Source organism: Pyrgilauda ruficollis, unplaced genomic scaffold (genome assembly GCF_017590135.1).
Source record: "Pyrgilauda ruficollis isolate IOZ18807 unplaced genomic scaffold, ASM1759013v1 scaffold93, whole genome shotgun sequence".
Classification (NCBI taxonomy): Eukaryota; Metazoa; Chordata; class Aves; order Passeriformes; family Passeridae; genus Pyrgilauda; species Pyrgilauda ruficollis.
The window spans coordinates 2206296-2350474 of record NW_024531377.1 but is presented as its reverse complement, the minus strand read 5'-3'; the positions used below and the strand labels follow the sequence as shown (position 1 = coordinate 2350474).

At 41.3% G+C, this 144179-nt stretch overlaps 1 protein-coding gene across 1 annotated transcript; it reads right to left on the bottom strand.

Annotated features, from left to right (window-relative positions):
* Positions 1-50204: 50204 nt before the first annotated feature.
* On the bottom strand, positions 50205-128782 carry FSHR (follicle stimulating hormone receptor). The gene is made up of 10 exons (XM_041489405.1): positions 128628-128782; positions 99580-99651; positions 76361-76435; positions 75895-75969; positions 68196-68267; positions 65940-66017; positions 62653-62721; positions 62470-62544; positions 57476-57661; positions 50205-51758 (listed from the first exon to the last, which is right to left on the bottom strand). The coding sequence occupies exons 1-10, from the start codon at positions 128780-128782 to the stop codon at positions 50531-50533; spliced, it is 2085 nt and encodes a 694-aa protein (XP_041345339.1). The 3' UTR covers positions 50205-50530.
* Between the last annotated feature and the right edge of the window lie 15397 nt (positions 128783-144179).

Sequence of the window (144179 nt, the reverse complement as noted above, 5' to 3'; positions counted from 1 at the left end):
GATCAGTTTTCTCTCAGTGGTTTTGTCAGGAAGTCCAAAGCACACAGACTGGACAGAGGAGGAAGTGACCATGCAAAGGTATCTGATACCATCACTCCCAGACCTTAGGGTGACAGGCACTGTCTGAAAGCTCACCACAGATAGCAGCATCGTTCAATATATTTTTATACAGATTTTTAAGGTTTTTTTGAGAAATATGCTTACCTTTTGTTAATTTTTTAAACAGTGGAAGTATATCCATTTTTCTATATAAAATAGCTATCTGTTCAGAAAAAAATCCTTTAATTTTGTGTTAAAGTGTTTATGCTAGCTTAAAATCACAATGAGAAGTTTCCTTTGGCTGATTATATGTTTCCTTCAAGAACAGACATTAAAATCAAAATCTGTTTGTATTCACACAGATTTAAATGTGATGCTGTGAGAGCAGAATACTGCAGAAACCATTTCTCCAGTGCTGTAGTCATCAGCTTCACTCCTGACCTCACAAAGTAGCTTGATCTGTGGGGCAGAACTAAGGAGACCTTTAAACCAAAACTGTACAAAGTGTCAGATGAACAAAAGGCAAAGATCACGTTTTTACTTCTGTGCAAATCCACTGCCAGCGATGTCTGAAAGTCTGTCCTGGTGTGTTGTGTGTGGAACAGGCAGAGGGCATCCATGGTATGTGGGAGAAATCACCTTTAAAAGTGTTTCCTTATTTTTCTCTCGTAACTTGTAGGTAATTCCAGCTTGGACTGGTTTGGGCAACCTAAAATAACTAACCCAGGTTGAACTTAACAAGGCAACACTTTGAGGAGCAAACAGGCACCTGAATTTGATTGACACTTTTGGATAATTTCATCTCTGTGACTCTCTGCCCATCTTTGCCAAGAGAAATAATGTTCTTTCACCCTATTCAATCCATGAGGAAATTCAGCTGAGAGAAGTGTCAGATCTAGATCCAGGGAAGAGCTTGCAGGTTTCAGTGCCTGGCACTGCCACTCCTGCTGGGGATGTCACAGCAAGACAGGCTGAAACTTGGTGTTGCTTGATTTCTGCCTTGATATGTGTTGGATTAGACTCCACTGCAGTGAAAATGCTTCAGTGAAACAAAGCAGGCAAACACAGCAGCAGCAGATTCCCTTTGTTATCTGCCTTGAGCATTGGTGTGAGGGGAGAAAGAAGGTCAGATGGTTTTGGGCAGAGAGAAGAGCTGCATGTGGATCTTGTGTACCTTGTGTGAGACCTCTGAGTGCTGAGCTCTTGTGAAAATGGGGAAATGCTCTTCTCTTCTGTTTCTCTTTTGTGAGGAGACTGACTCTGTAAATGTGCTTTAGCTATCTTCTGGGAAAGCAGGCGGGGGAATGATGAGTTTGCTCCCAGATCCCAGTGGGATTCTAGTGGTGTTTGGGAATGGAGATGCAAAGATTCTCAAAGTTATCAGGACATACATCCCTCAGAGGATGCCTCGAGGCCTTAAGGATATTTACTGAGAGATGTGGAAAAATTAAGTTCTGGGAACCTGGGACATCTCCCAGGCAAGGTGGAACCAGTGGGAGGACTTTGAAGACATTTTGGTTTTGTGCTCTGTGAGCCTAAGTCCCCTTGCAGATCAAGGCCTAACATGCAAGCACGGATGGCCAGCAGAAGACCTCCAAGAAGTTTAAATCCACTAGAAAATACAATGTGTAACTGGGTGCTTAAAGACTATGTCACACCGAGCAAGGACTGGGATTACATGGATAAATTTAAATTCAGGAGTGCCTATCTTTGAATAGAAATGTCATAAATTTTAGCTCAATTGAAAATGCTTTGTGTGATTGATGCTGGTTTAGAGGCAGTAGATAAAGAAGTGTTGCTGGTTTTGAACATAAGCAATATTTATTGTAGTGGCTTTCTATGAGTCGAGTCTTTTCGGGATAGGATCTTCTGGTTAAACAGCAAGCGTCATGTTCCCTCATGTTTTCATTAAATGTGAGAGCACGATTGTATCAGTGAGAATAAGGATAACTCACCAAGTTAAGAGTCTTACAAAAGGATTTAAAGATAGCAGTACACAGGGGGTGTGGGAACATGAGCTCTCCTTTGCTTTGGACTTTCTTTGTTGGCTGTTTTCCAACACTTCCCAGTCCCCGGCTTGCCAGCAGGGACATTCCCAGGGTCACAACACATCTACTGCAAAACTGTCTTGCTTCTGGAGGAGGGGACATTTCAAAGAGACAAAGGGAAAATATTCACCTCTTGCTGCTTGCAGAGAAAAGGCTCTTTCTGTTTTCAAATCTATTAGGCAAATAAGAAAAACTGCCAGAAAGATAATTTTCCTGGGAAACAGGGTGCTGGAGAAGGGATGCAACAATTTAAAGCACATCTACTACACCTGAGCTGAGTTGTGTCACCTCTAAATGCCTTGGAGTAGCATCCTCTCTCCCACCTCATCATCTAATTATGAGTATTAATGGGACTTTCCAGAGTGCATCCATGGGAAAATGCACTGCATCTCTATATTTGTTTCCTTCACCATGACACTGCCTGGGCACACTGTAGGCTTTATTTGCAACAGCTTTTCTTCATTTGAGATGTGTGAAGCTATATTTACAGTACAACGGTTTTAATTACCAATACAGAAGTGATAAAAGGGAAGGAAAGAAAGGGATGATCCATAATTGCCTATTTTTATCTCTGATCAGCAGGAATTCCATCAGTTTCCTCAGAACTGTTCCCCAAAGGAATGAAACGTATATAAATATGTAAGATGGGTTTTAATTACTGAAAATGCATCAAAAGCAGTGCATGTTTCCATAACTAAAATCTTTCCTGGAGTCACAATAAGCGTCCTGCAGAAAAATGGGCCACTAATTAGCAAAGAAAATAAATCATAATCATGCGTGGTGATATCCATGCTAATGGAGTTGGAACATGCCTATGTTAATTTTGTTGGAAAGGGCATTTTAGGACTTGGGCTGCCACATGAACCTCAAATGAACAAGGATGTGCTCCAGGATGTGCTAAATCCTCTGTGCTGACCATTGCCCTCAGTACAACAAAGGTAAATCTGGCCCTGTTGCTGTAGTGGGAGATTTAGGACCAGGTTTTAAGGGATGTGAAGCACTTGCTGCTCCTGGTGAAGCTGGCATCCAAATGTATCTGCTTTTCTGGTGGAAACTGGCAGTCCACTGAAGCCAAATCCCTTCCATCTGGAGCAGATGAGAAGTCTCCTGTAATTTTATACAGAAAGGGAAAAAAGCCCCAAATAGTCCAACCTTCCCAAATCTTTGTAAGATTTGGAAGTATGTCTGCCCTAATTCAGAACAGGAGTGGTTTCTTTAAGAGCATAAAAATATCTTAAGGTCAGAGAAATTGTTTCCCACACATCTCTACTTATGAATTTATTTCCAGATATAAGGCAATGTTGTGTCTCTGGGTATTCTGGGAGTGTGAGCTCACTCTCAAAATGTTCCTTTTTTTAGCTTTGTTTGCATGAGTTTTCCTTGTATTTTGTAGTTGATTAGTTTAGATTGATGCAATTAGTGTAATTAAGTGTAATTATGAATTTTGGTGCAAATTTGTGTAATCATATATTTACAATGTGTAATTAGGTAATTACAATATGTAATTTGCAATATAAAATGTAATGTCATTACACAATGCTGATTAAATTTCATATAAAAAAAAAGATGTCCTGGCACATGGAATGGATGATCTCAAAAGTTCATTCTTTTGGAATATCTTTAGGAAGTCCTTTCCAAATTATCCAACCCCTTCTATTTCCCATATGGATCCAGAATCCTGTGAAAATCTGATTTTGTAAAGCAAACGTATTTCCTCATCTCACTGTAACCAGCTGAAAAAAATGCCCTCACCCTCCACCTACATTTTCCATCCTCTTTCCTATGTACAGACTTTAAAAGAAAAACAGACAAAAAGAGCTCCAGTAAAACATGCCAACAATTTGCAGCAGCAGCAAAAGACAGTAACAAAGAGATTTATGTTTTGGAATTGTAATGATTTGTGCTCCGTTTTATCGAATCCATTTTTCTATGTAATATTTAATCTCCAAACAGGGCATTTAAAATGCAGCAATTAAATGCCTTTATACGTTGATGCATCTCTGAGGACCAAAGATGAAGTAAATGGATTCTGCATGTGCATACTTTGAGGATGTCTTCTGGGAAATGAAATCTCCATTTCAGCATCAGCAGTAAATATTAACTGAACACCTTCATAGTCCTCTGTGGTGTGTTCAGAGAAACTGTTCATCCCTGTGGACGAGGACTAAAGGAATTCCTGTTTTGTTTGACACACATCTTCTCAAGATATTGAGGTTATTGGTCAATGGATATGATGGTAGAAGGGAAAGTCACTGTCATGCTAACCTAACAAGCTATCTGCAGGTCTCAACCTCAGCATGCAAAAAATCCAAATCCTGGGATTTGGCAATATCCCAGCAGGCATTGTGCTCCATCTGTAGGACAAAAAACCTCTTTAAAAACATCTCAATCACACATTAAGGCGTCTTTAAGACATTATACTCCAAAGTTGTAACAGAAATCACAATTATCTTAACAAATTATTATTGTTAGCCCAGTAGCCATGAAACTACAAACTTCAAAATGGTGAAGCTGCTTGTTCCCTTGGAGAAAGGGTGACAATGTTTATTTTGGTCAAGTCACCCCCCCTATTCATGGTAAATAAATGAAGAGACCACAAGGCACCATAAAATTGAATTTTAAGTTTGATGCTGCTGGCTAGAACAGGCACAAGGGGAGGTGGTTTCATCCATGTGATGAAACATCTTCCCCAAAACTGCAGAAGTTCTGTAGCAAAGGGGCAAAGGGTTTCATGAGCCCAAAAGGGGCCATGAGGTGCTGTTCAGTCTTGAGAGACTTTGGATGCCAGCCAGCTTCTGGTGCCAAGCCCTCAGTGTAAGCCAGGGTATATCAGGGAAACTTCACCGCATCCTTGCTAAAAGGGGATGTGATTCCAAGCAGGCACGAAGCCAGCAGCAGAGCCTGAAGAGGGGCCATGCCATTTACTGCTCCATGTTGACAGATTTCCACTGCAATCAACACCTTGGCACGGCCAGCACTTTCCTGAGCTCCAGATGAGAGCACTACATCTAACCTGACTACAAATCCTGCTCGACTTGCCAAGCAAAATAGGCCTCAAGTTTTCAATAACTGCATTGTGAACCACTCTGAGGAAATACCCTTCTCCACTGGTTTCCAAACAGTGTGGTCTTCTCTTGAAACAGGGGTTTGAGCAGATTATAGCCTTGACTTTTATTAGGGTTGGAAGTGAAGTATGAACAGGACTTCATAAGCGAGAATAAGAACTGCTGAAAAGAGAGGGAAGCTCATCTGCTGGGACACTCTGCTTCTTGAAGCTCTTTGGAAAAACAAGATAATTCACAAAACTCTCACTGAAGCACAAGGAATTTGTGCCACTGGTTTCCATTAATGCCTGTGAAGATTACCCATGAAAATATCCACTGCACAGATGGGAGAGTAAATTGTGTAGCTCTGCTCTGAAATAAACGTGGATGTTACCAAATAAAGGATAGGTTTGTGCATAGGTCCTGTAAAAAGCATTCTGTGATGTCTGGCTGTGAAGCAAGTCAATGGGTTAGGTGATGAGAGGATTTGGAATACGAATAAATACACGTAATTGTAATAATGGGAAAAAGCCCATCTTTTGACAGCAGAAGTACATGCTAAGATAGGAACTATCCAAACCAGGAATTGCTTTTTCAAGACACAATAGAGTCCTTCAAAATGTCTGTCAAGAAAATAAGATTATCAGGATGGCTTTATCATTAGAAGAAAAGTAATATTAAAAGACCTCAGTTAGGTCTGAATAAAAAAGATAAATTTAAAGTAAACTGGCATGGAGTTTATCCACGGTTGGGTTTGCAGTAATAAAGTCAGTGAGGGTATAAGCTGTGTGATTTACAGGCAGTAAGCTTCTGTAAAATTTACAAACTGCTGTTATAAAATGTCACCTTTTATGATGCATTCCTCTCAGCCTGCATATATAAAGGGCACTGCAATAGAAAGAGTAGCAAAGGCAAAGCAGTTTTCTCTCCTACCTAGCCAGCTACCTTTTTTTTTTTTGCTTTTACAGCAGTAGCAGAGATCTATCATCTGATGACCCTGCACTTGGTTTTTTCCCATTAGTTTTTCTGTTTGTGTAGATACATTGCTGGTCTTACCATTGTTAATAGAAAATTTAAGGTGGCTTAAATTAGAGTTTTTGTAATGCACTCATGGATGAATAGAGGAAGACTCCTCCCACACCCATCAGTGTTTATATAAAAGAAGGGCTTATGACAGAGTTGGAAAATTATCTGGTTTTTCTGCATTGATTTAATTGCTTGGTCTACAGCTCTGCAAAGCTTAGGTGTGATAGGTGAAAATGAACCTTTTTCTTGATGCTCTGAGTTTCTCCAGAAGCTGACCTTGGGAACTCAGCATCCATTTCCAGCCTGGCTAGCTGAATCTAGAAAACCTCCAGGAATGCCCCTCAAGGTGCCAAGTCTGTGATAAGGCTTTGCTGGCAGGGTGACCAGGCATTTTCACTGCACCTTTTGGACAAGTTCAGGTGTCATGGATAGGGATAATTTGGCTGGTGTTATCAGGTTTCTGGTCAGCCTGGCCAGCAGGTGCCCAGGCTGAGCTCCTCAGCTGGTGATCTGCGGTGACTGAGCTCCTCTGGAGTCACAGCCCAGTCCCTGCTTCATGGCAGAAACACCCAACACATTCCTCTCATTTTCTGTGTCCACTGAGGGGGTAATTCCTGACCAGAGTTTTACCTCCAGGTGAAAGCTCAGATATTATTTTGTTTTTTGCAGACAAAAAGTTTTTTTGCAGCCCAGTGTGAGTGACACAGTTACCTCTGACCTAAGGGGAAAGTCCTGATACTCTTCTTTCAGTGCCAGCAAGGAAGAAACACACTCTGAATTAAGATTTTAACAGGGCTGTATTCTGGAAGTTCAGAAAAATAAATCAATAATGGTGGTGATAAAACTGCAGTTTAATGGTAGCTGTTATAGTAAAACAATAGTCAGTGCACTGCCATTTTACCACCCTGTGGCAATGGTTTCTATAGTTTACTCTGACAGATTTATGGTTACCTTCATTTAATAATTTACTTCTCTTTAGCACAGCCACCACCATTATAAGTTTAAAATAAGCTCTTTTTAATTTTACTGCACAAAACCCAATAGGGTATATATCTACTGCTTTCCTAGGAAAATATTTGAATTTCAAACTGTTCATAAGCAGAAAAACAAATAAATACCATTTAGGAACCACCTCTTTTGAAAGAAATTGGATGAGCCTCATCAAATTCAGCAGAGAAATGTGTCTGGGAGCATGCAGGATGGAGAGTCCTGAGTCTGTGAACCTGCCAGTAAACTCCAAGAGTGTGCTGTGCAATGAATAACAACCAGTGAACTGGTTTAAATTTCTCATAAAGTTGTATTGCAGCAATTCAGATCTGGGAGTTAGGAGACTACTGGCATATGGGAGAATCTGGAGTGTCCTGGAAGGAGTAGTTTCATGTTAAGTCTATAAAGAAAACACAGACCAAGGGTCATGCCAGGGAGGACTAAGAGTGGGATCATTTTTCAGCACTGACTTTTGCGGAAATACTGTGATTTGAAGTGGATTGAGTCACGTATGAATTAGAGAGTTACATGATCAGGACCTTGTATGCAAGAGGGACATTCAACAAATGCATTAAAATTTAGTGGTATTAAAAAAAAAAAAAAGAAACATTAGAAAATAAAATGGGAGGGTGCTGTGGCTTTGAATGAAGACTTTTGATAAGCTTTTTTGAATGAGAATTTCAGCATGATGTGTTCCTCCTGTTGATATCAAAACTAACTTTCCAGGCAGTGAAGCTGGTCTAAGGGTGAACCTTCCAGGTTCTGATGCATATAAAATGCTTCTTCTCAGATCTTGTTTCAGGGGCTGTGCTGGTGCCTTGCTCTGCAGAGATACAGTGGGGAAGAGATCAGGCTTGGTAAGTGCTGTGCCTGTGCCTGACTGGGACAACAAGAATTTAATGGGAAGGGATGTGTCCTGTGGGGAAGGTGACAAAGTTTGGAGGCTGAAAGGTCCCAAAGAAGGAAAATTGTGTGCATCTCTTGGCATTAGCAAGTGGTGTTTCTTCCTGCACTATCCATATTTCCTTGGATTTTGAGCTTTTGTGATATGTTTTGTTCCTGGTCTGTGGATTTGAGTGTGATCACTGAAAGCCAGAAATGTGTTAAGTCTTCTAAAAGAGTTTACAGTAATTTGTTGCTGAGCCAGGTGAGCTTATAAAGCACCAGATTAATATTGCTGCACCACAGATTAGATTACTTAAATCAGGATTGCAATGAGGCTCTGTGTCAGGACTAAAAATAGCAAATGGGCCTATGGGTCCCTTTTGCATAAAGCCATCCTTCCTCTATGAATGTGCTGGCCTGGTCCTGTTGAAATAAATTCCAGCAATTCCACTGATTTTAATGACTCAGAACAGAATATGAGCACCTGCTCTTTCAGGTCTATCTCCTAGACTAATATCTAGTTTGGATTTCCTTCTGCAGCATATGTTAAATTCTTGATGCTAAAATATTTGAGCAAATCCAGCATTTTTTTCAATGGAATAACATAAATTAATGATGCATAGATCAACAGAATTATATTATTTCATCAGCAAATACAAGAAGTTGGCACTTCAAAGCACAAAATATTTAGTACAAATACATGTTGTACCCAGTTAGAAAGGCAAAGAAAAAAATCTTGATGTATGTTGGAGTATTTCTTCTCTGTATAGAGTTGCTTTACCAAAGTCCTTGAACACTGGCTAACCTCCTTCAGCAACAAAGGATGTAGCACAAGTCTTTTTAGAATCAAGTCTCTTTCCTTCCTTGTTTCTGCTGTCTTGAGGATTAAATTATATTAATTTGCACCAGAAAGTGGAACTTGAAGCAAACTTATTTCTATACTATTGGGGGCTGAAGTGCCACAATGCCATATTTGTGGGATGGATGGGCAAAACCAGTTTTAGGTGTAATGAAAACATGCGTCTGATATAATTTCTTTCATTTCACCTGCCTACCCTACTATTTTAAGTCCCCTTCCTGTAAAAAGAGAAGTTAGAGAATTAGACTGCCTGTCCAAATCCAAATATTGCGTTTCTGTGCAATATGTCTGCACACTATTTTTCCTCAGGTTCTCCATATCTTCAGTGCATGGAAGAGGGGTGGTCAAAGAACGAGTGGATGTTTGCTAGTTCTGTTTTTGTCATTGCTCCCTGAGCAGCCCCATGAATTACTTGCACACACCATTCAAACCTTACTCAGCAAAAAATTGTTATTTTCCTCCTGGGCTCTCCTTTAATGTTCATTGCTACTGTACCTAAATGCTTCACAAATATTAAGGTACTTATTTTTATGCCATTCACCTGGACATGCAATAACTCCACTTTACTGATCATAAAATGCAATTCAGGGAAAGAGGTTAAAAATATCCCCATTTGCATACCCAGATGGAGGCATGGGAGTTTGGTTTTCAGCACACCCAGACTATTGCTCTCAGCTGGAGCTGCACAAGCTCCAGCTTTCTGTCGGCATGGCTCCTGTGCCTTTCTGGGCACCTGGTGGTGCCCTCGTTGCCAGAGCCACCGGAAATCTGCTTGGCAAAGGTGGGGAGGGGGTACAGCTTTTCAAGGGGGCAGGGAGGCTCTAGACCTCTTTCTGGGTCTGAAAATTGGGTGTTGAGATGCCTTGAGCTGGTATCATCCAGCCATGATCCTCATCATGTAGGTGGAGCTCATCTCACAGCTCCATGAATGCCTGCTCCTTCTGCAGGAGAACGGGGAGCAAACAATCTGGGGGGACCCTCGTTGCTTTTCCTTGGCACTGCAGTAGTGTGTGGCTGCTCATTTTCCATCTCAGTTTTGTGACCCTGCTCCAGATAAAACTGGTATCATGTAGGAATATTTGAGAGGAATTACAATTAATTTATGAAGCTAATGGAGTGCCTGAATTTGGCCTGGATCAAGGTGCCTGTGTGTGACCTTGGAGATGGTGCAAATAGTTTCTATGGGCACATCTTGCAGATAGATCAGCTCTTGTCAAGCAGCACGCTGGAAGTTCAGAAATGCCTCTTGCTATGTGTCTTCTTGTTATACAGTGTTCAGTGCTCAGTGAGGGTGTCCAGATGGCTGGCTCCCTCAAAACCACTGCAAAATCCTTTTCCAAATAAACAGCCCGGAGATGTTGCTGAAACCATAAAGAAATCTGCAGGCTGACATGGTGTTTACATGTCTGTGGGCTGCAGAAAAACCAGAAACAGAACTATTCAGAGCTGATACTGCTCTGGAAGAAACCTCCCCATCAGAGCTGTGGGTTAAAACTTAGCAAATAAAATTTGTAATGCATAAGATCCATTCTGCTTACAGGAGTTTCTTCAACAGCTGTTGTGCATCCACACTGACACATATTCCCAGCAGTTACCAACCCAACGTGGATTTTGGACTGCAAAATCAGGCAGAATCACAGCACCAGGTGGAATAGCCTCAGGCCAGTTTCTGCAGCCCAGTGAGCCTCACACAGGCTCTGAAGTAATTTCTGGGAGCCTTTGAATGACTTACACAGAGGATATATTAAATATGCCTTAGGGGAAGAAAGGCGAAAGACTGAATTATTCTAAGACCTGCAGAAGTAATATTCAAATGTCTAAGGAGTGCTATGGTGTCCTGAATTGAACCAAAGGAGAGGATCAGTTTTATTATGGCTGATGGGTCTCAAGACATCAGCTAAACTTTCCCTCTTGCTCCTACAGAGGAAAACCGTTTTCTTGGCTTAGATGAGGGGGAACCTACCTGCGTAGCAGCAATATTTGCACAGGGCAGCAAGAACACTTGCTAAATTCGGTGACCATCCGCCCCATCCCCCCAAGAAATAAGATAGAAACAGGATTAAGGCACTTTAGGAAATTGACTGGTGGTTCTGAAGATATTATGAACACCTCTGTCCCCTAAATCATCTATTCAAGAGGTAAGCACATTTTCCCCCCATCCCCCAGAATGGGCTTTTGCTACTCTTTCATCCTAACCAGTGAAAGGAATAGCTGTTTCTAATGGTCACAGAGGAATTAGTCAAATTGTTGGTTAGTTGCCTTCTGAAGAAGCCCCTGTAAATCATCAGTGGTCACCCAAGAAACATTTAATTTTCATAGTTATCAATGAGAATTTGGACCAAACTTGGGAAATCATACAGCTTGAAAAACCCACATAATTTTCTGATAAGTTAAAAGGATAGGGGAAATAAACACTGGGATGACAACTGACCAGGATTTCTGACAAAAGGCAGTTACTGCTAAGACAGAAATAAAAACCATCAAAACTCAATTTTAATATCCTGAGACTGTCAGCCTTTTTCCTGACTATAAAACCATTCTACATGTAATTCCTTGATTTCATTTTCAGGGTTAGATGTAGTTTTTACCACAAAGGTGATTACTATCACAAAGGCTGCTGTCACAGAGTTACACAGCAATGGTGTGTTTTCACTGTGGAGGATTTTTATCTGAAATAATTTATTTGGTGAGTTACAAGCCACAAAAATGGATCAGATTAAGGAATGTGGAAAAGTACTAATGCACATAACTCTGCCAGGTGGTTCAGTCTGGGATGAATTTGAGGGTCATCATCAAGAAAATTCCCTTGAGTTTCAGCTTTGGGGCAGCAAGATCCATCTTCTGCAGGACGTGGAAAGCGGGTTCATCCTGTAGAACAGATGTTAGTACCGATGTAGTACAGTCTGACAAAATAAACCAACTCCCCGTGTGAGGAGTGCAGGCAGTGCCTGGATGTGAACCCATCTGGCAGCTCATGGAGATGGGGGCAGATATGTGGTGGCTCTTGTGCAGTTTCAGCCCACTATGGTGAGTAGAGAAGTGGCTTCCCTCCAGCTGGGCTTGGCAAGTGGCTCCATGCACATTTCAAGTCACAGTCAGTGTCAAGGAATACGCGTGTGGAAACACAGGACTTGGTACCTTTGGCAATGATAGGTGGAGAAATGTGTGGGTGACAATCCTGTTTTTTCATCAGCACTGCAGAAAAATGTGTTGTGCCATATTGCAGTAATGACTTACATGGCATCAGCATTCCTGGATTTTTGCAGCCATGGCATTGCTGAAATGAGAGAGTTTTTCTGTCAATGTATTCTTAAATGTTTTTTTCCCAGTCTGAGCTAAGTGTCTAAAGATTTTATGTTGATTTCAGACAGTTCAGTCTCACTGTCTCCTGTTACCTTTGTGTAACAGAACAGCTACATTAAACTGAGTAGTTTCTGGCTTCTGGCTGGGTAATTTAAAATTCTCAGATGGGAAGATTGGGAGATAGCATTTGCTAAATAATTAATCACATATGATCTTGTTTGCAGGATGAATTTTTTTCTTGTGGGGATAAACGTATGCTTGCATGAAGAACAATCCTTTTGCACTAATCTGTCCAGAAAAAACTTTGTTGTGGCCAATATCAAACATCATGGGAAATCAACATGGCCGCAATGAATAGCTGTTAAGAATATAAATGAGGGTGCTTAAGGTTTTTTTTGGGTTATCTGAAATCCAGGCTGAATGCAGCAGCAGCCCTCAAAGAATGATTTTTTTAAATATATATAAATAATTCACTGTGTGCACAAAGCCTGCCTTTTATTTCTATTTAGCTTTGGATTGCTGAAGTTTATTTTTCTGGTATTTGGGAGGTGTGGAAGCATAATGTTGGCCCTATCATTCCAAGCAGAGATGTAATTCTGGGAGTGGTGGGAGAGCTTGACTCATGCTGTGACTTCTTCCAGAGAGCTTGAACCATGACAGCTTCTGGTCTCCTGTTCTCTCTGCTCACCCCTGAAAAAGGCAGGAAGCAGGAAGGGTATGTTATGGACAGGGAAGGGAGGCCAAGGACTTTTTTGTACCCTGTGATCCTGCTGAGGGCAGGCAGCCATGGCTCAGAACAGCTCTGGGCAAGAGCTCAGGTTACACTCCTCCTTTCCTCCAAAATGTGTGGCACACCTTGCAGTGCAGCAAACAGGCAAACCTCAAAAAGGGAAGCAACATGCTGCCCTTCCTCAAAGATTTTATTAGCTCACACAAGGGATTTCAAACACCTTTGGGAGTTTTTACTGGTACTCCAATTTGCTATTCTCTTCACATACCCCTTCAGTCCCCAAATAGCATCTTAGAGATCTAAAAATCAGAGCCCCTGGCCCTCCTGCTAGCATAATAAGATTTGTTTCCTGTTTACTGGAGTGTGTCTGTGCGTGTTTAGAGCACTGAGGCTGGGAGCAGGGGGTGAAGGGAGCTGATGTCAGGCTGAAGGACCTGTTTTCTTCCTAAACTGCTGGGAACACATAATTATAATCGGTACCTTAAAATTTCAAAGCATCTTTCAGAATTGCTTCCACTCCATAGCAATAATTATTGCTGTACAGTCATGAGGAAACATCACATTCCAGAATGCTTGGTGTAGCTCATTTGATGAGGACGTGTGTATTCAAAGACTAAAAGAACAATAAATGGAGTTATTCTTCTGAAGGCATTGAAATTCATTTGAGCTGATGGCCTCAAATGTGTGTTTGTCAAATCCAGGTAATGTTCAGTTACACTGTAAATCACAGACTACCAGAGCTGGTGCATACTGATGTTTCATGAAAAGGATGTGCTAATGCTGCTTCTGCTTGATTTTGTCAGCTCTATTTAGCTTTATATTGGTTGTCTGTCTAATAGTGGGCTGAACCTGTTTTTCCTTATTAAATGTACATTTGGTTTGGCTTGTAGCAGAGGTGTGAGAACAGGTCAGGCAGGAATCTTTCTCAGAACCTGAAGGCTTAAGCTAATTTCACTTTTTCTTATCTTTTATCAAAAAATTAAGCAGTCTATCCTTTCTGTCTGTTCTTATAGTCCTGAAAAGATGGTGAGCTGAGCTAACAGTACAAGTCAAGGTCTTAACCATCCCCTGAAATAATTGTGGTTTTGCTAACACATAAAGCATTTAATTAAAAGGTTGAAGGTTTATACAACCCTTCAGATTGGGAGACTGCTTTCAGTTTTAATCACGTTTTTGAAATAGAAATGGAAGAGTCTGTGGGAGTTTATTTTCACTGTAATAAATATTTCTCCTGGGTGGTTGTTCTAGGGGCTCAGAAATTGAGTGGGCTTCTCTAGGGTCTTGGCACAGAGTTTGTGTGATCTTATAAGATCAATGGGATTAATAACTGGGCTTGAGCTTTGTTCCCCACCAGTAACCTCCAGCACTGGCTGAAGCCTCCCGCAGCCTCCAAAGGGAGTATTGGCCATGAAGAGGCAGTGTTTGACTACCTGAATCACTGGTGTAGCATTTGTTCCACTCCTTTTTGGCCTGTATTTAAATTCTATGTCTACTGAAATGTCTTCTCCCAGTGTAAGCCAATTGCTACTGGGGCTGGAACAAGCTGCCCCCCCTCAAAATGAGCCCTGGGAGGTGTTTGGGTGAGCCCCAGCCAGAGCTGAAACACACAGAGGGGAGATCTGGTAGGCAATGCAAGGTGCCCAAACAATTATCGTTTTCCAGGACAAGCTGAATAAGTGTATTCATCCCTTTGGAAACAGCCTGGGATGCTGGTGAAAGGAACTGGTAGTGCTAGAAAAGAATTAAATAACCTAGAAGTGCAGCTTTGGCTACTAAGGGAAATATTGAATTTTGATTTTTGAAAAAAAAAATGTTGCTCTGTATAATTTTGCCTGAAGTTTTCTCACATTGTTTCTGCTCTTGGAAGAGGGTATGTAGGAAAATTCGGTTCTGTCCAAGGATATGAGTTTGTCTGAAGGCCATTCATGAGAGTGCATATCACTAAGAAAGCACTGGGTTCCCTCTTTAGGGCCTTCTGCCTTTTACTACCATGAAGGAAAAATGAGATATGTTTAGCATTTGGGGTTTTCATATGTCAAAACTATGAAAAAAGAGGTGATACAGAAAGGGACCAGACCACATTACCCTCTGCAAGTCCTGCAGAATTTTGCCTCCATAGACACTGCTCCTTAGCTCAGTTTCTTGGGTTCATCAGTGCAGCTGTGTGACAAAGCTTTGCAGGAGGTGTCCCTAAAGGAGTTTGGTTTTGACAGTAACCTGCAATGAGTTGAGGAATGTCAGTGAGATGGTCTCTGAATTGTCAGACATAAACAATTAGGGATAAAAATATTGCTTCTATTTTTTTCCTTTTTCTTTTTTGATCTATAATTGGCTTCTAATTTCAACATTTTAAAGCATTTTAAACATCCACCCTAATGTTAATTGACTCACAGTTGGGTTGCATGATGAGCAGATGCCACTTACCTGTTCCTTGGCACCCCGAGCAGATTCCACCTGTCTTCTACAAGGCATCATAAACAGCTTCAACCTGTTCATTGGCAATGTGAGACAAAAATACCTTCTGTATTCCCAGGAAAAATGAGGAGTTGCCACTTGCCCTCTGCTTATTGTCTTGAGCAAAGAGCTGGCACATACTTTCTGCCTTGGGTCAGCAGGAGAGATCAGAGATTGCCATTTATCTCAGATGCACTCTCACCTTTAGGTGCACGTGATGTCTCATTTTTCGAGAACAATTAGGTGCAGAAGAAATCATCCCAGCAATAACAGTAGTGCTGTATTTGTGCCTAGAAGCCCAGTCTCAGATCTGTTCATGAGGCTGCTGGATTTTCCCACAAGTAAAAGTTCAAGAAAGGAGCCAGCTGAGGTTAAGTAGTTTGTCATCATTTAACTTGTGAATTGAATTTATGGCAGTGTTGTACAAAGTTTGAAGGATCTCTGAGTGTTTTGATCAGAGGTTCTTGATGGCTTTGAGGTTTGCTTTCTCCCTCAACTAGCTGATCAACTGGTGGCCAAAAAAAGGAGTTCAGGTTGCAGTGAATACAAATGTTGGCTGAAATGAGCCACTGGCAGCTCCTTTGCAGCAAATGGAACCTGGAGAATTTGCTCATGCTGGAATTAAAAGCTTGAACAGATATAACCCAAAAAGCCTGGAGAACAAACCAGAGTGTCCTGGAGGTGTTCTAGCTGTTCTGTAAAATGATGTGAGAAGGACAGAATTCATCAGGGATTGTTCTGAGTGAAAGACCCTCAGTTTCATTCTCATCCATGTAAGGTATGCAAAATGGGAAAGCACTGCCTGTTATTTGCATCTTGCAGGTATCAGTCCCTGGTGCTGTGGCAGAGAGAATTTTCTTAACCAATCCCTTAGGCTATGTATTTCATTTTGTCTTTCTCCACAGCTCTCCCTTTGCTGTCAAGCAGTAAATGCACTTGTTATGTGTCCTCTCTCCAGTGAATGACAGATCTTACCCTTAAGTATTATCTCTCATTAAGATGTCACTTCTGCCTCTCCTGCCCAAGGCAGCAGCCTCCAATACCTTTGTCTTATTGGTACTGTAAATGCTTCCCTGTCTTCTCCCATGCTTCCTTTCATTCTTGAATACACTTCCTGTAAAAATTCATAAACCCCCTCAGTATTTTCCTTTAAATCCCTTTTAAAAGCTCTCCTAGGCCATGTTGCCCACAAGAAACTCCTTGGTAACAGACCCTGGGTGTAGAGACCACGGCTCCTTGCAACGACCTTGGTGTTTTCTCCCACAGGTGACAGAGTTCTCCACTGCCTTCATTTCTTCTCCTGTGTGAATAGTGGAGTTTTAATATGAGCCAGGCTGGATACAGCTCCTGCAGACTTGGAGCAGATGCTGCAGAAGTATTTGCCTCCTGGTGAGGTCAGAAGAAGCTCTCCTGGGCAGCACCAGAGCCTAAACCAGAGTGGCAGCCCAGAGGGATGGCATGCATACGCCTTGTTTGAGCCAGGACAAAAACAACTCAATTTGTTTTTTCCTGTTGCCAAATTAAAGCTCAGTTCCAGCTTTGCACTTCTACACAGCTGTTACAATTAGAAGCTGGGCCCTCTAAACTACTGATGAAGCTTTATTTTAAACATTCATGGTGCTGGGAGAGCAATGTTAAACTGTGCAGCAAGTGTCCAGCAAGCCGTGTGGGCAACAAGATGTAGCTAATACAGAATTTCTGAGGATGCAGGCATCTATTTGAGCAAGCTCTTGGGCACATCAAACTGTCACATAAGATTTCCGTGACGAGTTGGCATGAAATTCAAATTATGGGCAACTCTTGCTTTCCAGTCTGCTGACAATTTATTGGGAATCGCTCTGAGTCTCTGCTGCAGGCCACTCCTTTAGCTTAACATGACCTGACAGACAGTGCCCAGTGCTGTGCTTCACGACACAAAACATCACACAGTGCCTCTGAAGAGAGAAGAGGCCAGTCCTGGGGGAAGAAATGCTTTTTAAAGCCTTTATAGGGAAAGAAGAGTCTTTATTCACAAATGCTCAGGATGGAGGCACTTGGCTTTAGTTCCCCTCTATATCCTCAGGAAACTGGTGATGTGCTTCTAATGCAAAAATTACCACCAGTACCCTCCTGCACCATGGCTGATGCTTGGAACAGGGGGATATTCAATGACCAAATCAATTGCTTGCCTTGTGGCAGCACAGTGACACCCTCAGCCCAGGTGACAGCTCCTGGGCCATTACACCAGGCGTGCCCCAAGAGCAGCAATTCCCAGGCCGGGCTCATATGGCTCTCAAATTGAGACCTGCCTCCAGCCCCTTCTTCTGCAATACAAATGAAAATTGCATTTAAACTCTTCTTCCTAATTTAATTAGGAAATAATTTAAATCTCAACTTTCTCTTCAGGTCAGAGCTGCATGTGCTGCATCAGGAAAAGACCATGCCCAGAAGGGTAGTTTGGCACAACCATCTCCTTTGTGTATGAAATATCTAACTGCATTTCAGACTTCATTATAATTTATCTTGCTCGTCCCTTCTCTGCTTCTTCACCCCCCCCAACCCCATATATTACATCCTAAAAAGCCTGCAAACTCACACAGCTTAATACGTGATAAAACTTTTTGCTACACTCTTTTACAAGCAAGTTTCAAATTAGATAAAATGAGAAACTTAGCTGACTCTGCCCAATATCTCAGCTAGCTTGGGTCCTCCCCGAAGGTCTGTGCCTATAAATACCGCATTTCTGCAAGCTCAGTAGCAAAGCATAGACATGCAAATGTGAGCTGGCCTCCCTGAACCTGGCAGTGGCAAGCACACCAGCTGCATTTGCAGGCAGTTGCATTGCATAGCGAGTAGGCACTTTGGAGCAGCTCCACTTGAAATGGTCTGGGAAAGCCACAGCCCTCTGCCTGACCACTGTGCCAGTAAAGATGTTGGTGGGTGGCTGGAAGGAATGAGTGTGCCTTTTCCGATTTCACCACAGCTGTGGAAATAGAAAGACACAGCAGTTTTTTGGCCAAGGGAGTGCCAGCAGTTCACTGAGGAGGGATCAGGGGCTGCTGGTGTGATCAGAGCAAGGAGAGTGCAGTGTCAGTGGCCTTGCATGCAAAAAGCTGTGGGGCTGTAGGAGGGACAGAGTGCTCTGCATTCAGCAGCTGTGCTGCTCTGTGCAGAAAGTGGCAGCCTGCAGGTCTGGGGATGTTGGCTCATGATCAGTTCAGTTCAAAAGCAGAGTCACAGTAAGTGATAAGGGAGTCCTGAGGCATCATTCCAACTGAGTGGAATTAAGGTCTTATGTGGATTTACATTCATTTACCAATTTCTGACTTTCAAGATGTGTCTTTTCCTGAATTTAAAAGTTCCATCAACCAACCTCAGCTCTTCACTTTGCAAATCAATCCCTCCTTCTCTCTGGTGGGAATAAAATTGTTATTTGTAAGAGTTAGGATTATACAGGGAGCTGTAATTACCATCCATATTTTCAGTTCATGCTACAGCAGGGTGAAAAGTCCATGTAATTTTTGAGTGTTCTCCACTTTCTTCTGTTTATACTCTCCTGTTAGTGAAACACATGCCAAAATCCCCCACAGACCAGTTTCTCCATTTGAAAAGTCCTGCCTACTTTACTCTGTGGAGGTGGTGATAACTCTCTGAGTAACTGAGGCAGGTCCCTCTCTGCCTCTTGCAGCCCCTTCCATCCTGACCCCAAGAGCTGATCCCTGGCTAGTGGAGTTCAGCTGCTGCCCAGAGCACCTCTCATTTTTCTCTGCTGACAGAGATGTGCCAGAGCTAAGGTGAATGCTTGTGGATTAAGTCTCTGGTTAGAATCATGGTTTCAGTGTGCAACTCAGTCTAGGACACGTGGGAAAGGATTTTCCAGATCCAAGTCTGTGGAGCTGCAAGGATGGGGCTCAGAGGCTCAAGGGTGGGAACACAGCACATACAGCATATGCAGGACATGAGTGTAATGTCACATGGATGTGCTTTCCCAAGTCCAGCTCACAAGAGGGAACAGAAACCCTGTAGGATTCAAGGAGACCTAGGTCCAGGATCTTACAAGAACTCCCCATCCTTTTGTTTTCTCAGTTAGAGAAAAGTAGAGAACGAAAGTTGCTATGCTGTTATTCTTCCTATCTTGCTTGCCTCCCTACCCTCACATTGTTTTTAAGCTCTTCTTACCCTCATGTTCCCCTCTGTTCTTCATGTGAGTTCTCTGAGTTTTTCAACCTGTCTCACATCCCATTTTCTCCTCATGCCCATCTCATATTTGCTTCCTTTTCTTTAATCCTTCCCTGCAAGAATTTGTCACTTTCTCTTTGAAAATACTTCTAAGCATCTTTTGTTCTTCTCAGATCATATCTCCCCCAGATAAAATTCTGTAATGAAACCCCTTTTGACAGAGCCAGGCAGTTGCAACATTGGTTTTTCTTTCCCAGGCTGTGAGCTGACGCTGGCTGGGTGTAGGTCAGATTTGGTGGCTACTGCATGTGCCCCCAGGCTACCCAGTGGCTGTGAAATCTGGCAGCTAGACAGCCTTTCAGCTATTTGGCCTACATTATGCAATTTGTTTGGTTTATGAGCACCAGGCTCCATCTCTCCACAGAACTTGTCCCTTCACGGGGTGCTGTTGGAAATGGTGCTGTCATCAGGTGTGTTGTAGATCCATTAACTGAAGTAATTGTTATTTGACCCCATTGTGTGGGAAGTGTGAGAGCTCAAGGAAGCCTCTGAGGATGGCTGGGCTGTCACAGTGACAGATGGAAAGGATGAGATCTGACTGCCTGATCCTTGGGTGGGTATTAGAAGGACAGTGTGGTGCTCTGTCAGCCTATCACTCCTTTCAGCTGTGCTCTAATGTCTCCAGGTGGAGCTCAAACCCTTTCTTGTGCAGGCCCCAGGTAAAATAAATTAGCACCTGAGTACTTTGAATATTGACTTTTAAACAGAAGAGGTTGTTCTCCTTAGCTTGGTTTGTGCATCTTTGCCTCTGCCTTGTAACTGGTGTTTTCCTGTAATGGTACCAGTCAGGATTAGCTGGGGAGCTGTGTTAGGAATTGTGAACTTCTGGAGGTCTTCTCACAGTTCTGGCTGTGGCTCAAATAAAGATGCTGACTTTGGGATAGATTTTCCAGCCCCATGGAAAGAGAGTATCTGATGATAAAGGTAAAATTGGTGGTGTGGAGGGAAATGAGCAGGTGGCAATCAAAGGGTCTCTGGGGCAATCTGTGATGGTGATAGAGCTCCTTCTTTAGATGGAGTGTTTGGGCAGGCACATCTGGGGCTCAAGGCAGAGCCTTAGGATAGATCACCAGCTTTACTGGTCTAGAAGTGATATTTGGAGCCTACATCTAGCCCTCTATCAACATGGTAACTTAGTTCAAATTAAGTTAATTAACTCATGTGATAAAATCTGAGGTAGGTGCACTCAGGTATATTTCTGACTGCTCATGAAAATGGAATGAAATAAACCCCTTAATTATTCTACCTCTTAGAAGTTAAATGAAATAAATCCTATTTTATAGGTTTTTCAAACTAGGTGATAGCAGACAATAAGAATGATGGGACAGTAGACTGGATAATGGATGCCAACCTAAGCACCCAAAACAGTAAGCTGAAACCTCCTTCTCTGCATTTCAAAAGCATCAAGATTTTCCTCAAGCCTATTAGTGTGCAAGGGCTGTGCATAACTGAGGTGCAAGATAGTGGAGACAAAGAATCATATTCCTGAAATACTACTGATTCCTTAAAATGCTCTAAAATTAATTTCATATGTATATGTATCAGTTTATATCTTCAGTTTCATAGCCTTGAGCTGAGTAATTATCAGTAAAATAGTGTGTGATTGACTTACAGATCAAAATCTGTGAGTGAGTTATTGCTGCCAGTGGGGTGACAATTCCTTCTACAGCTGGCTGGAGCATTTGGCTTTGGAGTAAGCAATGGAGCCTTATTCTCGGGTTTTCTGCTTTCGGGATGAGCCCAGAGTCCCTTTTTCTCAGCCTGGTGGCCAAAGAAAGAGCTTTGGAGTAAGCAATGGAGCCTTATTCTCGGGTTTTCTGCTTTTGGGATGAGCCCAGAGTCCCTTTTTCCCAGCCCGGTGGCCGAAGAAAGAGCTGGGATTCTTTGAAGGGTTTGTACAAGCATTTTCAGCCACATCCAGGTGAAGTTTCACACGGATGGCTGAGTCTTTCAGCTCTTTTTAGATTAGAGTGATGCTTTTGCCTGGCCACAAAGAAGGGATAGAACAGGCAGAGCACTGAGAAATACTTGGTATTTTTGTTAAGTTGTCTTCTCCTAGCCCTGGGAATCAGAGATGTGCCACTGGATACAGTGCAGTGTGTGGAACTGTGTCTTGTTTTAGGAATAGCCCATGGAGAGTGAACCTGCAGGGCGGGAATGCAAACATGTGAGGCATCAGCTGGTGGACCAGGGCATGTAAAAAGAAAGCAGCAGCAGAAAAATTAGGAAATAAAATATTCTGGGGTTTATTTTAAAAATAAGCCCATGGTGTATTAGAATGAAAATATCAAATTAATCAAATTTGTGTTCTAACTTACTAAAGTCTGTCCTGTTTAAATGCTGCCCAAATCAAATTTCAGTGAGTGCTGAACTTTCTGCAAAAGAAACAACCACACACTGATAGTTCAGAGCCATGGTCATCATCACACATTACCAACTTTTAATATGGTACTGTGTTACTATCTTAACAAATATATTACTGTATTCTGTATAGATGCAGAAACTGGACGTCATTGCAAAGGGAATTTTTTTCTTTTCCCCCAGCCATTTGCTGTAATCAGTAAATTCTGACCAAATATTTAGTCTACAGACTAAAAGTGATTTTTCTTCCAGAAGTAAGGCAAAAAACTGGGTACTGAAAAATAAGCCTATAGGCATGGCTGTGATAATCTGATTTTAGAGCTAGCACTCATCATTTTCTTTACACTGAGAATGATAGACAGGTAAGAAAATATCTTGGCTGTAGCTCTCTATTCCAGCTGGCAGAAAGAATTCTCTTACCTTCCACCAGAATTTCCAATAAATCTATATTTAGTATCATTCATAGTCTATCACTTGATGAAATTACTTTCCTTCGTGAATGTGCAATAAAGTCTGACAGTGAAATATGTAAGAACATTAAATTCTCAATGGCCATGTTATGAGCAAAGGTGATCCAACAAAAAATAATATACTTTAAGGAGCAGACAGCAGGGCCCTGTCTCTGATCTCATTGACAAGGCTTAGCAGTGGTAGACCTCTCTTTACATCAGTAAAATCATTCATTTATATGGATGTATGGGAGAGAAGTTCTTTTTTTCTACAGATATGTTTCTCCACTCCCACACAACATTTCAAATGTTTGATTTTACTAGTGTAGAGTGTATTATTTTTTTGTTAGATCACCTTTGTTTATGAGATCTAGTTTAGTGTAAAGCCAGAGATAGAAATTCATGAAAGGAGAGAACCAATGAATTGAGTGATGCAGGCTGCAAAAACTATTATCACCCCACCCAGAAAAAATATTCCCCTCAGGCAGACTATGATTTCCCCTATGCCATTCCCTATTTATGCCTGGAAAGCTAAAATTCTGCTGTTTTCTATAGAGAGGAGAATTTTACTGTTGGTAGTCAAGTTTCTCTGAGTCCCTGGTGGTTATTATCTACTGCTCTGACGTGGTTAAAGATCTGCTTCTATTTTAAGAAGTAAGAAAAAGACTAGAATTTACTTGAGGATTAGGGTTTAAAGTGATTGATGTGCTCACATGTCTTTTCTTATAACTGGGTATTTTACATATTCTGTTATTACCTTCACTCTCCCTAGGAAAACTCTCCTTGCACAGTCTTCTGCTTTTCTCTCTCTCTTTTAATTGTGTGTGTTTATTGGATTTCATTTCTGGAGGATCCCTTACAGAAAGGTCTTTTTCATATCCTAGTTAAAAGGTGCTACCCTTTTACCACCCAGCTAAAGCTGAAATCCAACTTGAGCCCTCCCATGTGGTGCTCTTTATTTATGGCATCATTACAGCTTGTTTCAGAAGAGCAAACCCTCTGCAAAACTTTCAGGATACTTATCTAGCAAGCACTGTCACTTAGCTGTGGCTGGGCTCCAATCTGATGCCTTAAATACTAGCCTCACATAAAGATAATGCTTTTAATCAGAAAAGGGAGACATGTTCTAAGAGCTTGTTCACAATATCTGTTAGCAGGGAGCTGCGGTGGAATCAGGACAAAATCCAAGTCTTTTTTTCCAGAGAGGTTCGGTCCTTGGGCTCTGGAGGCTTTTGAAGCAGCAGGACCAGGTGACTGGAGGGAGAGGAAGGGCGAGCCTGCACTGCCCAAGCTTCTCCTCAGTCCCTGCTCCCACCCTACAGGAAATGTCAGCTCTGGAGGGACAAGAGGCAAAAGCAGGGGCAGGGGTGAGGGCTGCAGTGGTGCTGGTGAGGTACGGATCTGCTCTCCAGCACAGCCTGGGCTTTGGAAGTTTGCTGTGGCAGAGGTGGAAGCTGATGAGCCAACAGAGCTCTACTGCAAAGCATCTGAGGTTCATCAGCTGCTGTGGGAATTTATTTTTCCTCTTCTTGTAGGCCAACACTGGGTTTTCAGAGGAAAGGTGTCGGTTGAGGGAATTTGGAAATAGCTGATTAACCTGGTTTGCTGATTGCCTTTCAATTGCAGCTGGCATTTCTAATGTGATATTGCAGGTTTAGTGTCAACATCTCCTCTTCTATGAGGGATCAGATAAGAACAGACAGAATTACTCATTGCATTAATGCAGGATTTTCATAAATGACTATAAATTCCTGTCTCATAAATATCAGCCACTTTTGCATTGTGATAGTTTCTACAAGCTTGGAGTGATATACTGCTGATGTATGAAAAAAATATTAAAAATGAACAATTAAAATAATAATGTTAAAATAGTAGAATAATCTTAAAATAATATCCAATCCAAATTTCTGAAGTAAACATAAAAGCATAGTAACTTCCCTAAGACTGAAGAAATCCTATTGGAGTTAAACATTTCCTCACCATCTCTATATTTTCCCTATTAAGGAGTGTACAGGGAAGCACAACCTGTACATTTTAAAAAAGAAATATTCTGTGACAAGATAAAGGTAATTTTGCAAGTTATACTTTTAAATAGGAAGAATTCATTAATCTTAAAACCTAGCTTTAACCTTCTATAAAACATAAATATTAATTGACTTTGAATAAAAGACAAATCAGAAGATTTTATCCTTAAAACTCAGCTAGGTTTAGGTATGGATTCAGCAACATTCATCTAAAATAACAATTCTTACATAAAATGCTCGTAGTGATTAAAATACAATTCCAAACCTTGCTGCCTTAGTCTTCGTGGGAGTTTTAGTGATATGGAGAAACAGAAGAAGGGCTAATGATACCTTATTAATGATACTCAATTTTTAAGAACATATTCCTTCAGAATTTACAGTTCTATATCAACTGGAACACTGCTGTATACCTACATCAAGTAAAAAAATCTCTGCAGAAGACAATGTCAAGCCCAAATGAGAAAGGTAAGCACTTCCCACCTAATCACAGAAACAGGGGAAAATGCGCCTTTCACAGCAGGACTGGAAAAGATGTAATCACCTAAGGAGGGCAGGAGTCACATGTACAGCTTTTAAAAAACTCCATTTCTGGCCAAAGTGATGAGACATTGAGTGGCCAGACCTCTCCTTGGGAGTTTGCACGACTCTGTGCCTGCAAAGCAGTTATATGGCTCCAGGTCCATGTCTGTGTGAGAGGCAGAAATTAAACTGGAGGTGGGAAGACGTGGGAAAATTCATAGCATGCCTGGATGCTCTCACTCAGGAGTTTTAAGTGGCTGTAGATCTCTGTGCTTTATGCCTCAGGGAATTAAATTATAGTGAATTAAAGACTCTGCTGCACAAACTCCAGTGATTCATGTGGAGAAGATTTAACTGATTATCAGGCTGTTCCCTCCTCTGGCTGGAGACTTCTTCCAGCAGGGTCATAACTTGGCCTGCCTTCATCCTCTCTGCAGTGAGTGCTGCAGTTATCACTCTGTCTTATTAATTGCTTACACAATCAATTGCAGTTTGGATTAACTCTCGAGGCAATGAACTGTGGCACCAGGAATTAGGACTTCCCCATCACCTGCACTTCTGCTCCAGTGCTGGGGATAAACAGAGAGGACAGGCAGGTGGAAAAGGCAGTGTCCTCTGTCATGCCAGCTAAATCTTAGCAGAGCCAATGTGTTAGGACCCTGAAGCCACCTTAGCATCTTCCTGCAGGCTGAATGTGCTCTGAATTATGTGCATCGTCTCCTGCCTGCAGTAGGTTTGCTTTCACCTTCCTGAGTGTGTGTGCAAACATGACCCTAAAACGGGGGGCTCTGCCCTACCCAGGCAAACAGGAGAGGGAGTGTCCCTGCCACCTGTCACCCCAGGAATAGTCATGTGGGAATGAAAAGGCAACTTTGCTATTTGCCTTTTTTTGTTGTCTGGTTTTCTTACAGAAGCTGTGAGCTTGAACCTGTTGCCATAGGCAGGGATGCAGAGTGGCAAAAGATCTGTATTACCCACTTCAAGGAAAAATATGCCAGTGTGCGGTAGGTGTAGAAGGAGCTGAGCCCCATGGGGTATAAGTTTGGGAGTGTCAGAGCACCTTGTATTGAAGGAAGGGAAATAAAAGGGAGTGAGGGCAGGAAAAGACTCGTACCTGACCTGGAGGAGCTCCCCTGCAGTAGCAGGAGAAGAAGATGCTGTGGATGTGGTCTCCTTTTGTGCCTGCTGAGGCTTCCCATGGAGGGATCTGCACTGGCTATGGCAGGAGGAAAAGCCCAAAGCAACCATCAAGGCCACAAGACTGGCTTGAATTAATTCTTACTTGAATTGTAAGTGAATCCAAACCAACCCTTCCGCCTTTAATGCAACATTTTGCTGTCGTGGAGAATCAAATTTACCCTAGGGAAATTGATCCGGTGATTAAATACAAATATTGTTTAAAAATGGCAATGGATTTTTAGCACCATTTTTTTCTAGCCTCAGATCCTGGCCATTTGGTGTTTGACTGCTAGATACGAATTTTTAGAACATACCCAAGTAACCCCTCTGGCCTGATGGGATAAATAGCTGGAGCTCCTGCAGTTGGTTCTTTGTAAGTATACTTTCAAATCACCCAATAATTGTCAGGAAATTTTTTGGAATCTTTTCCAACTTTTCAGTGTTTTTTTGAGTGGCAGATGCTGCGTTTTCATCACAGATGGGTAAGTCTCATATGCAGAGAAAATCTAAGCTCACTGCTTCTATCAATACTCTTTAATTATGCACCTAATGACTGCATTTGTCCAGAGCCACCATGTTGTACTAAGAATTCACAGTAAACTGATTATCTGCAGATCTGTCCTGATGAAGATAATGTTTGCTTGCTGTAGAGAGCCAGGGGAATGTTTATCCCTCTGCTGCTTTAAAACACCAACACTTTTTCCAGGTGGCTTTGCTAAAACAAAGATGCAAGATGCCTCAGTCAGTAAGCCAAGCCATTTAGTCCAGCAATATTCTGCACTGACTTGTCCATCTTTCACCATGTGAACAGGAGGAGGCCTTTGCAAGGGTGCTGTGTGCCACACTTATCTGTGGACATGGGAAAGAATTTAAATAGGTTCATAAGCACCGAGGGAGCAGAGGGAGACACAACACAGCAACCAGCACCACTCTCGCTTGACTTCCCATAATGGCTTTGTTATCAGGACTAGATGGACTTGTCAAATTTCCTCTCCCCTGCAGAAAAAGAGAGAGAAGAGCTGACAAGAGTACATCCCTGAGGGCTACAGACCCGGAGCTAATCTGTGCAGCTCATCCCAAGGCTGTGAAGAGCCGCCTGAGGAACACCAGTTTGTGAAGGCAGCATAGCCAGCATGCAGTTTATTTATAACAGCAGTGAGACCAGGAGGAACAGAGCTTGGGGGAGGGTAGAGCTCTCCATGTGGGTTTCACATAATACAGAATGAATATTTAGTCCTTCAGGCCCCTCTTGGTGCTGTGAGTTTGCATCATTATAAGGTGGCTTGCCCATAACCTGCAGATATTGGAGGAGAAGCAGGTCGTATCCTGGTGGTCATAATGCCTAACATCCTAGGGAAATGATGTGATTAATGGGGCTGGAGGCACTTCTTATGTGCTTCAGGACTGAATTGCACAAATAGTCGTCAGCAAAACCAGCACTGTTAATAATTTCAGTGTAATAGGTCTATGTCACTGTGCTATATGGGCATCCAGAAGATTTCTGCAGTGAATGCACTTGGGAGGAGGAGGGGACAGCTGGGCTTAAGCATCATGAAATGTATATTGGAAACATGAAGATTCAGGAGGAAGTATATTTAAGAAGGGGTTTAGGCATGATTGTCTATACCATTACTTTCAAGTGCCTTCTAAGAGCGGCAGGGAGAGTTTCATCCCTGGGTGTGTTGGCACTGCAGAGCTGTGGGTGGCAGGGGAGTGGCTGGAGGATGTGTGCCCTGCTCTGAGACAGCTGTCCATCTTCTGGGGAGCTGCCTGACCAAAGTGACCCCAAAGATTTTTCTCCCTCCCCAGATGAGAAAGAATTAAGGAACACTAACACAGCACATTTGCTCCAGTCGTGTTACTTAAGGTTACAGCAATGAAGAGAAACAGAGCACTGAGGCATTCAAAGAAAAGTAGATCTGTAGCAGCCTTCCTACCAACACAAGAAGCTTGGGCAATAAATAAGAGGAATTACACATGAAAAGAAATTGGATGCCCTCAGGGGTACTGAGGGCTGGTTGGAAGCCCAAAATACCTAGAGTGCCCAAAATACTGGGCATAACCTCTGTAGGAACATTAAATTGTGCAGAGAGGTGTGTGTTTTGGGTGCTTGTGATAGGTTGGAAGTAGCTCTCTCTATCAAAAAGGCCATTTGTACCCCAGAGTGACCTATTTCTGAAAGGCTAAGAGTTCTTACATGTAGGATAGAAACAGAAGGGCTGGGAGGTCACCAAGAGGGCAATAACCTAATGGAGTTCAGCAGAGGGAATAAGCAAAGGAGGCAGAATTTTGAAGCACATGTGCATTCACACCATAACCTTCGAGATTCTAAATGTGACAGGTAGTTTTCTAAGCACAAAAACCCCCAAATGTATTTTAAATATTGTTAAGAAAACCCCAATTACATTTGCTGATCTTGACTGGAAGGCAGACATATCCAGCAATTTCCTCTCTCTCTCCCTCTCTGCTTTAAAAAGAGATAATTCTCAAAAGACAAAATCATAATGAGAAAAATTGAAACACCAGAGTACACACAGTAATAGAAAACTCTTCAGGAAATGTTTATTAAATTTCAAGCCTCTGCAATTCAGCAGTGGGGGAAAAACAGGCCACAACCTCCTGCTGATGAGAAGGAAGGGCAGTGATTGTAAGTGAAACCAAATAGGTGTGTGCATATCCATACACATTCCCAATAGGAAATTGGAATGTGGAGCTCTTAAATTGAACATAAAATTCTAAAAACATAGAATATTGCTAAAAGAGGCTAAAGACAGTGCTGAACAGCCTGAGGAACTGATGAAACCTTAGCATTTGTACATGGAGAGTCATAGAGAAGGATGATAAAATTATCTTGATACTAAAAAACTGAAATCTTTATCATGAGAGAGCTGTTGGAACCATGGTAGCTTTAAGATGGAGGTAAAGCAGATTTTTCAGGAAGTGATAAAATCTTTTATTATACCTGCTATCAGCATGATCAAATCTATTTGATAATCCAACAAAGATATTGCTTCTCCCCAAAAGCTTTGCCTCAGGACTGTTCAATAATTGTTTGTTCTTTGCCCAGAGAGAAGGGGAATGTTGGTTTCATGTTAAGAACACGTGTGGTAACACTTTCTCTTCTGTTCTTAATTAGGGAAGATGTTAAACAGCAACTACTGAAGTTAAACATTATAAAATCTCAGGATTTACAGTGCTTGTGTCCAGAAGCATTGAAAGGGTTGCCTGAGGAGATTTATGAACTGCTTGTACTGATTTGTGGCAAGTCTTGGAGCAAGAGGGCTGAGGAATGCCAGAGTTAAAATTATGTCACAATTTAAAAGGGTAAATCGAATGACCCAGCAAATTACAGACTAATTAATCTAGCAACTCTCTGAAGGAGACATCATGTAAAAATAGAAGAGGATCCATAAGTAATGAAAGAAAAATAATAGCTGAAGTATTGCTTTAGGTTTATGAAATATCAATTTACTCATCTTAATGATGTCAACACAATACATTTTGATTTCTGGACAGCAACAGGAACTTGCCATATTGATGGAAAAGCAGTCTGGAGATATCGTGGTGGGCCTTTTTTAAAAAAGAGAGATTAAAGTTGTTTGTATTACTAGGCTGTGTCTCATTTATCCAAGGCAAAGAGGCAAGCTGTTCACTGTATAAATCCTACCCTAGCTAGAGCAGAAGCTGCTGGTAAAAGGCAGCTCTGTAATGCAGTAGAGAAAAAGAGTAAGGACAGAGGTGAGAGAGATATTACTCAAGATGGACAGAAATATGTTAAAACATGCTTTTCTTTCTTTTCTCACCCATCTTATGCTGGGGTCACTTGAGCTTCCACCCATGCTTAGTTACCTTCCCAGGGGACTCAGCCCAAGCTGTAAGTTTGCTGGGTGAGGTTGTCTGTGCCAAGCAGGTACCACTGTCAGTATTGCCGTCCTGGCCTTAACACTTTAGAAATGAGGAATACCTCACGGGTTTAAATGAGCAGGGACATCAGTCTGAAGAGGTGAGTAAGCTCAGCTGGCAAAAAGCTGGGAATCTGCTGTCAGGCTTGGGTTTAAGGGCCATTAAATGTTGTGAAGGGTTGGGATTTTTGGGCAAAGCGTCCATTGGTAGTGCTGCTTACGCTGACAGAATCACACCATATTTTTTCTCCTCCAGAATTTTAATGGTTCTGTGCAGACATACCTTTGCCATTATGGGAAGCTGGCTCTTTGTTATGAACACAAGTACTCAGCTCTGAGATCTCAAGCCACCTTTACAATCTTCATCCCTGCAATAAAATCTCTGAATGGCAGAAACTTCAGAATGCCCATCTAACTTTTATGAAATCAAGCTCTGAGGCAAAACTCATTAAAACAAATAAATAAACAAACAAACAAAAAAACCCAACCCAACAAAGCAGCTGGAAAATAATTATTTTATTTTGAAGTACTTTGCATTTTGGTATGTATGAAAGTATATTTTGCTCTAATCTATTCCTATATTTGTGAGCAGGATCTAAAAAGAGATAATCTCATGCAAAGAGCACAGTGGCCTGATAACATTTACCATTACCATATACTTGTAGAAGCCAAGTGGAACAAGAGTGTTTTCAGTTCCATGTAAATAAATATCTATTTTAATAACAGCCAATGTTGGTTCATAAAGGAAAGAGCACTAGGAGAGTTCTTTAGGAGAAGATTATACCCTTGGTGCAAAATCCTTTCCTAGAAAGTGATTGAAAAGAGATATGAACTTACAAAATATCATCTCCAACACAGAGCAGTCTCGGCTCCATTTGTTTTCTGACTCCCTTAGGAAAGTGGAAAGGCATTATTAAGGCATATCAATCAATTTTGGTAACACCTTTACTGCCTAATGTTATCGTTGTGTACATACTGATAATTTCTCCACATACTGTTTACATAGCACATTTTACCCATCCCTGCTTCCTCCTTACAACAGTTACCACAAAAAAGTGCATAGTTTGAATAATGCATGTGCACCAAGTGCTCCCTGGTACTTTGACATTATCCACCACTGGCAAAATCCAGGAGAAATGTAAAGAAGAGATGGTCCCTTTCTCTCTACTACCACAACCCTTTAACACCAGGCATGGTCTGTACTCCTCACTGGCTTCTCCTTCAGATTGTATCTTTCAGGAGAAATGTGTCACACAGTGGCGCTCCCAGAATAAATTATAGGTGTAACTAGAAATTTAAAAACCTGCACTGTGTCACAAACCTGCTGTCAGAGCCTGGGTTTGGCTAGAATTCAGTCCTGTTTTAGATCTCCACTCACTGCAGACATGGAGTCATGGTCAAAACTCTAAGTATCTGTCACAGCATCCCTTTGGCTCTTACATTTATTGCCTGCTTAGCCTGCTACAAAATAAACTGAAGAAATATGGTGAAAGACCAAAACCTCCAAATGCAGTGTGTCACAGGACACCTGAGAGCATTTCCAGAGTCCCAAGCCTTCCAAAGGTGGAGTTGAAGCTGGAGAAAAATCCCAGACTTCCCTGAAAAGGGGCCCATAGCAAGCAACAGAAAAAGATGGAAAGCAAAGAAACTAAAAACAGTCAGCCAGGAAACAATGATTGTTGCAAAGTGATCTGTAGGAAAACAAGTCTGATTCCAAGCCAGGTGATGAGTTTAACCCTGAACTAATGGGGGAGAAATGACAGATGGCCACCTGGAGGGGTTTAATATCACTGAGCACACACTGCACTGTGTGCTGTGGACAAGCTCTTGTGCTTCAGAAGAAGGTGGAAAAAGACCAGCCCTTCAAAACCCACGTTGTGTGTGTTGTATAAAGAGGAAGAAAAAAGCAAATGAAGCTCCCACACCCCTGTGCTGCTACTCTGAGAGATTTGAGGAACGTGTAAGTGGAGAATAAATAGGGTGTGAACGAGCACTATTAACAAGTGAGGTTTGATCCACTTCCTGCTCTGCAGATATTGAGAGTTTGGAAGTTTTAGGATTGATACAGCAATCCCATGTCTTAATCCCTTCTTTATACAATCCCATTAATATATCATACTCATTTTAAAACAGTGGGAAGTCCCAGTTCCCACTATATTCTATGTAAGCTATTTCAGTTTCTTTTTTTTTTTTATTAATCAGAACCAGTTTTCTGATTTCCAGTCTGAACTTGTTCTTGATTCACTCATGACTATTTGATTTTGTATCAGTACTATTGTTATTTTATTGGTATGTGCTTGTGCTTTCAAACCCATTTAAAATAATTATGATGATGGTGAAGTCACCAAGAAGACTGTGTTTGAAGAACAGAACTGGGACAGGTTACCTCTTCTGGCAATGAGCAGTAGCTGTTGACTGACTGAGACTGTGACTACTCCGGAAACTTTCATTTTTTGGCTAGTACTATTGAAACACTCAAACCATTTCACAATAGACCTCTTGCAAGTTAGAAGTGAGAAAATTATATAAGTGAGTCCAGAATTAGCATTTCAGAGACCTGAGCTCTCTTAGGACACACAATACAGTGTCTGCATTAGCATCTTCAAGCAGAACTGGAGAGTGTTTTGAAATTAATTTCCTGTCCATTTCTCCTCACTCTGATTTTGGTTCCCACTGGGGAGTAGTTTTGGACCACGTGGCCTTTTCAGAGCATGCACCTGATGCACTCTGCTTGTGAATGTGGCTCCAGCTTTACGGGCCTAGACTAGAAATAAATGCACAGCTAGGATTATCCATGTGGGTGCTTTGAACCCAGCACAAATGTCGTGGACCTCTTCAGATTTTTCTCTCCACAGCTCCACACCTCCTGGGCTGTGCTCCTTGATCAATTTTAGATGTCCTGCATGACCACAGCAAGGTGATTTCAGGATCTGTGCCTCATGTTTTCCATTTGTAAGGCAGGACTAACTTGTGTTTTTTTTTGAGACCATTACAATTATTGGTGACTTGTGCTGAGTGCTTACAACAGTGATCACAGCAATTTTTATGACCTTTCCTCTTTGTGGTATCAGAAATTTCTCATTGCTGTTAATTAGCAATCAGCAGAGCAAAGGGAAAAAAGAAAAAATCACTGACAATTAATTTACTGAAAAAACCCATGTTTTTTGAAGAATTGCTTTTAATTTATTATTTATTTTTGAAACAAAATAATTTTTCCAATGCTTTACATTAGTTTTTAAAATTTCCACAAAACATGGTGTTTTCTATTTAAACTTAACACAAATTTTGCTTAAAATATAAGGCCTGATTATATAACAGAAAACTATATCCAACAGAAAACTATATCCAAAGCATTTGAGTTTTAGGTCAAATATGACTTTTTACCTCTTCCAGAATGTATATGTTTCCTAGAGTTTTCCTGTGACATTTTTTAGGTAAATGTGAATATTTTGATCTGACCTGAAACAAATTTTTTTATAAATTTTCAGATAAAACACAAAACTGAGAAAAAAAAATTACAAACTCACAATTTTCTAAGTTATCCAACAAAACACTGAAACCAAGCAAAATAAACCGAGAGCGAGATTACTTCTGAAAGAAAAATCCTTGTGTAACCTCAATACTCAGCACAAGCCTCCTGTGGTTAAACTACATCACTGGAGTGCAGCTTTGAATCCTAGAGCAGTTTTTGGTGCACTAATACATCATTAATGTGTCTGCCTTTGCCTCTGAGCTGGCAGAGCATCTCTGCAGAACGTCTCTGCTGGAGACAAGGAGATGTTCTCCCTCTGGGAAGAAGGGTTTGCAGCTTCATGCAGCTCTGGCTGCAGGGAGTGTCTGTCCTCAGGGGGCAGCCACCATAAACAACTGGGGCTCATATGCAGATGTGCTGAATGTATTCACACATTTAAAGCATTCTCTTTGCACCGACTCAGCTAACAACAGTAACAAAACCTTTTAGCACAATTTGACAACAATTGGGATAATTTTCTTCCTTTTTTTTTCCTTTCTTTTTCTTTCTCTCCTTGTGTCATGAAGCAAAGACAAATATGTCTGAATTTCTTTCTTCTTATGGTTGCAGCTTGAAATATTTAAACTCAGTAACTCTCTTCGACCTAGCAGTGAGAAAGATTTTCTATCATACCCAAAAGTCATGTGATTCTCAACTGGTTTCTGGTTCTAGCTCCAGCAGGGCTTTCTTTGAGATCTCTTAGAGACTGCAAATCTTAAGCAAAAATTGCAAGTGGAATAATTTAGCTGCCTCCAGAGCAGCACAAATTTCTTGTGTCAGAATCTCCATTGATTTGTTTCATGATCATTAATAAAATCCACATGGCAAGTGTCCTGGGCCTTCATCCTTCAGAGCTCACATGCAGGAGCTGAAAGAATAGACTCCATGCCAGTCCCTGTTAGATATTTGTTATGTACCAGATGATTTCTTTCCTTGTGCTTTTCATACCCCCAGTGAGCTGAATGTGGAAGCCTGCCCAGGTCTGTAAACCACAATTCTCCAACCTGCCTATAGGAATGGACACACTGATTAATTGCAGGGAGACAATTAATTAATACAAGATTTTGATGCTGTAGAGCATCTGTTCCAATAAAGACAGGCCAGTCACTTCAGATTCTAGAAGAAAAACAATAATGTAATATGTAGCAATATTTCTAAAAAAAAAAAATCTATTTTTGCCTATGACCCTCCAATCAAGCAGACAATAAAGAAGAAAGAGTTATTTTCAAAATCAGTCTGGCTTGGTTTAGCCAGGGGGAACAGGGCTGGGTGGATCTGGAGGGTTCTCGCTGCGATTCTGCTTTGTGTCTGCATTTGTTATTTCTGTCCTCATCCTTGAGGCAGCAAAACAAAAGCTGAGGAGCCTTGAGCTAGCCCTAAGAAGAATATAGTCTTCCAGCTATCTGGAAAGCACTCTCTGCATACCTGATGAGAACTGGATGGTTCAGTCTGGGTTTACACCATGATTTAGGTAATGGGTTGCCCAGTTTTGTCCCTTCCTGGGTTTAAGGTTAACCCTGCACTCTGATGGTGTTGTTAGGGTGGCACTCTGTATGTTCATAGGGTAAATCATATTTATGTGATGTCAGGTAGAATGTCCTTTGTCTTCAAGCCTTCAGTACTCTCACTAGATCTGTGACAGAAAGGAAATATTAAGGAGCCCCAGAATCATAGAATATGCTGAGTTGGAATGCACCCATCAGGATAATCCAGTCCAGCTCCTGGCCCTGCACAGGACACCCCAAGAATCACTCCATGTGCCTGAAAGCATTCTCCAAACCCTTCTGGAACTCTGTCAGCCTTGGTGCTGTGACCACTGCCCTGAGGAGCCTGTTCCAGTGCCCAACCACCCTCCGGGATATAAAACCACATATGTCATGAGCATATGAATAAAGCACACTTTTTGTTGCATATATTCCTTTACTAATTACTTTAATAATTACTAATTAATACAATTCAGGCAATCCCATTGGAATGAGTCTCTAGTCTGCATGCAGTAGGAAAGGCAGCAAACTAGGAATTCTATTTCATGTTCTGATTTTCCTGTTACACAAACCCTCAGGTACTTTCCTCAGCAGACATGGATGCTCACTAACACGGCTTTTAAGAAGAAATAAATATTTTCCAGGGCAAAGCCTCTGTCCATGGTCCTGGAGACCACAGGTAGAGCTTCGATGGGAACAACCTTCCCATAGAGAGCCCCTAGCTCCTCAGACACTGACTTCTCCCTTCCATGGTCAGGTTTTGGTATTGTTGGCAACCTGCCATTACGTTTTTCTTGGAGCCTAGTGGTTGATAGTTGTGGGTCTGGTGTGTTGGGTGGAAAAGCAACATTCCCTGGGCACCTTTCCCTGCTGGGTGTCAAAAAGCATTGAAGGGTTGTTCAGTTTGCTTGCAGTGTTTCTTCTTTCAGAACACATTATTACATTGAATCTAGCAGTGTTGTGGGTGTTTGGGGTTCATGATGAGCAGAATGCTTGCATACATTCCCTCCCCAGGATTTCACACAAACATGACAACCTTTCCAGGAATAGCTCCAGGAACATGGTGGTGTTTTAAGATTCATTTTGTGGGAGTTTTGCTGCTGCTGTTTTAATTTTCAGACTTTTCTCAAATTTTTCAAATAAATCATCTCTTGTATTGTTATAATTAATAAATAGTGTGAACATGTTAGGCCAATATAAGATACTTACATTCTTGGTATTTTATCAATAGATTATGGTAGTATAGGTAGCAATGCAGAAAAATCAAAATAAGTTTTCTTATTAAAGAAGATTTAACACCAGTTTCTAAGTGTAATCACCAAAGAGTATCTGTTATCATTAAGCAAACAAAGGGAGGGCACCAGCACTGCAGCCTGTTTAACCTGCCTATATTCAAAATTTATAACCTGGGCATCAACTCTTGTCCAAGGACATATAGAAATTTTTTTTTCCACAGTCTTCACAAGGAAACTCAGAGGTTCTTCTTCCTTCTGAGCACGTGGAGTGTTTTGTAGGAGTTACTGGGACCTCAGAGAGCTGACCTCTATACAGGAGTTTTAACCTCAGTATAGCAGAACTGACTCACAGAGCACATTGTCTTTTTATTGACACAATTAATCTATTGTCCCATAAGTGGAAAAATCCAAAAATGCTTGAAAAAAAAGTCCTTGAAAGCACAGTGTAAGTCTTTGCCAGTGCAGAGAGAGAAATCCTGAAGTGAATCTGCATCTCTTACAGGGCTGGAAATAATCTGTTTCTCTGAATTTTCTTCTAGGTGCAATATTTATTTGAGACAGAGGAGAGACAGCAACAAAATGACATATTTTCAGCAGTACATGACCAAAGATGCATCAAGATGAAGTCTGCCTTTTTGCTGTGAGCGAATCTCTTCTGTCAGGCTCCTGTAAGGGTTCCTTCACATGTGCAGCACTGTCTCCAGCTCCTCACCTGGTGTTAAATGCATCGTGTCAGCTTCAACAGTAGGGGCAGTGGAATTAAAATTTGGGGGTCTCCTACACAGCACAGGAGAAACTACAGCCGATGATCTGACTCAGCCCCATTACAGCTCTTTTTTTTCCCTGTGCACATTCCAGTTGACATGCAGAAGGCAGAAAAGTGCTGAGCACTTGCAGAATTGTTGCAGAGTGGCTAAATTCTCATCACCTGCCTGTGCTGAAGTCCCTCCAGGGATGGGTTTACAGGGTTGGCCATGGGTCAAGCCCAACCATGTGAGCATCCCCTGAAGTTTCCTCTCACCCTCTCATGCCAAAACTGAATGTGCACTTCAGGGACCCTCATAGTCCTTTTCTTTCCTCAGACCCCCAGGAGATGCTGGGTGCCTCACTGCTTTTCTATAGCTGGGACCAAAAAAATTCCCTTGCACACCCCATCCTAACTCCAAACAGTTGTCTCCCATAGGTGGGAAGCAGAGGAATAATGAGGGCAAGGTCACAAGCTAGGGTGGAAGAAGCCAGCCTCTCCCTTCCCTACCTGTGAGAATCCTTGCATTTTAATTACACATTTTAATCATGCATTTTGAGGTAAACTTTGTGCTGTTGTCCTTAAGGGAGAACTGTTTCTCAGTATAGGCATGATGTAATGCTCCTTTTTTCACTTCGGAAAGAAAAGTCATTGCAGTCTGTGCCTCAATAATGTCTGTGCAGTTAAATAGCTCACTGTGCAGCTGTGTGTGGGAGCACACCACAGGGTCTGTCTCAGATAAACTCATTTTCCAGGCACAGCATTGCCAAGCAGGAACCTCCCTGGCACAGGGCTGACCTGGATGGGGGGAGCAGTAGGAGACAGTGGCATGCCAGAGGCTGCTCTGCCTGCTGTTTGCCATCTGGGAGTGATGGTGGGTCCAGGCAGATCTTGCCTGCAAGGCATTCTATGAATGAGGCAGAGTGAGCACTGTGGAATTGGCTTCCTGCAATGGACCTGTCCCACATGGCTCATTCACCTCACCTCTGGCTCCACGGCTCTCTCCTGAGCCAGAAGCTGCAGCAGGAGGCAGCTGCTGTTCCCTCCAGTTTGTGCCCTCAGTCGGAGATTTCAGACATTTCCCAGGAATGAAATCCTGTCCTTTCCATCACCTTGCAAGCCTGAGATCCACGAGGCATGGAATGAAGATGTCAGTGTCTCTGTAGGCAATGGGAAACATTTCCCTCAATGTTCAGCAGCTTGAAACACTCCCCAGAGACCAGGATACGGGTGAGCTACCCAAGCACCCTGATGATTCCAAGCAGGGTGGACGTGCCCTTTGGAGTGCTGCTCACCCACCTCTTTGGGATGAAGTTCTGCTCTGTTTGTGCCTTGGTTGCCTCAGGAGCCTGATGTTGCCACGGGCCATGCCCATCATTCTTATGCCAGCTTTCCTGGCTCCAAGCTCTTCTGTATTCCCATAGGCAAAACATCTGATTTTTATGCTGTTCAAAAGTTTTCAGTTACTCAGAAACTTCTGTCAGCTCCTGCTGCTCAGCCTTGGTTTTCATGTCCTTCTCTGAGCCTGAGCCTTGGGCATAAAAGCCTATTGTATTGCCACAAAGCAAGCCCAGAATTTATTAGTATTTTTACAGTTCCACTAGCACAAAGTGACTGCTGTGAAAGTCCGTCATGATAAATTCCTCTGGGATGCGATGGCCTGAAACTGATCAAAGACATGCAGGAAGCAGAGCAGTGAGTGAGCATTTCCAGCTGCTGCACGTGTGCCAGGAATGCTGGAGTCCCTGAGGACTGAAGCAGAGGGGAAAAAGAGGTGCCCAGCAGTGTCCTGATGGCAGCCAGCACATGGGCATTACTATGAAAAAGGTGGTGGTTTGTTTTGTTTAAATGCCTCACCTAAAAGCCTTGCAAGGTCAGAAGTTCTCTGGTATAATGAGCACATTTTCCTGGGGTGTGAAAGCATAGGATTTGCTAATCCACATTTTTTTTACTGATTGGACTGGTTAGTAAACAAAAACCCTCTCTGCAACTCTGCAGAACCTTACTTTCTAAGACAGAAAAATAAATCAGAGGTCAAAATCCATCTTTGACCTGAGCAGCTGTACAAGTCACTACATTTTACTTTGCAACAATCTCAAATGTGTCAGGACCTTAAGTCTCTGCAGAAAAATTTATGCCATTTGTCCAAAATGGCTCAGAGGTCAATGGAAGCTTGACCAAATATAGAGTGTGTTGCTATGTGAAGACTGTTGGTCTCTAACCTCAAAGCAAGAAGCCAGACCTGCTTTTTCTTTTAGTACCATGTGCACATTTTCATTAGGCTACACTAAAATGTCACATCCTTCTTCCAGACAGACTAGAAAAAGCTCTGGGAGGAATAATTTTGGTCTAAGAGAAGTTTGGAGGAAGAGGGCAGCAGCTGCTTCTCCCTCAGTCAAGGGAAGAGGGTTAAATGAGCTGTCCAGAAAAATTTGGTGAGGCTGAGGCATGAAAAAGGAGAAGGATATACTCCCTGCTCCTGGAAAGCTTGAAGTCCATTCCTGGCAATGCATAGGTGGAGTCTAGATGGACAAACAGCTACTGAGCAGCAGGGTGGCTAATGGCATCCCATTCACATGCTAAACACTGGATACTGTAGAAATCCAGGGTAGCTGCTTTCTACTTTAAGAGGAAAAGGAAGCTTCTGAATTATGAATGTGGATGGTTGAACCTGGGTATTCTATGCAACTGTGAGTTAATCCCATTAAGGGAATGGATAAGAAACCATGAAAAAACTTTCCAGGCACAAAAATAGCAGGTGGTCACAAAGCCCCGGGGCGCTCTCCGAGAGCTGAGGTGCATTGCACAAGCTTGCCCTGTCCTCTGGCCCCACCTCACCCAGCAGGTGGGGACAGCCCATCGCCAGGTCCCCATCTGTGGATGCTGTTCCCTTGCTCTCTGCCCACAGGGCTTAGCAGGCAGAAAGAAATTGTGCTAAGAGATAGGAATGTGAAGAGGGGAAAATTTTGTGTTCACAGCAATTTCCCAGCAACTGGCATTTCTGCTTTCTGGAGCAGCTTCTCAATCCTTGGAGCTTGGCTGGGTCACCTGTGGAGTGTGGGGTTTATCCATCCAGTCAGCCTGATTTTTGTGGCTGGAGGCTGCTTAGCAGAGCTTTTTTTATCTGGTAGTGCTATTAAAGCACAGCAGCTTTCTTTACTATTCCTCTTATTAGCTGGAAAATGCCAGCCAATGTCCTGTAAATAATGTGACAGTGTTTTCATAACTGCTAGCGTCTCTGCCTCTCCACTATAATGTACAAAAACCTAGTCCTTCTGAAGGGTTTGGTCTTTGGTTTCAAAAGTCTGTCCCAAATCAGGACAGATCCTTTGGGCTAGACCAAGTTTTATTCTTCCTCTTCTTCTTCTAAGTCCCTCAGAAAAAATTGTCCCACCCTTCAGTCTCTTGGTCAAGCTCTGGCTTTCTACCTCTCCAGTCTCCCCTCTCAGCTGCTTGTGTGCTTGAGGAGCACAGAATATTCCTGTCAAAAGTGAAACATCCAGACTGGTTCAAAGAGGTGTAACAGAGAGGGAAAGGGCAGAAACAGAAAGCACTTGAGCAAAAAAAGAGGGAAAGAGGACATGTATGCCTTGGGAGGTGGTGGAGGAGAACAAAGAAGGGAATTACAGAAATGTGGTGCAACTTGGTGAACAGTGGGGGAGACAAGAAGAGCAGTAATGGTAGCAGAGCTGCAAATGCCTCCTGCTCCTTGTAACCAGACTGACTGTGTACTTTCTCCTGCTCTGCACAAGTGCATGCTTTAGCTTTTAATGTGCTGGGCACAAAGAATATGCAGGGGGAAAACTCTCCCCCCACCCAAAGCCAGGGCTCTTGAGTAGCTGTGGAGCTCACCTTGCTGTCATGGACCTTGTACATTATGCCCTTGAGTAGTTAATGGTGTTCAAGCACCACCTTATTTTGATATCCTGGCTCTTAGTAAGGAGCCAGGAGCAAGAAGAGTGCCCTAGCAAAGCACAACATGCTCATTTCCTCATTTCCCCAGCTCCAGTCTTGCTCTCTTGCCCATCATACGCACCTGTATAAAAAAAATTCTCACTAGGACAAAGGACCTGTATGAAATAAAGGGGAGGGCAGGGACTCTCTCCTGCTGCCTGCTCTCCTCCATGCAGCCCCCACTGTCTGTTTGACTTTAATGCCCACACAGCAGGTGGGACAATATGTGCTCACTTATTCCACATGCCTTTCTCTGCAAGTTGCTCTGATGCAGAGCGTGAACAAAAGCAATTCTGCAAAAGCACCGAGGTCTTGCTCTCATTTTGCAGCACCTACCACTCTGTCTGTGGAGAGCATGCCTTGCATATACATTTTTGGGTTTGCCAGGCTGCACAGCTCTGGTGACCTCTGAGGGGTGAAGTAGAGGCTTGAGTCAGTCTGCAGACCCTGCTGTGATTGCTGATGTTTGATATCATTGCCCAGGAAGCAGAGAGGGATGGGGTCCTGGGCTGCCTGTCCTGTGCAGGAATGAGGCAGGAAGAGAGTTCACTCTGCCATTAGTGGAGAGATCAGTACCCTGAGCAGGCATGGGAGGACTGCAGGAGTGATTTATTGCAGACAGGCTTTCTGGCACTAGGAAGGGCTTGATTAGGAAAAGATTTTTTTCAAAAGAACTGTAAGGAAATATAGAGATAAAACCTAGAGTGATGTGGCAGTGAGAGAATTGCATGTAGTAATGGTGAGAGTGGTGCTTGGTGATGAAACATGAAGGTATTTTTTGTGTATGCATGTCAATTTGGCTGTAATTCAACAGAGGAGTTCATTTGGTTTGTTTCTAAGTAAGAGCAGATACAAATCCATGTCAGAAGCAATGACAAGCCCACAAGATAGATTTGGTGAGGATTTCATGATCTTCCAGCCCTTTAACCACCCTCTTGAAGAGGGAAGGATGTTGGCTTGAAGAGGCTGAGAGCTGAGACACTCAAATCAAACATTCCTTCTCTTTGCTTTCTTTCCTATTTTTTTTTTTTTTTTCCATACAGCTTGAACAGAAAGGAGCTCAGGCGTTCCTGTAGCCTGTCTGCCACCTTTCTGTGATTTTCAGCTCAAAAAAGACTGCCCTGATCCAGGCAATAAGCAGGAGTCACCTGTCTTTTGGGGGAGGATTTTACCAGGCATTTTACTTTAAAACAGCGTGTTTTAAATAGCTCTGGTGCTATTCTGTGATGCAGAGCCCTGGAGCCCGAGGTGCACATAAACAAATGTGTGTTAGGAGGGGCTGGGGGTGACGGGGCAGCCAAGGGACATTTGTCATAGGCGAAAGACAAGCCTTTCCTCCTCAACATGCAATTTGCTGCAGTGCAGAGGGCCAGCACAAAACTTACACATCATGTCAGCCCCACTTTAAAAGGTCATTTTTTGTGGAAATAGTCCTTGTGCTGGTTCTCTGAACAGGGATGGATATTGGTCTCCGTGCAGAGACATTGCTTGCTCTAGGAGGCCCAGCTTAAAAAATTAAACATTGCTTTTTTTTTTTTTTTTTTTTTTTTTGTGAGCTATCTCAGTGCAAATCTTTTCACTCCCCTCATAAGAATTATTTTTATAGTTTTATTTTAAGTAAGAGAAATTTCATTCTCCTTGTCATCCTCTTCTCTCCTTCTCCAACACTTTTCCCTCAGAGTTTGCCAACATTGAAAAGAAGTATAAAACCTTTGAAAGCCTCACTAAGACTCTCTCCTCAGACAGCCATGTTCTCTTTGCTCACTGAAGAGCACAGGACGTGGAAGGTTTTGCTTCAATACCACCTGGTTTCTTAAGAAAATCATTCTACTTCTGAAATATGGCAAAAGCTCCTGTTAAGTGCACCTTGTTTTCCTGGATTCCTTCCATCCATCCATCCATCCATCCATCCATTTCCCTCTTTCCCTCTCTCCCTCCTCTCCTCCCTCCCTTATTTACGATGCTCCTCACTCTAGTAGCAATGAGTGCTTCTCCAGGCTTACCTTTCAAAGGCCTTTTTATTCTTTTGGTCTTTTGGGAGGGGAAGAAAACCATGAGAGTTAGAAGGGCTCTGCTGGAGACCTGCCTTTGTGTCAGCAAGTATTAATTAAAATAGGGCAGATCATCATGTCTCATGTAAAACCCTTCCCTCAAACAGCTTCCTGAGACTAAAGGGATGCTAAAACCCCCAGTCTTCAAAGTTCAGAGTTGTCCCCATGAATGTCCGTGAATCCTGGACAACTGAGGTCCCTCTGGAGCTCTCTTCCTACCTTGTTCACCGTGGTCTACATGCAAGTGTTAAGTGGAGCTTTGCAGACCTGGGGGAAGTTGGAGATTGCATTATGCAAACAGCCTCAGCTCCTCGCTCGCAGCCTCAGGCGCTGCCATCTGTGCCTGGTTGGCAAGGGGAAGCCAGACGCAGCACTGGTGGTGTTTCTCACCTTTTGAAAAAAGTGACAAAGGGTCTTTAATTATGAAAGAAGGAACCAGGAGCCACTTGGGCTGCAACTCACAGGGGGACTCTTCACAGAAAGGAAATGTATTTGCTGATGAATTATTCTGAGAGAGGAAGCAAACCAAAGGATTCCTGGACGGTTATTTTCCAGAAATTAGGTCAGACCTAATTACTTGCATAATTAATTGTCTGATTGCCTAACTAGATAACTCTTAGAGACCTTTATTGACTCATGGTGGCAAATGCATGCATGCATGCCTGTTTTACAGGAGAGGTCCCACTGTGCTTCACAAACTGCAGCTCCAGCACTGTGAGTGCTGGGACACAGTGCTGGTGTGATACACATAGGTTTATCTACAGCAACAAGGAGAGAGGTAATATTGTAATTACATATGTTTGCATGTGAGATTTGGTTGCCCTTCAAGTGTCCCTTAAGGTGTTTGAGCCAGAGTGAGGCTGCTCTGAACACAAGTCACTCCTCAGCTTCTCCTGACTTCACAGCTCGCCCTCCTCAGGGACAAAGGCAGGTCTCTTCTGGTGAACATCAAAACAGGACTAGCACCTACAGTTTGAACAGTCAAACTGGGAGGTTTCTTGTGAGGCTCTGAGAATGATGACACTTGTCTGGTTTACACAAGTGCAGAAAGGATGGTGAAACCGAGACCAAATGCACCACCGAGCTGGTGTCTGCATAATGGTGAGCTGTAGGACAGACACTGAAGCTGAGTGCTAGTTTTGATGGTATTAAGTGTGTGGAAAAAATATTCTGAGTGTTCCCATGAAGGAAAAAACCACCTTGCTGGGAGAAAATAGAGTACTGACTCCTTGAAGGCTTTTTCAGGGACTAATGAGCGTTTTGGTTGATTCCAGTGTAATCACATGAAAAGATGCCACCATCCACAGATGGAAGGAAAACTGGTACTAAAAGTGGTGGTTGTGGGCAGCAATGGTTTTTGAAGGAAGGAAGGAAGGAAGGAAGAACAAACATTCTGAAAGAAAGGTAATGTTAGGTAGCAGAAGTTGCTGGGAAAAAAGCCCCAAACCTTATTTAAATTGATGTGGTTGAAAACAGTACCATGGATATGATACCTCTAGAAAAAATTTTTTGCCTAGTCCAGGCTCTTAACTCTGCAGAGAAACAGTCTTTCAGGACAGGTACAACACTGAGCAAAATCACTGTTTCTGATGCCATTGTTAAACCTGGTATTTGGCACAGCCTCCTGACAGACAGACCCCATGGTTATACTCAGAGACCCCATGGATCAGAGTGAATCCTCTCTGACTGCAGGCCTTGGTGGCAGGAATGAAAAAAAAAAAGGCTTTGGGCTTTTCTTTGATGTGGGTTTTGGTAGTTCTTGGAGCATTTGGGGGTCATTTAAAAACCGCTCTAATTTGGGTGTGCTTTTCTAACTTTTGATGTCCCCACTTTATCCAGACTATGTTTCTTCCCTCCTCCTTCTGCAGCCTCCCCAGGGCTCTTAGGGTTGCCTCATGCCACCATGACATCTGTGAGACAAGACAAAAATCCAGCTGGTAATGTGGGAGAGGAAAATTGTGAATCACCTATGTAAAAATTAGGGGTTTCCCCCCCGAAATAAGTCAGGGAATATTTAGAGTCAGAGAGAGGGATCTATATCACCTTGATTTTTGAAAATTGTCTGGCTCAAACAATGACTATTTCAAAGTAGAATGTCTCAAGCTTGGCCAAGGGCCAGTTATCCTTATAACAGTCACTCAAATAACCAAAAAGGAGAGACAGAGAAGCTGGAATGCAGCACAAGAAGACTTGTGCACCCCAGAACAGAGAGCTACGAGCAGAGCTCTGGTTTTCCAGCTGCTGATTTCTGAAGTGTTTCTAAGGGATGTGGACTCTGTTCCTTACATGACTGCAGGTAGAAGCAGAGCACTTCCAAGCACAGACAGCACAAACCATCATTGGGGAAAGGCACAAGATGGGGTAAAGCTGAGGCAATGAAGAGGCAAGAGTATAGATGTCCAAAGGGTACGTGCCTGTCCACACAGCATAGCCATGAAAAGAACAAAATGTGAGCATTTAAAGCTAATCAGGCATTTGTAGCTCACAATGAATGCACAGAATTGCAGTGCAAAGGTGCAGTGTGGTGCCTGGATGGCCCCCAAAGGAGCTCCTATCTCTTTTTCCAGAGACAGCACATACTCTCTCATATCAATATTTTGCTTTTAAACCCCACTGACTTTACCTTTAAATTTTATCTCTCCATAGGATTTTTCCATGCAAATTTCTATTGCTTTTTTCCTGGGAGCTATACTTCAGCTAAACTGCCCCTTTAATGCAGAATTTTAGCACTGGATATTCAAATGACTCAACAGAAATGTCCATATTGCTCAATTCTGCCCTGCAATCTTCCACTCCCTCACAAATACAGCACGTTCCCATCTGTGCACTGCTCTCATTGGGAACTTGTTGATTTTTCCTGTTCTTTTTTTGGTGGAGGTATGACTTGGTGCAGGTGTTCAGGCTGGGGTAACAAAGACCCAGGTAACACATGGCATGAGACAGAAAGCAGAAAATACGATATTTTAGTTACACCAAGGCTAAACAAAGCATATATCTGATGAGTTGTGCCTGTAAACATATTTTTTTCTCACCCAGAATAATTTCTCTTGGAAAACCAATGCTTTACAAAAGATTTTCAATGGACTTGGAGAAGTGGAGGGAAAAGGTCTCCTCTGCAGTTTCTTAATGTTTGAAACCCATTCCTGAGTACTTTTATCCCTAATTAAAGGTCACCTACTGGTTTGTGAACAACTGTTAATGAAGAGTTTAATTATCCAGATGACAGCTATAAAATCCTACTCCTGTGCTTGAATATTTTAAAGCAACAACGCCCAGTTTTTCAAATATGTGCTTGTAGCCAAGTACTTAGACAAAAGCTCTCAGGGAAGAAGAGAGTGTATGTGCAATTCCCATTTGCATACACAATGGGAGATTGCATATGCCCATATTAAAGATGCAAATCTGTGAGGAGGTTTGTATGTGCTGGCTGACCATTTGAACCAGACCTACCTTCCTTTTCTGTTCTTTCATTCAGGAAGGGGAGGGATGGTTAAATTATTCCTTGAGGATAAATCATTTCGCATTATTAACTCTTCTTAACAACAAAGCTGCATAAATTAAATGTAAGATTATCTGCTGTGTCCTCAGTGGAATGATTAGGAGGGAATCTACAGGAAAGAAATGTGGTCAAATGATTTGAAGACTTGCTAAATGGGATGCAAATCTCATCTTGAATTCTTAACAAGCTCAAGCACAGACCGGCCTTCTAATGAGCAAACTCTGCTTGGCGTATCTGTGTAACCCCCCAGAGCAAAGTTATAAAGAAAATGGATCATGGTTCATTTTCTCTACCAGGTGAGGATTTTGTTTTTATTGGCACTTTTGACCAGGCACTCCTGGTGCTCCTATTACCTTTACCCATGGTGGCAATTTTTGTGATGCTGCTTTTAGTCTGCCAATCTGAAGTGGCCCCATTTCTCATTTCCCATCATAACACCTGATGAATGTTTCTTGGGGAGGTCAGGTTTGGGTTCTCCACAAGGTACGTGCCTGAAGGGATGATGTTTCTATCAAAAAGATCAAGAAGTTGCTTTTTTGTCCTCTCTGCCAGCACAGACTCTTTGTGTCACTCTGGTGATGGCACCATAAGGGCAAACAGAATCATAACTCTTTAACTCAGCATTTTTGGGGGCTTGATGAAGACTAAAATTCAATTAATGGCCGCAATGAATGGCAATTCTACCCATAATAGACAAATTCCCAGGTTTTTCCTGTGAATCAGAGCTAGGCTTTGATTCAGTTTCCTCGTTACCTTTGGCTTGTCTCTCCTATTTACATGAGCATATGTGCACACACAGACACACACTTATTTGTTTGAGCAAAATACTAAACAAAAGAGAATTACAAGCCCTGGCTCTAAAAATGAGGGGGAAAAATTTATAAGGGCTGTTAATATGAATTAAAGAGGAAAAATACGCCTGACTGAGTTCTGTCAATGGTTAATATATTATTTCCTAAGAAACATGGGTTAAGACAAGAGATTTGTTAAAACAAAGACAGGTCAGTCCTCCTATGTTATTTGCTGAAGAGGTTTCAAGCACACCTTTCTGTGCTTTGTTAACTCTCCAGGAGGCTACAGGAGGATTTTCTCTGCAGAGTCTCTCATCTGTAGGTCACAGTGACCTGACTGTGGGGGCTGCACTGCATAAATGGAACTCTCCAGATAAGCAGCAACATTTATTGCATACTTTGTCAACATATCTCTGGCCACACACTTGTTCTCAAAGCACTCTGTTTTGATATTGGTTTTATTAAAATAGATTTCAGAAAGGGAAATGTAAAATAGTTTAGAGATTGCAACATAAACATGTTGTTCAAGAGCTGAGGGAACCCACACCAAACTCCAGCAGGCTTTTTTGTACATTACAAGCATGGATAAAATGTATCCTGAGTCTCTTTTTTCTTATACTGATTTCTTCAAATAAAAAAAAAATGATACCAAAATACCAATATCTCACACAGGGAAAGACACAGGTCTCACAATGTCCCTTACAATCTGGAAGATTATTGAAATTAAAATAAAAAAAATAGCTAAAGCCAAGAAGATCTAAGGACTAGAAGAGGGAGAATTTTGCCTTGGTAATTTCATAGTCAGTTTCTCACCTTTCGAGCTGCTGCCAGAGCTCCTGAGCAGCACATGTGGGCAGGATGACATGTCCTCCATGAGGCAAGGTGGCCAATTTTGCAGGCTTTACCTGCTCCTCAAGTATCAACTCATGTCTCCTTGGAGGAAAACCCATGGGCTAGGTGGCTCAATCGCAGGCTCTGGTCTGACTCTGGGTACAAGACACAGCCCTGCAAGGTCTCTTTTCAGGGATGCAAATTATAAAACATGTTTAACTGTGCAAATGTCCAGGCAATGGGTTTGCATGAAGCAGATGTTCTGTATCAACCTCATGTGCCTGATGTATCTGTGAGAGGATTTACTAGACTGGCTTCTAGACTACTATGCTTTTGTTTTCCTGAGCTGCCAGGTCTCATTCCTAGTAAATGGACAGAGCTCAGCCAAAAAAGTGTGACATGACACACTGCAAGAGTTTTCCCTATTTATCATCAAAAGTGGGGTAGCATTTGCCAAAGAACATCCCTCATTTTTAGGCAAATAATAGATTCAGGACCCTTAAAAAATATAACTAGATTATTTGTCATTTTAGAACATCATCATTCAGTCACTTCCATCGGGATGGGTTTTAATGGCTGCATACCAGCACACAATATATGACATAAAGCATTTGTGAAAAAAAATGATTCCTCTGAGTAGTCAGATGATCTTCCCAGAGATGAAGTGTCTTTCCCACTTTTCTCTTTCATTCTTCCTCTTCCTGGATCTTGGAGGGAGTGTGACTTGTGTTGAGTAATGAAATTTCCCCCGCCAAAACACACTGTCTTTGATCTCCCCTGTTTTATGCACTAGGGAGCTGATAGTTCCTTCCCTGGCTAGGACTGAATGAATAATCACCTCCTGTTGTTATTCACATAAGATTCAGATGCTGAAATGTGAAACTGACGACAGGGGAAATTATGGATAGAAGCATCAAAATTTGCTACTGAAATTTTATGAGCTGTAGGTAGGAAACATTTAAAGCACATCACATTTAAACATGGAGACTCCAAGCTTTTATAATTTCATGGGGTAGAACTGTGAGCTCTTTGTGAGATGGGAATGAAGCCCAGACTGCTCTCCTGGTGTTTTCTTTATGCCACATATCCACGCACCGACACATAATCAGCATGAGAAAACCTTACCCATCCATGAATCTTTGTTGCAATTTGGAATGATGAACCATGGAAAAATTAGATATTCAAATAATGTAAAAAAGTCTGTACATTCATTGAGATGCTAGTAAAAACTCCTGTAAAATCAGAAAATCTTGATTGAAATTTTTTATCTTTCTTCTTTTTAACTTTTTTTTGGGGTTGTTATTTCAACATATTTCAGCTTGTTTCCTTCAGATCTTCCAATCTGGACCAGTACGTAACAATGTGTGCACGGAGGATTTTTTTTTAGAAGGGAAGGAGAAATCCTAAAAGGAGTATACAAAAAATTAGGATTTCACATGAACTTTTGTGCAGGGATTTAAAAGCCACATCTAGAGCCATTGTTCTTTGTGCAGCCCAGGCAGTATAATACACAAATGCTGTTGTATGGCAAGCCTGACTCATGTGTCTTGGTGGATGGAGCAGCCCATTGGCCCATGCTGGCATATCCAAGGCTCCCAGACAGACAAGTGAATTCAGCTTTGTGAAAACAGCTTTAAAGAACACCCTTTTTATTATGAGGGGTTTTTCTTGCCCTCATTCTTGCTCTTTCTTACCTTGAAAACAAACCCTAAACCAAAACAACTCTTTAATACAAACTCTGACGAAACAGGTTTCTCTGAGCCTGCCAATCTAAACCAACACAAACACCACCCAAAGTGACACTTCTGCACAGGGTAAGGCAGGTCTACACAGTGTGGAACTGCAAAGATCCAGCATAGCTGGAGATGCCTCCTGCCTCCCTGCTGTGCTCAACAGAAATGGGAACATCACGAGATATTCTCATTCCTAGCAAGCCTGTGCTGGAGGAGGGCTTAAATTGGCCTTCTGTCTCCTGTAACCCCAGGAGATGTGATTAATGAAAAAAGCTAATTATCTATATTGCTAGAACACAATTCACAGGAAAAGAAATTAATTCTACATATTTTTTGAAACTGTATATAACCACTATTTAATTCTCAATAAGCAACTAACATCTCCCTAGTATGAAGGGAATCTCTGCCTTCATGGTGGGAGATACCAGTTTATGATCTCATTTATTTCTTGAGACAGTTCTACATGAACACTTTGGCACTTTGTTCTTCAAGAACTGATAAAGATGATATGTCATCTCTGATGTTTGTTCATTGAACAAAAATAGGGAATTGGAAAGAATTTTCTTTTCATAAAAAATAAGTTTGCATGTTATGCTGAAGTCATTACTCAAATTCACAAACTTGCAAGTGATTAGCACACTGCCTCAGACAGAAATTTATGCAAGCATTTCAGTTCAAGTGGTTCAGGGGAACCAAAGAATAAATATTGCCATCACCGTTTTTTGATGCAGGAGGGCAATGGCCATTTCTTGTGTGGAAAGTATGAGCAGACGAGGAGATCTCTGTTCTGTAAATCTGGGCTTGCATTTCACAACAACCAAACTTGCTCAAGAGAATGAAGAAATCCCTGCGGAAAGTCTTGGTGAAAATGGCGTAGAGGAAAGGGTTAGCGCAGGAGTTGATGGGGTAAAACAAAACCAGGAGGATCTTGGAGTTGGACACGGTGATGAGAGGAACCTTGAGTGAGGCTGAAATGGCAAAGAAAGAGATTGGTGCCATGCAGAGGAAGTCGGTGAAGATCAGTATGGCCATGCGCTTGGCAATCTTGGTGTCGCTGTTGGAGGAGACCACGTTGGGGTTGCGCACGGTGAAGTAGATGCAGGTGTAGCAGACGCAAATAACGACGAACGCCAGCACATTCAGCACTAAGAGAAACATAACGTAAGCCTGGGCAAACGGTGTTTCTATATCCATGGGCAGACAGATGCTGACCTTCATGTAGCTGCTGACCCCAAATATGGGAAGGAGCGCTACTGTGAAGGCAAACACCCAGCCAAAAATCATGACGATCACGGCGTGCCGCAGCCGCACCTTGCGGTGCAGCTGCATGGCGTAGGTGATGGTGTGCCATCGCTCCAGGGTGATCACTGTCAGCGTGTAGACTGAGAGCTCGCTTGCAAACACTGTGAAAAATCCTGCAGCATTGCATCCTGCCCCAGTCTGCCAGTCTATGGCATAGTTGTAGTACTGGCTTTTGGTCTGGATGTCTACAGAGGCAATAAACAGCAGGTAGATCCCTATGCAGAGGTCTGCAAAGGCAAGATTGCACATTAGAAAGCGAGGAACAGTGAGTTTGTATTGACTGCTTATTAAAATAATGAGGACAACAGTGTTCCCAGTAATAGCTAAAATGTTGATGAACCATATCAGGACTCTCAGAATGTTGTATCCCATGATATCTTCACATGGGTTGAAAGCATCAGGTTTAGGAGAGCAGGCTACATTAACTACTTCATTGCATAAACCATAGTCAAATTCATTCTCTGCTGGGTCAAATCCTATGCCATAGTTGGAAATAAAATCTTCTGCTGCAGACCTTCTCCGTAGTTTTTTGCCAGGCTTCTCCTCAAAGTCTTGCTTCACCTGAGATATGCTACATATCGGATGTAATTCGGTCCTGAAATTGTAAAAATAGTAGAGTTGCAAGCTAAGAAACACAGTATGAGGCAAAAAACAAACACAAAATCCTCCAGTTTCCATTAACAGCACAGTTTTTCTGGTTAGCTGATTATACAGATTACCCTAGAGCCTGAAATTAATAGTGCGGTTGGCCCCTATTTATAAAATACTACAAGAACATGCAAATGACTTGGAAACACCATAAACTACATGGGAAAGGAAAACTTAATGTTTGCCTAATGCTCAGGATGCAGTTATCCACCTGGATAGCACACTCTGTAAGAAGCCTCCCTCATTTGAAATTAATTTCTCACCTAAGCTGTCTGTGACAAGTGTGGGGGAAATACATGACAATGAACACCAATGTAAGACTGATCTTTGAGGAATGAGTCAAGTCAGCTGCAAATTCCCAAATTCCCTTTTTCCTAAAGGTTTTGACCACCACCATCTTGTAACTCTGCCAGGGCACATAACTCCATTTTGTGATGTTCATTTTTAGTACCTCATATCGTATTAGTGATTAGCCAGTAACACAAGTAAATAGCACAAATAAATTCATGCAGGATTCCAGATAATCTCTAGATGACAGATGCCAACAGAAACACAAGGCACAGGAGGCCATTTTGCTCAAAAACTGTTTTTTTAAATAAGTGGATTAGAAATCAAGTGAAGTGAAACAAAATCAAACCAAACCAAACCAAACTGAACATTTTAATGGAAACAGTTGTTGCTTTTGTTTTTGTCAGAAAGTATTTTTTTAGCATTTTAGGATTTTTTAGTAGCACAAGCATTTTTTATAATTTTGTGTTTGGCTTTATTTTGTAGAGTATTAGCTCTGTGTCCTTCTCCATGCATAGACCTACAGAAGAAACAAATATTTTGGCTGATAATAGCAAGATGATCAGCTCCAACAAGATCATAAATATCAAGAACTATCAAGTATAAACATGAAATGAATGGTGAGTTTTTACAACAGCTCTTTGGCTGCCTTAGAATTTGTCTGTCCCATGAACTTGCATTCACAGTTTTGGACGCAGACCTAATCTGAGTTATGGAATAAAACACTTGACAATTTGTTGTAAAACCAACCCAGTTCAGCTCTGCCTACATTCAGCTACAACCCAGACTGAAGTATAGGTGTGTAATTTCTAGGACAGGACCCCAGCTTACCTTCCACCCTGACTCTGAGTACAGTTGAGAGAAGAACTCTCTAGGCAAGTAAAAATTTTTAACAACTGGTAGCAGCCTAAAAGGTAGAATTCTTCTTTGTAACCTAATTTTACCTTTTGACTTTCTGCACTCACTACATCTTCTGAAAATTGAGTTTAAAGGGTCTGCAAGAAAGGAAAACTTTCAGCACCAGAAGGTGAGGGACATTTCCTATGAGATTCTGAACATCCTCTACTATTATCAATATTTTTTATCTTGCCTGTCAACTGAGTCAGAAAACTGATTTTCTGTGAGGTCAAATATTCACTATGAAGGTCACAGTAGCAATAACAAGGCATTACATTTTGCTCTCCTGTGTTCTACTCGCATAAGGATGAGTGAAGGGTCCAGAGTATTGATCAATATATCAACAGTTCTCTGGCTGAAAGGGAATATAGGCTTCCAAGGAGCAATAACAGGAGAAAAAAATCCCTCATTTTTTAGTGCAACAGGCACTTGGGGGCACTGAAAGCTACAGCAATTGGTGGTTCTTTGAAAAGGAACTGAGGGGAAATGTTTGTAGCCAATCATTTCTCAGCATGAGGTAAAAATAAACTTTTTCTAAAATTTTGGAGGCACTGCTTGGACCTAAATATATACTCAGGCAAGAGTGATTCATAAGGACAATTAAATATTTCTGATTATTGCAATTCATTAATTCTTGCCTTATTTTTACAGACAGTGTCCCAAATAAAAGCAGGGTCCCAAGGAATAAGGTGTTTGCTCCAGGGAAAGGTAATGGGGAGTGTCCTGCTGGTTCACTGTATTGGGAGCTCGTAGGATGAAACTCCCAAGGGAAGGAAGAGCCATGCTCTGATACTGACTCTTTGTCATATCTTTGCCCTCTGTTTCTCACCTTTTGGGCTGTGCAGTGCACTCAGAGCAACAAGTTAAAACATTATTTCCCAAGGGATGTGTGGGTCCTTGCTTCCTGTTGTGACTGGGTGTCATAATACAGTTAATTCATTCCCTCTCTTTGTAAATTTTCCTTACTTTTTAACATTATTTTGTTCAAGTAAACTAGAAAAATAAACTGCAGAAAGGGCAACTTATAGAACAAAATTGAAATTGGCAGAGTGTCTGACAAAAATAAACAAAAATTACTACCTTTGTTCAAGTTGTTATTTAAGTTGTTATTTTATGCGCCTTGTCTGGATCTGCTGGCAGCAGGATCTTGTGTGCTGAGAAACATGCTCAGCAGAATAAATAGTCTTGACCTGTGCTCTGTAATAAGTCCTATCTCAAGCCAATCATCCTCACCAGAAAGTGCTATTAAGTGAGTTGTGAGCGACTGATAGTATGTTCTTGTGACACGAGGCCCAAACACCACATTCCTGCTGCTGCCACATTTTTTGAAAAAATAGGATTTCAAGTGACAGCTCCTCCAAAGAATAACGATCAAGTGTAAGGACAGAGTCATATCAATGGCATGCTTTTGGGCAGAAGGTGATCTTTATGTCAAAGAAAGCCAAAATCTTGCTGAAGTTTGTAATGGACTATGTCAAGTTGATTGTTTTAACATCCGGCCTCTGCCCTATGCATACTTCAAGGATATTATTTTCCAGTCACAGAAAAACGTGAGGGGAGTTCAACATACTGTATTAGACTTGTCTTAAGAATGCAGCTTAACTTTTCTTAGGCCAGCACCACATTATTCAAACTACAGATCAATATTTAGCATGAAATCCTTACTGGAATGATTAAAAAAAATCAAAACTGTCTTATGTTTTAATTGTGTTTCTTAGGCTGGCAGAACTGTGCTTGATGTGGCATCCTCCAAAGAAAGCAAAGAAAGCACTGTTGCTGTAACAGGTTTAAGCTTTCCATTATCACAACAGCACCTGTTAGCTGCTGCAGACAGTTTTTGGAGAGGTGATTGAGCATGACCCACTACAGTAACTTATTTTATCTAGGGATTTGAATGCTGCAAAATCTCAAAAAGGGGAAATCAAACATGAATGGACAGCCAGAAAGGGTCTGCACATCCCTGTCTTAATTCCTTCCCAGAGTTGTCATGTGAACACCAGCTGCTGCTGTGATCCTTAGAAATGCACTTCTGGGGGTAATAGGGCATCATTTATGTACTCCCCAGACTACCTGGAAGTATTTTGTGAGCCGGATGGCCACAAGGAATGGCTGTCTCCTGTGAAGATGCACGACAAGCCAGGTCACACCAGGGTTCCCACCACCACAAGCAATGCCTGCTGCTCTGAGCCAAGCACCCACCAAAGGAATATTATACATTGTGTGATCAAGCACTATGCAAACTATTAATAACTTCTAAACAGCCTGAGCAGCCTTCAGTGCACATGGAGCTTGTGCCAGCTGTCACGAAAAGTGCTTTGAAATGAAAGAGGGTGTAGCTACTGTATGTGTGACTAATCTCTGCTGAAGTGTATGGTAATACTTTCAGTCTTCAAACCAAACACATGCATCCACTTTCTCTCTTTATTCTGGAGACAGGAGCTCAGTTTCACACCAATTTCACTACAAGAGACATGACTGTATGAAAGAAATGACAATTTTTAATTATGTTAAAAAGAAGCTGACAGGAAGGGTTCATCTAAGTAATAGGTACTCATAATTTTGCATTTATGTTTGGTAGAAAATACATATGGTAACTCTTAAAGGCATGGATAAATATGTTCAGTTTTGTTCTGTTGACCAGGGAGGTAGAGTTGTGACCAGACTTGCTCCAGAAGCAGCCCCACCATGGCATGGTGTTCCAGCCCAGCCTCCAACATCTGCACTGGGGCTATGTGAGCTCTTCACAGGTTTCTTGGCATTTCTTTGCAAAATTACACTTACCCAGGCTGTGGAAAGGGCTCTTATGTTCTCCTTGCCTTCTTGCTAGACAGGGAAAGGCTTCCAAAAGTGGGGCTGTACTAAGGGGGAAGTGAGTGCTGTGGACTTCAATTTTGTGTAGTGAGTGTGTGGCATGCAAGTTTTTCAAAGCCCAAATGAGGGGCCTAGATACTGAGAGCTTACCACAGGGTGAGGACTTTTTCCTTCCGTAGCTTCCCTTCAATAGCAACCCTTTGTTTTTGAAAAGTCCAATTGCCTAATTTAAGGGGTGAATTCTGGGATTTGGGTCCTGATTAGGCCCAAGCAGCCCAGAAACAAAATACCTTCGAAAATATGAATCATAGTGATATCAGTGCTCCTTTGCAGATCCAGAACTAAAAACTCTTTCACTGGACTCTTTGGAAAATAACACTTTGCCACCAGTTCTGGAAGGGCTGGACCCATTTCTGCTTAGAAGCCACCAGGCACTGTGTCTGCATGAGACTGCACAAGTGTGTGAAAATGTTGCCTGCTGATCAACTGTTCTAGTGAAAATTTAGCATTTTGGATCAAAAATGGGTGATGGGGAATGGATTCTGTCAGATACTTCCGTCATCACTACAGTCTCCACCATCACACTTGCACTCTTTACACAGTTTTGTAAACACATGTAGATGATATTTATTAGCTATCAGCAAACTCAGTTAGCTTCCCTTGTCTGGAGATAATACAGTGCTAAAAGTAAAATAAAGGGCTATTAAAGGGTATTGAAATAGAAGCTACTAAGAGTTTATGCTCTCTCAGCATGGTTTTACTTTTCTTTGAAGTTTTATGCCACTTCTGAAGATGATGTCTAGAATTGTAACAATGATTCATAATTTTTTTCTCTTATGGCAAAGACCAAGCCTTTCAGGACATTAGTAAAGGAAGAATTTCAGACAATACCAAGGGTTTTTGTAGGTATCAGTTCCTCATGTTTTCCAGTGGCGCAGATTCAAGAGGTTCATTAACTACTAAATGTGAACATTTCAAGACTGTATGACTGAGGTGAAAATACTCAATGAGAATCACTGATACCTAAAGCCTCACTGCAACTTGGTAATGGAAAATTAAAACCAGCATGGAAAATTGCCTTTGGAGTCTAAAAAGGCACCTTAGCCTCCCACCCTGCTTTGTTGATTTGTGTGAAATGGATCTGCTCAGAAAAAATGTCCCAAATTGCTGTGAATATGAACTCAACAGATCTGTAATGCTTGGCTGGGCAGGGCTCCAACATCAATGAGGCTTTCTGAAAGAAGAGTTTGGGATCACTCAGTGCTCCTGTTGCCCTCCTGGACTGATGAACAAGTGTTGACCAGCTTCTCTGCAAACATAGCCTTCCCCCTCCAGTTACCTTCTGAAAGAGTTATCAGTTGTTTCCTGGTTAATGTCTTCGGTGTGGCTCCAGACTGGTCCCAGTGAAAGATGGGTTTATGAGAGGTGAGGGCAGAGCTGTGTCTGGGGAAAGTGCTGATGCTATCGAAATTTAATAATTCCCTGCAATGGAGAGGCACTGCACTGTGTAGCATGCATAAACCTGTATGTGTTGTGTATTCATTTATTTCCATCCATTTACTTACCTGCACTGAAGAGACCTTTTCTATCCACATTTTGAGGAGTTTTATTTAATTCACTATCAACTGCTGAAAAGCACCAGAAAGAAAAGCAAATGAAATCACTTACTTTTGTCTTTTCCAGTTTGTAAATGCACAGCAATGGCTAGGATAGGTGAAGTTTGCCTCAATCAAAGATCTAAATTTGCTTAAGTCAGGAAGCTTTTTTAAATTGTATGTAGACCTTGCTCTTAGCTTCTTAATGAGTTCTAATCCATGACTTGGCAGGAAACTGATTTTCGTGCTGGAAATATCCCTTTAAGAAAACATATGAAAATCTTGGTAAAAAGCAAATTTACTGCTCAACAATGCATATGTGTTTTAGACTGTCCTACTCATTCTCAGAGTAGTGACTGAAACAGATCAGCTGGAAATCTATACTGAAAAGATGATCCAGTGCTAAAGTGACTGTTCCTCCAGCAAACTGAGCTAATATCCACTGCAAACAACAATCAAGTGATGTTAGTCTGTAAGAACAAAAGAAAAAAATCTCATAATGTTCTGAATAAAAATTAGCAGGCATATCAACTATTACTGCAATATGATGCTGGGTTTAGTAAATACCCAGAAACTGCAGCAATCATCCCATAATACTGCTAAAGGAAAAAAGAAAAGGCTGATGAAATCACAATAGAAGTTTGCTATATGAACATCACATCATGGGAAGGCTGCTGTGGAAAAGGCAATAAACACAAAGAGAGAAGCTCACATGTGGGTACAGGTTGGGGATATCAGATTTTGTACTCATTAGGAAGAAAAACATTAAAGAGAGACAGGGGTGGCATTGTTCAGGCTGTTAGGAACAAAAAAATCCCAACAAAACCTTCCTGGATGTTTAAAAAACAAATATAGCAGAGACTGAAGCAAAGAAAGGGGCACGACTGCAGGAGGTTGGGAGAGATGTGTTTATGTGGAAGGCAATTGCTGTGGGACAGGCTATCAGAGGCAGTGATGGAATCAGCAGCCATCAATGAACTAAAGAGAGCATTCCTGTTAAAAGGAAACATGTTCTGCATACACTTAATCTTGACTTGTGCCACGCAAGTGAAGAAAGGGAAGAAGGACCAAGGGTGCTCCATCTCCAGGCTAAGAGATACTTGGGAATCCATCCCCATAGCTCCAAGACTGTAGGAGCTTGGGCAAAACATCTCTGCATTTCCCTTACTGGGACACAAGCCATGTCTCTCAGATCATGACAGCCTGAGATCAACTCCTTTTTCTGAAGAGCAAAGGTAAAAGTGAATTGCACAAAATCACTCTTCCTCCTTTAAGCCCTGTGCTCTCTCACAGCCTGAGACTGATCCAGGAAGCAATGTTTGCTGAGGCTGCTCTGCTCCTTATTCTCCAAGAAAAGAAAAGATTTCTTCCTAATCAAGGAACTGGACTGACAATATTTGCAGTTTTCTCCATGTCCCCTCAAAGGTACAGTTTCCAGTTCATCTTTGACAGTGTGATGTCAGGACACATTATTTGATCTCTATTACCCAACATGCACAAACTGTTTTTATTATTGCATTAATACAGGACAGTGGTGCCATGTGAGGGGGAGACCAGGTTTTAGCAGCATTTAATAAAGTTTAGACAGTTGCTATGTACCACACACACATTTGCACCTCTGTTCTCTGGTCTAGAAAGCAAAATTAATACCAGGAGAGGGCTCTGTTTGAGCACCAGCCAAGCCTAAGAAGTTCAGAGGCAGATGATAAAGCAGTTTGTAAAATTGGTGGAGATGATCTTTGTGCCCATGCTGTGCCCACAGCTGAGGCTTTACAAGCAGGCTCTGAAGAAATGTGCCACCTTCAACAACTGGACAATGGGCTGTGGCAGCAGGGGAGCAAACACAAACTCCACTCCACTGCCCCAGCGGGGACTGTGACTTTTACAGAAGACAGACTGGGGTATGCCAAAGTGCTGTGAACTTCTGCAGGGCAGGCTGAGAGAAGCCACACCTCTCACAGAAGAGGTCCTGAGGTCCTGGGCTTGTTTCTACAGGAGCTAAACCTGGCAGCTGATGAGAAATTTTGGGCCATCGATTTCTACCTTGGATGCTTGAAGAGGTGATTAGGCTGCAATGAGCAGCCTCAATTTTCACTCGTGCTGACTACTGCCCTCAGTGCTCTGCCTAATGAAAACTGTCACCCAGAGTGTGTGCTCATGAGTCAAAAACTAAACAGCAGGTTTCTGCTTAAATCCACAGCCAGCATCTCTCATGGCATCATTAAGAGGATGTGTAACTTCATAGTTCTGAACAAGAGCACAGGAAAAAAAAAATGTTTTCTTTGTCTTGTTAGCTAAAAAGCATTACTGCATCCAAACTGATTTTACACTGTGTGGAAATAAATACGAATAGCACTTAAAAATATCTAAAAGTTTTCCAAATCTTTCATTATCTCTAAATAGTTTCAAAGATATTAAATTGTTTTTCCACAAAAAATTGTTACTTCTTATTTAAGAAACTTTTCTTTTTATGCTCATTATCACACATAAACAGAAATGATTTAGAGAAAGTGCTTTGCACACCCCTGTGGGGTTTCTTTCAGTATGTCTGTGAGGGATGGCTATGGATACACCACTGAAAAGCAAACACAGACATTGTGCAGGTGGTTTGGTAAATTACTCTGCTGAGTTACCACACACACTTCAGCACAGAGGTTCTTTGGGATGCTGTTCTCTAGTTAGAGGCTTGATAAATTAAATAAGCCTGATGAATAAGATTATAACGTGGCAGTAGGAAATCAAACCAGAAGGCATCAGCAATTGAAATACGTGTTCTTGTGTTACTGTTGCTTGGCCGTGAGTCATCAGCCTTAACAGCAGCCGGTGCAGGAACAGCAAAATGAATCTACCTTCTCTTCCAATCACTTCCCTTTCCCACTGGGAGTCTCTGTTGGATTAGCAGAAGTACTGACCAGCTGATGAGGTCTGAAAGACACCTACAGAAATGGCAAAAAATAGCTCCTGGAGCAGAAATCAGAGCAGGATAGGCGGACTGGAGAGAACAATTTTCTTCGTGCTTGTATCTAAACTGATCTCTGGCTGCACTTCAGGGGCTCATCGGTGGAGCTGGGGATCTGCTGGAGCTCTCCTGCAGCCTCCATGTGTGGGATTACCAATGAAGAAAAATTGAAAGGGTGGGATGGGCCACAGCCATGCCTCGCTCTGCACTGAGCCAGGACACAGCCAGAGAACTAAGGACACCAGCAAAGGCTGGCGCAAGCCACTACAGCTCTGAGAGGAGCAGCAGACAATTAAATGAAACAGTGCAGATGAAAACTGAAGCTATGAAACTCCAGGTTGGAAACAGAGTGTATATCTGTATGGAAGGAACATGTATAGTTGTGGGATTTATTAGCTATTTGACTCACTGGTCTACTGTCAATGCTGAAATCCTTTAACTCAAAACCTTTCCCAAAGAGAAATTCTAATTCAGCCAAGAGCAGTAAGTCTGAGAGAGGAAATAATTTGTGAAACTCTGTAGCCTGCACAAGGCCTGTGATTGGTGCTGTCTATTTGTGTTTGTGTTTCTTTCACATTACTTTAATATGATGATTTATAAAACAGAAGTTGGCATTAATTGACTCCTTAACACTGGTTCAGGAAGATCAAGAGTTAAACCACCTTGATATTCATTCTATTAGAACACTGCAGTCTGCAACACAGATTTGATTGCAGCAACAGCAAAAATATGATTTGTCCCAGCAAAGATATGATTATGGGTCAATCATTTCCACAAGTGAAAGCACATCCCTGGTGATGGATGAGTAAGAAGGCTCTTCTTTCATGATTTCATCCAGGATAAAAAGGTAATTTCCCATCCACAGAATAGGGGGTGTATTGGTAATGGAACAGAAAACTTTTTACACAAATAATTCAGTGTTAGAAATTGAACTATCAAATGAATCTCAACTACAGGCAAATCAATTTGATAAACCTCCAGAATATGATTGTATCAAGCATAGCCTGCAAAGAAAATGCACTTACTTTTTGCTATAGGAAACAATGATTTCCCAAAGAAACACCTATGACATTACTGGTTCAAAGATGCTCCAGTGTCAGTCTTTTCCAAAAAAAAGAAGATGGTTTGAAGAAACAATCGAAGTGGAGCAGAATGCAGTAAGCCCAACTCTTTATATCATAGGTGCATTGACCATCACACAGTGGAAAATGAGGCCTTCAGAAGAGCTCTGGATTCAACTTAAGATTAATCAGACATTTTTTCTCCCTCCTTTTCAGATTTGTAACCACTCTAGCATCTGTGCAAAATATTCCAACAGCACCAATGATCCCTCTCACTTGTTTGGGGTGACTTTTAGCCCTTTCTGGACAACCAGATAGATGCAAAGAGAGAAAGGTTCCAATGAATCAATGAGATGAAAAAAGAACCTCACATCTCTCTTGCAGCCCTTACATGGTGCCTTGTGCTCAGAAACACAGGCAGCTGTGCAAACTCATGTATTTTTGGAGCCTATGGCAAACTGTGCCTTGAGGTAATGGTGGCTGAGATTCATGAGCTTTCTACTGCTGATTTTTCTACTGCTGAGTTCTCGATTCCCAGCTCATCACCCACCAAGGACATCCTGCTGTAACTGTGTGGGATGTATCTCATACCTATCCCAATCCCCATCCCTGCAGGATGGGAATTTTGCTTCAGAATTAAGCTGCATAGCTGCAGGGGCAGATCTTCAGTGGCAAGTAATTCAGATTTCAGCACTAAGAACCACTCACCCAGTCTTGATTTAGCTCAAACAGAAAACTAAAAGCATTTTTTTTTAATGGAAAAAAATCAGAATGACTCCTCTCTTACACAGTTTAATAAACTGCGGAGAAGAACCTGGATCTAAATCTCTCACCTTCAATACTCTCAAAAACTTGAGGACAAAGTGAAAATAAAGTCCCAGACTGAAATTTCAGTCATGGCTTCCTTTTTTAAATTCAGAACTAGACCATTGGTCTTGACCTCCAAGGTTTGCAAGACTTTGAAATCCAGACTGGTCTTCATATGTTCTTTTCTGATCTTTTCTAAGGAGTCAGTAATGAGAAAAATGTTATCCAACTACTACTTACAAAACAATGGGTCCATTGGCTCCCTGGAAGACCTCATTTGGTAATTTTTCTAGGTTGTGATTATCACTTACATTTCTGAAAAACACAATATTTTATGATGAAACAATCTGAGACTAAAAAAAAAAAAACTCGCAGAAGTTACTATCTTCATTTTTCAGAATTGCAAACAACAGAAATAGTTACAGCTCATCCAGGTATGTTCCATTAAATGCATGATCCTCGATGTCTTGAATTCCATTTTTATTGAGCCATCTGCAACAGAGAAAAGGAAAAGAGAGTTGTGCTCTTATTTATGCTTCATGACTAAAATGTATGCAATTCAAAACAGGGAACCTCAAACACATAAAATCTTTAAATGGACATCGAAATGGTGAAATTTCTGCAAATCCTAGCCTGTAAGACCCCAGTAGTGGAGGAAGGCTTTGGAGGGGGAAGACATGAATAGGGTGGATGAGTGCTACCGTCAGAGATGGCAGCTGGAGTACTGAAGTAAGGGCAGAGCTGCTGAAGATGCTGGCACTGCTCGTGGCTCCACTGGGAAGGCAGCAGAGGAGCCAGGGAGACCAGAACCTTTCCTGTTGGTGCTGTCAGTGCTACTCAGCTTTGCTCATAGCAAGATGCTTTTGAAATGCTGGGCCACGGCTTCACCTTTGCCAGTTATTAGGGAAAAAAGCCTGCTGTGTGCCATAGGCTGACATCCACAGCCAGGCAGGTGGAGGAGAAGGGGCTGATAGCCATTGAGCCAGACAGGAGGGCAGGAGGGGGCAGCCAAACTGCCCAGAAAGCAGGTGATTCCTCCTACACCACTGCCTTGACAAATTACACTCCCTGTCTGCTCTGCTGCCCAGTCCTTCCTCCCCAGGCTCCTTTACCCCAGGGGGAGGCCACAGGAGTGAACCTGGCAATTGAAGCTGCTGGGGCTCTCTGCCAAGCTTTTACTCTGGTGCATTACCTAATTAAGGTTTAACGACCTTCCTTCTGTCCCTTCAGGTGCTAAAAATTTACATTTAGGTCAGTTATATTTATCATCTTTATGGTGCAATCTTTCATCTCGCCTTAAACGTCACTTCGCAGCTCACGCCCTCTCCAACAGGCAATGACAGGTCTGATTGATGGCAGAAATGGCCTGATTTAATTAAACTGTCAGCAAACCTGGACTCTTTTCTAATTCACTTTGAAAGCTGAGCATACAAGTGACCCACTTATCTGAGGTCTGAGGTGGTGAGCTGAGGTCAGCATGGAAATCAGTCATGGGTCTGGCTGAAAGGATTGCTCTTTTGACCATGACAGGCAGATGCACATAGCTCTGTGTCTATAATGTCTGTCAGGCTGGATCAGGAGAACTGTCACCGTCCCCTTCACTTGCCAGCACTATTAGACATGAGTGAGCAGGCACGGAGGAGAGACAGGTCCCTGCTTACAGCATTTGAAACGTTTATTATATTACATTGATCTTATAAATTTGTAGCTGCCAGGCTGATAGATACGTTCTTAATCACACTATTAGCACTTGCTGCATTCTCTCACTGAACATGATGTTAATGCAATGAGATACTAAGGTTGTAAAACAGTCACTGTAGCCACACAGTGTGGACTATATACTCCTGTCACCTGGCTAACAGCATCTGAGTAGTAAAATGAGCAAAAAAAAATTTACCCAAATCCTGAGACCTCATTATAGTACCCATAGATGAATTCCTGTTGAGGCAAATTCTCATCTCACTTCAATCAGCATCCTTTCTGACTCCACTAACTCTTACATTAGCAAGGTGACAATGGAGGCAGAGAGCACAGCTTGGACGTGGGGGCTCTTCCTTATCATTTCATGGCTAGAGCAGATTTTTAAAACTCTAAAATTCACCCAGTGCAAGAGGTCACTGTCCCTGAGGAACAGGAATTTACACCCTATTTCAGGACTGGAAAGGTCTATCTTAGAGCCTAAGGTGCATGCAGACCTGGAAGCAAGGTGGATTTCTTCCACAGATTTCTACCACTTCATTACCAAATGTCTCCTCAGTTCCCACCTGTGCTGATCCCATACATAGCAGAAGATCAAATGTAATCTAAATTACTGGTGGAAATATGCTTGGAGCCTTCCATAGCTAAGCCTATTAAAATGGTTTCTCCCTAGAATGTGGGGGTTCAGTGGATCCTGGGTGATTTTAATCATCTTGATAAATGCTTTCACTAAATGATGTTGCTGTGACTCTGTTGAGTTTTTGGGACTTCAGTTTTGTATAAAAAATGGCATATTTGTGCCTAAAATGAACTAAGTTCACCACAGCACAAGGAAAACCCAATCAGGTGCTCTCAAAGGGTGGATGCAGGGCCTATGTCCCAAATTTACCCAAAAAGAGTAAAGTTAGGACACTGCCTGATCAGGGTGCTGGAGGCCAGGTCTGCTGACACAGCTCTTGCTGCTCCTGCACATGCTGGTGGGTGTGGGGAGCCTGTGACAATCACAGAATCATAGAAAATTTGGGCTGGAAGGGACCTTAAATATCACTCAGTTCCAAACCCCCTGCCATGGACAGCAACACCTTCCACTAGACCAGCCTGCACAAAGCTCCATCCAAACTGGCCTTTTGTGCAGTGCTTTGGAAATATATACTTGAGAAAAGTCTCTGTGTGTATGTGTGTGTGTGTGTTTAAAACTTCAGAAAAGTACAGAGAGCTTGTGCATAACTGATAGGGAAAAGGGAGAGATAAAGCCAAATGACTTGTTACTGGCTTCTCTTCATTATTGATGGTCTGACCTTGCTCCCCCCAGAATCGACGTGAGCTCAGTCAATTCAAACCTCGCTTTTCTCTCTCAGTGTGCCAGGTAAACCACATGGTGGGAATTTTTTCCAGTCTGGCCACTGGCTAAGTGAAAGGAAGGCAGCTTGTTAGCAAGCAAACAGTATGTTTTGATATACAGAGAGAAAGGATCAAAGAAGCCAGCTAGCTCATTAAAATACACGGCTGTTCAAATCAAATGTAGAGCCAGCTAACCATGCAGCTCCAAACTGCATTGTGAACCCACTCATACCAATGCATTAACATTGTGTACAAAGAAACCACATTTCCACAACATCTTCATACATTCTGCCCAAGTAATAAATATCTTTGAGTGATGTGTCTGACTGTAAATATTTATGAGTCGTGCCGTCCTTTTGAACACAATTTGTATCACAGGGAACTGTAGCTGTAGGTGTTTAACCTTGGCATTGGTAATTACTAAATTCACTCTCTGATGTGCTTCTAAAATAAAGAGCAGGAATAGAACACAACAAAAAAACCCCAAAAGCATTAATTTGTTTCATGGCAGGGAAACAGAATACAGAGATCTCAGGGGCAAGGAGAGATGTAAAATCACAAATTGAATTTGGAAGTGTATGAAAAAGTGCCCAACTCCTGCTATCCTTGACCCTGTTCTGGAAAAGAAATGAGCTAACAAGGAGAATAATGAATTTGCTATGTTTACTCACAGAATCACACTTTCAGAACTCAGGCCCATGAATGAATTTCTTTCAATTGTACGTATATTGATATTGTCTTGAATATCTCTGAAAAATAAAATATAATAGAAACTACACCTTTTTGTACTTCTATGTGCCTTTCAATACAATCTGCTGCTTCAAACACAGTATTTTTTCCTTATATTCAGTCTGAGGAAGTACTACAGACAGAGGGTAATAACCAAAGTTTCCAAGACATTTTTCTCCTGCAGAGCACAAACCTTCCTGATAAAAAAGGCCGGAGCAAAACATTCCCAACACCCCCATACTTTCCCCCCAAATAGGCTGAAGACATTAAAATGCATATAAGCTCAGGTATATAACTCTGAGGTGGATGAAATAGTTCCTCCAGCAAACATACTCCCCAGAAAATGCAATTGGAGGGGCTGCAAGGCCACCCCTTCTCCCAGCCTCCCAAACAGAAGGAGGAAAGCCATTAGCCTTTTTGGCCTGATTCAGCAGGGTACCTACCAGCCCATGAATCATTCCCCAGCTGATGTCAACAGGGTTGCTTATAAGCTTTGTATGTGCTTAAGAACTTAAATGCAGGACCCCTGTCAGTGCAATTTGTTGAATGGACAAGTAAGAATTTCTGTCTTTCCTCAGCTGTGACTGATACAAAAAAAAAAAAAAAAAAAAAAAAAAAAGGAATGTTCTGTTGCTGGCTCAATATAAGCCTCAGAAAAGTTAAATAGTGTTACTCATAATTTAGACTGGGGATATTGCTGTTTCCATGCTGTTTCTGTTGGAAAGCACGGAACAAAATTAATTATCTGCAAAGCTTGAAATTAAGTGCGGTTCCAAAATGATCTCATGCTGACAGCTCCACACAGCCACAACTCTGCACAGAGTGACACTTACACAGAAGCTTCATTCAGCAAACTGAGGGCAGCAGGGGCAGGAATAGGGAGGGAACACAGCACCCATGCAAGTGAACTGCATCCCTCTACTAAAGCTCTGCCCTTTATAAAATTTCAAGACCTGTCTTTGGAACATAAATATTGGCACAGCTGAAGCCAAGGGGAATTCTCTTATTGACCTCAGAGGGTGCAAGGTTTGAGCTGAGGTCTACTTTGGGACTCAAGGTCTATTTATTCTTACAGGGAAGTGAGGAGCTGCACCAAAAAAATTAAAAGCTCTTGCTGGTACAGGATACAGTAATTCCTGTCTAGTTAAGAATGATGATAAGCACAAAGGTGTACAGGTGAAAGTCTCTATAGTGCCATAGCTGTTGCATTTCCTTGATGGTTTTGAGGAGCAATGAACTCAAGTTCTCAGAATTACACACATCAAATGTGTATTCCTTATCTTACATGTCTGTATACTATATTCAGTCATCCCCTCTATATTTTATATGCATTTTTATTGATATTAATGCGTATTACTAAGATAGCCATTAATAATTGCAGGATTAATGTTTCTGCAGGTTGAAATCTTTTAATCAAACATCTGAAGATGCAGAACTTTGCATGTGAATTAACAATAAATCTTGTCCTAAAGAATGTTTTCAGTTATACTAAGAACTGACTGAGAAATGTATGTCAAAATATTTTTCAGTGGAAAAGAAACCAAGTTTTTCTGATATGCATTTTTTTCTGCAGAAGAAGTACTTTAGGAAATTAACAGCCTGTTTTCACACAAAATTTTGCACAAATATTTTTTTCCTTGTTAGCACTGGAGTTTTCCATATTAAAAATTTTTAATTTTCTGGACAGTTTTACTGACAGAGGAAAATGGAAAAGGGTATGATAGATAATCCCCAGAGTTTGGGTTTTGGTGTGGTTTGCTGTTGTTGTTGTTATTTTTCTTTTCTTTGTGGTGTGGCCACTTCTGATGGAACTCAGCTCTGAGATCAGTGACTCTTCCCATGCAGGTCAGAAAATTTTCACCAGGGGGCAACAAATTTCCACTGCCACCATCCTGGTTTGGATTTCAGCTTCTAAAAGAGGAGTCAAAGGCTGTTACCTGTCCCCTGGGCCACCCAGACACGTGCTCACACTGCAGTTACGAGTGGTCTGTAAAGTGCAAGTTCCAGTGCTTTGTAGAAGGGAAACCTGGAGAGAACTGAGACCTTCTGACCATTAATGCCTGCAAAATCACAATCAACACGCCACTGCGGAGCTAACAAATGAACACATGGGGAATCATGTCTTGAAAGGCTTTGCTGGAGCAGAAGAACACTCAAGGGCAGCTTTCAAAAAGTGAAAAGCAAACTTTCAAACTTACAGCAAAACTTTCTGGAAAGAGTGAACCTTGTGGACAACAGGTAAAAACCGAAGGCCAGTGTTTGATATTAACCTAAGGGGAAGAGAAGATGAAGATTATTCAGTCTGCCCTGGAAAGAAGGCAGCAATTAATGGAGGAGAGACAACATTTGACTTAAAATAGTTGTCACAAAAGGCAGAGTTTAGCCAGAAAAGTGGGGTTTCCCAGCAGGAAACTTGACATTGTAATTTAAAAAGGTTTTAGTCCAAAATACAAGCTGAATTCTGCCGATAGAGTTAAAGGGAGAAATCCTACCTTGGATCACAACACAGTCCCTCCTGATGATCTCAGTAAATTGTCCATATTAATTTCCCAACATATTCCAACTGTACTGACCCAGGATAATTTTTTCCACAGTAGATGTTTTAAGACAAAAGTATCGACCTACCACAATTTTTACCTTCTACTATAATAGAGGACACATTAATTCCAGGGACAATTAATTGGTGGAAATAGGGCAGAATTAAGACATTTTACTCCCCAGGACCTTTGATAGTGCGGAGCCAAAACTGTGGGGACATTTCAGCAGTTTGTGCAGCTGGAAATGGAGCCAAGCCTCTGTCCTTAGACACCTGCACCCTCCCTCTGCACTGACCATCACTGGCCTCTGCACTGTGGCTCCTGTCTGTGAAACACCACCCCAGAACTGCTGATTCTGAAGGACAACCCTGTGCTCACAGCCACTGAGGTCACAGGTATCCAGAGAGATGGACCACAGCTAATTCAGTCAAATTTTGTTATCCAGAGCAGCGGCAAGGTGAGGAAAAATGTGATGGCGCATTGCAGCAGGAGATGACTAGTGGCTGCTGATGGCTGGAAGGAGGGCTCAGTGCTGGAGGGAGGAGTTGGACTGGACTGGCCTCTGAACATTTGGGAGCTTTTTCCAGACACCAAAAAGTCTCATGTTTACCCCACCAAACAAAGAGAAAATGTGGATTCCTGAAAGTTTGATTATATCTTTGTTTTTTTGATATATGAGATGGTAAAGAAGGTAACCTTTCACTGAGAATATTGGTTTCTTAAAGAACACAGGATATGTAAGGGTTTTTTTATCCTGGCACTTAGGACAACATTCTTTTATTATTAGTATTATTAGATCGGATTTTTTTTCCTTTTTTTTTTTTTTTTTTAAACAGAATCATTCCTGAATAGCTGAATTCTGATCAAAGGACTGCTTGAGACTGGAGAAAGGTAACATTGTTCATATGATGTTTTTTTATTAACCTAGATTGCTTCAGGAGAGTTGCAGTCTTTCAGGTTTCGTAATTTGAACTGAAACTGAAACTCCTCCATGTGACAACCAAATCCTACATTTGGGAACTCAGGGTGATACATAAGTCCATAAAAAAAGTCATTCACTTGCATAAGTACTGCTCTGAGCTCCCTGAGATTGTATCTGGGTATCCTCAGATGCTGAAAAGCCAACTTTGATCTGTCTCATCTTGTAACAGAAAGCAATAGTTCATATGTAGGGAAAAATTAAAGTAGTATTAGTGAATATTCAAGAAGTCAATTTGGGAAAGTTGCTGGAATGTCAAGACTGTTTCATCTTAGGATTCAGAGTGGTATGACATTGCATTAACTTAAAAAAAAACCAGCTATCACGTGTGACCAAGAAAGCTCCACAAAAATGCCTGTGAAAAACTATGTCATACAGTTAAATAGAAAGCATGATTAATGAAGCAGGTGGGCTATACAAAGCCCTTGTTACATAAAACATCTCTGCACTTACACTTCATGAAAGGACTTTGCTGAAAAAAATTAGAAGCAATAGGAGAAGAACCTGTAGCTCCCTCTTACAATATTTTAAAATACACTCTCTAAATTATTGGAGATATACAGGGTTTTAGTGGAAAGCTGCCTTTAATTTTAAATGAGTCATATGCTAAAAATTCGCGCAATCCTATTTTACAAGCCCCTTTTAAACACAAATTATGGCATACATTTCCCTTAGCAGGAAAATGAAGGAGGAGACTGCTGCCAAGCAGTGTGTGGCTACTGCAGGGCAGTGAAGACATAAGAAGCTTTTCTTTCTACAGTCCTTTCCCAAGAAAATCTCAGTCCTCATGGTGCAGCAATGAAAGGTGACAGGGCTCTAGCATCTGCTATTCAAACACTGCTCCCAAGGGCAACTTAATCCCAGCATATCAAAATTCCACATTGGTTATCAGGGCTTTCACCACACGTGGGAGAAAAAACATCCCCAATGCCTTGGGTTAGTTCTGATCTTTCCAGTAATTCCAAAGTGTTCAGGGCTCAATTTTCACTGGTGTCAACTGAGCAGCATGAAATGAAGAGGAAAGCATCTTTGACAAATCATTCCATATTGAAGTAAATCTACAGGTGGTACAAGGCACTGATTGCACAGAGACACAGAATGGTGATTAGGAGCAGGAGAGGATGTTCTTTTAATTAAACACAGAAAAAACAACTGAAAAAATATTTAGCTAGACTGCAGCCTAGATCTTCTCTCTCTTTTTGTTCCACCAGCAAATCTCCAGAGGCCTTTAAGTGGATAATCTTTTTAGAATGTAGATAATCCAATTTACTGAGTATCTTTCCTGCAGGACAGCTTTGTCAATATATTTACCATACAATGTATACATCCTTAGTAACCTCACTTTAAACAAGTGTCCTCTTTAATCTGTGTTATAACCGAATCCCCCCTTGCCATGCATAAACAGCTTGGCGAGATTTTTTTTTTTTTCAGACTGCTGATGGCTGCTTTCCAAGGTATTAATTGTCTTTCTGAAAAGGCTTACTAGAGTCAGCACTTAAGAAAACAGAGCACCACAATCAACAGAGAAAAAAAAAGTTTCAGAAACTAATTCCTGGAAGATTCTGGCTGCTTATCTCCAGATATAGCAACTCATCCGGGGTTTTTTGTGCCAAATTGTAGGAGCTATTCTGACCAATCTGGGAACGCAGTTTACCTCATCAATTTACTGTGGGTATTTGCTAAATTGCAAACTCAAGGTAGGCAGAGATAAACACAACTTCACTCAGGAAGCATTATCTTTGTGTCACACTGGTCACTTGATGGTGCTTGTGAGCCTGATTGCAGCGGGACATTCCTCTGATGCAGGCATCCCAGGCTTCTTAAATCTGCAGCCCCCACTCCTGGGGAAAGGTCTTTAACTGTGAGGATGCCACGCCAAAGGAAGGAGTGGAGCATCACTTCTTTTTATTGAAAAGTCAGTTCCAAGAAAATGGTCAGGAACCCAACTATGGGGTTGGCTGCACCTGCAGCAAATGCAGATTTGTGTTTAGGGAGCACCAGACAGGTACAAGTTGCTGTTAGACTTTGGAGTTGGGTTCTGCTCCTTCTGCAGGCAAAACCTGTAGTTTTGGGACCTACATCTTCCTTCCCCTCTAACAATTCAGCTGTATGCTCTCAAAATTAACCTGAAAGGAGTGTCACATTCAAATCTTTGTATTGTAAGCTGAGATTGCTTAATACAGGACATGGACACCCCTCAAAAATAAACCAAAGGACACAGATCATATATGAGAACTAATTTTGGAAAGAAAATGAGTTTGAAAAGCCATCACTACATTATTAAGGAGACTATGCCACAGGTCTCCCTAATGAGAGCCAGATAAATAATCTTGTACCCATGAAAAGGTCAGTAAGTTACCATTTTGAAGCAGTCTGTCTCTCTGGCATATACCCAAGAAAACCAATTAGCAATTCTCTTCACTGCTTCTAAAAGACTGGTGAGAAAGTTAAGGTTGCCTGTTTCTAGAGGTTTAGGCTATTCAGCTATGTGTTTTTTCAGCATTTTTCCTCACTGTGTTTTTGCCATACTGGTAATGATGATGCAGGAGATGAAGGGAGTGACAAAGGGGCTGAGGAGGAAATGTATTTGTCTCCAAGTTGACAGAGATAAAAGTATATTAATATTCAACAGCTGGTGGCCATAATGAGCCCATGAAACCGATGAGGAGACTGACGAGGCTAGCTAGAGCTTCTTGCCTGCCCCTAAACATGACCCAGTGGCTATACAACTATTTTTGTAGAAACACAGAGAAAGCCTTGCAAACAGTGTGCTGCAAAGGTCATTAAACTAATGGGCTGTAGTACCTGGGCTCAGTTTTAGACATTGAGACTCATTAATTTTTTTCTCTGTGTTTTCTAAATGAAAACCACAAGTAAATGTATTTTTTTTTTTCCCGAAAGATTGTCTGCATTGTGTTTCAAGAGTTCTGCTACAGCCACAGAACTCTGTAAGGAATCAGAGCATGTGTCTTGTACCCTGCCAGACTGTCTCCATATCTGGGAACTTCAGAAGAACCACAATGATCCAAGGATGGGCAGGTACCCAAATCCTTGTGCTTTGAGATGCTGGTTACAGCTTGGTCTCTCTGTACCTCCTTACACAGTCAGACAGAATCACCTAATCTGGTATGTGACAAGATATTGACAAAACCATGTGCTATTCCTTCCTAACTTACAGCAATTAATGAGAAAATTAGGCAGTGATGTACAGGTTTACAAGTTTCCGGGTTTTACAAGTTTCCAGGTTTTACAAGTTTCCTTTCATGGCCTTAAAATTTTTATCATTTCTGCAATAGCTGTTCCACACAGATGCTTTACCCTTTTATGAATTATTTTAAACTATAGTCCCACATGTTTACAACCTTTTGCTTGTGTATTGTATAAAAATCCCTGAACAACCACCACAAACCCTCCCTAACTGAACAGAAAAACCATCAATCTATTAACCTCCTCGACATCTTACCTTATATTTTCAGTACTGCCTCTTCCTTGCATGTCACAGGAAGGAATATGAGGACTGGGTTACCTTTATCAGATGGTGTTTTACAGCCTTCCCTCAAGGTTTTTGCTTTCTCATTAAATTAACTATCCTACCCTTTCAAACAGCAAAGCTTTCTGCCTAGTCAGTTTCCAAAAGGGCAAGCACCAGTCAGTGAAGCCAGGGGATGGAGAACATGGCACCTTTCCTCCAGAAATGTAGGGCAGAACAGGAAGGTGTGGCTGTATGTAGAGAGGTGATCTGAGCATGTTGGTTTGAGCATGATGTTACTCAGCATCACGCCTGGCTCATTGGATGCAGAAAGTCCCCAACAAGAACTTTGTGTGCTGCTCCTGGTCCCTGTGTTGGGAAATGATGTAGCTCCACTGAAGCCAACAACATTGCACAGATTTATACCCCCAGCACATCTTCCTCAACCCTTGTTATTAGAACAAACCCCACATTCATCTGCTCAGAAGCTCCCAGCTATGAAACCAGCACCTTTTGTACTCTATACTCGTGCAAGACTGGGGGGTTTTGCCTCCTAAAATAAAGGCACAGAGAGGATGCAGCATGAATCCATTAGTGGAGTAAACACCAAAGATGGATTTTATGAACATAAATCAGAGAAAAGATTTGGCACAAGAATGAACATCAATTAAGAGGCCGTGAATAAACTAGAGGAAATCTTCTAGTTACCAAATCATTAAGTTTCTAGAAAAGCCTCTCCTGGAAAATGGAGGAAAGCAGGGAACAGTGAAGAGCATCAGGAATTTCAATAAAGCACTTAATTAGTGGGATATATGAAGTGGATCTGGGAAGAAATAGGATACAGCAGCTGGAGAGTCTCTTCTAGCCCTCACAACAGAAAAAACCTTAAAAACACTACAAAATGCAGTTTTATCTGATATCAACTAGCAAGTAAAACTACCTGAAGAAGACACAGGAATGGTCAGGTAGACAAGCAATCCTCCGTATTTTTAACCTGCTGCTTCTATAGGTCATAGGATTGCTGCTGCAGCTGAATTTTTACATAGGTGGACTCTTTGAATGTTTGAGTCAACATGCATGGGAGTGTGGAATGACAAGTGTTCAGAAGAGGCAACATCCACTAGTGCCAAGAGAAAAACTTTCACTATTTCAGATATTTAAAGTGTGAATTTACCTTCACCTATGATTTATGTGTCCCATATTTAAATGCTCACTGTGTGTTCTTTAGTATGTTCACATTTCTTCTTCAATTGCATGTGAGATAAATGGGCTCTCATTCTTTCTACCCATCTGTACATCTGACAACTGTACTCCCAAGGCAGCTTGTTCTGGGGATTTTACATGGGATAAACAAATGCTGTGGTTTTGTTCTTAGGTGGCCAGAGCTACTCAAAGACAGCAGTCACTGCTGAATGACTCAGGCTTGAAATGGGAGGAAAAAGGCACATGATATCTCCTCATGACAATGCAAGCTTAGAGCTTTATTTCCCTACTGTCAAGAGAAAATCTGTGTTTCAGTTATGCAAACACAAAAGTTAAGTTTACCAAGGCACCTGATGAATTTGATAAAGTGGGAATCAGTCAAAATACTGGGAAGAGCAAAAAATCCTGCTCCAAATCTAGAGACATATTCCAGTTCAATGAGGGTTTAAACTGTAGTGGCTTCTGTAGTGCTAAATGCACCTTATCTCCTAAAGTCCAAGTCTTAAATCTCAAATCTTAAAGTAAAAATTCAAAGCGATGCCCCTTGGCATTTTTGAGCCCAGAACCTGTCAGATACTAGTGATTTTCAGAGACTTTAAACACTCCTTGGCTTACTGGGAGCTACTCTTATCAGACCACTGACCTGATTTCATACTGTCTTTATGAAATCTCTAACCAGACAATTAAATATTTCCTTTTATGTACCCAAATGTAGAAACCATGACCAGGCTTCTCGCATGAGTAAGGAAGACAAGGCTTCCTGTATGAGTAAGGTTTCTTGTGTCAGTCAGGAAAATCAGATGGGGTTTACGTGTTCGTGGATGGACATGCAACTGAGTTGGCAACTTGGTGGGTGAATAAACTGGTATCCTGCTCACCAAAGGGAACCATTTGAGCTGTATAAGCTGCCACCATTAAAACCAACTAGTTTTAAATGGAGTCCATTGGACTTCATTGGGGTTCTAATCCAGAGGAGAGACCATCAGTCACATTAAAACCATGTGCTAAAAGCAGTGAAAATATATTTGAGTAACCAGCTTCCTGTAAGAATGCATTCAGTGACCACTGAATTTGGATGGCAGCTCCACAAAAGCAGATGTGGCAACCCCAGCAGTGCAAATCACATTCTTGATGAGGCTGGCTGAGGAAATAAAGCTGTACATACAGCTTTATTTTGTATTTTGTATACAATTATTTTGTATCTGTATGAAACTATATGTTTGTATTTTGAGGATCTAATCATCTCACATCAGGCATTTACGAAGACCATGGCTATAACACCACCTTTGCCAAAGGAAAAATAATCTGAATGCTTAACATAATGTATGTGACATATAACAGCAGGCAGCACCCTAGCAAAGACAGATGAGAGATTTTATTTTTGTCCCTAAGCTCCCAGGGGGAATTTCAACCTAAAGTTGTTTCTATAGATGTAAGAAAGCTTCAGCTCCTCTTCTCATCACTCATTTTCAAACTGTTGCTTAGAAAGGCTCGGGGATCTTGTGTGTGGGACTCCTCTGTGGAAGTTTTATCTTCAGCTTTTCTGAGGACTGTGCAGGCATGAAAATGTGTCTTGATAATGTGCAACTGGTAGTGAGGAGAGGGAATCTTCCTGTCTTATCACCCAAAGTGCTCAGCACCAGCGGGACAAATACACAGGTGTGTAATTCAAAGTGACTCTAGGACTTGTAAAGAGCAAAAGATCTTACAAATATCTGAGGCTTGGAAGGTGTTGGAAGGCATCTTTATCGATGTACACGAGGTTGTTGGCTTTCTCAATTCTTCTGCAAAGAGGAAATGAAACATCAGAGAAAAATATATCAATATATTGATCTTAAAATTGTGTTTGTCCCATGATGCAGTGGAACAATAGGCTGAGATTTTCTTTTTGGCAGCAGAAGATCTGGATGATTTCAAGGGAGCAGCCTACCATGGACAGGCAGACCCCACCACCTTTTGATCCTGGCAGTGATCAGAGGATGAATTTTCGCCTGAGCAGGTAAAGAAAGGCACAGCTCGATAAGAAGATGGAAAAGACAAAGGGAGATTTCAAAAGCTCCTATAATGCTACAAATTCTTCAGTGCTTACCTGAACCAAACCGCAAAACCTTTGATACTTGCCTATAATGAATCTTTATAATTGTCTCCTTTGCATTTAGATTGCTCATTACTTACATTTCATGTAGTTTGGGAAGGTTGGAAAACACATTTGCTTCTATGACCTCCAAGGCATCATTCTGTGAGATCTCTCTGAAAAATAATTTAGAAGTCAAGATATTTCAAGTCATGGTGAAGCAGAAAATGGAGAAGTGAAAAATTCACAAGGAACTTCTCAGATTACTGATGAGTTTTAAAAACAAAGTGGATATCAGACAGGAAAACAGAAAGGCTGATGAGTGCTGCTGGGGCAAGCAACAACAACAGTCAGGAACAGAGATCTGAGGCTGGAGTTTGTATCTACAGCATCAGCCCTGCATGTCCTGCTGTCACCGTTCCCTGTGCATTAGAAGTCAGGGTCTATCCATCATGGGCTACTGGGCTTCTGACATTACTAATTACTGATAGAAATTTAATGAAACCTTTTAACTCAGTGAAGAAAAGAAAGGGGTGAAGGTGACTGAAAAGAAAGACAGCTAAAATGTTCCCAGGAAATATTACACAACTTCAGCAACAGGACACTGCTGTCTTGACCTAATGGGAAGAACAGAGATTAAAATTAACCAGCAGATGTGCCCTTGTTAGCAGCATCTGGAGACCACAGAAGTGAAGAAGTCTTTCACACCTTGGAGCAAACCTTATTTCACATGGTCTGTACACAGTTAATGCCCACTTACAGCCAGAGAGCTCCAGAATATAAATGGCCAGTTTTACTGCTATCACCACACCAGAATACATCTCCTGCTAGTTCAGAACACATATTTCTTTGCTTCCTTAGTCTGTGGGATGGCAAAGACAGGGCTCAGGTTCTGGTGTAATTTAGAGCTCAGGATTTCCCCTGGTGAATCAAGTGGGCATTACTGCAGTGTCCCCTGCCCCAATCAGATCACTTATCCTGGCACTGACCAGGAAGGTCGAGGTAAAGACAGCCATGCCAAAAGATTCCTCACTGCCATTTTTTTGGAAATGGTGCCAAAATGTTATTTCCTCAGGCTGAGGTCAGCTGTAGGAAGTAAAATTTGTAATACAGTTGTAATTCAGTGATAGTGTCATGGTCTATTGCATTTTAATCATAAGGTAACTGCACACATCTTTGGAATGAAACCTTGGATAAATAGATTGGAAACTGGATGACACTTGTTCCTGGATATCTTGTTCTTTTGAAATTATGATGGTTGCAAATAGATTCAAATAGGCCTGAGGTAAAACAAGAGACTGTAATGTCAGGTGCACAGCCAAAAAATAATCAGAAAAATTAATCAGAGGAATATAAATGTATTCCACTCTCTTCTAAGTAACAGCTGAACCATAGCTGACAGATTACCTGCCCATTTAAGACAAACAGAAGCCTTGCAAAACAAGACATGTTTTTCACCTGACCTTTTCAGTTTTAAAAAATGCCTTAGTGGTTTAATATTTTTTAGTTTAATAAGAAGTTTTCCCTTCTGTTTCCTCAAGTGTTTCTTATGGAAGAAATCCAACTCTGCTCTGCTCCAGGAGCCTTAGACTGGCTGGAGAATAAGAAAATAAAAGTACATGAGGACTGACAATAGGTGCTTGACAGGGTGCATTGAGGACTGGGTTTGTTTAGCAGCGCTGAACCAGCAGCTCACATGTGAGTGTGTTTCTCTTTGTTACTTAATTTTCAGCAGCAACAAAATGTTTCAATGTAAACAGGGATTCCTTCATGCCATGTGAGATACACAGCCATTGCAAGGGATGCTTCAAAGATTTCTTATCATCTTCCTGTTTTCTTTAAAAATAATTATAAGGTATAAGTAGAAATACCCAGAAGAATAGAATAGAATAGAATAGAAGCAAAGCAAACACTCTCAATGAGGTATTTATATGACAATATAAAATTCACTTGCCTAACTACAGTCTCAAAGATTTAACAACGTGGGAAGTGTGTCACACTTTTAAGGTTTGGTTTGGTTTTCCTCATGCTCTTTTCGAGTGGTCAGGTGCATATTTGCCATTCCCCACAATCTAAAAATCAGTTGTCTAGAAAAAAGAAAATCTTCAGAAAAAGCATCATGTTTAATACCAACAAATACATTTAGCCAGAAGATACTTCATGCCACTAAGAAGTTCAGGGGAAAAAAATGTTGCAGGTGTGTTGGCCTTATACAGGCAGAAAAGGTTTATTAAGAAACCATAATACAGTTGTGACCTCACCCAGCAGATAGTGCTGCTGAGGGTAATACTTTTTTATGATCCAATCTGCTATCTAACTTGGGAACAACTTGGATGACACAGCTTCTTTAATAGATTGTTTAAAAATGAATGTTTCTGCATCAGAAGAGTGTTTTGGATTCCTGTGAGTGTGGTAGGTTATTGGCTTTGTTTCGATTCAAGAAATGGAAGATACCGATCTGATTAAGGTGGGGCACAAGTGGGCCATGGCACTCTGGAAGGCTTGAGAATGCATGGTGACGGACAGGAATGAAGAGAGGGAGGAAGATAGGAATCTCTAAACTGTTTTTGCAAGATTAGGTTTTTAAAATAGCAAGTTTTTTAGAGATTGTGTTTTAGACAGAATTAAATAACACCTGTGTGAGGGGGCTTTCAGAGATGTGGGAAATGACTGGGCTTTCATTCTAACATTCCCATTCACAGGGACACAGGCAGCAGTCTTGTTTTTTTCAAACAGGTAATGAAAATATAGACATATATAAATATGTCCATTTACAATGACATTTTTTTTGTCTTCAAGCTGAAGCAAACCTTTTTTTTCAGCTAATGAGGTTATGAGCATCTCAAGACCAGTGAAAGGAACAGAAGGGAAAATTGTCAGTGGCAGAAGGCAGTAACCCTTCTGGTGCTGGGCTGCATCCTCTGTGTTCAGGGAATTGCAGCGCTGAGGGAAAAGACCCTCTGTCCCTTGCAATGAGCTGTATCCTCAGCTATACTCTCTCCAGGAAATTCTGGTGGTGATGACCTTACTCTTCATCCTTCTTTGCAGAGGAATCCCAGTTTTGGGCTGCACATACACCTGACAGGGCTGTCGTTCAGGTAAGAAGGATCAATAAAATAAAACAAAACCATTCTCTTTAGGAGATCAAGGCACACCCTGTGAACAATAGGCAGCACTAATCTGGGGTTTGGTTGCATAATTTGTGTGAACTATTTATTCATACCCAGCAAAAAGTGCACACCTGCTCCTGGAAATCCCAAACAACACTAACTTGGATACAGGTATCCATGACATTAAAAGTGCAAACCACTGCTGCTCACATCAAACAACCAACTCAGCAGACTCAGATCCTCTGTAGAGGAGAGCAAATAACACCTGAGGCAGCAGCTACAAAGAGAAAAAAGGGATTGCTGGCTAGTGTTTGTGCAAGTGTTTTGTCTTGCAGTATAAATACACACAAACAGATGATTGTTCATAATGCAGATCTGATTATATGTCATCAAGAGAGAAGATAGGGCTGTTATTACGTTGTTTGTTTGGAATGAATGACACTATTAGTGCTACTGGTAGCTGTGGCAGGAAACCCAGCCAGCAACCCCAGCATCACTTCTGAAACAGACAAGCTATGGAATAGATGGTGTGCAAAACAGTCAGGGGCAATTGCTTAAAGAAAACCCCAAATATCCAAACCACCCGGTGGTTGCAAAGTGCTTAGGCATCTGCCTGAGCTTAGTTTTCACTGCATGCAGAGTTGTACTGAAATCACCAGTGATCCTTGAAAGCATAAAATGTTTACTCAAATACAGCCTAAAAGATGAAAAAGCATTCAGTAAATGCATTTTCCAAAGGCACAGAGGACAACATTTTTTATTTTTCTGCAAAGAGAATGTAAGGCTCTAAGATGTGACATCATGTGATTAGGGGATCTCCTCTAATTTCCCACTAAAGCAGCAAACTGGACTCACTATTACCTATTCCCCAGCAACTGAGTGCAGTGTATAATTTCCACCTGTGACAGTCAGAGCCTGTGTTAGAAGAAAGGGAGATGGAAAATCATTTAATCTGCCTGCAAAGCTGCCCTTAGGCAAGACTGGGGGTACAATTTCATGACATCTGTGGCAGAGCCCAGTGTGATCCAGAGGAAGGAATCCTCTTCAAACCAGCTGCACCCAGAGTGCAACCTGTAAAAATCAAGATACATCAAAATGGCCTTTTAAACAATTCTGTTAGCAAGGGACTTAGAGTTCATGGCAGTTTCTCTGTAGTCCACTGAAGGAAAAGTCTCTTAGGCTAACCAAAGTCTTACAGAAAAAACAAGACTGTATTAAACTCATAATGTTCTTGGGGCCAAGTGGTCTAATGTTTCAAGATAACGAAAGATTAATAGACTGGAAGTTTATGTCTTTTATGATAGGAATTCCTTTCAGGATCAGAGAGGAGCACACAGGAATAGGGTACAAGGTAATTTCTTCTCCTGCCTGGAAATGTGACTGTTTTAAAAAAATGTGTGCCTTATATATGCGTGCCTATATACACATAGAAGTTATGAGAAGGTTAACAGATATCAGTGAGTGGTAAGTCGTGTCAAAAGAAGAGCAGAGCATACTCGAGGCAGAGGAGCAGCTTGCACCAGCATTAGCCCCTCCCATGATGCCCAGGGATGTGTGATTTTGAGCGTGAAGGTCTTGTAGTTCCTGCAGCAGGAATGACAGAGAGAGACTGCTGCCCACCTGGTGAGTTTGTATGTCTGATGGCCACAGTAAATGTGGGATCTATGCATTTCTGCATTTCTTCTCCCTGTGGTGGACTATCAGAGGGGACTGCCCTGTCTGTCAAGGCTTATCTGGTCCTTTCTTGGTGTGTGCATCTTGTACACAGATGTGGCACATGGTGTGAGGAAGGGATTTCACCCCTCTCCAGGCACACAGGATCTACTCTATGGTCCTGGTGGTGACTCCATCCCTGTAAACTCCCACAGCCTTCCTTAAATTCCCTTCCAGAGCAGGTATGTACACAGGTTATGCAGCTGATCTGTTCACCTTGTATTTCCTGTAATGCATTATAACTGGGTATTTATTGGCTATTATCCTTCACCTTTGATGCAGTTTTTTTGTGGCATAGCTGTCCTGTGGATTCCCATGAATGCTTTTCTTTCACTCTGTAGGTACCTGCAGTCAGCAGTGATACTGGAGGTTCAAGGTACTGATTCCCAGAGCAGGTGCACTCACTGTGCCCTCTGTACTGCTGCAAATCAACAGCATTGTGTTCATTTAAGGGAAAGGAGAAGGGAAAAAAAGGCCAGCAATGCTTATTTCCCCCCTCTTTCTATAAATTTAGAGAATTTTCCAGGTCACTTTTGCTCAGTGCTTTGACTGATGCCACAATTTATGTCAAGCTTCACAAGTGAATGTGGTGTCGCCCAGGCAATCCTGCCCAGCATTCACTGGGTGAGCCCCCACGGGACCAGCCTGAGACGTGTCAGAACTGAAAAATTAAACACCTGGCTACCTCTGCCTCCTCTGTCTCTCTGTCATGGATGGAGTGGCTCTTAACTTCTTCAGCCTGATCAGAAACAAGCCAGTCTAAAATCTACTTCTGAAAACTTCCCTCTGAAGTGACAGCAAAATGCTACTACATTGATTTAAACAGGTTACAAAAGAAAAGCCATTTTTCTTAAAAATATTAGAGACTTTTGACCTTTTAAAAATAGATAGTTGACACTTTCTCCTGTCACTTTTCCTTGTGAACATGAAAAACTTGTCTCCCTGCCAGGAGTTATTGAACACCAGGGAGTTACAGGGTAATATCTCTTAGCAGATATTGATGTTTCAGAAATGAAATCAAGGCCTGACTCTTCTCATCATCTCTTTACTTTGCTGAAGATACACACACATGCTGTACTGGCCTCACTAAATAAGTAGAAAACCCACTTAACTAACTGAACACTAATGGCATCTCCACACTTGGAGTCAGATAGTGCATCAGTCTTTGAGGGAGATTATCAGGAGGTGCCAATGCTGTGCTTTCCTGTCTTCTCCAAAGGGCATGAAACCATGTTCTCAAATAAATCCCTGCAGGCATGGGAAAAAAATAAAATGCAAATTTCTGCATGGCAGACAGAAGCAAAGGGGATTTTATTCCTATCTGTGCTTTAGCACCATGCCAGCAATCCAGATGAAAGTCTGTGGAGAGTTTGGTTGCATCAAATTAATTGTCCATGTAAAGGTTTTAAATTGGTCTCTCTAATCTGAAAAAGCACATGATTAGTCTGCAGAATTGGAACTGATAACAACCAGATCCAGCAGACGAAGCTACATCATTACAAGAATTGATTTTATAATCAGTACACTTTGGGGGGACAGATATCTCCTCATACTCCGGCACTGAGGAGTGTATTATACTCCTTTCAGTTTATTGCCAGTAATGCTGAAAATGCACGAAACTTTGTAGGGTCAAACAAGAAAAAGGGTCTTTGGAGGAAATGGCAACTTTCCACAGAAATCTGGCTCCACACAGGCAGCCCAGAGAGATGGGGCTCAGAACTCAGTGCTCTCCAGCCCCTGGGACAGACATATCTGCTGCCCTCCACTTCAGAAATTACTGAATTTTATTTTTGGCTATGAAAGCTTGCAGGGAAGACAAAAAAATGTGTGTAAAATAGAAACACCCACTCAGTCAATGGCACTTTTCCCCCTCAGGCATGATGGGCTCCAGAGGATGTTGAGACCATGCTGGCAGAAAAAGATGGGTGTTCAGCTCAGGAAGGGACCTTCTCTTTCAGAGATGCTGATATTCCTAAATTGTAACTCCTTCCATGGAAATGGGCAAGCAACATTTATTGCCACTTATGTTTTATTACTCCTCTCTTGGCTTTAGTAGCCAGCTAATGATGAATAGTTCATTAAGATGACCTGGGGAGATGAAGAAATTACATTGGAGGCAATCATTCAGGAGAGCAGCTGAACGAGCAAGGGCAGCAAATAATTTCTGGGAAAAATCAATAGGCAGACTGTCTTGGGCTGGGAGAACATGTGGCTTCTAGAACCCAAAGTCTAGTGACAGCTTTTCCAAACAGATCCTCCTGAAGCAGATGCTCCCAGATACTTCAGCAGACAGTTTTGAAATGCTTTAAAGAAGCACACATTCATGAGAGGCCTCTGGAGGACAGTTCATTACTAATTCACATACATTACAGAAACAGGAATATCCAGAATAACAAGTGCCTCAGATAGGCACAATTAAACATTTTAGCTAAGATAGGAAATTCTAAAAAAAAAATTTGTTCTTACTCCTCAATTTTTGCATTAAAAATCCTCCCAAAACACTGAGTATTATTCACCAGAGCAAATCATATAGTATATGCACCCACTTCAGTGAAAATAAATCTCCATGGCTTGACCCATCATAAGAAAAATATTAGCATTGCCTAATGTTAAGCCCAATTATGAATATAGACATCATCCAAGAGCTGCCAGCACCATGCACTACATCTTTCAAATGTTCTCCTGAAAGGATTTAGGTTTCTCTTACTCAGTGTTAAGAGTTCTCCCTGCAAAATATTCTTTTCCAGCACAGAGATTTCCTTGTCTCCTTGTTTCTATTTGCATTCATTCTCCCCTTCCATAAAAGCAACTTACTATCCTTATGTTTTGTGTCTAGCTGAAGCCTTGACCCTACAAACTCTTATCCTTGAGCTTTGGCACCAGGCTCAGCTAAGATGGTACTGCATAAATGTTTGTATGATTACATACAGCCTAACCAGGGAAAGGGACATTCTTTTATGCTTCCAAAGTTAAATCCAAACCTCTGCCTTGCAAGAGACTGCCAGAGAAAAAACATCCACCACCAAGAAGCTACTAAAGCAAAAGCTTTACAAAACAAGTGTGCAACGAGACTTATTTATCTAATTATGATATCGTCATGAGCAGAAAAAATTACTGTTAACCCCAAATCTGCAGGTTCTGTATTGGAGGATGCAGAGATGACACACAAACAAGGGAATTGCACACAATCCCCTTTTGCCAAGTGTCAGCAAAGAGGGGCTTGAATCAAACCTAGAGGCTTATTTTACAAATAACTGAACAGCTGTCCACTATGAAACTTTGGAAAATCATATGTTTCCACCTGAGTTACAGCCCTTATCAGCAAACTCTGCAAGGCTGCACACAGATAAGAAAGCCTTAACAGGGGGAAGGGAAGATATCATAAAGCTTGGCCTAAAATTCCTTATATGTTTCTATGTTAATATGTGTTTGTGTGTGTATACACACAGTATTCCAATGAAAGCAATAACAATAATAAATCCATGGCCACAGGATGGTTCTTACTCACTGAAAGCAGGCAGCAGCCGCCTTTCTGCACACCTCACCCCATGTCCAAGGAGGCTGCTGCCACCGCTGCTCTGTACCCCACTCTGGAGCAGCACTAAACAAGCAAAGGCTTTCTGCTCTTGTGGGGCTTTCACAAGGAAATCCTCAGGCTGGACCCAGCCCTTTGATGGTGAGCCTCAGGAAAAACCATTCCATAGGAATGAGGCAAAACCCTTGAGAACCCTGAGGCAATTCTCAGCCGCTTGGGAACAACCTGCTCCTCCTGTGTGAGAGTACTTTGATCTACCTGGGAACCATTCTCCTCCCCTCTATCCTGGGCCATAGAAGGAAGTTTGACCTACAGATGATGCAAAAAGCCTTATTGGAATTAGCTCTTGTTCCTCATCAAGGGAAAAGAGGAATCTTCCTCCTTAGCCACAGCGCTAAAGAAGGAGGCTGAAAAAGAAACGTGGTTTGAATAAAAAAAATCATGCTTTCCTTAGAAGTTGCTGTGTCTACTCCTTTGCTGAACAGTATTGCAAATACTTACGATATTTTTTCTGTTGGACTTCCTGTATTGATGTAAATAAAATGGAACTTACAGTGTATTCACAGCACTCAAGCCTGGTAAAACCCTCTGAGAAAATACTACTGATAAGGGGGAAAAACAATTCCTGAAGAGATCCCAAACCACAAAAATCACCATTTGGAAAAGTCATGATGATGAAACACACTTAAAAAATAAATAAATAAAATTAAATCCATAATTTCTGATAAATATCATTGCTTTAGTTGAGACTGAAGAAGGTTTCAGAATCTGCAGCAGAAGGAATGAAAATCCATTGATTTTAATAGTGGATATGTATTTACATTAGCATTCTACATTTTAGAGGAATGCATATTTTCCTGCAATTTTGAATAAGTGTTTTCTCTAGAAAGCACACAGCTCAATACACAGAACACAGAAATACACAAACTTAGAGGCAATCCTGTGACAGCAAATTAGCTCAGATTTAAAGGAATGTTAAATACTGAATTAAAACTAAAAGAAAAATTATATACTGTTTCTTTTTCCACCAGATGGGAAAAAAAACATGCATTTTAAAATTATTTTAATGGCAAAATGAAGAAACAAATATAACATAATATTATGGAACATGATCAGAATTCTTTCTGAAAGATACTTTACCTTGAAATTACTCAAATTTGGACCAGATGCCTGGACAGAAGAGCATTTTTCTTACATGCAGAAAGATCCAGCAGACAGAAAGCAACCAGCAGCACCAGCACACACCACGTTCTTCTTCTTACACAAAAGTAATAGGGTTGCATTACAGTCTTTCCACCAGTTCCAAGATGGCTCTGCAATGTGGCTCTGGCTAAGAGATTCTCCAAGTGAAACCTCTGTGCTCCACCTGAATGCCTTTGGTGAGGACAGATTGTGCAGCAGCTTAAGTACGTGGGGTTTTAATTTTTGTCTTTGCCCTGAAATCATGCAATTGGTACTTCAAAATGGCAGGTCAGGACAGTGGCACCTATTGAACTTCAGGACCACACAAAGCCCCACATCAGATGTTTCAGATTTAGTTGATCCCAATGAATTCACACATACTTCTATATTTTGATTTTTTTGGTATATGTTTTCTCGTGTGTGTTTGCTTGTTGTTGCTGTCTTTTTTCAACTGGCACACAATTCTAGTCAATTTTATAACTTATTTTCAGTTAAACGGATGAACCTCTGTGAGCATGCAAGTCCCAAGAAGCCACACACAGAATATTTATCTATGAGACCTGTTAAAATATATTAATGCTACAAAACAACTCCACTTCTGCTCACTTTTTTCTCTGTGTGCTGCCAAAGACAATTTGAGGACATTCATCCACTGAGGACTGAGAGGGGCAGAGAAACTCCCCTGGAGTTCAGGGTATGACCTGAGCTCAGGACACGACTTTCTCCTGTCTAGACCTCTGAATCTCCTATATCCATTTTGCCTCATCATTCAAAGAGTCCAGAAGGGTGGCACCAGGATGCATGCTCTTATATCCTTCTCCTTAAAAATGTACAGGTGGAGACCTGTTAGGAGAGCTCAGATATGTTGGTGACATGATTACTTAGGAAGGTGCCAAAGGAGAAGAAGGAAGGCCCCCACTAAACAGGGAGAACACACTTGATTTTCTTTTAGGTCACATTTAGTTAAAAGTGAGGTAAAAAGGCTTTATTGATGTGGATGGCAAAAATCTTCCATTTATCCACAGATGAGGCACAGCATGGCCAAAGCAATCAAACCTTCCCACAGTGCCCCACAAAGGAGTGTGGACACCCACTGAGACCCCATTTCAAAGTCTGGCCAAGACAGGCTGCTGCTGCTGACAGCCAGCTGTGGCAGCCTCAGCTTGCAATGAATCACCATCTCCTGAGGGCACAGGCTGAGCTCAGCCTCTCATGGTATGCCAGCCATCAGCCTACCCAAGTGAAAATAAAACATTCATCACACACATGCAGACTGGATATGAACAAATGACCCAGAAATCTGGGGGGTTCCAAGTCCTATTACCCTCTGCCTGAGCCATTCTCCTGTCACACGAAACTTGTTGTGACATATTTTGTGTGGGCTGCTGGGTGGGGGTGGAGAACAGCCCAAAACCTACTTTGTCATTTATTGCTAAAATTATGTATAACTCATTCAACATACAAATAAAAGGAAAAAAAAAAAAAAACCTACCACGAAAGAGGAAAATGTGGTAGCAAGGGAAAAACTTCCTTGTAGCATATTAGGTCTTCATCTGAATTCCAGCATACATCTGAATGAATTATATTTTTTAATTTGTTTAACTATGCTAATAGTCACCATGCACTAGTGGTTTTAGCAGTATTTTCTCTTTATATGTATGACTCAAGAATTTCCATAGCAACTTGCTTCCTAATTAGCCTTCAGTTACTAACAATCAATACGATTAGACAAGGTCAGCGCTGGAGTAAGAGCTGGAATAAGCTCTACAGATTTAAAAAAAGGCTACTGAGAGTGAATAACAGCAAGATGGCTCCTGGATGGTCTTCCTCAAATAGTGGTGGTCTTCCCCAAAGAACAATTATTGCTGTGCCATTACTCAGTCTCCTGTGAACCAAAGGAGTTGTGGCAAATGAGAGCTTTGCCACTTGAGCCCAGAGAGCTTTCAGACTGCCAACAGATTCACAAAATATGGGGAATAGAAGCATCCCTATGTGTGCAGATAAAAAGATACTTTACTGTCACATTGCTGGGACGATGCTGACTGCACACCACCAAAATCAAGAACAATTATGTCCTAGATTTTTATCAATATGAAATCAATCTCCCTGTGTGGGAAAGGTGCCTGAAACCTGGAGACTGTCCAGTTCACAGGAAGGTGCTGCCTGGGAGTTAAGCCTGTACAGTGCTTAGATGAGATCCCATTAGGAGGCCCTCTGTCTGGAGACCTGAGTGATTGCCCACTGCTGACACAATTCCCCCCTCATTTTTGCAGCCTGTTGCAGTCGTTAACATGTTATCTGTTACCCTGAAAGCACAGTGCCTGGCAGCACAGTAGGATGGAAATATAATGTGGTGTTCAGAGCTACTCTGGGTCCTGGGAATACATAACAGGATCCTTGATATTGACAGATGAAGGCTTGTGAAAAACCACTTTACTTGTTAGTGTGTTTAGGTCTGCTACCAAGAAACACAGGCAAAACCAAGCTTATTTTTAAATAAACAGTTTGTGTTGTCAATTATGCCTGGGCACATAGCTGTCGCAGATGAGCTGAAATCCATTCCCTTTCCTCTGTAGAAATTCATTGCCTCTTGGCTCTGCCCTCTGTTCCTCCCTGGAGTTTACTCCTCTGCTGCAAATGTGCCTCCAGCCTCAGCTCATGGCACCGGGTCCCCCAACAGAGGGTCAGGATCAGGGAATGGAGGGGCCAGGATGTGGCACATGGTGAAAATGTAATGACAAAGCAGTCTGGACAGTGCCACGTGAGGGCACTCCAAGTCATGAGTTTTGAGGCAATGTCTCTTGACCTTCCTCTGCACAGGATGTCTCAAAGAAGGGTGAGAGGGTTTTAAGCTCAAAAAAGGCAGCTTTTATTAGAATATCAACTAGGATAATTAACTTCAAAGCAGAAAAACCTTAGAGGATATTGGAAGAGAACTGGGAAGATTTTATATCCTCCCTACCCTAACATCCAATGCCTTTGGAGGTTTGGAGTTCATAGAATCATAGAATAGTACAGGTTGGAAGGGACTTTTCAAGGTCATCCAGTCCACCTTCCCACAGGGACATCTACTAGACCAGGTTGCCCAGAGACCTTAAATGTTGCCAGGGGTGGCTCATCCACCACCTCTCTGGGCAGCACATTCCAGTGGTTCAGCACACAAACAGTAAAAAGCTTCTGTCTTACATGCAATCTAAATTGACCCTCTTTTAGTTTAAAACCACTACACCTTGTCCTGTTGCTACAGGCCCTGCTGAAAAGTTTGTCCCTCTCTTCTGTGCAGTCCATCTCTAAACACTGAAGGTCCAAGTTCCTCAATGTCTTGTGGCAGTGAGCTCTGCTCAGATCTGCTGTAAATCCTGTCCATCACCCCTGGGGCTGCTCCCTGCTCTCCAGGGCAGACCTTGAGTGACAAATATCCATCTCTGGCCTCTAACTCTCCTGCCACTTGCAGCCCCTGAAAGCTGCAATGCCTCTTTATCCCACAAAGGAAATACCCAACAGCCCTTCCTCCAGGGAGCTCTGCTGCTGCCAGCTCTCCCAAAGAGCCTCATCTACTTGGGAACAGAAATAATAAATAAGCACGTTCTTTTCACTGCGTCGTGCTCACCCCTTCTCACAGCACAGATGGGAAAAGCATAAATCTTAAAAATCCAGCACAAGAAGCCTTAAAAATGTGGGGAATAAAGATGAAAAACAGATCACTATAAAAACCTCATTCCAAATAAAAGATAAGATTGACAAAGGGATTAGACATGTCTAATGAGCACCTTCACTTCATAATTACACTGGGAAGGATAAACACTTCCAGACAAAGATGTAAATCTTTGTGCTCTTGAGCAGAAAAGCAAGACAGAAGTAAACAATGCTTCCAAACAACAAAAACTGGTTTAATTCTTTCCCCACGTGAAATTCTGCATTATTCCTGCTTTTAGTGAAGAAACTTCCAAGCACAAGACAAAATGGAGAGACCATTCCTGGCATTTGTGCTGAGAGATCCCCTATTTATTATGTGCATTTCTTCAGCTCAAAGGAGGAAGCACCCTATGAGGTGGACAAAATACATTCTCCATGTGGATGAACTATCCCACAATTGTTCCAGAAATGTTCTCTTGAACATCCTCCTCCAGAAAGTGACATCAGCAGCTCTCAGAGGTGAGGTTCTGAACTGGGAAAGTCAAAAGCCTGTCCCTGTCCCCAGCTCCCAGTCTTCTGCTGACTACTCTGGAAAACTTACAGACACCAAGAGCGCTCCAGCTTTCTGCATTGCTCTCACAACCATTTGTAATTTCCATCTGTGGTCTTGGCTCTCCAAGGATTCAAAATATTTTCTGGCTTAGTATCTGTCTACCATTCTAAATCCTAGCAATTTAAATGCTTCCCAGATTACTCTCTATGTATATACCAGCACACATGCATGTATTTAAGTTTATAAGTATATACATTCTGCCATGTGGTGAGTAGTTTAGTCACAAAAGGTACACCACTCTTTCTTATTTTTAAAGAATCACACACATATATGGGAGTCTTCATCCAAACCAGGTTCCTGCTCTAGAAATCAAAACAAATATTCACAGTATTTTGTGAGAAAATTGTTCTTGGCTTGGTCACAAAACAAACAATGGGCAAAATGAATCTCTGGTTTTACACCTGGGATGAATTAGGGCCAGCAGAGCCTTTGATAGAAAAATCAAAATGCAGCTCGCTAATAATGATAAAATGCTCAGTTGCCTCTCCACTGAGCAAAGGAGCCATCAAACTAATGATTAAATCCACATCAATCATTTGGCATAATAAAAATAAAGGCTGTGCAATATAATGCTGTCAGAGAATCAACATCTCCTGCTTAGAAAATAAATGTCTTGACTTCATCTCAACATTTGTTTTCCATAAATGCTGAGGTTATATCAGCATTTGTATAGCAATGGGAAACACTCCTTCATTGCAACATGTCAATTCCACTAGCATTATTCCTAAAATAAACAGAAAAGCTGGATAAAATTAATATGGGAAGGTGTTTCTGAAATCCTCCTGAAATGGAATTGCCATTTCCAATCTGGTGCCAGACTTCTTCTTTCTACAAACAATATTTACTAGTGGCAACAATAAAAATTGAGGCAAATCCCATTTAGAGCAAATTGGGCACAATTTCAAGGAGGTCACACCTTTTGAATTCACTCACTGGTACAGTTACAGTACACTCAACAAGATTAATAGAAAAAAATCCTATAAAAGCCTTTTTTTTAATAGTTAGAAGATATCTATTTTTTCTTTTATTTTGTTAAAAAAAACTTAATTTTGTATTTACAGTTCTGTTTACAAGTCAGTACATTTTAATTCTGAATTCTATCAAGAAATTTGGGAGTTAATATGTAACTAACACACAAAGGAGAACATTTTTGGAAAATCATTTAGGGATATTAGAATGAATATACTGATTTTATATTGAAAAAGATAATAATTTAATTCAGGACAATATTCTGACACATCAAATGAGAAAAAACATACATTTTGCCATATATGAGTGATGAATTATATTTGAAAATGTAAAATGTAAATAGAACCGGCAATTCTGAGTTCCTAGTTCTGTGGTATACGCAAATAAATTTAATAAGTGTACCACTCAACCACCTTAAGAATGATTTTAAGTTAATTATTAAATAACTATTTTTATATTGACAAAGTCACTTAGATGGCCATTTATTTTACCTTGAAATCACATGAATCTCATAATAAAAAACAAATTGAAACTTCCTTTCTTTCCAAATAGAGGGAATCTTCTGGAGGAATGAGACGAAAACTGAAGTGACAGATTTTGGGAAAAAATTCTTGATTTTGCCCGCATCCATCCTTGCTCTTGGAACAAAAAACCTACCCAAAAGCACCTGAGATGAATGTTAAAAAGCTGTCCAGAAAGCAGACACAGCAGCCTCCTCAGCATGCAGTGACCATACCCACGGGAGGAAAGAAGAAAGATGATGGGATTAATTCTGCACCACAGGAGACCATCAGTTCTGAGGCTCCTCGCTAGGTTTGCCAGTCACAATAATCACCTTCATGCCTCAAATGCACGGACCTGGAGCGGGGCTGCCTTGCCAAACTGAATGGTGCAGGGGAAGGAAATGTCTCCGTGTGATGCTGAACCCCCAGCCCAGCTTCTTGCCCTAGTGGTGGCAGGGGAAGCCCAGCAAACTCCCCAAGAGCAGGGCAAGCCAGCTGAGAAATAATCTTATTAATTGAGAAAAAAAATCTTGATAATTCACAACATTTTCAGTTTCAGAGGTGGTGTTTGTCTGTTTTGGTTTTTTTGGTTGGATTTTTTTTTTTTTTCCACTGAGACATTCTTTAAGAACTGTGCATTTCAACCCCAAATCTCATTTTGGATGAATGAGGCTACTTGAGAGCCTACATTTATATATGCAAAAAGGCTATCTTAATTTAGCATGCACTTAGTTTTATCTGTTATCATGGAGGAAGGCAGAAGAACACTGGATCAAAGTTTCCTTCTGAAACAGAGTGGGAATTCACACAAGCATTTGACCACATTTCATGTTTTATGAATTCAGGTAATCTGAACAGTATGTCACTGGGGAAAGGCATTAAAGCATTTAGCATACATTCAGACAAGTTGGTTCCCTTTTTTTTCCTCTCTCTCTGTCTAGACAGCTGTAGAACAGGGACCTGAGATGATGTGCAAGATGATTCTCCCATTAAATACTTCAGTCTTTAATGCTGGCTTCACACCAATGCATTAAACAAATAAAGATTATGCTAACAGTTCATTACCACAAAGCTCATTCTTGCTCAACAAAAGCAAGTAATGACAAAATGTATTTTCTTTCTAAATTTATTTTATCAAAGAAAGCAAGCATCAAGATAGTAAACCACATAGAAAGAATTATGGAATACTTTCTTGTGCTCTGATGTGTTTCAATTAAAATATGCAAATATTAGTGTGTTTTTCTGTGACTTTTTGAATAGAAAATTTAGAAAATGTTGATATGGACACTATTAATTGATTTTACATTTCCTAGCTTCTTCTTCTAAGGGTTATTACTTTATTTGTAATTTTGTTCCACCCAAGCATTAGAAAAATCCTGAGATCAGATTATCTTTCCCTGAAACGTCGCAAAACTGTAATTAAATCTCTGCTCTTTGACATCAGCAGTGAGTAACTGACATGGATAATAAATTTCTCCTTCGCTTTTTTCAATTGTGCAAGGGATGACAACAGTAACTGCAAGTGCAAGATCACTTCCACAGTTAAGCTTTGGCAGGGAAAAGCAGGATACGAAGTGATGATGCAGCAAAAGGTTTATTGTTTGCAATAAAGCCACCCAGTCTTTGTTCATAGCTTGTTGTGATTAGAAAGCAAGGCATAGCTTCTCCTGGCGTGAAATAAACTGTATTTTGAACACCAGGCTTCCTCTATTTTCACACCAAACACAAAAGTTTGCTATCCAGGGGGTGATGTTTCCAAGGGCTGCAGGAGGGTGGTCTGAAGGAATGGCACTGCCTGGAGAAGGAGAAGTACAGCAGCTTACAGAGAGACAGCGGCACAGGCACCGCTGTGCCCGGCTGCTCCACCACCATGGATACAGGACCCCTGGGAGAGGCTCCTGTGGCTGCTTGCCTTCCACATGCCTTTTGTGGGAACCCATCTCAAAGGGCAGAGGGGGCAGAAGAAGACTGACACACCCTGAAATGCATGTCTGGCTGAGGAAAAGCTTTCTCACGTGATTTTGCTGGATCCATTTTGGAATGGAAAAACCAACCCCTCCTCTGAGGAAAATCCCCGTTCCAACCTGCTGACCACCATCAAACACAGACTGTCAGCTGGTGTGGGGACATCTGGGACTTGCAAGTCCAGCTGCAGGAGCCAGGAATCCTCCTGTGATAGCTCCTTGCTCAAATACCAGCCTGCTGACTTGTCCAGGGCTGCAGGGAAAGCTCCACGTAACAGTAATGGCCCCATTCAAACATTTATTCTTTGGATAACAGCCTGAATTTTGAATTTCTTTGCCTGTGTTGGTTACTTGCCTTAATGTTTTTGAACAGTAGTCCTCTGTTCCCTGAGAGAAAATGCATAGACTAATTTAAATGCATTAAGTAGCGTACTTATTTTCACGGCCTGCCCTTAAGATGCAGAAAGTTACACAGAAGTTCCTATAATGTAAATTAGAATTTAATATCCATAGAGTTGCACCTTGAGAATATACCCTGGACTATTTGCTACCAAAGGATGACTTTTACCTTATTCTGTAGGTATTTCGGTACACAGAATGGTCTGTGTACCACTTTCACCTCAGGGATGTAAATAAATACTTTTATAAGCATGTGCTATTTAACTTATATATCACAGCAGATCTTAAAAATCCATATTTTTCCTCTTGCAAAAAAAATAAAAAGCAGGTTAATCCAAATGATGCAACAAAAGGTTGAAAGCAACTCCTGCCTAGATAAAATTTCCAAATGCTTTGGCTACACTTAATTATAACCATTTTCTCAAAATGGCTTTAATGAACTTATTCAAGCCCGGACTTTTGCATATCAAATTAGGCAGAACACAGTACAAGAGAAACTGGAGAAGCTGTGAAATGCTGAACAGCTTTCTTGGTAGCAGAAGACACAGACTGCTTGTCCTTAGATGTTCCTGTGATTCCTGCCTCCCCCCCTTCCCTCCCACATCTTTGGACTCTATGCTGGAAAGTGTCACAGAGTCACCTGCAGGAGCTTAGTGAAGCTGATTTTAGGAGCTCATGGGATGGGTTAGCCACTTGCTAGCCCAGACAGCCTGATGGCTACTGCTGAAGAAGGTCTGGATGATGAATGCATCGATTTGCCAGGTTGTTGTAACTTGCTAGAGAAAGTGAAGTCTTTGCATTCTGCCAAGTTTTCCAGGTGAGACATACAGTCAAGAATTCTGGTCCTTCCCCAGCCACAGAAAGAGAGACACCCCTTGGTTCAAAATTCTGTCTTCTGGTCTCCATTGTCCACAAGTAACCCCTCTGAGTTTAGAAAAAAAAAAAAAAAGGTGATATCAATGTGATCACTCAGTGTGATCCAACTGAGCCAGAGGAAAGTGAGACTTGCCTTTTAGCATAGAGGGGCAAACAGGAGAGGTTTTAGCATCATCCGTCATGTTGGTTGTTTGCAAAATAAGCTGGTGCTCATGAGTCTAGGTCACAGAGCAGCAGCATTTTCCTTAGGAACTGTCACTGGAACCACAGTCTCAACAAAGAGAAAGCCAGAAAATCTTGAATACACTAAGTAATTGAGTTAATCGATTCAGGGCTATTTTTCTCTATGAATTCATGAGGAAGAAGTAGATAGCTGTTGTCTTCCATGGACAGAAAACTTTCCTTTCCAGGAATGTCAGTTAGCTTTCCATGATCTCCAGAGGTCATTATGGGTTTAGCTCATCAAGCTCTGTTATCCATACCACAGTTCATTCTCTTAAAATGTGACTTTGCCAGCATCTGTTAAAGAAATGCTTCCCTCCAATTACTCCAAAATAAAAACAGGGACGGTAATGGTGCTTTTTTTCCCTCTGTGACATCTAGTTCAAGAAGTACTTCATCCTCACAGCTGAGTTTCCTTGGGCTGCACATAGGTTGGGTTTGAGACCCAATGATGAACCAAAGCATTGTTTTAGCTTATACCCTTCAAAAAGAACAAATAACTGATGATGAATTTTCAAGGGGATTGCGCCTCAGGGTACAGACATGGAGCCTCTTTTGCTTGCACAGGGTAACACAATCAGATCAAACTTCCTATAAATATAATGTCCAAATCAAGCCTTGTTAGATCAAGATTCACAAATCTACTTTGCCACCTCGTAGTAACAGCAGGAAACTCAGAAACAGAAAAAGAGACACTTAGTATTGCTTCTGTCTGTCTCTACTCCAAATTAAGTTCTTTCTGTGCAGGTTGAGAATGACACAGCTGCTGCTGAGCATGTCAGATTGATTTTGCCAGGTATGTGCCTGCATGGGACTGCTTTTTAATTTAGTAACTGGAGGGTTAATTAGTTCTGGGAGTGTAAACAAGTTGGTTAAGCAGAAGTCCAGAAGAACTGCCACGTTCCAGTTGACCAAGACCTAAGAGTAGACTAAACATGTGGCAAAAATAACCAATCTGCTTTCCTGAACACCTATTTGCTAAATTAACATGAAGCCAGAGTTGTGCAGAAGTCAGAGAGCTGCTGGCAACAAGATGGCAAGGCTGCTCCTCAGGCCTGTGGGATTCTGAAAGGGTTTTCTGTAGGAAAATTCAAGTTTCATGTTTAGTAAGAGAAGTCTATGATAATTAGAGACTGTAAGTTTATTTCATGACTTTAAACATTTTATTTAAGAAGAAAAGATCCTTCTCCCTGATCAAACTTCAGGAAATCTGTTGCACCATATGACAGTCTGCAGAATGGTCATTTCATGTTTTGTCAGCATCTGAAGGAATTTAGATGGTTGAGAAGATAATGACAAACTAGAAAATGGTTCAAATGGGCTCTCACTCTTAAAAAAAAAAGGCAAAAATATTCCAATGACAACATTTCCAAATTTAAAAAAAAAAAAAAAATCAGGTGAAACCCAAAAGATTTTGTCTTGGTAATTAAACTGAATGTTCACCAGGGAGGTCAGATCAACACCTCCATGCCAACATTTCCAAGTCACACTAGTTTTTCCTTTATGAATCATGGTCATTAGTGTCCATTCTGGAAAGCTCTTGGACAGTCCAAATAGAAAAAAAATGAGACATTGCCTGGATACTCTGACTGAAAATTATTTGACATTTTTTGGTAAAATACATCTATTTAAAGGTCTCGGCAGTCTGAATGTTTGGGAAGATACTAAAATGCATAGTGAAAGCAGGAAAATATCAAGGAATTATTTTTCTTTGAAAACCAGAAAATTCAAAAGCCTTAATTCACTCTGAAGGGAAATATAACAGAATTAGGATTCTTAGGGAGGACTCCTTTCTGATTTAACCAAGAATCATAGAATCATTAAGGTTGGAAAAGATAGATATTTCACAGGATATTCTGAGTTGGAAGGGTCCCTCAAGGATCACTGAGACCTCCAAAATCATCAAGTCCAACCTTTGACCCAACACCACCATGTCAAGTAAACCTGTGATGTCCAGTCATTTCTTGAACACCTTCAGGGGTGGTGACTCTACCACTTCCATGGGCAGCCTGTTCCAATGCCTTAAAACCCTTTCTGGAAATTCTGACATTCTCCCACGTGCAACCTTGACCTCCCCTGGCACACCTTGAGGCCATTTCCTCTTGTCTATTTGCCTGGGAGAAGAGGCCAAAAACCACCTGACTACAAACTCCTTTCAGGAGGTGTTCTGAGGATAACCAGTCTTTCTGTTAAAGGCTGAGGCAAAGAAAGCCTTAAGTACCTCAGTGTTTTCCTCATCCTTGGTGTCAATATTTCCCCCTGGGTTCGCTAAAGGAATGAGATTTTCCTTGGCCCTTCTTTTGTCGTTAATATATTTATAACCCCCCTTTTATTTCCTTTCCCAGCAGTGGCCAGATTGAATTCTAACTGAGCTTTTGCCTTTCTAATTTTCTCTCTACATGACCTAATGACATCCTTGTATTCTTCCTGAGCTGCCTGACCTTTCCAAAGGTCATAAACTATTTTTTCCCTGGGTTGCTGCGAAAGCTCCATGTTAGCCAGGTTGGTCTTCTTCCCCAACAGCTCATCTTTCAGCTCATAAAGACACTTCTTCTGTGCTTTTAAGATCTCCTTCTTGAAGCCTTTCTGAACTTCTTTGTTATTCAGGACTCTGTCCCAAAGGACTCTCCGAACCAGTGCCCTAAACAGGCCAAAGTCTGCTATGCCCAAGATGGCCTCTGACCATTGCATTTCCAACTTGTAATCAACTGCCTCATTCCCTAGGGATGATTCCAAAGACCACCATTTCCCTCCAAATTCTGGCCTTTAACACCTTCCTGTTCCCAGAAACACACTTAGGAATGATGTATTAGTGATGAAAATCACGAGTACAGCTATGCTGGACTGAAGAAGATTCAGTTTTTCTTCAGTAACACGTTCAGGAAATATTGTCACTCTTCATTTTTAGCCTACTCAGTTCTAGGAGAGCACACACATACACTACATTGAAGCGTCTCATTTGTATACATCAGGCCATCCGCATTTTACCATATGGAGGTATCACATTATTAATAGCTGTTTTCCTTAAATAGGCTACAGTTTGCTTAATCTTTCTTTCTGTGCATGATCTTGCAAGAGTAAAAAGGCTTTCATACAAAGACTGTGTTTTTATATGCAAATCTATTATTTGATTACCCACTTTTTTTGTCCCTACATTATCAAGAATATTTCTGATGAATGTTTTATGGGTTAGGTTTAGGATTTGTGAGCTATTTCAAATTTTATCTGTTTGCTATATCATCTGCAAATACCACAGTTTTGTTGATGTTGATTGGCCTCATTTACATATTTATCACAGTTTTATTTTCAAGGAAATTTTACTATAAATTGACTGTCCCCATTTCTCCTCCATGTACTACTAGATGGATGTATTTTCAGATTGAGCCCATTTCCATATATAATTTTTTGGTTAACAATAAGTCACCACTTAGGAACATCCCATTCAATGCCTTCATACACATCTGACATATGGTTTCTGAGTAATTAAAGATAACAGAAGCAGCTCACAATGCACTTTGCAACCCACTTCACAGTCCAAAGTGCTCAATGATTTTCCATAAGGACGAGGCTAAAATGAGCCCTCACCACCTTCTTGCTAAATCACTTATTCATGCAAGAGTACGAGGGAGAAGGGTAGAAATGATGCAGAGAAATGTCCTTTGGAGTTCTGCCATTGCACACACAGCACTGAAAAAGGTACTGCACTCTAAGTACATTTCCCCACTCCCATTCAGACTGCTCTTGGGTGAACAGCCTGTTTGCGATCCTCTCCTGTCAGGGTGCAAGTGCTGTTCTGTTTCTAAGCAAAATGTGATTTGCCCATATATGAAATATTTCAGAAAAAAAATCATACATGAGGCAGAATAGTTCAGGTTGGACAGTGAGGGTTATAATTTCTGGTGCTAGCACCACCTAAGCCATAGATTTTCTGTTGTTAAAGAGAAGTAGGGAACATGTTACTAAGGGTTTTCCCTTCTAGTGCTGGAGCTGCAATCCCTTCACAATAGCATACTAATGAATGTAAGATACATCTGTTCATCAAAGATGCTCATAATTGTACCTCCAGGCTGATCACTAAAATTCACAGAAATGAGCTGCTTACACTCTTTGTGTACTAAGATTTTTGGGTCTATCGCCTGTAAGAAAATTCTCTCACACATCCTGCCAGCTGCCTTTGAACACGCACAAAACAATCCCATTTAGTTAATTCATTACTGAAAAGAGAATTAGCTGACCTATTATTAACAGGAGCTCTTTCCTCCCTAATCTTTCCAACTGCTTCATTCCAAAACTCACAAAATATTCAGTTTCCTGTGATCTTCTGCTATGGCACTGTATTTAACTGCAATGACACTCCATGCTCAACCAGCCCTTTGACTGAAGACTGCCCAATGCTGATACGAAAATGTATTTATGACAACATTGTTCTGGAAGGTGTCAATAAAAAAAGCATTCAATTTTTTCTTTAAACAGAAAGATAAAACTATATGAAGCTCTGTGATAGGAACTTGCTCACAGGCTGTAAAAGGAGTTGCAATCAAAAAGGGCTGCTTGGAGTAAAATAGTTATTTCCTAGTAAATATTAACACAATACATACATTTTCTCTAGGTCAACAAGTCCTGTGAAAGCTCCTTTGGGAATGACTCTCATCTTGGTGAGGACAAATCTCCTGAAAATAGAGAAAACAGGGTGATTATTTACTATTCACAACACAGGACTGTGCAGTAGCCTTGCCAGCACAGGAGAAGCCTTTCTCACAGGCACAAGGATGGTCTCCTGGCTGAAGGCCTTGGCATCTAAATACAGCTGTAACATCCAAAATTACAGCACAGCACTGGGGCTCCTCAAGGGAAAAACCATCATTAGTAGTTGCCATTTCCCTACAATTTGCTACAGGAAGAAATCCAAACTTGCAGCTTCTCTGTTTGCTGAGAGGGAACGGCATCTTTCTCATCTCAACTGCTCTTTTGCGTGATGCTCAAGCACAGGATGAAGCACCCCTGTGGAGCCAGACTGGGATGAGGTGCTTACTCGAGGCTGTGAAGTGCTCCATCCATGCTCATGCAGGAAAATTCCTTGAGCTGCTTGCTGCAAAGATAATTTGAGGAGTCAGCTACTGTCTCCCATCATTGCAACTTTAATAACTTTATGGCTTCTCACAGTCTCTCTTCTAATTAGTTCATAATGTGCCACAAAATTGGGACTTTGGAATACTCGATCACACATTCACCAGCTTCTGGTGGAACAACATTTTTATCATTTTTATCATTTTTAAAGGTCACAGAATATGCTTTATGAAGAAAACCCATTTGAAATATCCATTTGAAATATTTGAAGTGTAAACCTTTTTGCTAACCTAGACTTGTCTCCTTTAATCACAATAAATAAAAAGGACTAGAAAACTTCTGATAGAACTCAGCATATGATATATGGGGTTTTTACTACTCCTCAGAGAAACAAAGTGTCATCTGCATGATTGTTTTCTTTCACACATTTAATCATTGATAAGAAGGTAGCACAAAATAAAAGCATATATTAACATGACCTGCTCATCACAAGCCATCAGATAATATTGGTTGCATTGAGAGACAGTTGTTAAAAAGGGTTTTTTTCCTTATTTTATAAAAACCACCCACCCAAGTTACACACATGAACACATTACATACATACATCACACCCTGGGATTCAGTTTCTTAGTCTATTATTCTGTAGAAGTGGAGATGAATTTTTTTCTGCATTACCATGGAAGACTTTTTTCCACTGAACAAATCTGCCAGACCACCCCTAATTTTCATAATCTCAGAACTGGTTTTGCAAGGCTGCTTGGGATCACCTTTCAGCTCATATGCTGTCTCATTGTAAGGTCTGCAGGAGGACAGAAATGGGAATTCAGCCTGCTATTACCTGCTGTGCAGTCCTGCAAATTTTAACACAATGCCTCAAAACAGAGACTTACTTCCTTGCCATTTACATAAAGTATTCATGCAATCCTCATCTATGTTTTATTTCAGATGATTAGCTGAGAATTTTCATGGGAGATTATCATGTTTTAATCAAAATTTTAAGGGGAAAAAAGCTATTATTCTGTCAGAGTACCAATGTGACAAGTTCACATTTTTTAATTGTAGGTCTTTAATAGAATCTACCCCCTCATGAGTTAATATTTACTTAAGCAGGAAAAAGTCAGTGCACACCTCACCTAGTTCCAGAGATGTCATAGTGATTACACCAGGAGTGAACTTGGTCCCACACTTTTTTTAAACATTGAAATTTATGGCATTCTCAGTTGTGAAAGACGATGAAGTCAATTTGGTATTTCATTATTCTTGTACTATCGTTAATGTAAATCAGAAAGAGCTTCAACACACTGTCACACAAGAATTACAGTATTGAGATCATTATGCAAATGTTAGAAGGATAAAAGAGCTTCCAGAAAAGGCCTAACCTGGATTAGGCAATTTGTAAAACCCGACTGAAAACGGGGCTGGTGTAATGCATGCAAAGCTGTGGCTGTGCTTTCAGAGTGGATGGGTACAATGGATCCTTGCAGAACACCCAGCAGGCTTAGTGTTACAAAGCTGAACCATCAGGAAACCCTTTAACTTTGATCTGCTTTGAAATCTCTCTCAAACTCTGTAGAAATGCACGCCTAATTTCTGAGCCCTAAAAAAAGGGCTTTGTCTGAAAAGCCAGCTATCATTTTTTTTATGGCAATGTGCTAAAATGAATCCTCTATCTGCAGGCACATGTCATCAGGACATTTGCAATTTTTAATTAAACACTGGCCTATGCTGTGCTTCACCACAACAAGAAATTACAGTCTGATTCAGAAACTAATGAAAAGAAAGGAACCTCATTCATAGATGGGGTTACTGATAATAGAAAAGCCACATACGCATAAAACTAAAAATCAGACCTTGTGTTTCTTTGTTGAAGATCCTGATATCCTGTGCTAATTAGGTGCCAGAATTCAGTAGCCATGCGTCTAATGCCCTGAAGCAGTTAAAACAGAATTGAAGTTTAATAGCTGAAATCTCATATTCCACTTAAAAACATTAAGGTTAATTGTTTTTAAACATCTCTATGTGAGCTATAGAAAGTCAGACTTAAAGACATAACTAACAGTGAAGATTAGAATTAGCTACTCATTGGATTATCAACTGTATAATGAATAGAATCTATTATAACTAGCCAAATTCTCTAGTGTCAATAAATCTCACCAATTAGTCTCCAAGAATCAATCTGTACTTAACATGAGATATTGGCTGTTCAGTACCAATTCTTTCTGAGGTACATGGAGAAGATAAATGGAAAGCATTTCCTAGGTTTTGCTTCTTGCACTATTTTAGGGTCAAATAAATGAATACAGCCCACCTTTGCTCAAGCACGTTTCATGTCAAGAGAAGCAAAGAGAGAAGAAAAACTTCCTTTAAAAAATGTGTACTTAGGACAGAGATGCAGTGTTTGGTCCTAAAAATTTATGTTGGCACTTAGGTACCAGCAAGGAATGCACTGAAAGGCCTAAACATTCAGTGAATGGTGTGAAATTGAAAACCCAGAGCCAGATGCCCAACACAAGGCATGAGAAAGTCCCAGTAAGGACTCCAGTGTTGGAGCCACCAAAAACTTAACTGATGACACAGCAGGAAGCATGGAAAAGGAAACAAATTCCAGATGGTCACAAGGTTATCCTGCATTGGGTGAAGGCAATATACATAGCTGGAAATAGAAAAATGGCAATATTAACTACTGTTATTCACTATGTAAAAGGATGGATTTAAGTCTGGCCCATTGCTTCAATACATATCCTAATATCCAGGAGAGGTTTCTAAATCCTGACGTAAATATCTGTTAAAAGTGATTCTTGACGAGTTTATTGGTAGGGACTGAAGCTATGTGCTCCAGTTTTACAATCACACTCATACTTTCTATATTTCTCTGAACTGAACACACAAAATTCCCACAGCTTTTTTCCATTTCTCATTTTTATTTGTTTTACATATCTCTATTGTATCATTTTCATTTGTCCCATAAATGAGTGTGAGCAAACTCCTCTATTATGAAACTACTAAAAAACTTTTACAACTTAAAGCTAGACCTGCAAAGATGAGGACAGAACTATCTTCTATAGATTCATTTATCTATACAGGACATTTAAACCTGATGTTTAAAGCAGTAGCATCTTTGTTAATATGAAGCCACTGACAAAGATGATTTGCACTTTATACCATTATGAAGAACAAACAATAGAAATGCATCTTGTTTCTGTATGGCTGTGTCCAATATCACAGAAATATCACAGTGACAAATTAATTTCAAAGCCTACAGAGGACATGATGCAAAGAACAGAAATTAGCAGATACTGCTGAAATGTTCTGGAATAACCCTCTAACATTTCCACTTATGAAGAGATTTATTGATCTTTTCTTAAAATAGAGTCTTCTTCTACTTCTAGCTGAAGTAGTTCAGACAGGCAGAGCATAAGACACGAAGGAAAAAAAATCTTCAGAAAAATTAATGTTCTCTCATGCAGCACCACATGATTCCAGTGATTGAAAGGAGATGGACCTCTTCATGAAAGGATGGAGGATTGGATGTCATTATTCAAATATCTGATACTCAAGGTATGGGTGATTAAAAAGGCTTGTTAAATTAGAAGACAAAAGAAAGTGGACCTATACAGGTAATTTCTGCTAATTGTCTCTGAAAAAAAAGTGCAAAGGAAACCTGTGGAGTGAAGCCAATGTAGCTACACTGTGTTTGTGAGGTTAGTCATCTGTGTTCAGAATGGTGCACTTTACATATTCATCAAAAGAATTCTCAGACCCCGGTCCCACAAGATTTTCTTGAACAATTAACAAGGCGCTCCTTGGCATAAATTTTCCGCCAGAACTTGCTCCCACACTGCCTTTATGTCCCCTCCTCCCAGCTCCCTTCCTTAGCAAAGGCCTGCCACTGGTAATAACCTTGCACAACAAAGAACTGCACTGATTATCAGAAATTAGACTGGTTAAAAAAAAATAAAATAATTTCTGCATCATAAAGCCTGGCTGAATTTAGGTCTTTCAAAACACTCGTTAAAACACATTTCTTAGATCTACTTAAGTCACACGCAGTTAATCAGAAAAGTGTGTGCATTGTAGAATTATCTTCTCTGCCTCATGTAAATTGCAAATTCTTGACGTTAAAATGAACTATATCAAGCAGATACTATAAACTTTATAACTTAAAGACCAAAGGAAAATAAAATAAAAAGCCAAAAAGATTCAGTGACCATAACGCTAAATCACCAACTTTGGTTGCAAAGAAATAAATGTGATAGGATTTTGAAGAACATTTTTACTTTAATCTCTGAGCTAATAGACTGATGCTATCTCCTTCTAATCCTCTGCAGCAATGTGCATTTTGTCAAACAAAGATTTACAGTGAAATTTAATTTACTCTCTGTAATTCTTTTTGGTTGTTTCTTTGTTGTTTCTTTGTTTCTGCTTCTTGCTTTGGAGGTTCCTGCACAAGCAACAGATGAATTTTTGCTTTATATCAGGGGAAGGCAAAATGATTCCATGACCTATTTAACGTGCTCTTGATTAAATGCACAAATCAACAAGATCCGCCATCCTGGTGGGGTGGGTTTTTTTCTGTTTTTGCTTGATTAGTCAATACAACAGTGAAGGACTATTTTGCTTTTCATGCTGTAATAGGAGACAAATAGATACTGCAGACCACATCCCAGATGGTATAAATCAATTGATCTGTGTCACTTTGGCCCTCAACTTCTGTCCTAATTCTCACCAGAATGAATAATGAGACTCCTTAGAGCTGAACACGATTTAATTTAAATTTATGAAGAACATTTGTAAGCCTCCAGCTCACTGAAATGGGTTCACACTGTCATATGACTTCACTGTGACTAGGGCCTGGTTCTAGTGAACATCTCACTGGGAAGGGGCATATGTAGATATATATGAATATTAAAGTATTTCTCCTACTCAGGTTCCTAGGTGGAAAATCTCTGGAATCTATTAAGAAGGTTTAGGTGCTTTCAGATAAAGCTATGTTTTCCCTTTCCTAACAGCAGGCAGAGAGATGTACAAGTCATAAATTGGATGCTAAAAATTAGGCTTCAAAACCCATCAAGCTAAATGCAAAGAGCTTGGGTTTATTTGCTTTTTGGTTTTAAAGTCTTTAGAGTGCATTCGTATCATGCTGCTAAGCGATTTTCAACACTCATGAGGTTTTAATTTAAGAATGGGAAAAGATTTGTATTAGTCACCTCAATTCCATGGGATCCTGAAGTAGGGACTTTGTAAAGCTGAGTAAAGCAGGATCATGAGGAATGGCACAGGCAGTCACAAAAAACATCTCCCATCTTCCTGCTGGCTCATCTTTTCAGAGAGATATGGCATTATCTTAAGAGAAACCCAAAGCCACTGGAATATTTCTCTAATAATCACTATTCATGTAACTACAGATCATTTCAAAGAGTGGACCCTGATAGCTCAGGCACACTTGGATAATGGAGGAAGGGCTTTGCAATTCATTTGTTCAACTGAGACATGATTTGAGTGTCTGAGAGGCGCTACTTCATACACATGTAAATGGGTTTATGAGAGAAAGAGCATAATCCCTTGCTAACATGCACAATCTGGACCAAAGCATCTGATCACTGCATCCACCTAATGTGCTTAAGTCAGCTCCTCATCCCTTTTAAATGCTTGAGAAAGAAGTTATCTAGACAGTGCAGCTGGTTTATTCCTCTTGTGGGATAATAAAAGCTGGTAAAGGTGAGTATTCCAAGGAAAATCTAGGAAATGCATATTTGATGAAGAAGACAGAAAACATAGTGTTAATCTGGGAGAGAAAGTGTCCTCCTTTCAGGAAGGCTACTTGGGAATCTCTTCAGGTCTGGGAATGATGTAAAGGGCATCTATGAGAAAGAAAATGTCTTGGTTTGTGAGCTAGTAAATAAAGTATTGTAAAGACAGAGTAAATACAATTAGAACTATGTTGATAAAATTGTTAATGGTGTTCATCTGCTTTGCAGGTCTGAATCTAAAAGGAACAAGTACAGCAGCTGATGAAAAATCACTTCTTAATCTTTATCAGTGGCTTCCCATAAAAATCAATTTCCTTTTCTTTTTGGAATTAGATTAAAAGGATAATTAATAGTACTGATTGCATTCTTCATCTTCTAAATTTAGTTAACACTTACCCGGTGTAATAATGCCCCCCAGCCACAAAAAGCTGCAGGGAAGCATTTCAAGATCACACCCCCAGTGCCCTGTAGGCACACCACTTGCAGAGCGTCCACAACACCAGAGCATGGATAACAACATGCCTGTTTTCTCAGCAGAGCTGTGATGCTGCTCCCACAGGCACACAGCAAATTTGCTGTGGGATTTGTTTTTCCCCGAGGACCTTGCTTAGGTCAGCTAATTAATTGCCCACAGTGCCCAGAGGCAGCTAACAGCTGATAAGGAAAGATAAGGAAACAGAAAACTGTTGAGGAAAAAAAAAACCCAAAAACCAAAAAACAACAAAACAACCAAGCATCTAAAAGACTGTAAAAGTGGTCAAGCAATGGGCTTGTAAAGCTTACTCTCCCTCCTCCCTGAGTTAGTTTTCCAAAGCCAAGGCATGTTTAGTCTCAGTACTGATAGCCTTTTCATTTCTGGACAAAGCACACTCTGTCCTCAGTAGCGCTGCCTCATCCCCCCACGGCGGAGCAGATAGCTTCCTTCTGAGGTCACACGTGCAGCCAGTTAAAAATAAAGCTCCAAGATGCTTTTAAATAGCTCTGCTCGGCTAGGGTGGGAGGAATCTTGATACGGAGGAACAGAAAAAAAAAGGGGAGATGGCAAAACTCCCAATTAGAAAAAGGAATGCAACACCAAGACTTTGACTCGTTCTGAGATATTCAATGGTCTACACTTATTGTAGTTATTTCAGTGTATTTATGTTGGGTTGATTTACACTGAGGCAAAGATGGAGATGCACAAGAGTTGTGATTATTCGGACCAGCTGCCTGTGTGTGTTAACTGATTTTGTAAAGTCCCTGACAATCAATTCTGTTGAAGATTTAGGTGCAAGTAGCAGTAGCTACACGATGACATCAGGTAAAGCAGGCAAAGCAATGCTGTCTTGGCAGGAAGACTCTCCTCCCTGCTTTAAGCTTACCCAGAGCTGTAGCAAAGCAAAGCTGGAGCTCTGGATTCCTGTACAGTACATGCACATACAAAGAAAAAGGGTTTGCTGCCGAGCACAAATTGCAACAAACCTCTTTAGGCCTCTGAGCAGAATCACAGTTATCATGTTTGCATCTGGGAAGAGTTTAACTGCTTGGAATGAGTTACCACAAAAAAGGCCAGCAGTAAGTTTGAAAGCACAGTTAAAATTGCTTCTATTAATGTCAAAGGCATGCTGTGAAAAGTGTTCTGTGCAAGATAAATAACACAAGTGAATGAAGTTATCCCATCATGGTTACAGAGAGCCAGGAAATAGTGATTGCTTTATTTTTACAAATAGCTATACTTTTATTAGTATTGATTATCCTGTAAGACACTGTGCTACTTTTAGAAGAGCACATCCTTGTTCCTCACAGCTTACTCACAGGGGCCTTTGAGAAATGTACAGCATGTGATGAATGTACAGCTTCCTTAAAACCTGACCTTGATATCTGCAACCATCTTTTTGGTGAGGAGAAGCCATTAAAAATTCATTCACTCTGAGCAACATTCTTGGCGTTACATCTATTTATACTAATAGCTCTAAATTAATAGCTCTGCATATTTCCCTAACAAAAGGAGCATTGTACAAATACTGGGTATCTTGTACTTGCAAAAAAAATGTTTCACTTTGTGTTCTTTCCCATGGGCAACTTGTCAAGGCAAATATGGTTCTGGAAAATGTCCACAGTCCAATCGGATGGGAAGCTTTTTAGGTATTGTCTTCACAACTTTCCTCCCCTCTTTTGATTCAGTGCAAGAATAGTCATCCTGCTCACACACAGCCAGTCACTTAGACTCTTCCTGTCCCAAGAATGAGTGAAAAAAGGTCTTCACAGCAGGGAGGGAACTGGAGTTTGTTCATTGTCTGAGGTCGTACCTGAAAGGTGACAAGTGTTTGCGTGTAGTGTTTCTGCCTCTAAAACTTTGGGACTTTCTATGTTGGCAGGCCCACCATGCATGATGTTATTTTTATGGACTGAGACAAATGCTCCAGGGACAAAATCCCTTCAGTTCTGTGTTGGGTGCCTTAGGGAAAGTAAAAGAGAAAAGGAAGCTTGTCTGCAGAACTTCTTGCTGAACCATCACTGGATAGCGAAACACCAAATTAATTATTTGTAACTGTGTCACTTTATCTTGATAAATTCATTAGAAACAGCTAGAGTGTTCTTTATCTTCTTTCCCATCCATATCTTTATAGGCACTATACTGATGCTGCTTCATGGGACACAGCTGAAATATCCCAGAATATTAATGAAATAAAAAGAAAGACACTCACTGTTACATTCCCTACTTAGCACACAGTCTAATAAGTAACAGGGTCCCCACCAAATATTTGGATTAATTTGGATACATGCAAAGGCTTGTTTGAAGTTGTAATGAGATATCAGATACTCCCAGTGCCAGAGCAGTCAGAAACCATTTAAAAAACAGCACTGAGAGACTCGACTGTGCTCCTCTTTCCTATCTGAATATAAGCTTTGCAAAAGTAAATATTCCCTCTGCTATCTACTACGTGCTGTATTTTCCAAAGAGCAGCGTGAGTGTCAAACACAACTAACTCAACTGGAATTCTTGGAAAAACAGCCTCTCTGGAAGGAGGGGTCGCAGAGGCAAACATCACCTACTCTGCTCTTCCCAGGGCAGCAGCCAGACATGTGCTGACACAGCCATCCTGAAGTACAGAAATGTACTGGGCCTGTGCCCCGTGCTCCTGCTTTTCTGGCACCATGGCAAGTGGAGGGTTCACTTCTTTTTAACTACTGAAGCACACATTTAAATTTAAAATGCTTAAGTTTTGAAATAACACCAGAAGTGACAAAGTGGAAAAAATCCCCAACTTTGGTCACTCCAGAACTATGCAAAAAAGGAAATCTCCTCTGGTCATACCTTCCTGTAATCTAAATGTCTCTGCTGAATCTTTCAGAGGTTGGCTCTTGGAATTGCTGCTGATTGTGAAAGGAGATGAGCCACAAAGCACACTGAGAATGGGAGTACCCATGAGATTAAAGTGAGCAATGGGTTCCTGTGATTGTAAAAGAGCTCACAGTCCTCACAATTTAATGCACTTTGCACATTTTATTCAAGTCCTGTAAAAATTCCTGCTCACTGCCCTTGCTCACCACACACTCCCATATCACTGGTCCTCTTCCCAGTCACAAAACTCCCATGTCAAGAGCTTTTCTTGGAGATTGCTGAGGGAAACAATCACAGGGATATCAACTGCAGGTGCCTGGACTCTTCCAGTATTGTCCTGCACTCTCCTGAGAGTATCTCTTTTCCCTCATATTCTTTCTCTGTTATTGAGGTCCCTTCCCCATAGACACCATCAATTTGATAGGGAATGAAAAAGCAAGGAATTGTCCTTACTTCTCCTTGTACAAAACAAAATAAATAAATAGATGTTCCTATTATTTTAGCAGGAATTACCTTGCCACTGCAAAAAGTTGAATTTATCTATCTACCTTCCATTAGCCATGGAATTATTTTCACATATTAAAATGATGCTCCTTACTAAATATAGCATGGCAGCTAGTGTGCCACTATCCTTAAAAATACTAACTGTACTATTTCCTTTAAGACTGACAGGTCTCTTCTCAGTAATACACAGGACAAAGCCTGCACTATTGTCAAGCATGGATCGTTATTGTATTTGAAAGTGAGTAGTATTGTTTCAGAAAGAGGCCAACTTGAGCACACTGGCAACTGAAATGCTAGGTTGTGTTCAGAATAAAAATGTGTTTCCTGCTTTCACCTTCAGACTGCTTCTCAGACATGAACCCTCCACAGAGCACTTAAAAATAATAAACATACATGGTCCTCCTAAAAAGGGTGATAGAAGAGTGAAATAGAGATGGGGGAAACTTAATCTGTTCATGGCACAGCTGCAGATTATGGAAGACCTCTAAGAAAGAGTTTAGCAGTTATGCCTGGGAAAATATATTCTTTGCAACATCTAAGCTCAGAGGACGAGACTTCTGCCCCCTTCCTACACACCCTTCCATCATATTTCTTGATTTGACTGTGACATCAGCTCTCTAAATGACTGTGATAGGCATCTACTTGCATAAAACTGGGTAAAAAAAGGCATGTGGATGTGGCACTTGCTGATAGTATTTAATGCTTTCAGCACCTCATTCAGACTCCTATTTCATTGCACAGAACTGGCTCCACAAGACACTACCAAAAATAAATGTGACGAGAACTTTTCAGCATACCTTAATAATGGAAATATTAAAAGAATATTTCAGCTCACCACAAATTCTTTTCCTAGATAATTTTGATAATCTTTGTAAAATCAGGCCAATTGAACTGCCAGTGCAAAGTCTCAAGTTGTCCCTTACTCTTTTCCCAGGCCCTCTTTGGGAGGTGGACTAGAAGGCAAATTGAGGCTCATAATATTCTAAATGCTTAAGGGTTTTGTGCCACTTGTTTGCTGCACTCTTTTTTTAAAACTTTCCTCTCTCTTCTCTACTGTAAAAACAGAGGGTGGAGTTCTGATCCCTTCCATCTCAAAAAGTGCATTTGAGTATTGGGAAAGGTAAAGAGGGGGGCACTAATGCTGATCAAAGACACGATGTGACTTTTGTAAGAGGAATAACCAATTTGACTTTTTGCAATGGAAAGCTTAAAGGCATTCTAGAAGTCCACAGAAGTCCTGGAGAGGGTGGGCAAGGACTGATGCTTCAACATAAATTCCAGGCAACCCCCTGGGCTGGAATTATTTGGACATTGGAGGAGTATTGTGTAAACGTATCTTGAATGCTTGTCTGATTCTTGAGCGACCCTTAGCAGCTCCTAAGAGTCCCTGTTGTGCATAGGATGCTTGACTCACTTACAGCCACAGCTGATATTGCAGGGAAAGAGCAGGCCAAGGAAAGGGTCCCTTCCTACAGAAGGAAAAACTTACCATGATCTGCCTTTGATGGGTGTAACCCTGCCTGGAGACCCAGGGACATGGAAGTGGGTACAGGGAATAACATGGCCTTAGCTGGTGGGTCAAATTTGAGTTGCTGACCCCTTGCAGAAGATGCTCTCTGGGCTATACAAGATCTCTGTGAAGATTTTGAAGATCACATTGTAAACAAGCTGTGGGGAGTTTCTTTCTTATTGCATCTGAACAACTGTGGTTTTGCTTAAATGTTGTCTATAGCAAGCATCCCATCAATAATCTACCTGTGGCTCCCAAGTCAAAACAAAGATATCTTCCTAATGCACTGCATAAGGCATTTCTAACCTACAAAGATATATTCAGCAGCACTGACTCCATCTTGCTGTGCCCATAATGATTCTGAAGTAAAGCCCTGTGTTTTCAAAGCCAGGCCAAGGCTTCAGAGGATATTACTCTATATTATCTTGTGCCTGTTTCCTTCATGACAATATCAAGGCTTATGTTTTGCCTGATTGATTCCAGCTGATAGCTCTGACATGCTACAAAAGAAATTGCAGGCTTTAGACTGTGAGGATGACCAAGCAGATCTCAGCATGAATTAGGAACTGACTGTGATGTTTTTTTACTGTGGAAAGAATACATTACAGCAGCAAACACTGAAAGATGCAGTAGGCACAGTATGTAGTCCCGGCACAAGCAGGACACTCAGCTTTGAACCAGCCAAATAATTTGAAGGTTAAAGATTTAAATAATTGTGTTAAACCAGGGAAAAGAAAGCCCAATAGCATCACTAACAAAATGCACCCACAGTAAACAAAATATCATGAAGTCACTAAATGCTGATCTTTGCCCAGAAACTAAAAGCCCACTTGGTGCTGAAAAGTGTCTGTCTCCTTAAGGTTCTTCTTTTAATCTGTTTGGAATAATAAGGGCTTCGTTTTATTTATCTAAGTCCGAATAAAGGTATTTATTTTTAGAGAGCTATCAACCAGCCCTTAGACAAACCTGTGCTTCCCAGGAAGTACAGGGGAAAGATTTCCTCTGCTGGCCCTTAGTTTAGGGACATGGTGACTCCCGTGAACCCCAAGATGGCAAGACTAAGTGCATTTAAGCAAATACTTTTTTTTTTCTAGCATAAAGGTAGTGCTTTAAGACAACAGAGAACAATACACAGTGGGCCACCTTCTGAACAAAAACCTGCGTGAAAAAGAGTCAGGTAAACTTTCCTGAGTTCACTTCATATATCAGAAAAAGAAATCTAAATGTCCCTACTTGCACTGGAGGTGTGAAACAAAATGCCTTTTTTTCTCAGAGAGAAACAAGAACCAAAAAAAATTGAAACAGAACAGAACTCTGCTTGAAAACAAAGTGAAAATAAATCAGCAGTGAATGGATTAGCTTCAGATCAGACTGCCTGGAGCAGCCTGATCTGGAACAGCAGAGCACTCAGGGCTTGTGTTTTTTAAATTAGTTTTAATAAATAGAATCAATAGCTCAGATTATGAAGAAGAACAAAAGCACAGATCAAATCGATCAAGGCTGTTGCTTATCATTATAAGCCAAGGGGTGTCTTCTCTTGTCTGAATGTGATAAGATGGCACAAGAATCCACTTGCAGCTTTTCAGTATCTCTCCCAGAACAGCTGTACACAGAGCTGGATACTGAAAATACTCCAGGTTATCCAAACATAAACACAGACTCCCTTTCCTTTTCCCCAGAAGGGAAAAAAAAACCAAACCCAAAATAATAAATAAAGCCCAAAAATAATTTTTTTTTTTCCTGAAGATAAATGCAGGAATTTACAGGGAGGATGGAACTAAATAGATAAGCAAGCACCAAGTATCCTGCATTATATATGGGATTTAATGCTCAGGTGAAGAAATTCTTGGTCAGGTCACTGGAAAAGTCTATTTCCACGAGTAGGTTAGGAAAGGGTGTTGGAGAACACTCAGAAGTTCTAACCCCAGTGCTCAGCCAAGCGTTATCCACTGGAGGGGAACAAGGGAGGTGAATTAACTTCAGTCAGGCTTTGGGCAATGGGAGGGGATAGGTACACACAGGCACCTTGTTTTCCCCTTTATCCTTTTTGCTTGTTTTGTTGGATTCTTTTTTTCCAAAGGGACTTTGCTCCTGGGAAGCTGCAGTGTCTTACTGATGGGAGGACCTGGTCACTGAGGAGCTCCCTTTTCTTCACAGGGATTTCATCCTGAACAACCCAAGCACCTGCTCTGAGGAATAATAGTCACACAGAAAATTAAAGCACTTTAACAACCCCAGCCCCCTTTTCTTCCCCTCCAGTGAAACTTTTTGTTAAATTTAAGCCAAGTACAAATTAGCAGTCCTGAATTTATTTTATCAAATATAGTAAAACTGAAGAAGTTTTTGGCACACTATGGTATAACACTCTAGATGTGTGAGAACAATGCAAGGTGCTGATAACCTCTGCTAACTCCCATTCATCCTCAGGCTGAAAAGCTGACATCAGTTATGTGGGATTTGTGCTCATGAATAGCACATAAGAGTATTTTTCATTGTTGTGGCTGAATTATAGATAAACAGCAGAAGAGGAACAGTAATCTTGTAATAATAGAATATATGACAGATGTACTACTGAAAGTCATTCACATGCTCCAGTGGCGAGCGTGGTTCAAAGCCTATCTGGAATAGACTTCCATCTTGCTAATAAATATTCAGAGACTTTATAGTCTTCAAGGACGTAATATTGAACATCTGACAGAAAATTCAGTGTAGATCCATGAACATTTTTTATTACATTTCGATTGGAAGTAGATTCCTTCATGTTTATAGCAAGCAGTGCCTTTGCCAGAAGACACAGAACTTTCCTGGCTAAAGTACCCAGTGGTTAACTTCAAGTCCAACAAAATAAACAAAATACCAATTATGATTCAAGCATAGTGTAATTTATTTTCTATTCAGTGAGGAAGAATTGATTTTCCCAGCAGTGTCACTTACACTGTAATGATTATTGCACATAAGACAGCTTAAGAAAATGATGGAAAAACAAATTAGATGGGCTGCAGATCATTGGCTTATCTTGGCTGCTCACCTTGAAGAGAGAGTTAGGGAAACATAAGATACAGTACCGGATGTCAGGGTGCCTGAAACCCCTGCTCTCCTTCCACCTCCTTGATGTCTCATTAAAATTAAAAAACAAACAAACAAACAAACATACAAAACCAACAAAAAACAACAACAACAACAACAACAAAAAACCAAAAAACCAACCAACATTTCCAGCAGGGATAAAACAGCATATCTTGCCAGTCTGAGGGCATCTGCTAAATTAAAAACAATGATAACTTACTGTGACAGAAGGTAATTAAAGGGTATAAGTTGTATAAGAACTTGGCTATTTCTAATCCTCTCCTTTTATTCTAAACATCCATTCATGAGTCACATGAGAAAAACATTGCCACAACTCCTTGGCTTCTGTTAGCTGACACTTCAGAGCTGATGACCAAGTGCTAAAGTAATGCAGCAAAAGACTGGGCCCAATATTATGACACAGTTCAAGGGAAATCAATAGGAATTCTACCACTGATTTTTCAATATGTATTGGACAGACAATTTATTGCATGCAGAAACCTGAATAATGGGAACAGAGGTTAACCAATCAGTGGGGCAGTGATAATCTCTTCTTGCTGAGATGGAATTGTCCCAATCAGAGTTTCTAACAAAAAATGAGTTGGCCTCACATTCTTCTCTGGCGACATCCACAATCAGCCAACATTCTGTACATTAAGTGCTGCACATCTTATCTAGCTGATAGAATTTGCTGCAAGAGGCTTGGTTAACCATGTTTGGTTTAGCTTAGGGGCAAGAAAAAATGACAGTCAGCATCAACCACTGAACCAGAAATGTCCCTGTGAAGTTTCACACTTACCTTTCGAGAATCATTATGTGTTCCCTCAGATTTATTTTAAAGGTCTGCAACATTACTCTAATTGTAGCTTCTTTGGAGAATCTCCTATCTTTTTCCTCTGTTTTACATGGTAAAAAGTCTTTTAAGTTTCAAAGACAAGTTGGCCTTGCAAAAAAAAGTGAGAATGCATGGATTTTGTAGCTGATTACTTTGTCAAGAAAATGTGCTGCTAATTTATACCCCTTGACCTGTTGGGTTAGATTCAGTGCTTGTTATTTCAGCCCTTTTGATTATTTCACCTCAATAGCCAACTACTTTTTTTTTTTTTTTAGTGTGACATTCATATCTATTCTTGCAAATAGATTGTTCAAAGAGTAGGTATGATCGCAGCCATTCTCTCTCACTTTCTCAGATTAAGAAATGCCTCTGGCAATGAGAAAATGAACATTTGCTCTGAGTTTGACAGTTGTAAAGGATGTTTATTTCCCAGGGCTTTGTTTACAAGGCTGCATTGTTTAAAAGAATATTCTCTGCTGCTTTTGGACTCCCTCTCCAGCCCCTTTCCCAGCTCCATTGCCCTTCTCTGGAGTCTCTCCATCCCCTCAATGTCTCCGTGTAGTGTGGGGCTCAGAACTGGACACAGCACTTCAGGTGTGGCCTCACCAGTGCCAAGTACAGGGGGACAACCACTGCCCTGCTCCTGCTGGCCACATTCTTGCTGATCCAGGCCAGGATGCCATTGGCCTTCTTGGCCACCTGGGCACACGGTGGCTCATGTTCAGTGCTGTCAACCAGCACCCCCAGGTCCTTTCCTGCTGGGCAGCTTTCCAGCCACTCTGCCCCCAGTCTTTAGCACTCCATGGGGTTGTTGTAGTCTAAGAGCAGGACCAGCACCTGGTCTTGCTGAACCTCATACTGGGTCTCAGCCCACCTATCCTGCCTGTACAGATCTCTCTGCAGAGCTTCCTGCCCTTCAGCAGATCAACACTCCCATCCAGCTTGGTGTGGTCTGCAATCGAGGGTGCCCTTGATACCCTCATCCAGATCATCAATAAAGATATTGACCAGGACTGGCCCAGTACTGAGCTCTGGGTGACATCACTAGGCACCCTGGGCATGGCACTGTTCACCACCACTCCCTGGGCCCAGCCATCCAGCCAGTTCTTTACCCAGCCAAGAGTGCACCCGTCCAAGCCATGGGCTGCCAGCTTGTCCAGAAGAATGCTGTGGGAGACAGCATTAAAGACTGTACTGAAGTCCAGGCAGACTATATCCACAGGCTTTCCACTAGGGATGAGGGTCACCTGGTCATAAACAGCCAGGCTGGTCAGACAGGACATGCCTTTCCTAAACCCCTGGTGACTGGGCCTGATTCCTTAGTTATCCTGTATGTGCTCACACTGTGAGCACTTGTGGTCGCACTCAAGGAGAGCTCTTCCATAACCTTCCCTGGCACCAAGATCAGGCTGACAGGCCTGTAGTTTCTTGGATGCTCCTTCCAGTTCTTCTTGTGGATGGATGTGACATTGTCCAACCTCCAGTTGTCTGGGACTTCCCTGGTTAAGCAGGACTGATGGTAAATGAGGGAGAGTGGCTTGGTGAGCCCTTCCACCAGCTCCCTTGGTGTCTTTGGGTGAATCACATCTGGTGCCATAGACTTGTGAGTTTTCAGGTGGCCCAGCATACCACTAAGTACTTCCTCCTGAATTACAGGGGGTCTATTTTCTCTCCACCCTGGTCTACCAGCTCAGGGGGCTGGTTGCCCTGAAGAAAACTGGTCTTACTGTCAAAGAGGCAAAAAAGAAATTAAGCATCACAACCTCTTCTTCATCCTATATAGAAGCATTGAAAATACAGAAAGCCACAAACAAAATATTTTCTGCCTTTCCTTATGCTTCTTGATTTTCCTATCTCCTTCAGTCAAGGGTAATCTTCCAAGGCACACAGATGTTTCAGGTGATTATTCTTTATCTAGCAGAAGTAGCCTCTCTGTGAGTATTGCTATTTCAGCATGGAGATAGCAGGGAATGATTAGTGATTGGTTTGACACTGTTTTCTTTCTGGGCAGTATTTTCCATCACCTCTTCTTCAATAAGATCAGCAAGGGCAAAGACCATTCAGATGACTATGCAAGCTAGGCATAGCTTGGAAAGCATGTTCCTAGGCAGGCTGGCAGAGGAAACATGAGCAGTAGCTTCTATTAGGCAGCTGCTGAAATACAGATACTGAGGTTGGAAAAAGACCTTTCACTAGGCAGGAACTCAAAGCCATGGAAACTCCCACACTGGTGCTATACTTGATGTTGAAAGTGAAATTTAGACCTCCACATAGCCTGGGTGCACCTTTTTCCTTCTTTGGGCCACTTTTAGAAAAGCAGTTGGCATCTTATTGAAGCTCAAGGTTTCTGGGACTTTTGGGCTTCTAGGATTAAGAACCATCCTGAATCTCTTGAGGTCAGACTAACAAAATCCTGAGTGTTGCTATGCAACATAGGCTGAAGCCCAAAGCTGTTCATAAAGGTAGGATACCAGCATGTGGTGTTTTACGGAAATCTATAAACTCCTTTACACAATGGACATTATAAAGATGTACTCTAGCTGGCAAGTCAGGCTAATAAAAATAGCAGTCTGCCACCCCACCAGATCAGAGGTTAACAAGCTTTCTGTGGAATGCAGAAAATCTTCAAGGAGACGCAAGCAGGAACTTCTGAGGCACCCCTTGCCTCATTGCCCGTTTCAGCTGATAACCACCGCGCGCTCAGCCCGGAGGACACCAAAGAGACGAATCCACACCTAGAACCAAGGCCGGCTCCTGGCAGCCTGACACCGAGGGTGAAAAAAAGGCAAAGTCTTTCAAAGCCTTGAACAAAGACCCAGTCTCCCTGATTTCCAGTGTCGCCAGAATGTCTCTTTCAGACAGCGTCTACGACTCTCACCAGACAAACAAAATGGCAAAGCCTGAGCTGGTGCTGAACCACAGCCCTGAGGCTACAAGCTGTCCCCACCAGATCAGGGCATCAGTACATGCAAGGGAATGGGAATCAATCCACTCCTCAGTGGGAACTTCATGGAAACTGCTGGCTCTTTGTCCAGCCTGTACAGTGCTCTCTTAAGCTCAGCATGGACATGCTCCAATTTCTAGGGTAAAGTGTTCAAAAGCCAACATGATTTCTGGGGCATGGGCCCAGGCAGTGCGCTCAGCCACACTGACATAAAGCAGCAATAACATGTAGAGAAATGAAGGAAGTCAAAGAAATATTGTTTGTTATATGAATACTGTAAACATATACTAAAAAATTCCTGTAGATGCAACATTCATGCATTTACGGAGATATTTAGCTAAGGAGAAATATACAGAGAGCAATTAAACTCATAAAAGGGTGAAAACCTTCCAATTAGTGCTCCATAGGCAGCCCTACTGACCATAACAGAGCCAACCGTTAGCCATAATTGAAATACTCACAAAACCTCCACCTCAGCTGTCTTTAAATTACTGACTGTAACACTGCTGTGAAATGCTGCTCTTCTAATACAGTGACAGAAACTGATATAAGAAAAGTACAGAAAGGAAGAAAGTGGAAAAGGTGATGATGCAGATGTACCAAGTCAATAAAAATGCATTTGAGGGAAAAAGCCCTGAAACTTTACGCCTCAGTTGACATTAAAAATTAGAAAAGAAATACAAATTAAAAATTATTAGAAAGAAATACAAATATGCAAGAGGTATTTTTTTTTTGTTTGATATTTGGAAAAGGGAAACATTTTGCCATAGGAGAACAGTCTGGTAAATAAGGAGCGGCTAAGCCACTGGGTTAAACCCTGTACTCTTGGGAAATTGCTCGTCTCTTGCAACCCATAGCTTTGCAGTTACTGTAATGGATAAAATTACGTTTACATACTTATACTTACCAGGAATATTGTGAAATCTGTTAAGATAGAAAACTTTGTGAGCCTTAAGACAGTTTTATCAATTCCATGTGGCCTATTAAAACAATTAAAATCTCCCCTAATAATTTAAAACAAATTCAATCTTTTAAAAAACTATTTCATTTGTGTGTTCAACACCCATTTTATTTTTCCCCACAGTGGTTTCCTGTCTACTGCAATGGCACAAAGTCCTGAATCTGCAAATCAGTACAGACAGGTACTTTTGCACCTGCGATTTGTCCCACCGGGAAGCAGTGGAGCAGCCTGGGCAAGCAATTAGGCTGTGTATGAACGCCTGTGGAATCAGACCCTGGATTTTCTTGTAGGGTATTCCCTCACAGGGGCCACTAATGCTGATTTCAAAGGACTGGAGAATGAGGTCTGGGTTTCATCTGCTATGGCAACAATATAATGCAGATAGGAAATTGCAGCTCGTGGGATTCGGATGCAGCGAGTATTTCCCCAAACCAGTCATTCCACCTAGAATGTTGTTCCTCCAAGGCAGTTCTTGGTCTTCTGTCATTTCCTAGCACAGCCTGTGCTACTTTTATGACTCTTCACTTGCCAAAAATGAAAAGCAAAAATTTCCATAGCAGCGCTGTTGGCCAAAGAAAACTTTGGGGACAAGAGAAGTTTTTCAGCTTCAACCCACTGTCTTTCCATGGGTTTATAGCCCCTCTACTTATACCTTCCTTGCTCGGAAATTTATGTGTGTCTACAAATATTCTTGCTGGGAGACTGGACTCCAAGGAACGACCCTTAAGAATTGACTGCTTCCCAGTAGAAGGAAAAAATGGATTTGGCCGTTGGTGTTTTTTTTTAAAGCCGGTGGAGAGACTGGAGATGCCAGAGGAGGCAGCACAGGTGGAGACGGATGTGCTTTCTTGCCTCAGTGGATGTCTGTGGCTCTCACAGGCATGAATGTTTCCCACAGAATAGGATACCCTTTTACAAAGGGTCTGGCCCTCAAAAATGTCTATTGGGCTACTAAAGGCGATAGCCTAATGTGTTTGTACCTTGTGATGGTGAAAAAAAGAAATCAAAACTTATGCTGAAGGGAGGCCCTGAAATCCAAACCTCTCAAAGCCAAGTGAAGGCAGGCTGTTACATCAGAGATTATTTCTAAGCACATGACATAGCACAGAATATGAAACCATTAAAAGGCTTTCAAAGGTGTGTCCAAAAGAAAACCATTATAATTCTTAGCCTGCCTCCTTCTCAGTGAAGAAAACCAACCTCAGATAACCACATATCACTTCTTCCCATCCCATCCTCCTGGTTTTGGGAAAAAGGGACAGACAGAGGGTCCCTCCTACCATTATTACTCTCTCACCTCAGCCTGGGCCATTTTAGGAGTTACAGCTGTATATCCACACTAGTGTTTTCCAATCTCATCCTCTTTGCCCAGGGCCAAACTGGCATAGGAAGAAGTTAAACACAGACACCCTGTGCACATACACAAGTCTGTGGGCACACTTCTTGGGCTAGGATCTGGTTTTGGGGTAAGAGGGAGGGAAGATGGCTTTATGAGTATCCCAAAGTTTTAGAACATAAATATGGGACACCAGAAAAATCTCCCGAGAAAACAAGCACCACTTTATTTTTCAATCTTCACATAGACCATCCAATTCTTCATTGCATGCTACTATTTCAAATAATAATAAAAAAAATCTTCTGATCTCCATTTGCAAGTATATTCCCCCCTGGCTCCACTCTCAAACAAAAGATGAATGAAACACTAAAAACTTGGAATTTTTCCCCGCTGCATGTTTATGCACACAGTGTTTTTGGAAAATCACTGAAGATTCAGAGATTCCTGACTAATAAATATTTACAAATAAATTCCAATTAACTGGCTGTATTTGGACAAGGATCCATATCAGAAAGTACATCCTCATGTACGTGGATATGGGGAAACTCTATGTCAATAGGACCATTCTCAGAATCATGGCGCTCACAAAACAGACTTTCCAGACAAATACGTTAAAATGCTGACTAGTAATAGCATTCTTGAATAGATAAGAGAGTGAGCAGAGCTGAAAGCTTCAGTCTGCAGCTCACCCAGTGAGTAAATGCTTAAAATTGAGGCTGTCCTGTTTATAGGAAGATCTGAGTAGGTCACATTTAAGGATACAGCATTATTTAGTTAGTCCAGGCAAAGAGGGAGGCTCAGCAAGCTCAACATACTTATGAAAAGCAAGGATTTGTTCAGCTGAGCTGGGTTGGGGGCTGTTTTCGTTTCACTCAGACACATATCTCTCTCTGCATATAATAAGTCTGTAAGTCCTCCTCTAGCTACCCAGGAGCAAATGATTGTAGGTGGCTTGATAAGGTAATGGGAGATAAAAAGCATCCCTACCTTCCAGGCTGAGCTCCTGAAAGACGTAAGGATAGTTGGAGGAAAACATCCAGCAAAAGTAAACAAACCGCAAGCTTTTCTGACCCTAGACCCTCAAGATCAAAGAAATTAGACCTGAGTAAAAGGCAGAAATCAGGCTCCTTATTATAGTGTACGTGAGACAATTACAAGAAATAATTTTCTATACTCTTAGATGAAATCCATGCTTGGTCTGACCTATAATTTGAAATAAACTTCATTTTAATGACTTAAATTTCACTGCTAATAAGAGCAGCCCAATCAAACCACAGGCAAAGTGTGTGAAATAATTTACAGATTTTGTCTGAAAAGGTCAAGGTCCTAAACAAAGAAAAGTGTCTTTTCCTACCAGAGTTCTTGCCCCTCACTGTGTAAAACTAATAGACTGCTACGAAAAATAATACCTGTCTTTTGTGCCTAAACTATCTTGTTTACTGGACACACACACACACAGAGACACGCACACTCATTCCCAATCAGCTGCTTCCAAAATGAACAACACATGGCTGAGAGAGCTCCCCATTGCCAGATGGTGAAAATGAATGGAGCTCTTTTCACTGAAGTTAATGAAGCTATGACAATTTAAATTAACTGTGAGCCCACCCCAATTATCTTTTAACTTGCCTGCACAAGGACTCGGGAAAGTTAAGCAGAACTAACTAAACTAAACTGCCAACAAGAGAGGAGAGAGTGAGGCATGTTGAACTCTGCATGGGTTTCTTTGGCTCCTCAGTTGGATGCCTCACAGGTTTGCTTATTTTTCTTTGGCAGATAACTCTGCTTGCCTCTGCAGGACCCCCTCCTGCACACACACTGCTGGCAGTTAAAGCAGCTCTCCCTTTGGGAAGTATATTCTTATAATCTCTCCTCTGGGCAACTCTTTTCCTGCTTTTGTGGCATTCCTCATCCACTCTCTTCTGTCACCCTTGTTAAACTCTCACACAAGCAGTGTTTCCAGTGACATGTCAGCCTGATGAGATCCCCTCAGCATCTGCAAAGAAAACCCTGGAGGAGCACAGCAGACGTGTTCCTGCTGGCTTATCAGGTGACACATTTTGTGTGTGATACTCTTCCAGAGGAATGGGATTTGCAGCTTTTAAAGACATGTCCCACTGGGGATCTCTTCTCCAGAAATCATCTCAGAAGTTTATCTTGGATTATCAAGTATTTGAGAAGCTTTTTTTAAAATTTTATTTTATTTTATTTAAGTGGCATGGCCTGCGATATTGAGGGAGATAATAAGCTTTACTCTTCAAGACTGCAATGCTTATATGAATCTGCTAAGTGTCTGATCTAGAAAAATATTAACTCAAATTCCCAAGATGCCATGCGTAAACCTGACTGAGGAGCTGAAAGCACAACTGCATGGACAAATACAAGGATAACAGATGAATTGGCCTGGCTTGGTAGCTCTTACAGTACAGCAGCTTGTACCCTGCTGGGTCAGAGCATCAGTGGCACCCACACACATACCCCTGTCTGCATTCCTCTCTTCATAAATACCCTCAGCTCCCTAGGTGAGGGACAGGAAGGCAGCTCACTGAAGCTGAGACTGAGCCACATAAGCACTTTAATGTCACTCAAACTCATGAAAGCATTTCCCTGGAGCTCTGACTATGCTCTGCTCTCCCAGCTAGCAGCAGTCATCTTTGAGTGATACTCAAAGGATTCCCTGTGCCAAAGTGTCCCTGCATGGGATGAGAGATGGAGTTAATACATTGCAGTATTAGACACGAGAATGCAACACAGTCTGAAATACAGTGTTTTACTTCTGCAGAGTGAAAACTGATGAGTTGTGAGAAACTGTTGTAAGGGGAGTAAATGAAGCTAGGAAATCATCCATACTGTTGAAGTGTTTAGCCTAACATACCATTCAGTGCAGAGGAAATTAACGGCTGGGTGACACCAGTGAATCATGACTCCTCAAATCTGCTTAGTGATTCATGTTCTTGCTGGAGAAGCAAAAGACAGACCTCCATCCTACTTTGCAATGTCCCTTAGGCTAACCAGCTTCCCCATTTTTACCACAGTTTAGTTTAAAACTACTAATTTCACATCTTAGTAGGGCTTTTCTTTCCTGCTGTGCCTCAACACTAACTTCGGTATTTACCAGATCCCATCTCATGAATAACATTACTGTCAAACTCTCCTGGGTTTTTAACTATATTAATGACTTGAATGGGGAGACACACAAGATGAAGACACCATATTTGAGACAAGAAAATGTAACTCCTACAAATGACTACTTTAATCTTCCAAACACTTTAGAAAAAACATTTATTATTATCTCATTCACTAGGCATGTTTTAATTCTTTGTAGGAACTGAAGCAGAACATATCTAAAATGTCTAACAGAGAGGCTTGATTTCAGGACATGGAGCTCATCAGCCCAGGAGCCCATTTTGCCTGGTTTCAGCTGTGTGGGGATGTGACACAGGCTGGTTTGTGTGTGTGTATGTGCGCATGTGTATAACAGAGACTGCTGGAAAAAACAGAATTTATACATTGAGAGAATCTATCTGTAGCTGACCCCAGCGAAGGGCATCAGCTTGGTATCCTCCCAGTGCTGCATGCAAACAAAATCAAGTCTTGGCTTTCACTGTTTCCCTGGAAAAAGCTCAGTGATTTAGCAAGTCATTAAATTTTAAGTGAATGTACTTTCATTTCAAAGATATATTTTATACATACATACATGTGTGTGTATATATATATACACACACACACACAACTATACATCTTCAGACTTGGCCATACCTCTCTCATACATGTATCAAGCTGCAGACCCTATAAGTAAGGTGAGAACCATGTGCAGGTATTTATTTATAGCATCAGGAATAAACTAGCAGAGTACCGCACTGCAAAGCAGCTTCCATTGTGTGCAGGGTAACTCCTTGTGTTGAAAAGCCCCTGAAGGTTTAGGAATTGAATGTTTCTGTAAATATTTATATATCTTTGGTCATTTATACCAGCCAAGGATCTGTTCTGCTGAGTTTATTATCCTTTGGTGTAATTTTCTTCTGTTTCTTTCTCTTCCTTTCTTATGACCTGCCTATTTCTTTTTATCCTCCCAATTAAAATGTCAAATACAGAATCCAGCCTAATCATTGGACGACTGCACTGATATACAGACAGCAATCTTACAGCAACTCTGTTGCTTTCTGTTTCAAAGTACGAACTGATCATAAATTCAGGAAGAGAAGAATGTAACCCTAACAGATGCAAAGCTGGTTTGAATTAAAAACTAAAATAATTAAAAAGGCTTTAGTCAGCATGTAATACATTTTCAAGATGCTCTGCTGTGAAAACATTCTCATCTCATTCCCGAAAAAATGTGGGTTTATTGATTGACTGTGTGATTTACCACCACAACACAGAGACTTCAAAGCTTCATGGGTCTTAATTTTGTTAGTTTACTTTATCCTCTCACACCTTGCCTTTCTTAGGTTAAGGTCAGTCCATCAGTATAAACACCAATGCAAGAAGTGTAGCTGTCTGCAGGTTTCAGGGTAATTTCAACTCTAAGTGCGAAAGAATAAAGAAACATCCTAATTGCAGCTGTCAAAAACAGTGTTGCAGCTACAATTCACATCATTTGCAGCTTCTGTAGCTGGGAAGCACATCTGACTCCTCAATACACAACACAGGACTTGCTATTTCTAGGCAGCTGATGTTTTAGTGCTCAGACATCTCCTCAGCCTTGACTTGATAGTCTAAAGTAAATATCCTTGAGCAATTGTAAAAAAACACCTATGCAGCAAGCAAGTAAAAAACCCTGCTGTTTATAGTTTGCAGATGCTTGGGAGAAAACACTCTATATAACATAGCTCTAAACTGCTCTGACAATGGCTAAACTGCCTCCTAAAATCATGGAATCATTATGGCTGGAAAAGAACTCCCAGATAATTGAGTCCAACTGTGAAGCCAGCACCATCTTGTTCAGCACTCAACCATGTTCCCAAGTGCCACATCCACAACACTTAGAGGGATGGTGATTCCACCACTTCCCTGGGCAGCCTATTCCCAAAGCCTGATGATCCTTTCAGGGAAGAAATTTTTTCTGATATTGAACCTAAACTGCCCCTGGCACAGCTTGAGGCCATTTCCTGTTTTCTTGTTCCTTGGTGCTATCCAAATGTTTCTACTTAAAGTAGTTTGTTAAATCTTAAGAAGGATCCCTTCTGAGAATGCTATTTTTGTTTGCATTACAAAGCAAGACCTCTAATGAATAAATGAAATCCTACTGAATACTGATGATGGATTACAAAACTTGACACTGGATTTTAAGGCTGGAATAGATCTTCAAGGAGCAAACTGCCTGCAGTTGCTACTGAGTCACTCCCTCCTCTCTTCCCCAGAGGCAAATAATTGCTAATACTTGACACTGGTGAGCCTACATTTCCCATCTGAACTGCTGGTCTCCAGTTTCTAATGGATTGACTCCAAAGCTGTAAGTCAGAGCCATCTCTCAGGCATTTTGGTATGTACAAAAAAGTACCAAAAATTCTTCTATCCAGGCAAAGATTATAAAGCAAAGCAGAAAATAACCACAGCCTCTCCTGTAAGCACTCAGAATATGTCAGCTGCAGAGTGCTTGGGAATCTGCAAAAAGTAATGGACAAACCAAGCTGTGATTATCCTCTTGTGAGATTTTGGCCTGTAAGTGAAAAAGTAGATGTGGCAGAAATTAGAGTGACGGAAGCATGTGTATTCTGATCCCTGCTCTGTTTCCACAAAGTGAGTACAAAATGAAATCACACCCTGAGAGGCTACCAGCCTTCCCTCTGCAGCACTCTTGCTAAAGCAGATGCTATTCCAGCCAGGAACAAACCCCTGTCTCATGCACCACACTGCAGAGCTCGTTTCCCTTGGAGCCTAAGCTCTCTCTGTGGGGAAGCCAACCGCAAAGAAATCCCGCACGGCAGCCCGTGTTCAGGACCAGCACTCAAACACTAAAAAATAATAACAATTAAAAAATTCAGCAATGGCAAAGAGATAATTGTTAGGGAGGGCCCTATTTTTACCTCTGTCATGAGTTTTCCTACCAAGTGTCAGAGCTGGCTGCCACATGCCAGTGTCCCAAGTTCAGACACAGCTGTAGTGAAATAGAAACACACGGCAAAGGGAGAAGTGCTTGAGGCTGATCAGGCTCTGGTTCTCACTCTAAAGCATTCACCAGCATGCTATTCAACATTTTAAAGGCACTAGGGAAGGACTCCAAGATAACTTAGGAAAGCTATCAAGATCACATAAGGGAAGGTGAAGAGCTGTAAGTGTACTGAAGTGAACGCCCTTCCTTTATATTAAATAAAACCAGACTGCATCCAGACTCCCAGAATGAGCTCTTAAGTGAAAAAAGGAGCTGTTTGTAGCAAGAAATCTCTGCTTGTGTCCTGTACAGGGTTCTTACACACCATGGCCTTCTGTGCCTGAGTTGATACATTGATCAAAAAACTCATTTCACCCATTAAGTCTTTTTGAGAAAACATAAAGCAAGATTTTCCTGCTACCTGGAGTGTACCTGCAGTGTCATCTGGAGCAGTAAAACCTATTTTAGTCACCTGAATCACCCCGGTGGGCACTCAGTGGAGAGATGCAAAGGAAAGCACTTTTCTAGAGTTCCCCTTTGATACTGGAGGAAAAATCTAAGATTTATTTGTCACTTGATAGCTCTTCAGCTAATGTATCTGGCTTTGGTAATGCTAAGGTTTGGTATATTCAAAGCTACTCTAGGCAGTTTTCAAATTTTTAAGGCATGCTGAAATCAGTCCCAGGGCTATACTGATGGAACGGGACCTGAATTACTTCCTGAGAAACCAAAAGCTGGTTTATGTTGAGAAAATGAGAAGAGAGTCAAGTTGAGAGATTCTAAATCCAGTATTTGCACAGCACTGGCAGAAGAAAGGATTTGTTTGCTGTTTTCAGTCACACTAATGTTGTATTCTGCCTGTTTCAGAGAATAACACTCGTGCTAAGAACCCATAAATTAGCATCCTCAACAAACTCTCGAGAACTTAACAAGGAGAAAACAAATCCAATTTTACTAACAGGTGCTTTTCAGTGATACTCTACTTTGCAGAAATAATTAAAAAATGCTTTTGCTTAATCCCTAGAAGGCAGACCTTAACTCTGTAATCTAAAGAAACAATCAAAGCAAAATTAAACAAAATTAGCTGTACATGCCTGGAGCACAGTTCACTCAGGATTTAGATGACCTAAATCACAGATGGATTAGTTTTTCCTCTAGTTGTGTGAATGATTTAAACTTTTCTGACCTTTTGTGGTTAATTCAGACATTTCTCTCAAGTTTTCACTGCAGTCTGCTTAGTCAGTGAGCATAACAACTCCTCCTTCTGAAGAAAACAAAACTTCTGCCCTAGGAAAACTGTGGCATAATAACCATGGATATGCTGTGGTGTGTAAAACTGGGATGGGGGTATATTTTTCTAACTAGTGACACATAATTCTTCACTGTATCCTCCCTTCAAACTTGCCACTCCACCTATTATCCAAAGGCTTCATCCAGGACTACTCCTTTTGGTTTTGCTTTAGGTTGTAACAATGCCAGATGTCTGTGGGGGTGTTGGCAAAGGGTGATATTTGCCTTAAAACTATCAAAAGGAAAACAATCACTTGCAGTTAGATACTTTCCATTGCGTAAGCTTGATTGCTTGCCTGTGCTACTGACACAGAAAACAGCTGCCACACACTATGGTTCATATTACTTTTATGAAAAATAATGAGAAGCTTTAAGACAGACAAAACCCCTCCTCTATCTTCACATTGTTCACTCTCTCCAACCACAACCACGCTTCTCCTCTGGTGGAGGAGGATCCCTCTCTGAATGTTTATCAGAGTCCTTTCTGCAATGCCTTTGAGATTTCAAGGGAAAACATTAAGTTGCTTCTTGGCAAACAAGCACAAACCTTTGGAAAGCTCCTGCAGTACAAACAAACACTCATCATCGACTTGTTTGGGGCAGACAAGTTGCTCTGCACGTTCCGACAACACTAAAGCAAAGCTGTAAAGAAAGCTTAGACTTCATGCTTCAAATTACTGTCACAGCACCAAGGATGCTTGTTTCAAATTTAGCCTGCACTTTATATTATAACGTGCAAAATCCTTTCTTAACAGAGATCTTTCAATGAGCACGATCAGAGAAATGGAGAGGAGTTTCAAGGTGTAATTAAGTGAGCGTCGGAGGAAGGGCTGTGCTCTGCAAACAGCTGGCATGGAGTCTCCCAAGCGACTCCCTGCAATCCTGACCTTTGGCTCGCCAAGCAGCAGCTCGTTTGGAGAGCCACCCACCAGGCTGCTGCTCCCAACCGCTCCCTTTCCCCACTTACAGCTCGGTGGTGTTGGCAGGGATGTCCCGGGGAACCTGGAGCACCCGGCTCTCCTGGCAGATGAAGACCCTGCCCAGGCAGCGGCAGGCGTGGTGCTGGCATCCCAGGCAGCCCGCCAGGAGCAGCAGCAGCAGGCAGCCGAGGGCTGGAGACATCTCTGCCTTCACATCTGTGCCCATCCCCTTTATCGGAAAGGGAAGAACGCAGAGACCTCCCAGGCCAGCTCCCTGGATGGAAGATCCGCCCCAAAAGCTGGGACAAACCATGTGGCTCTTAGGGGATGACTTCTCAGCAAGTTTCACTTCATGACCCCAGATTCCTTATGGCGTTGGAGTGGGGATAGAGAAGAGCAACGCTGATTTTTCATGACACAAGTATTTTGCATTTCAAGTGGTGTTGAAATCAGGGGGCCCAGCTGTACTAACCAAGGCTCTTTTAATATGCTGGGGAAAGGTTCTTCCTTCTCAGCTACACTATTTTTCATGTCTTGTTTGGTGAGACCAAGAGACAACAAAGCATTTTTACTTTCTACAGCCTAGACCCATTTTGTCCGAAGGAGAAGCATTCTATTTATGGCACTATTTATGCTCCCATTCATGGATCCAAGGACCCCTGCTTTTGTATTTCTGCTAGGCAAAAGTAAGGTGGTGTTATTTTATATAGTCTACTACATGGGGTAAAAGCTCTATAGACCTGAAGCCAGAGCTAAAGAATGCCTTTTTTCTCACAGCTGTGATTATTTTTCATGTAGTTGCTGATTCATCTCCTTTTTTCCTTTGGCACCTGTATTGGAACCCAAACCAAAGAAAACTCCACAATCCAAATTGCCCCTGTGGACTGGTAAACTCATTTCATCATCTAGAACAGAAATCCCAGAATTATTGCCAAATGACTATTTGTGACACAACAGGAGGAAAACAGCCTCAAGAATATCATCAGAAGGCTTGGATGTTGAATCTTGTCTTGGAATTCCTATCTGTTTTGTTTACTTTTTTGATTGAGCTAAATTATCTCACTACAGATATTAATCCTTGAGGAAGGGGCCCAGTGAACTCTTTGCTGTCACTGAGTCAAGCTGCACCAGGCCATCGCCTGGAACCGGAGCTTCTCTACAAGACACCTGAAATGAGCATTTTGACCTAAAGGGTTTTTTTGTGGTTTTTTGCTGTTTTTTTTTTTTTGAGTGTTTTGCTTGTTTGTTTTTCTTTTAAACTGTAAATAGCTGTTTCAGACACACAGAGCTTATAAATCATGTGCATTTTAAGTAAGTGAGGGAGCCATGGGTGATTCTGCTGAACCTGACTCACATTTAATCCTTCCCATTTCTTGGAAGGATTTCTTAATCTTGTTAAAAGCTGCTGTTAGCTTGTTTGTCATAGTTTTTTTTTAAATTGTAGGTTTTTCTTTTTTCTTTCATAATCAAAAAGCATTAACAAATATAATGAGACAAAAGACAGCATCTTTTCTCTGAACTGTGTGACCAAAAGTTTCCATCATTCTCACTTTTAAAACAAGCCTCATAATATAGATGTTTCTTGAGATAACTAATTAAGATTTTTAAAATAATTACAATAATTATTAAACTTAACTTAGGACTTACCCCAGTTGTGCCAAATGTTTGTTATTTTCTCCCCAGTCATTTAAGCCTCCTCAAGATGAGAATTTAGATTCACATAGAAAAAAAAAGTAAGGAAAAAATCATGACAATCTTTTCCTAACAATGGTAGGCTTATAACAAGTTGTAAGAGTAGTCTTTCAGTTGTATGTGTTTAACAGAGTCCATTTTTCTAAGTTTCATGAGAAAGACAGTGACTGCCAAGAAAAAAGAATTTCTAAAACCTTACTGACTGACTTTTTCCTTATCTCTCTGTCTTCCCTTTCCTTTGAAAGATCTTAAACCTACAAGGTCTTCTGAAATAAGTAAAACCTTCAGTCACCTTCATCCTCAATGGGATGAAAACTGCAGAATTGCACCCTATGATCAAACAAATTCCTATTTAGTTAAATTTTTGCTGTGGCCCACTGAAAGTTGGAATAACGACACACTTCAGGATTTAAACAAATGCCAGGAAGACAAATCATTTAAGGCTTTTGGGATTTTGTCTTTTCAATACAAAGTCCTTAACTCCTGCAGTCATAGACTAAAGGCAGGCTGAGAAAATCTCCAAAATACAAAATGTGAAGTTTTAGGCATATAAAGGGTACAAGAGTATTTGGATAAAAAAGGAATTTAAGCTGTATCTCTTCATAAAGAAATACATCAGTATAAATGGTCATGTTATACTGATGGAATGGATAGTAATATTTATGACATGGTTGAAAAAGTGGTAACATTCTCTGAATGTCAAAACAATTTTCACTGATATGAAGACATCACAATTTGATTAACTTTGGGATTCATATATCAAACCACAAAAGTTATTTCAAATGATAGCAATAATTCTTCTATATACACAAGTCAGGAGATAAAAAAAATATCACAATGATTACGAGGGATTTTTCCAATTAATTAGTGGAAACCAAAACTGTAATAAGTATGTTAGATTTTAATACAAGTAGTAAAATAGAGATATTTTAAAACATCAGGCCAGGCTCAGTAGAAAATCATGAACATAATGAACAAATATTGGAGGGAGGTTGTCTCTTTTCCATTTTTGTCTGGTGAGACCATTTTATCAGTACAGTACACACTGCTCCACTTTCACTTACATCAGTTAAGAATGAGATGACAATTATTAAATAATATAAAGCCCTTATCCAGACTGCAAGCTTCTCTTGTAATACTGGAGAGATAAGATTTTGATGGAAATATGCAAGTATCATTACATTCAATAAAATCAGGCTAGTATGCTAAAGAGAACATTTCATTCATATTGGAACAAGCACTAAATCAGGACCACACTAAAACTCCCTGAGGATACATGAACATTCAGAAGGATCTCTGAGTTGTTTTAAACATATGATCCAAGCTCTTAAAGAATAGATTCTGGTGTCTATTAATGTTTTGAACTGGGAAACTCTTGTCCTATTTCTGCACATGACTGTCAAATGGCACAGAGCCACATCAGCATAATCCCCTGCACTGATGAACCAGCTGGTGATCCCCTCACTCCCAGTTCAGGAGCACAGTTATCTCCTCCTGGGAAGAAAATTCTTATAAAAGAGGGAAAAAAAAATCCTGCTATCTTTCTGTGGAATTTGCACTCCCAAGTTGTTCCTGAGTGCCAGATTGGAGCTATGACCATGCTTGAAAACCCACAGGACCTGTTGCAGGGGACCACCATCAGAGCCTCATGTGCTAGGAGCAAGCATGAACTGTCATTGAGATTCATGCTGTTGAATGTGTAAATGCAGAGATGATGGTGCTTTCAGATATTTATGAGAGCCTTATCTTTGCATCCATTTGCAGAAGAACTATGCTCCAGCTGGCAAATTGGTCTTGAGAGTGTAAACTGTTTTCCTGAGTAAGAAAACAGAAATTTCCCCAAATTGAAGCACTGTAGCAACAGAGATGCAATTAAGTAAATTATGACAGATATTCAATGGTGATGTTACAGATTATGAAATTAGATGGTGTCTGAGACAAACAGTTAATTCAAGGTTATGTAGACATCAGGGGATCTTTTTTAAGATGGTTGTTAGGGAGTCTGGCCTCTAAAATCAGCACCGGCCTCTAAAATTAGCTCTGGTTGAATTTGCAGAGCCAGAGGAACCAAGGGGATCTGCAGACTCCATCCTCTGACCAAGCAGCAGTGCCTGTCCTGGGCCATGCTTTCACCTGGATGGATGAGGTTACAGTGAGAAATAAAATGAGCCATCCCACCTCTCTCTCGCTTGCCCTCGATAAACTTGCTTCAAAGACAGCTCTGAGCCCTTTCACTGCAGTGTACATGTGGCCAGGTCAGCACCCAAATCCAGCTGTTGGATGTGTGGGAGCAGCTCTTTTCCTTAAGGCAAGGTCACCAGGTGCTGGAGTGCACCAACCTACAGGCAAGCAGGTTCACAGCAGCATCTGCTTGTGTTTCTCTCCTCTGAAACACAGCATGACAGCTAATTAAGTAAATACTGTTTCTACTGATGTTTCCCAGCCTCACAACTCTGTTTAATTACTGAATGCCTCTTTATCAGTGGCTTTGCTTAACAATAAGCATTCTCTAAAAATATGTAGGCAAATCAATCACCTGCATGAACAGATGACATAAAAAACCCATCCAAAAGAGGTTTATCCTTTCAGAGTGGATATTTCTTTCTCTTTTGAGGATTTCCAGCACAGAGTTTCTCCCTGTGGCTTTACAAGCTGCAATAGCCTCTATTGTCCTGACTGCCATGCTATGAGAAGAAAAAGGTGTTTTCTATCCAGAAAAGCTGGCAATGTGAGCTGGAGCAGATCCTAAAAGGAAATTAGAGGAAATTACTAAAAAGGACTTTGACACATCTCACATTTCACTTTTGTGAATGACCAACATGGGTCTTAAAACAGCAGATCATTGAGGCAAACAGATCATTGACCTGATAAAAATGTAATGTTTTAGAGCTTTCCAGAAACAGCTGTTCTGAGCAGAATATTTTTAGCTTCACCTTTTCCTGTGAATGGGGATTATTTTTAAATACATTTGAATGGACGGACCTTATGTGTGCCCTCGGTGCCGAGAACATAAAACGATAAAGTAGCCTAATAAAAGCAGTATTATTGCTCTCTCAGTTCCTTTAGCCATCTGCTCACATGGAACCTCAACCCCAAATCGGAGTGGAGCTGAGACAGTAAATCAGCCACCAGAGGGAGTGCATTGACTCGGGAATGGAGCACACACGTGTAAGGCAAAGGATCAGAAATTGCATGGAATTATGCTCATGACGATTTCCTGTGGCTGTCTGACTCTTGCCTTCATAACTGGGCTGTGATGAGTTGCTCCCTTGTTAAACTGCACCCCTGGAGAGGCCAGAGCTCCACATCACATGGAGCTGTGGCCAATGCAGCAGTAATTGCACTGTGGCTCTTCCCTCCTGCTTGAAGATGAATTAGGATCTTGTATAAACAGTCCTACCTACCTATTTAGCTCAGGAAGGACATTGCCCAGCATAGAAGGGTCTCAGAAACTTCTAATTTTTCTGCTAATAATTCTCATGAGCTTGTGTTTGTGCTGTGGACTGGGGGAGCAGGGGAGTTTTGACTTTCTTTATTTCACTCTGCCCCAATACTTTTATGGCTTTGATGGCTAAAAAGCTCCCACTCAGCCCTTTATCTGTGTGATTTTTCTGAGGCAATCTGAGGATATAAGCACCTCATGTATTTTCATAGCACAGGAGACATATGCAAGAGACAAGAGTGAAGTTAGAGAATAATCTTTGTCACTCCATCTAGTGCTGCTCCTCGGGTTCAGGTCTGTTCATCCCCAGCCGATAATAAAAGACGCAGCCCATCTGCTAGGTTTCTATCACATGTCTGTAGAAGCACAGTTATAGAAGTACTTTTTCTTTGCACTGTCCATGAGTGGGTTTGACTAGACCAAAATAATGCACAAGAGACACCAAAGCCTGCCTAGAATCACACTTTGCATCATATATTCTCCTCTGACGCCTTCCCCAGCCAGCAGAAGGTACCCGAAGGTCAGAGATGTGAGGCAAGAGAAACCTTGCCTGGCTGTGGAGTCAAGGAGCCTGCCCACAGGCATCAATAACCATGCACTGCTCACATCAGCACCAGGGGAAACCCATGGAATCCAACAGGGACAGACAAACACAAAGCCCCGAACTCCCTGCAGCGATGGGCATTGCCTGTTCAGGGAGCAGATCTGCTGGTAAATTGAGAGATGTGATTATTCCCCTTTACTCAGGACTTTTGGGCCAGTGGACAGCACTGCATCCATTCTGGGATGCCCAGCAGAAGGCAGACATCATTTAACTGAGGGACAGCAGGGAAGAACCAAGATGGTCAGGGCAGGAGCGCTTCCTCTGTGTGCTGAAACTGTGAGAACAGGGTTTGTTCAGCCTAGGGAAGGAATGGCCTGTGGGGACCTAAAAGTGCCTATGAAGTGCCTATGAAGGATGGTCTGTGGACACATAAAAACAGTCCTCAGTGCCTGCAGGGCGGTGATCAACAAGTGGACCCAGGCTCATTGCAGAGGTAAAGGGTGGGAGAGCAAAAAGTAACAGACTTGGGTTGAAATAAGTGGCATTGAGTGGCTACAAGGAGAAAATTTTTCACCTTGAGGAGAGTGATGCAGCGGCACAGGCTGCTAGAGAGATCATATTCTCTCCTTCCACAGAAGCTTAAAAGACCAGACTGAATAAGTCCCTGAGCAGCCCATATTGAGCAACACGTGGGACCTCCCCAGGTCCCTCTTTCACCTGAATTCCTTTGTGATTCTACTTATGGCTCAGGGAGGAAAAAAATCTCTCTAGGATGTTTAAAATAGAGACTGACTCTTCATGCTTTTCCTCAAACCTACATTGCCACTTGCTTTTGAGCATGGTTACAATACACTACTCAGCTACTAGTCTTTAGTCCCTACAGAAGGGAGAAATGTTCATCAGCATGAGCAAAATAGGCTGGCAATGCTTTCTGTCCAGCATTTCAAAGTTCACAAACCTGCCATTCAGGACAGTTTAGTGACAAACCTGAAGTTCTTACTCATTAGAATTCAAGAGGTTATTAATTCTTTCAAGTACAATTTATTATGACATGAAATGAATTAAAGAAACTTTAATGATGCCTCCGCCACATGCCATAATTATCATCTCATATTAAAGAAGGAGAGCTGCCTGGCAGAGCATACAAGAGAAGTTTCAAAGATTGAAGTACAGAGTACTTTCTCTATAAAGAGAAAATTTGTTTAATTCCTCTCATACTTAAAACTGGCCCATAGACAGTGCTAACAACCAGTGGTTTGGCCATTTGAAAGCCAAATTTCCTTAAATTCACTCAGGTTGGGTGAGCATTTCCAGCACTAAAATACATTAAAAATATCTGAAATGGAAATATCTTTACAATATGCCTATCTTCTATTTTTTTTGACCTCATACAGCCTAAGAGAAATCATCTCTGCATGAGAAAAGGAAGAACTCAGCTGTGATTGATACATGAAAGACACTAAATATCCTTCCGGGAATTAATTTAATTCTGACACTTAATTTTAAAAAAAACCAAACAAAACAAAATAAAAAACAAACAAACAAACAAAACAAATAAAAAACCCCCAAAAAAACCCAGAGAGGCAAGAGTGAAAAATTAACATTTGTTAAGGCCTCTAAAGAAGATGCAGATGACTAACTAATCCCTATAGCAGATTGAAGAAGAAGGAGAAAAGAAAAAAAGAAGCATTGTGCAATTAGAGTAGATTATTAATATAGATAGGAGGATGTTAAAAAAGTGGCTCAATTACTTTGCAGGAACAGTGTTTTGTATACTTTTACCATCATGACAGGTAGGCTAAATAAGCTGCCTGAGGTGACAATTAGGAGCCAAAGAGTCACTAAGTCTTCTTTTAGCACTATACAGTGAGAATGAATATTGCACATTTGTTTTAAAGCATCCTTGAAGGTCATCCAAGGTTTTTCCTACTTTTGCTGGAGCTTTTACAGCAAAAGAAAAAAAAAATTATTTTGCTTCATTCAGTGGCTGATGTGGAATGACTAAAACCTAAATATTGTTCAGATCTCTTGTAGCCATTTTCCTCTTCCACTCTTCCCTGAGCTTTCTGCTGGGATTCCTCAGCTGCTGCTGAACAGTACTGTTTTCCACAAAACGAGCCACTGGAGTTCATAGGATTACTTACGGAAGAAGGTTCTGCCAAACATGGCTAAAAAATTCAGGATCTTCCCCTTAGCATACAAAATAATGAAAAATGACACATGCACTTAAAATGAGCATTGAAGGAAAGATGGGCATGTGTAAGTCTTTACACAGCTGTAGCCCTGGAAAAAATGAAAAAGAACAGCTCCAAGTTGCTTCAGAAAGCTCAAATTAGTGCTGTAAGACTGCCCAGTGATATATTCATCCTTGGAATAGTTGTCCTTTGACATTTTTTTCTGTCAGGAAGCAGGTTATTGCATGGAAGGTGACAAAGAGGAGCCTCCGATCCTTGATCTGCTGCAATTGCTCTCGAGGCAGAGGGAGCAGGTCAGGGCCAGCTCTCTGCAAGAGCAGAAGAATAAGGTCCTGACTTTGCTCTAAAGGCACAGAATAGAGTGGCAGGTAGGCTAATGAGATTCTGCAGATGATGAAAAAGAAGCTTTTCCATATCTCTGAGGTGCTTTATAGCCCTCATTACCATGTAATCAAAGTGCTCCGCAGCTCTAATGCCCATTTTTGTCCCCACTTCTGTAGCAAAGAAAGACCTCCAGCATCATTCTACAGATGATGTTAGGGAAGCTAATGGCACATCTACTGCCTGGTGGTGGGTAGATCCCCTGGGGTGCAGCCAGAGACCCCAGAGAGGCGCAGATTTGTGTACAACAAGTATAACCCCAAAGGGATGTGCCCAAACTGGGAAGCTGGGCTTTGGAGTCCTGAGCTGCAAACACACACATGGGACTGCTGACCTCCCCCTGGCCCACCTGCAGTCACTTTTGGCATCTGAATTCTGCTTCTCTGCACATCCAGCTGTGACTGGGAAATGCAGAAGCATCCCTGCTGCCTGCAGGGATTCACTGGCGAAGCTGAGGAAGGACAGAGAAGCGCTGCGGTTGTTCCTCACATCCCAGCCAAGATCTCAAATTTCCATTGTCTCTGAAGCCCCATCCCACCTGACATTTCCACAGGATTTACTTGCTCTTCAAAGGATTCAAACAAACTTTACAAGCCACCGTTGAAGTCCTAACAGATGTACAGCTACCCAAATTGAAATCTGGCCAGTGTTCCGAAGACTGACCTGTGTAGGAAAAGCAAGTGCTAACAGATTTGTTTTAGCCTGCCCACCCTGACAGATTGCATGTCTTTCACTCAGAAGGGCTCCTGTGGCTGCTACCACCCTTGTGACAATGCTGGGATGTCGTTCACTGATGGGTTAGAGAAGAAAAGTTTTAGATATTGAAAAGACATTTAAATCTCTTGAGTACTGTAAGCTAAAAGCAGAAAAAAAAGACATACTCCACCACATATTTCACTTTTCTTACCTCAATATATTTCTTTTTTCTTATCTCTACTACAGTTTTCCCTCACATGACATGGTTTAGCATGATATAGTTTATAAACAATTGACACATTCTGTTGTATGAGATGAAAAAAAAATACTTTTGGGACTAAGCTGACCACAGTTTAGGCATAACAACCTGAAACCAAACTGCAAGACTGTTTTGCCTTCCATGGCCACCTTCCTTTGGTGTATTTAAGATGGACCACAAAGGTGAAGCACAATCTGTTAAACACTGTCAAATGAAGACCAGACCTTGACTAATTTTTTCTTGCCCAGATGAACTTCAAAGTGCTTGGAGACCCAAAAACTCTCAGAGGTGAGGGTTTTGTACTGTCTCTTAGAAAGTGATATGATTATATTTTACAAGCCTGTTCTGCATGTGCTGCAGGCTGAACAGAAATCTCATTAGGGCTCATTAGCTCATGCTCAGTGCTAACCAGTGTTTCTCCTGATATAACTCCTGCCTAGCCTGGCCTGTGGATAAAATGTTTTGGACTTTTGGACATGTGGAGGCTGCATTGTCAGCCTTGGGGACTGAATGTTGTTTGTCCAAATACAAAGCAAGAGAATATTGTTGTACGCCCTCCCAAACCACAGCAGCTCTGGGAAGGGGAAAGAAGGCACTTGGCCTCATATGCATGCCCTCTGCGGAATGCAGAGGGCTGAAAATTCCCTTGCAGATTCCCAGCTGAATTATCTGCTAAGCCTGGGCTTGCAGTGCTGCCTGTCCTTGGGAGCCAGTTGTGCTTGCTTGCTGCTGTGCAGGAGCAAAGGAGCTTGTGTGCCCTCAGGATGTGGGGCTACTGTTGGGGCCACTTTAACTTTCCATCCCTTCCACGTATGGCACCATAAGCGTCAATGTTAAGGAAGATTCATTTCCAAACTGTACTGGCATTCACCAGACTTTCAGGGTTTTCAATGTTTGCCTATCTCCTACAGCCCCCAAAAACATTTCAGCATTATCATGGAAAAACCATGAAGCAAGGCTGATTCCAGTGGTGGATCCATTGGGTAAATGTGGACATGGTATTTTTACCCGCTGAAAATGAGTGTGGCAATAAAAAAAATGAAAAAGTGCCAGCAGGATAGAGTTCACGTTACAGAATATGAAGGGATGCAAGTGAGAAGAAGCCAGGCCATACTGTCCTTGACTTCAGTGCAGCTGTGCCAGAGCACCACTGCTGAAAGTTTGGACTGCAGCAGCCTGGATAAACAGCTTGCCTCTGTATCAGAGCAGCAGCAGAGAGACATCAAAAAGGTTATAAATCTCAGAGAATGGTGGTAGGGATGTGCTGCTGGGTCCAAATATAATCAGCTTTTATGGAGAGCTTTCCATCGCTTGCTCTTAAGGCCTAATTGCAAGACATTATCTGGCCAAACAGAGTATGAAGTAGCAGGTAATAACGATTGCCTGCAGGAACCTCAGGTAGTGCAGCACACAAGATGAGGAGCTATTCTTACCTCGCTTATTACCCAGGAGCTGATTCAAGGAGTAGTTACAGTTGTGTCATTAAGCCACTGGTCACCCTCATACATCTCAATTCAAATTCATTATAGGAGTGATTTTACCAAATGCTAGCAGTGACACTGAACTGTGGGAAGAGGATTGAATTTTGAATGAGGAATAAAATGACTTACAAAGACTCTCTTTGGAGGAAAAGAAAAAAAAAAAAAGAAATTAAAATATTTAGCCTCTGCATGTTGTTATGCAAGCTTGCCATCCTGGCATTAACAGTATGCACACTCATGCAAAAAGAAAAAAAGAATGAGTAACAGTCAAGGTACACAAGTCAAGCCACTACAAAGGTCTACAAAGCTTTTGGGGGAACAGAAACCCAGACCAAATATGTCCTTCAGATAGGATATTTGTCCAAATCTAAAGCTACATCATTGACAGAACACGAGAACGTCATCCAGCTTCTGGGCAGAAAGCTTGCCAGCAACAGCAGGAGGAAAAAGTTCCCAAGGCTGATCATGGCCAATATTCACACTTTCACATCCTACCACAAACCCTGGTTTTCGTCACTGACAGACCACAGCTGTTGGAGGGAGCATTCTCTGATGTGTGTAGGAGAAGGTGACATTTCTGCCATCTATGAAGGTGACAGCACCAAGTTAAGCATCTGTAAATAGCTCCTATTTCATCTCTTTCCTTCTTTGTCTTCAACTGATCTGTCAGTGTCATGTGGCACTTTTCTGACAGCAGCAGAAGAGTAAATACTATTTGATCTTACTTAGTTTTCTGATCCTGTGATGAGATTAGAGCTCCAGATTCATTACAGAAAAATCAAACATTTCTCAGATACTAAACTCTGAATCCACCCCATTCTGCAAAAAGCTTGAAACAATAGATCCCACAGTCCCAGCTGTACTTGATTTCTCAACTCAACCCTAATGCTGAAGCCAGATGCCACCTACAAAGGGAACTGATGTGGCACATCATGGAGCAGGAGCAGGTTGGAAGCAGAGAAAGGTCCAGTATTCCACTTTTCTTCCATTTATTTTTAAGTGCATCTTCCCAGGAAGAGGATGGGGAGAGGATTGTAGAGGAGGATTAGCTCCAGAAACATCATCAGAACAGGAGAGGGGCACATGACCATGCTGAACCACGTCCAGGAAGTGGTAAGGATGTCCCTTAGGAAGCTGCTGGCAGTGCTGCTCTGTGCTGAGAGGAATGAGAGAGCCAGCGAGGGCAGATAATACAATTACACTGGTTAACTTCAGCTCCACGTGAACAGTAACCTTTGCAAAAACCAATGGCAGTCACCCAGGGACTGTAAGAAAACCACTTAAAATATCCTCCAATCTAAAGAGTGGGTGCAATACCAATCCTTAAGATAAGATTCCAGGGACATCTGAGGAATCACAGGCCTGTAATCATGACAACACTGGGCAAGTTAGCAGAAACTGTAATAAAGGATGCATCTACAGAGCGCGGAAATCTGCCAGAGCTGTGAGAAACTGCTAAGGGAAATCCTGCCTTGCAGATCCTTGCAGAAAAGGGAGATTGTGTTATTTGATATTTGTATTTCCAAAAGGTTTTTGACAAAATTCTTCACCAAAGTCAAATAGCTAAAGGAGAAAAGGAAGAGCTCTGACTGGGTTAAAAAAAAAAAAAGCAAAAAAGCTAGGTTCAAAATGAAGGAGCTGAAAAAAAGAGCAGATCTGAAAAAATTTGGTACAAGTCTGCAAAATAAGGGTTGGCATGGAAGTAAAGGATTGGAATCAACTTTTTTGCCATCTCATTCCAAGAGCTATGGGTTATCACATGAAGTCAGGAGAGCTGGTTTTGAACACAGCAGAGAGCAGATCTGTAAAATTCCTTGTTATTGTAGGTGCAAGAGTGGACATTGATTCAAGGAAAAATTGTATGATTATCTGAAAAAGAGATGATTAGGGTTCTTAATGAACAAGCCACAAGAGACTTAGGAAATCACCAGAAAGGTATGAAGTTGAGGGCTGAGAGAATGTGAGGGGAAGGTATTACATAAGCCTGCCTGCTTTAGATGTCTATTTAAGAGCACTTCTGGAGAGAGAATAGCAAATCCTTGGTTTGAATATTGTCACTAGCATTAAGACTGCAACAGCCAGTCCTGGCTTAAAGAGAATTAGCTTTCTACAGCAGCTGAAGTAGCTCAAGACCTTCTGCTATGATAATAGAAATAATTTATGTTAATCGCCAAAGTTTTCGCTTCAACATTCTCTCTGTTTTGTATAGAAGTTATAACAGTGAAATACTCTGGAACTGACAATTCTGGGAATGGGAGACACTTTCTAGTAGTGAGCTCTTGAGTCACAGAGCTCTACTGCCTCCAGATTCATGTGAGGACAGTGGTACTTTACTAAGAGTTGAAATAATTGCCTGCCAAGTGGATGTCTAATTTTATGAATTAGAAATGTTTTATACATACCAAAATCACAACTCATGCTTAAACTTGGGGAATATTCCTGGGTTAGGGACTTCCACTGGCAAGGGACAGCTTGCCCTGTTCTGAAGAGATGCAGCAAAGTATTCCTTTTTTGCTTCTCTTAAACTAGTCTGATTCTGGGCACCTATAATCACCAGACCCCTGGTCTTTTGTTGCAAGGAGTAAACAAAGGAGAAAAGATGTTTCTCTAATCATTGACTTCAAGTTTGCTTGCAGAAGAAGCAACAAAGAGCACCTGAACTAGGAGGTAGAACAACTGTAGCACTGCCTTAAGCAGCATTTCTAGCAAATTATCACAAGTACAGAAATCAGAGCAAAATTCAGCTGTGAAACACCTAATTATATGTGTCCCCTACCCGAGCTTCTCTCAGAGAAACACAAGACATGGCATGCTCTTTTTAAGGTTTCTTTTTTCAAAGTGGTGGAGAAATTATTTTGCAAATTGTCTTTGCTTTGGAGGCTTTAAAAAAAAAATCACTGTTCAGTGAAATATTGAGATAAAACACAAAGAAAGAATCTTTTTCTTTTTTGGGTCCTAAAAGCTATAAATGATCATGAAAAAGAAAGAGTTGTTTTTAGGAATTGCAGAACTCTCTGAAAGAAAAAGTCTCAGCAAGTAAAAGGCTCAGTGGCAAATGCCTTGATTTGGGACTTCTGATGTATTTTAGCTTAATGTTCTTTATCCTTTGATAATGATTCCATGAATGTTTGTGGATTTCCAAAATAATGCATTGATAGCAGCCTGTATAGAAAGAGTTTGTGAACTACTACATTTCCCTCCAGACCTCAGCACTTGCCTGAGTGCTGCTATGTACCCAACAATCATGACATTTGCTGTGCTGAAATAGGGACCAAGCAGCATGCTAGACTATGGATTTTTGTACATTCATATTTACCTTAGCTTTTGGATATGGTTTGGTTAACCTAATTTTTAGTTAGTCCTTTGAGTCTATGAGACATTTTATCAATAAATGATGATGGTTTTCTGCACATGTGGCACTCCTTGCCCTTGTGTGTCTAACAAACTGCATTAGCAGAACACTATCTGCCCACAGCCTCGGGAAAACTCTATGAAAACAAGTTTGCAGATAAAATACTTCCCTTCCCAAGGATGCTTCAATTTCTAGAAGACTCCCTTGACTTGGATACATCAAGCTCTTGGTAACAGGTTTTTGTGTTCCCTGAAAGCAAGGTGCTCAATACTTTTCTATCAATCCCATTTATTTTGATGTTTCTTTATTAAAAAAAATATCTAGAAAACAACAAACCACCAAACCAAACACCAAAAACCCATAAACCCCCAAAGCATAATTGAATTTCTAATAAAATCTGTCTTTTACATTCTCATTTTTTTTCCTGATTTCTCACTACCATGGATGCTGAAAGCCCTGGCCAGCTGAAATTCCCATCTCCCAGAGGCTGCAGGATCTATCTCAGGAGGTACCACACTGATGCATGCACAGCCTCTGGATTTTTCACCTTCTCCATCTTCTGCTTATGGAAAGTAGGGAACTAAGCAGCACACAAAGGATCAGAGCTCTATGTTGTCAGCTCCATTTTCAGGGATTTTACTCCCTAGCTTTGCATACTCAACATTTTTATTCTTATGTGGTGCCCCTCCCAGGCTGCCTTAGAATTCTGTCAGCTTATGCAGCTGGTCTGAACATGAATTGAAACACATTGCCACAGAATCGTATAACAAGGGACTGTGATCAAAAAAAAAATCACATTTGACATAGAGGCAGAAAGAAAAGGAAGGGTGATGACAAAGAGTTAATGTTCAGACTCCTCAAAAAAATTGCATCATCGGGGTTAGCAGTTTCTAGTCATTTTGGTGATTCTATTTAGCACTGAAAATGCTGTTTTCTGCTTGGCATTTCAGTGCTTACATAATTTATAGTCTATTATTTGATAATGTATTGAAGCAGGTTGTTGTCTTTGGCACCATCAAAGGTGTCTGCTAATTCACTGCTTGACCTTCTCTGCATGCATGTAAAATGGAAAAGAAGTGGTGCAGGGCACACTGCGGCAGTTCCAAAAACAGCTCGGTGTTCAGACACTTTGATTTGGCTGAACCTTACCACCAAACTACAGTTTTATTTGTCTCTGCTTGGAAAAAGTAGCAAAGAGGTGGAAAAGGAGTGTTTTAAAAGATTGGTGCGTTCTGTTCTGTCTGCCTTCTCCAGACAGGTATAATTTTGTACCCAAGGCAGTCAAAATGCCCTGACATTAGAGTGTAACGGGGCACATTGTGCTTCTACCTAACTCCATGTCTGTGTAGCCAAAGGTGTCCTCTCCTGAGTGTCTTCTTCTCATCCCTGAGAAGAGGAGGAGATATGCTCACAGCCAGCATACACAGGGAAAGAAGGATTCTGCTTGTACATAGGAACATTTATGGAGGTATTTCGGCTTTTGAATGCTGAACACAAACAGCTTGCATCCAGTTTCCCAAGAGGTTTAAAATGCTAGATAAAATGGATCTACAGAAG

What these genes read in the sequence shown, in the direction of transcription:
- FSHR (XM_041489405.1), bottom strand. Translation starts at nt 128,782, where the DNA reads ATGTCTCCAGCCCTCGGCTGCCTGCTGCTGCTGCTCCTGGCGGGCTGC. An exon ending in CTTCCAAGCCTCAGATATTT is followed by an intron (nt 68,268 to 75,894) that starts GTAAGATCTTTT and finishes TCTTCCCCTTAG; the next exon opens with GTTAATATCAAACACTGGCC. An exon ending in GCCAATGGACCCATTGTTTT is followed by an intron (nt 57,662 to 62,469) that starts GTAAGTAGTAGT and finishes GTTTTCTTAAAG; the next exon opens with GGATATTTCCAGCACGAAAA.